The 126,404-nt window shown below is 42.5% G+C and overlaps 2 protein-coding genes across 5 annotated transcripts; one reads left to right on the top strand and one right to left on the bottom strand.

Moving 5' to 3' along the window:
• The first annotated feature begins 5,143 nt into the window (after nucleotides 1–5,143).
• Nucleotides 5,144–24,634, top strand: EBAG9 (estrogen receptor binding site associated antigen 9). Of its 2 annotated transcripts, none has more exons than XM_068983713.1 (7): nucleotides 5,144–5,267; nucleotides 11,005–11,102; nucleotides 13,930–14,008; nucleotides 14,774–14,932; nucleotides 16,555–16,662; nucleotides 18,191–18,282; nucleotides 23,021–24,634. In XM_068983713.1, exons 2-7 carry the CDS (start codon nucleotides 11,020–11,022, stop codon nucleotides 23,139–23,141), a joined length of 642 nt encoding a protein of 213 aa, XP_068839814.1. In that variant the 5' UTR covers nucleotides 5,144–5,267; nucleotides 11,005–11,019; the 3' UTR covers nucleotides 23,142–24,634. The 2 variants fall into 2 exon arrangements, with proteins under 2 accessions (XP_068839814.1, XP_068839813.1); XM_068983712.1 differs by having other exon boundaries at nucleotides 5,234–5,310.
• An 8,744-nt stretch (nucleotides 24,635–33,378) lies between these two features.
• On the bottom strand, nucleotides 33,379–115,644 carry SYBU (syntabulin). Of its 3 annotated transcripts, XM_068983731.1 has the most exons (8): nucleotides 115,621–115,644; nucleotides 113,675–113,876; nucleotides 90,630–90,827; nucleotides 88,088–88,147; nucleotides 48,016–48,118; nucleotides 39,856–40,059; nucleotides 37,483–37,632; nucleotides 33,379–35,167 (listed from the first exon to the last, which is right to left on the bottom strand). In XM_068983731.1, the coding sequence occupies exons 1-8, from the start codon at nucleotides 115,642–115,644 to the stop codon at nucleotides 34,051–34,053; spliced, it is 2,058 nt and encodes a 685-aa protein (XP_068839832.1). In that variant the 3' UTR covers nucleotides 33,379–34,050. The 3 variants fall into 3 exon arrangements, with proteins under 3 accessions (XP_068839832.1, XP_068839831.1, XP_068839833.1); XM_068983730.1 differs by lacking the exon at nucleotides 88,088–88,147 and having other exon boundaries at nucleotides 113,675–113,879; XM_068983732.1 differs by lacking the exon at nucleotides 88,088–88,147.
• Between the last annotated feature and the right edge of the window lie 10,760 nt (nucleotides 115,645–126,404).

Raw genomic sequence — 126,404 nt, 5'->3', positions numbered from 1 at the left:
TGGATTTTCCTGCTATTTTCTAAATAAAATAGAGCTGTAACACAGAGCTGTAACACTGATTTGTCTAAGAGCTATAACATGGTCTGTTCAAGACCTGAGAGCTGTGACACGCAGAGGGCTTTAATGTCCGACACTCCAAATCTTTGTTGTGACAAGACAGAACTGAGGACCATACACTCGCCTGACACTTGGAAGGACTTAGTCCTTGTTGTGAGCTAAAAGAAGATTCTAGGGACTTGAAGAGGATAAACTTGTACACCTAAAAGCTTTCATTGATTTTATTGCTTTGTTTCCAACACATTTCTGTGTACATTATGTCCCATACTTTGCAAAAGAAATCCATAAGGCAGGAATTATTAACCTAATTTTGCAGAAAAGGCTCAAATTTGTTCAAGATCAAAGCCACAATGTCTGTCATGCTGTAGCATCAATTAGGCTTTCATTATTGATTCAGTGTTACTTACTTTTTTTTTTTTTGGCTGTGCTACGCAGCTTGCAAGATCATAGTTCCTGGACCAGGAATCAAGCCTAGGCCCACGACAGTGAAAACACTGAGTCTTAACTAGTGACTTCCCTATTTAATTTTTCAGTTTTCAATTCACATACAAGATAAATTATATTATAAACTGTAAAGTTATATTGGTTGAATGAATCTCAACATATTTATCATTAGAAATCATAAATGGCATTAGATTGCCAGAATGGCTCAAATCAGGTCTACATAACTCATAATAAAGCTGAACTATATTATAGCTCTAATAACAATATGGACAGCGCCAAGGGGTATTACATGGCTGAACCTCTCTACTGAAATATAAGAGTGAAGAGTTCATGCCATTTTTTAATATGAATTTATTTCTAATCTATGATTAGATTATTTCTAATCTAATAAATTATTTCTCTCCATTCCTATCCAGACATCTTCTGAAGGGACCTGGTAAACTCTTAACTATTCTTAAACCTTGGGTCTTCCTGTATTCAGCATTAAAAATTACTACTAATTGAAGCTATGCTATAGAAATAACTATGATGAAAAATATTTATTTAAATGTTTCACAGAATGTTAACTTTCTTTTAATAAAAAAGAAATTAAAAAGCTGCTTCAGGGTTTTTGATTTCTCTATTAAGCAATGGTAATTTTAGATATTAAAAAATAAATTATGGTTTTCCATAATAGTAAAATGTACCATTTTGAAAGCAAGCAAAATTCTGTAGACAGAAATATCAGTAGATCAATCCATTAGAATTATCCCCAGTTAATTCTCTGCTTTTTGTATCTGTTCAAAACTGTCACTCTATAAGCTGTAAGGTTTTGTTTTGCTTGATCAAAAAATGAATGTGACTTTATGATCTGTATTCAACTGTGAACAGCTGCTCGTCAATAAAAAGTCATTAACGTCAGAACCGTGCTTTCCAGGTGGCAGTGGTAAAGAATCTGCCTGCCAATGCAGGAAGTGCAAGAGACACAGACTCAATCCCTGGATCAGGAAGATCCCCTGGAGTAGGAAATGGCAACCCACTTCAGTATTCTTGCCTGGAAAATCCCATGGACAGAGGAGCCTAGTGGGATATGGGGTCTCAAAAAGTCGGGCAGGGCTGAGCGACTGAGCACACAAATGTCAGGACAATGGGTCTAAGATTGTGCTTGAGGGAAAACCATTCCTTTAATGAAAAGTCAGGGAACTGAGTTGGGGAAGATCTGGAGGCCTTACACTGTGTATGCACGGTCTGCCCTACCTCCCAGGCAGGATGAGAGATCAATTGTCAAGACACGACTCAGAACCTGGAGAGCTCAGAATAAGGAAGCCTACCCAGGCTTTGAACTGGGAGACTAAGTGGTGTGTTGGAAGCTGAAAGAATGAAAAAATCAAGCTGGTGATTGGGAACTGAGGAGGCAAATCAGAAGCCTTAAAGTGGGCAAAATGGTCCTGACACAGAGTAAGTAGAGTTAGCTGTACTCCATGAAAGAGAGGGCTTCTAAGGTGGTACTAGTGGTAAAGAACCTGCCTGCCAATGTAGGAGACATAAGAAACTTGGGTTCCATCTCTGGGTTGGGAAGATGCCCTGGAGCGGGGCATGGCAACCCACTCTAGTATTCTTGCCTGGAGAATCCCAGGGTCGGAGGAGCCTGGCAGCCTAAGGTCCATAGGGTCACAAAGAGTCAGAAATGACTGACGTGACTTCACATGCACACACGCATGAAAGAGAGGCAATCCAAAAAGAGATATCTCACATATCAGGTTCTATCCCTTATGCTCCTCTCACTTGACATTTGGTGGTTCCTGTCCCTACCTCATCCAAGACTTGGGCAGAGGACAGGACTTCAAACTGCACACTCCCAAGAATGGTCCCCAAGCAAGACCTCAAATTATTGAGACTTAATTCAACGTTATGGGATTAATGGTCAACAACTAATGATGACTTTTAAATATTCTTTTATAGGTATTTTTCCCTGGTGGCTCAGCAGTGGAGAATCCATCTGCCAACGCAGGAGACGTGGGTTCAATGCCTGGGTTGGGAAGCTACCCTGGAGAAGGAAATGGCAACCCACTCCAGTATTCTTGCCTGGGAGTCGGACACTACTTAGCAATTAAACCACCACCACCACGTAGGTATTTTTAAAGCAAATTTTAAGTTTGCAGTCTTTAGCAAGATTTCTGTTTGTTTTCTTATTGTGCTGGAAAACAAATATTCATTATTTGTTTCTAGAAAAATATGTACCTTTTGTTTTGTTTCATTTGGAAATGGAAACTTTAATAAAGAAAACTGACAAATAATTTTTAAAAAGAAGAAAAGACAGAGGAGCCTGGTATGCTGCAGTCCATGGGGTGGCAGAGTGGGACACTACTTAGACACTGAACAACAAGAACAAATAATAATAAATAGATGAAGCAAATATACATATCACTAAGGAAAGGTATTTTGAAAACATGTTCATATCAAGATGTAAACTAGTCTGGATTACTGGATTTGGGGAATCAAAAAAATTCTAGAAATTTTGAATTATTGGAATTTAGGCATTTGAAGAAATTAAGGACTAGAACAGGTGTTTAAGGGACTGTGGAGGGCAAAGTGGACTTCAGGAGCTATGGTTACTAGGAATGAGGCAGTGGTAATGTAGTAGTAACAGCTCTTATTTAAGAACATTTGCTATACAACAGGTCCTGCCCTAAGAGCTGTGTAAGCTTTGACCATGAAGTAGGCACTATTACGTCCATTTCACTGATGAGCAAAATGAGGTTTAGGAATATAATACCTTATTCAAGGTTGTTACATAGAATAAATCCAAAACAAAGTCATAAACATTCTCTTTCTTCCCCTCTTGAGGATAAACAAGTTAAATTAATAGAAATGTGTTACAGATTTGGAGGGTAGAAGGGGTGAAGATATTAATACTATAAAGTAAAATACGGAGATAAGTGTTGGTCAGGGTAACAGAACAAGGATGAAGTGAAGTGAAGTCGCTCAGTCGTGTCCGACTCTTTGCGACCCCTTGGACTGTAGCCCACCAGGCTCCTCTGTCCATGGGATTTTCCAGGCAAGAATATTGGAGTGGGTTGCCATTTCCTTCTCCAGGAGATCTTCCCGACCGAGGGATTGAACTCAGGTCTCCGGCATTGTAGGCAGACGCTTTACCATCTTTTGTAGCCAAATAGAAGGAGAAAAAAGGCTGGTTGGGGAACAATTTGCAAAACAGCTTTTAGTCTTTGACTATGTAAATTTCTAACCTCCCTCACCGGTCACTTTACAATAGTGAAGCAGTTACTTCAGGGCCCCTTACCCACAACATCAAAGGATCTTAGCCTTTTAATAGCAAACGGCATGAAAAGAAACAAAAAAAACAACCAGGCTTCAAAGGGAAAATCATAGAAAACACCTTAGTTTGAAGAAAGCAAACTCGGTAAGCAAGAGAGGAGCAAAGGCAAGGACACGGTGAAATGCCACTTTTTAACTTCCAGTTAAAGGAAATTCCACCAAAAACTACTTGCAGAAGCCTAAATTCTGAATTAAACTCGGGGTTTCGCACCTGTACAGTTGCAGATTGAATGAGATCTGGCCTACCCAGATCGAATATCCCGACACATGGGACTCCCTCATTTTTGGCAATCTAAATACGTATTTATTTCTCTTGGTTCCATCTGGTAGGGTGATTCTGTGGGTTTAACGAAAAAGGGTATAGTTTGGAACAGAGGCACTGTGCACAGAAAGTAGAGCAACACGGGAGCAGTCCATCCACTCCACAAAAACAGCCGTCTGCGCTGCCAGCAACAGTCACAAAAAAACTACTCCTAACCCAGCCCCCGCAGCTGCCACGCCAGCCGCCGCCGCTCGGCCCGCCCCCCAATGCTCATTGGTTCTCAGCTCCGACGCCGTATCCACAACCTTTTGCCTATTGGGCCAGACAGGACCTGGGGCGGGGTGCGGAAGTGAGAGCTTGGGACTCCTGAGAGCCGCCTTCTGGAGCGAAGGAGGAGGGACAGGAGGTGGGACCGGGGGAGGGTTTCCCGAGCAGGGGCGGCTATGGCAGCTGCGCGGAGGCAGTGGCGGCTTAGAGCGCGCGCCCAGCTTTGAATGAGCGGGGCTGGGACTGAACCGGCGGAGCGCGAGCTCGAGGAAGCGACCGGCAGCGCGCGTGCGCGCGCCTTGTGTGTGCGCGCGGCTCGCGGCAGCTCGGAGCCTCCGCCGGGCGGGCGGGGAGGGGGAGGGGCAGGTGAGTGTGTGCGGCTCGTGCGCCCTCGAGGGGCTTCCCTCCCCCACCCCCATCCAGATCGGGACCCGGGTCTTGAGGAGGGGGGCGGGGTTGTCCTCTGCTCTCCTCGGGTTAGCTCTCCTCTCTGCCCCGCACTTCCCGCCCTCCCACCTTCCTTTTCTTTCACCCGGTCTTCCCCCGAACCCAGGCCGACTGCCACTCTAGGATACTGTTTCCGGGTTAGGGTGACCTCTGGGGTGAGGGACCTGCGACCCAGAGCGGGCCCCGGTCAAGCAGCCCTCACCATGCTTCTCCCGCGTGGGAGAGCGGCTGGCGGGGCCCCGGCCCAGAGTCTCCCCTCTCCCCAGATCTGCCCCCCAAGGGGAAATTTGCCCCTTCTTTCTGCCCTTCCTCTACAGGCCTTGCTCCTTCCCAGACAGATTTTTCCAAAATCCAACTCCCAGCCCACTGGGCACCCACTTGGAGCAATTGAGAGCGTTTCACCGAACGCCTTACGTATGGTGTCGGATTGTGTAACCTGAAAACGCTTCTGTCGATTTTTGCGTCTGTACAGTGGGTATGATTTCTTTCTTTTTTTTTTTTCCATCAGTTAATTTCAGGTGGGTAATCTGAAGTTAAGCATTTTAGTTTTGAAACTCGTTCCTTTTGAGCCTTTCAGGAGACTTTGCTCTGCCTTTGTAAGAGCCTCGGTGGTGTTCGAGGGTCTGGCTTTGAGTTGCCAGAGGCGGTCCGGTGTTGAACTTTACCACCTGCTCTCACATTCTACTTCTTGTTCCCTTTCTCTTGCCGCTGCTGAACTTTGGTTTTTCAAATTTGAGTGAGGTCAGGTGGTTTTATTTTTGGAGCCTTGCGATATACCGTAACCTACTTTAGAGAGTTACAGACTTAATTTAAGGATTTCTGTACTGTAGTAGATCATATGGAGTATCAAGTTTTGGTATTAGGAAAATTCAGAACTATCGTTTTAGAAATTCGGCAATTAATGACGTGTTTAGTGTGTACCAACAGAGATTTTGGCTTGGCTTATTTAACGATTTATGACATAGTATGATATAGTGACTACAGAAAAGCAGTTTACATGGAATTACAGGGAGGAAAGGTACATTTAATCTTTCAGATTCTAACTCAGGATTCTTTTTTAAAATTGTAGGTGAATCTTTTTCACTTGACATAGCCAAGCTGTCATTGCTATTGATTTCCTAGAGAGGTTGTTTGTCCTTGATGCTTATTTCTGCTTTATCTCAGGTTTTTGTATTTTTTTTACTAATTTTTAAGGAAATCTTAAATTTACAATTGTATTAGCATTTCTCAGTCCTAGTAAGTAGTTAGAAGCAGTCAAAATGCAGGTAGCCTAAGATGTGTACTTCTCAAATTAGTAATCTAGAGAGCCTTTCAAAAATCAACTGAGGCATTTAGAGTCAAAGAGGCCTCTTAAATTGGATGTGGTGTGGGAAGAACCTTGGCTTTGGGGTCAGTCTCTTCTGGGTGAGTGAATGTGAGTTTCACTAGTAGTTGAGCCTCATCTGTTAAATGGGAATAGTGAAACTCACCTCGTTTGTCCTTAGGATTCCCTTGAGGCTATAGGAACAAAATAGATTGTCTCGAACTATATTGAGTGCTCAAGGAATGATAATTTCCCTTCCTTCAGCAAATATTTTAATACCTACCATGTATTCACCAGGCTTCCCTGGTGGCTCAGAGGTTAAAGCGTCTGCCTGCAATGCAGGAGACCGAGGTTCGATCCCTGGGTCGGGAAGATCCCCTGGAGAAGGAAATGGCAACCCACTCCAGTATTCTTGCCTGGAGAATCCCATGGACTGAGGAGCCTGGTGGGCTACAGTCCAAGGGGTCGCAAAGGGTCGGAAACGACTGAGCGACTTCACTTTCACTTTCACTATGTGCTTGACATTGGCTGAGGCCTAGAAATAACCAAACTGAGCAAGACTGATGGGGCTCTGCCTTCCCAGACCCTTGCATTGTCACTAGCTTTTGACGCTTGAGCAACAAACAGCATTTCTGTATACTGGGTCAGTAGTATTTCCTATCATCCAGGGTAGTAGTATCTGTTACAGAGTAGATACTTGAACTGGATTGTAACACTAAGTAAACACAGGTCCCAAAGAATATTCCTGCCTTCAAATCAGTGTAATTGATAAAAACCAAAAATGTTGCTTGATGTGGTTAACTTGATTGCATTTCCCCGGAATTTCAGTTGCAATTGGTCAGAAAATTTATCTTGAAAATTATAACACCATCATTGATTTGCTAAGATAGTTTATTGTTAGTGAGGTATTCTTGGTTTTTGAATTAAATAGACCTAGGTTTGAATCTAGATCATCGGTGTGAAAACATAAGCTTACTCTTTGTGCTTCAGTTCTATGAAAAGAGAACAATAATATCTATCTCATAAAATGGCTTTATGGGTTGAGAGAATACCTAGTGCTTGGCACATAGTAGCTGATTAGTGAATATTAGTTTTTCTCTTTTATTAATCGTAAAAGCAAATTTTCCATAAAATGAAGATATTTTTAATTGCTAGGGAGAGAATTCTGTTCTGGTGTCAGTAATAGTCCCACTTGACAATTTACTGTTGAAACAAAACTTCAGATTTTATTTGTAGGCATCATTAGTCATTCACATTGAGAAATACTTATTGAACAATGACACATAGCAATATTTATGGCAGGGTGATGCCCGTTGTTACCAAAACTCCACATGAAACTTATTCTCAAATCTTCATTCATATAAACCCTGAGACTGACTCTTTGCTCCAGTCCTTAAATATTAAACATCTTCCTTCAAACATCCTGATAGAGGGTGTCCTCCACTCTTTCCCCTTTTCCCCCTAGTGCCACATGCTCTGCAGTTGCTTTCCTAGCTATCTTTTTTTGTTGTTTGTATTTTTTTCTGTCAATTCTAAATCTTCATTTAGGAAGTTTGCTTTCTTTTGGTTGAGTTTAATCCTTGACAAATCGGCCTTAAAATGAAGCTGTATTCATCATCTTAATTGTTCAGATCATTCTACTTGTATGGAAGCAATCGAATCTTTCTTCCAGGTCTTACTTTGCAAACAGTAACTGGCAAGGTAACATGAACAAGATCCTCACAGGAATGATTGTGCTGGATGAATACAGTATATAGAAATAACTAAGGTACAAAATGGAAAATATAGGTACAGTAAGAGAAAAATACTGGAATTAAAACTTTGCAGTAGTTCGACAATAAGTAATAAAGGCTTATGCTAGGGAGACGTCAGTGGAAATAGGGAAGAATATGGGCAGTATTAGGAAACAGGATCAAGTCTTTTTTGTAGTTGGCACATAAGGGGATAAGACAAAGAAGGAGTCAAAGTTGTTGCCTTTTTTGAACCACTGTTGGGTGGTTTATCACTAGTAAACCACTGTTTGGAGATGTTTTTGACAGAAATAAGTTACTTGAACAGTGGGATTTTTAATTTTTTTTGTTGTTCAGTTTCTTTAGAGTAACTGTTCATTTCATCCTCTCAATTAGTAAACCAGCTCCAGAAATTAATGACTTGACCATTGTGTCATGTACTTATTTACTATTGTGTATCTTCTTTGGTGAAGTGCCTATGCACAGCTTTCACCCATTTTTTAAAATTAGGTTTTCTTACTGCATTTTGGGAGAGCCTTGTATATTCTGTATACAAGTCCTTTATCAGATATATGCTTTGCAAAAGTTTTCTCCTAGTCTGTGGCTTGTCTTTATATTCCTTTAACAGTGTCTTTGAATTATATAAATTTTTAATTTTGATGAAGCCCTGTGTATCCTTTTTCTTTTAATGGGTTGTATTTTTGGTGTCATTATCTAAAAAAATCTTTTCCTAACCCAGGTCACAAAGATTTTGTCCAATTTTGTTTCTCTAGCACTTTTGTAATTTTAGGTTTTACATTTACATCTGCGACCCATTTTGAGTATTTTTTGTAAATGGCATGAAATATGGATTATAGTTCTTTGGGTTTTGGTGGCTTTTTTTTTTTTTTTTTGCATATGGATATCCAGTTTTTCCATTACTTTTTGTCAAAAAAACTCTTTTCTTCACTGAATGGATTTTACATCTTCATAAATTTCAGTTCTTCATATTTTATGGGCCTATTTCTCTACCTTCCATTTGTTCCATTGATCTGTTTATCCATCTGTTTATCAGTCAACTCCAGTACTATTCCATTTTGATTAGTGAGTGAAGTTGCTTAGTCGTGTCCGACTCTTTGCGACCCCGTGGACTGTAGCCTACCAGGCTCCTCCATCCATGGGATTCTCCAGGCAAGAGTACTGGAGTGGGTTGCCATTTCCTTCTCCAGGGGATCTTCCCGACCCAGGGATCAAACCTGGGTCTCCTGCACTGCGGGCAGACTGCAGTGCGGCAGAGGCTTTAACCTCTCAGCCACCAGGGAAGCCTGCAGCTTTATAACACATCTTGGAATCAGGTAGTATTAGCCCATCTGCTTTGATCTTTTTCAACATTGTTTGACCATTATAGATCCTTTATATTTCTGTATGAATTTTAGAATTAGCTTATCGAATTTTAGAGGAAAAAGCCTCTCGAGATTTTGATGGGGATTTCATTGACTCTGTAGTTCAATTTAGAGTGATTTGCTATCTTAATAGTATCACGTCTTTGAGTCCTGAAAGATCTTTTTAAAAATTAATAAGGGTCTTTAAATTTCTCTCAGCAATATTTTATAGTTTCCAATATATATGTTTTTCATTAGATTTGTCCCTAAATACTTCATATTTTTTGTACTCTTAAAAATTTCTTAAAATTTTAGTTTGTGATTGTTTGTTGTTGCTACCATATAAAAATACTGTTGATTATAGATTCCATTGAATTTTCTACATAGAGTATAGATACGGTTTTACTTCTTCCTTTCCAATCTGAATGCCTTTTATTTTATTTTCTTGCTCGATTGCACTGTCCATACAGCGTTGAGCAGAAATGGCAAAAACAGATGTGCTGGTGGGAAGTAGCCAGTTTTTCACTGTTAAGTCTCAAGTTCCTATAGGCTTTTCATAGGTGTCCTTGGTCAGGTTGAGAAAGTTCCCTTCTATTTCTAGTTGGTTGTGAGTTTTTAAGGAGTTTTGCGTCTGTGTTCATAAGATATTGGTCTTCAGTTTTCTTTTCTGGTAATGTCTTTGGTCTAGATTAGTATCAGTGTAATGCTAGCCTCAAAGAGTGAATTAATAAATAATCCCTTCCCTTCAGTTTTCTGGCAGTTTGTATAGAATTGGCACTACTTCTTAAGTATTTGAGAGAATTCAATCATGAAACCATCTGGGCTTAGGGGATTTTTAAGTATAAATTCAGTATCTTTAATAAATTTAGAGATTTTCAAGTTATCTCTTTCTTCTTGCTGTGCTTTCATAACTTGTTTCTTTCAAAGAATTTGTCGATTTCATCTTGTCAAATACAGGCATAAAGTTGTATTTTCTCAATATCCTCTTCATATTTGCAGACTCTGGTAATGTCACCTCTCTTTTCTGATATTGGCATAATTTGTTGTTAGGGACATATGTTTTGGATTGTTATGTACTTTTGATTAACTGACCCCTTTATCATTATGAAATGAGCATTTTTATGCCTGCTAATGGTATTTTCCCTAAAAATCTGCTCTCTGACATTGAAATATTTTAACCTTCTTTTGCTTTTCTGTTGAGTATTTGACTGTAACTGGACTTTACCCCTCAGAGAATATGATTTAATAGATTTGCTGGTGGTGGGCCCATTTTTCAGTATTCTTTAAATATGTGTGGGCCACTGGACTAGATATCTGTAGTTCTAACTTGTTAACTGTGTGCTTTTAAGTTATTTGACCTCTCTTAATTTCCTCACGTATAAAATGGGTATAATGAAATGTATCTAGAAGTTGAAAGTTTAAAAATATTTTGAATAGTATTACTATGTTCATATGATTCAAATTTCAAAAGATAAGGAAGACCCAGTACATTCTGTTTCATACTCTGATTTTTTACTAGAAAACAAATTATAAATAAATTATAAATAAATATTTATGTACAACTTAGAAAACCACTCTGAGAATATTTTGAAAAGGTTTTTTTCCTCTCAACTGTTGAAAACTCTTCAAAACTTTCTTGTCAATATGATTTACATTTTAATTTTTGAATTTACTGTGTTTTATTTGTGCTGTCTAAAGGAAAGTAAAAATGTGTCTGATTTTTACAGTTCAAAATAGGACTTTTCAATTTGACTTCAGAACATAAATATAGCTTATGAAATCACCTTAATGCATTTATTTTTGTGCTTTTCCCCACAGGTTTTGCTTTCCATCATGGCTATCACACAGTTTCGGTTATTTAAAGTTTGTACTTGCCTAGCAACAGTATTCTCATTCCTAAAGAGGTTAATATGCAGGTAAAGAAATTTTATGTTCAGATTGATCTGGTTACCTGCTTGCTAATTTTGGATACCTTCATAACTTCAAAAAGGCAGGGCATATTATATTTATGCTAAGTATCTTGATTGCAGTATTCATGCATTAATCTCTAGTATTTTAAAAAATATTTTCTCAGATTTTTATATGTTTTTTTCAGATCTAAAAAGTAGAAGTTCAGGTCTTTTCATCAGATTCTTACATCTTCCATTAAAATAGCATGCTATACTATAGAATTTCAGAGATAAGCAAACCAACTTTCATGTTAAAATCATCATGAAATTTTTATGTACATAATTGTTTTATTATCAGGATATTTTTAAGATGATTAGGTGGAATTAAGCATAGGTATTTCTTGACATAGTACATTTTGAGTGTTATGCTTATATTGGAAAAAGTTTAACAGAAAAACTCCAAAGAAAATAGATTTTCTTTTTTTTGATCTTTTAAATAATATTCCAGAATGTACAGGGAGTCCAGGCTAGGTAAGTCCTTCTGCTTCAGTAAGTCATTCAGAGACTTGAATTCCTTCTATTTTGTCATTCTACTGTACCCAAGAGATACAGTTCCTGAATGGTATGCCAGGGCACTTCAGGGCTCGCATTACACTCACAGGGGTACCGAAGGATACTCTAAATTTCTAATAAAACATGCTGAATGTGATAATGTCTATTGAACATTATACAATCTGTTGGCTCAAGGTAGTTCACGTTTGTAACATTAGATCCTGCAGTATTACTTTTGATGATGTTCTTAAATATTTGAGATAAGTTTTTGTTTACTTGTATTTGGAGTGACCTATCTTTACAAAGCTAGGATTTTAGGTTGTAATTAAGGGCAAGCACTAAATCAGAATTAACATAGAACAGAAAGTGAAGCTGACAGAATCCAGTCTGATTCCAAGGCTTGAGAAGCTATACAGTAGCCAACAGGTACACACATTCTATTAGTAAGTAATTGTAGTTATTAAAGAATGAAATGAAAATGTTTTTTCTTTAATTTCATATGTGTTTTTTCCTAATGGCTACTAAGCAGATAGGACATACATAAGTATTGTTTGGGCCTACGTACTTAATCAGTGGAACTGTTAGGTATTTCTTTTGGCCTAGAGTACTGGGAAAAAAGCACCTACAGAGTAAGAGTTGGAGAGAGAGGAAATGGAGGGTAGTCAGCTCTCTTTTTTAGTGGATATGATTTAGAAAGTACACATAATTCTGTTCACAGCCTACTATCCAGAGCTTAGGCACCTAGCTGCCAGGGAGGTAGGAAATGTATTCTCTGACTAAAGGGCCATTTTATAACTACTAAAACTCTGAGGATTAAGTGGCATAGAATTTATTGTTAGAAGTAGCATGACCAGAAAATAACTAGGTTAAAGCAGGATGAGAATGGGTATTAATGCCAGGAGGCTAGAAGTTGAAAGAAATAAGTTGTTTTAACTGTGGTGATAAATTCTAGGTGTTTTTCTCTTTGCATCTGTTATTTCAAAAAATTTTTGTTGAATATAGGTTACTTTTAATATAAGATATTGCAAATTTCTATCATCTATATGGGTTTCCCTGGTATCTCAGTGGTAAAGAATCCACCTGCAATGCAGGAGATGTGGGTTCCATCCCTAGGTGGGGAAGATCCCTGGAGTAGGAAATGGCAACCTGTTCCATTATTCTTGCCTGGAAAATTCCATGGACAGTGGAGCCTGGCGGGCTACAGTCCCTGGGGATACAAAGAGTCAGACATGACTGAGCACATAGACATGCATTATCACTATAAATTTCTCTTGTTAGTGTAAGCATATTTAGGATTGGTTGTATGTTCAATTTTAAAGAAAACTGACCCTTTGTTAGAATAAGCTTTTCTTAATTGTCAGAAGGAACCTAGATCATGTGCTCTGAAATACAGGTTTACATCATAAATATAGAAAGTAGACTATAATACTTTTTTATGCATCCTTTAAACAAATAAAATAGGATTTCTAAACTTAGCTGACTTTATCAACTAGCTCTAAGCAGGTGTTTCATAGATTATTTGACATGAAGCAAGTGACTAATCATTTATAATAGCTATCATTTTTTAATGTCAAAAAAGTAGGCACAGTCTCGTGTCTGACTATTTTAAATATGTCAGTTAAATCCTCACAACAACCTTGCAAAGGTCGGTTTGAATACCTGCCTTTTACAGATGAGGATACTGAGGCTCAGACATAGGTAGTTGTAACTAGATTCATAATTAATAGAAGTAACATTGAAAACCATGGTATACACGGATTCCATTGCCCATGCTCTTAACAACTCTATGACAAGACCTATCTTGTTTAGTGTAGTACTTCACTAATCCTTGAAAGTTACTGGGTACAGTTTACAATTCAACCCAGTGATTTTCAAACTTTTTAATAGTTAATAGTAATCTTAATCAGAAACCAACTATGTAAAACAAAAAAAAGCCAGGCCACCCTGGTTAAAACAGCATAGGTAGCCCAGAGCATCACCTACAGAACTCACAGAACTCTCAGAAGTGTGATTGGAAACCAGTTTCTGGTTTTGTTTTTGGCTTTATAGTCCTCCTGAGTTTGACTCTAATTCTGAATCCTAAACCAAAAAGCAGTGTGATATTCTGGTCCAGTATTTAAAAACATTGAAAAGATATCTAATATATGCTTTTCTTTTCATATATTAACAAACAACTGTTAATTATTAAATAATTTAAAGCTGCAGAAGACCTCTATAAGTCTTAAGTTACTATCTTTAGTGCTTTTACTTATGCTTGTTTTGGTGGTTTCTTGAAATAAATTATTTCATATTTTTGTTTTAGATCTGGTAGAGGACGGAAATTAAGTGGAGACCAAATAACTTTGCCAACTACAGTTGATTATTCATCAGTTCCCAAACAGGTAAAACTTTTTTTATATGTTGAGTAAGTGCTCCCGAACCATATTTTTCAAACTGGGTTGCAAACCATTAATATGTCATGAAATTAATTTGGTAGTCATGGTCAGGATTTTTATTATTTTACTGTTAAATTTATTTATTCTAAAATTTTAACTTTACTCTTTATTTTCTGTTTCTCTGCTGAGATTTTCTATTTTTTTCTTTGGTTTTAAGAGTGTTTGCTGTTGCTTATTGGAGCATTTTTGCAACAACGTATTTAAAGCCTTAGATAATTACATCATTTGTATCATCTTGGGTTTGATATCTGTGGCTTGACTTTTTCCATTCAAGTTGAGATTTGTTGATTCCTTGTTTGCTGAATAATTTCAAGTTATTTCATGGATTTTTTTGAATATTATGTTTGGGACTATATCTTATTTAAATCCTATAAAGAATGTTATTATTTATTATTTTATCAGGCAATAAACCTAGTTAGGGACAGATTGTAAGTTCCGGTCCTCTTTCTGTGGGCTGTAGTTCTAATGTCAGTTCAGTTTTTGAAGCATTTTCTTTTGCTTTGTTTGGTTGTTTTTATTTTAATGGTTGGAACAGAATGTCTAACTCACAGAGTGTTTCTTTCTTAACTTTTGATCTAGTTTTGCTATCTGGCATAAAATGTATATTTTCCCATTGGTCAAAAAATTTTGAAAAAACCACTGTTTTAGAAAGCTCATTTTTATAATGAATGATGACATTTTTGACTGACAGTGCTGATCATTTAAATTTAGACAGATGTGGAAGAGTGGACTTCCTGGGATGAGGATGCACCCACAAGTGTCAAGATTGAAGGAGGAAATGGGAATGTGGCAACACAACAAAATGCTTTAGAACAACTGGAGCCTGACTATTTTAAGGACATGACACCAACTATAAGGAAAACCCAGAAGGTACATTAAAGATGTGTGCCCTTGGAAATTAAACTATTAGACTGCTCTTCAGACTCCTATAATTAAAAGTAGACAGTATACTTAGTATTTGGTAGAAAGCCTATTTCTAACTGTCAATTGTGTTTTTTGTCATATTAGAGAAGTTTATATACTCAAGTGAGCTGGCCATAGATCTGGTAAATTGTAGCCCCACATCTTTTAAAATTATTTCTAAGTGTTCCTCGAAATCCTCCTGTATGTCAGATTCTAGACTCCAGTCTCTACTGTGCAGACTAAACTGAATAAAATACAGTTCTAGCCTTAAAAGAATTCATAGTATAGTGATATCTATGAACCAATAATACTGATAGTATCCATTGTTTATAACATTATCAAACTGATGCAGGGCTCTGAGAACAGAGTGATTGGGGTGGGTTTGCATAGTCATTCACGCTTTATTTTATCCCTTTTGAATTGAATGTGGACAGTCACTTCAATATGCAGAAAATTATTAGAAAAAGAACAATGGCTGAGCAGTTTTCTTTCTTTTTATCAAAATAGTACGTGTAGATTTAAAATTTATTTTTAAATTAAAGAATATAGAAGAGCTTATAATGAAAAGCAGTAGATTTCTGCCCCATCATTCTTCAAACCAGTTCTACTAAAAGCAGCCACTCAAAACTTTTTCTGTTTATCTGTATACAGTGTTCTTATCTTGCTGTTCCTAGGCCAGTCATAGGTATTGTCTACCAACTTCACACTGTGGTAAATGGGGGTTTATTTCATACCATCCTTACACCCATTCAAATAATGTAATGTTCTTATTCTAGTCTACCTCCTCAGTCATCCTGCTGTTTCAAAAAAATTACTTTAAGTGCCATTTCTTATTCAATCAAGCATAGAAAATATTTCATATGAATATATTTTATAAAATGAAGACACTGTTTTTTCTGCAGTTCTCTAATAGGGTTTTCACCCTCTTCTACCTTCCAGTCAGTTTTAGATGTTCAAGGCTGATAACATTGACATACTATAATCATAGTCATTTTTATTGAGTTGTCCAAATGTCTCAGTGCTGAAAAGCATTAAGTTGTATATTTTTCAAGGAGTTTTAAGTGAATTTCTTAGTAGATGAATGCTTTTTGTTTCGAAAGTCTATTGCTGCTCTTAATAGGAACTTAGTATATTACAAGTAATACCTTAGTAAATTAGAATGAAAGTACTTTTAAGGTACAAAGCTAATACTACTGGCTTGAAAGAGTTAATGTGCTCATAGGTAGCCACATGATTAGAGAACTGGTTATACTTTTGGTAGGACAGTGTACCCTATCCTAGCAGAGTGAAAATGAACGCGCTCAGTCATGTCCGGCTCTTTGCGACCCCATGGACTATACAGTCCGTGGAATTCTCTAGGCCAGAATACTGGAGTGGGTAGCCTTTCCCTTCTCCAGGGGATCTTCCCAACCCAGGGATCGAACCCAGGTCTCCTGCACTGCAGGCAGATTCTTTAAGAAAATATAGAACATGAAAGAAAGGTAGAACATATTTTGAATAATTATAAAATGCTTTGGTCAGTTAATTCATTTGTCTCCTTTTGTGGTGTGTAAAATGTTTCTGTAATTCTATTTCAATTAATCTTTCAGATCATCATTAAGAAGCGAGAACCGTTAAATTTTGGCCTCCCAGATGGTAGCACAGGCTTCTCTAGTAGACTAGCAGCTACACAAGATATGCCTTTCATACATCAGTCTGTGAGTATGTTACTTGTATCTAGGCAAGAGTTTTTTTTGTTCATTTCTGTTTTCTTTAAGGAAAAAGAAAAAAATTAAAATGACTTGAACATAGTATTTGTATGACTTTGAAACTGGTTTAGCAGATCAAGAGCAGTTGCCAGTCCTGTCCTTTTATGAGACTCTAAATTACATCAGGTACTAAGATCAGAGTCCATTGCACACATACAAGATGGAGACAAAATGTGAAATATAAAATTATGACCTTTAAAGAGATTACCACTAAAATTTAACCTCAATAGCAGCTAGTTTTTAAGTAAATTATGAATTGTTACGTTAAAGACTTATATATACATTTAAAATGTGGTTTAACTTAAAATGGATTTGACTTAAATACAACACTTTTAAGGACAAAAGTAGTGAAGAAGGTATATGTTTTCAACTTTGGAGGCCATCAGATTCATCTTTGAAATTTTTAAGACACGTCACTGTCCAAACCCATCCCCAGCTTTTAAGTATTGATATGTTTTGATTATTTTATGCACAGCTTATTTTATGCAGTTATGCATTTAATTATTTCGTCACTAACTAAACATTCCAGAATGAGCATTTTCATTGGTTTGTGGAAGGAAAAAGTGAGCTGAGAGTCCTGCCCTGGGGAATGGTGCAGTGTGGCCCGCCTACTGGTATCAGTGAGACAAGCTAAAGGAAGCGCAATACAAAAGTACTCCAATAAAGAGTGAATTTTTCCTGACTTGGCACTTTTGCCTGGGACCCAGACAATAAGTGCCATTGAAAAGTCTAGAAAATCACTTGTGCTTAAAGGGAGATGACTGTACTAGGTTGGAAATGTAGGTTCTTCAAGTTTACCTCCCCAGCACAAGAGTAGTCCAGTCAAGCATCTCTAATCCAGTGTGCGGTCAGCCTCTCTCTTCTCTTTCCCCCACTTACACACTCCTTCTTACTCAAGAGAGAGAGACAAACAGAAGATATGTCCTATTCTTATTTTTTCCTAACTGAAGTAGGAGAAAGGAAAGGAAAAGTTAGGAAAGGAAAGGAAAAGTGAGTATATTAAAGGAATATCCTTTAAAACATGAAATAGGAAGAAAGCTGGACTTGCTAAGACGTGCATATGGAAGGTCATGCGTCTCAGGAAACCCCTTAGTTCCAGGTACACCAGGGGCAGTCATTTGACCCTGTAGAGGATGTGATAAGAAAGTGAAGAAGACACAGGGCAGTGATGAGGTCTGGGTTATGCTTTAAAATATATACTCTTCTTGACCACTGAGTGGAAAAAGGATGAAGCGAAGTTAGTCGCTTAGTCGTGTCTGACTTTTTGTGACCCCGTGGACTGGGGCTCACCAGGCTCTTCTGTCTGTGGGATTTTCCAGGCAAGAATCCTGGAGCGGGTTACCATTTCCTTTTCCGGGGGATCTTCCTGACCCAGGGATCGAACCCAGGTCTTCTGCACTCCAGACTGCAGGTAGACTCTTTACCGTGTAAGCCACCAAGGATGGCTCCTGACTGTTGTAATTGTGTTTTATTGTAGCCTGAATTGGGTGACTTAGATACCTGGCAGGAAAACACCAATGCTTGGGAAGAAGAAGAAGATGCGGCCTGGCAAGCTGAAGAAGTTCTGAGGTATTTGAGTAATATTTACACTGCCGCCAGAGTAGAACCGGTTTTGTTGATGTTACATTTACGGTCAAGAAAGTATCTTCTGCCAAATGTTATATTTTTCTTCCTTCTCATTTGAGCCTTAGATAATCTGGGATAGTTTTTTTGTATTTCAGACTACATGTGCTATTTTATATGATTAAAACCTCACAGAAACCAACAATTTAAAGCATTATAGATACAAAAGAATAATTTACTAACAAAGAAGGAGATTGTCTACATACAGACACCATATTGTACTATATGCTTCATACCTCATTCCCTACAAAATATATCTCCTGAAATGTCCTGCTATGAAATGTGAGTCACGATGATATATTAACATTTTCTCTAGGTCAGAGATCGTACCTTAGTTTTGTTTGCCCGTGGTCCAGCGTAGTCCAGCACTGCTCATTCGAGTATAACAGTGAGTGGCACCGCTGTGTTTTGTGGTTGCGTCCGGTCTTAGCTGCTGCACGCGGGGTCTCTCCTTGCGGTGGAGGGACTCTGTTGCAGCACTCGGGCTTAGTTGCCTGCAGCATGTGGGACCTTAGCTCCCCGTGCGTGTGTGCTCAGTGGCTAAGCTGTCTCCAGCTCTTTGCGACCCCAAGGACTGCAGCCCGCCAGGCTCCTCTGTCCATGAGATTTCCCAGCAAGAACACTGGAGTGTGTTGCCATTTCCTTCTCCAGGGGATCTTCCCAACCCAGGATCAAACCCAAGTCTCCTGCATTGGCCAGTGGATTCTTAACCACTGGACCACCAGGGAAGTCCCCAGCACTGCTATTTGAAAATGATTTGTGTTGCACTCTTCATCTCTATGTGTGTTTCACCTGAGGTACTTGAAAGCCCTGAGGTAGATAACATAAGGCATAATACTGCCTACTCTACAGAATGGAGAAGGCAATGGCACCCCACTCCAGTACTCTTGCCTGGAGAATCCCATGGACGGAGGAGCCTGGTAGGCTGCAGTCCATGAGGTCGCTAAGAGTCGGATACGACTGAGCGACTTCACTTTGACTTTTCACTTTCATGCATTGGAGAAGGAAATGGCAACCCACTCCAGTATTATTGCCTGGAGAAGCCCAGGGACGGGGGAGCCTGGTGGGCTGCCATCTATGGGGTTGCACAGAGTCGGACACGACTGAAGTGACTTAGCAACTCTACAGAAGATAGTTTTTTCTGGAGGTTTACAAGTTTGTTTTTGTTAGTTATGTTCTTTTTCTTTGTTTTTGTGAACAGTAAACTTGATTCTTGCTACTACTGCATTAGATCAAAGAGTAAAAAGAAAATTTACCTTGAGAGTTTGTGACTTATCACTGATAAAAACTCTATGTAAATGTATCTGAATTACTTGTGCATTTTAAAGATGATAAAGTAAAATATAGCAGTATGTTTTCTTCAAATATGGTTTTTATAATTGGGATAGAAAATGAATTACCCTATCTGACCATCTTGAAACAACTGATTTCATTTTTGTATTTTCCTTTCCCATGTTTACCAATAAATTGTAATTACCTTGAGTAGCCAGCAGAGGGTGCAGTTAAGACTGTGAATTAAGACTGACTTTTTTGGTCTTGTCAGTACTTTTTTCAGCATTCTTTTTTTTTTAAACAGAAGGAGGTCACAGTATAAAAGTCAATAAAGGTATGAGAGTTTTAAGTATTTAGTTCCTGTTTGATAATCATTCAGTATAAAGGAAACAGTTTTAAAATTGTAAACAGCAACATTTATGTTCCATGAATTGTCAAAAAAGATGTCACTTTTTTAAACTCTATTTCTCTTGGATATGTATCATAGAAGTCTGAGTATTTTTAGAACATTTTGGAATTGGGATTCTAGTGATGATTGGTTTATCAACCACAAGGATAAAGGAAGGGGCTATTCATTTTGAATCCAATCGTCTTAATGACAGGACTGTAGAGTGTTTGAGTTCACTGATCATAGCTGAACATTCACGGTATAAAAACCATCTCTTTTTCACCCTGTCATCTTGCACCCTGAACTAAACAAGACAAAAAAAAAACCCGCAAACTCCGTTTTTGAAACGACAGCTTGGGAGGCGGAGACTATTAGTCAGTAATAGACATGCTTCAAGCTGCAAGTTGCATAAGTAGAGCCAAAGACACCTGGAGGCTTCCATATGTTGTTACCACCCCCAGGAGAACACTGAGAATTTTAAAAGTGTATCCATAATCTATGGCTTCTAACCTAGCCTGTTTCCCATTCCTACTTTAAATACTACCCAGTACTATGATCAGTAGTATCATTAAGGAAAAAGATTCTGGTACTTTAGTCATTTCAGACATGTATCTGGACAAGAAAAATATATTTTATCAGCAGTAATGTCCAAGTTGCCTCTGGTACCAGGAAGATTAATTGTTGATGCTTATATTTTGGCTGGTAACTAGGTCAGAGCTGGATTATCTTGTTTGTAACCTAGCAAGCCTTTCATAATTCTTTTTCTTTTTTCTGCCACTGACATTTTGATGTTTTTAGTGTGTATTATCAGTTTTGCTTGAAAGTGAACAGAGCTGGTGAAAAGTAAATTTTTTAAAACTATTCTTTTGAAATTTTAATTAGTTGGTGGTGATGGTCAAAATGTTGCCTAAAATAAGTCTCTCTACTTTGTTGAATTTTGGTCATCCATACCTCTGCTTACTCCCATTTATAAGTATGACTGAGAATTATATATATACCTTTCACTCACTATAGCCAGCTTTGAGCTATCCCGTGTATGGGTAATCCACGTTAGATTTTTCTATATCTAACCCAGTGTTGCCTGTCCTGTGCCCGACAGCTTCCTTCCTCAGCCTTGCATGCTTCTTGACTTACTTTCTCAGACCCTAAACCTTCAGATCCAGGACCAACTTCTGTTCTCCTTTCTCCTATTTAATTACCCTACTCCTATCCCCACTTTCCATACAAGTCAGTCAATAAAGATAGAGCACTTATATGTGGAATCTAAACTATGACACAGGGACTTCCCAGGTGGTCCCAAGGTTAATGCTTTGCCTTCCTGTGTAGGGATGCGGGTTCGATGTGGCCAAAAAACCAAAACTCAAAGCAAGCAGTGTTGTAACAAATTCAGTAAAGACTTTAAAAGTGGTGCACATCAAAAAATCATTTAAAAAATAAATAAAATATGACACAAATGAACCCATCTACGAAGTAGAAACAGACTTACAGATGTAACGAACAGACTTGTGGTGCGGGGTGGGGTGGGAGGTAGGGGTATGGGTCAGGAGTTTGGGATCAGCAGATGGAAACTATTATCTATAGATGGGTAAACTGTGTAGCACACAGACTACGTTCAGTATCCTGTGATAAACCATAATGGAAAAGAATATTAAAAAGAATATATATCTATGTGTATATATAAGTAAATCACTTTGCTGAACAGTAGAAATTAACAGAACATTGTAAATCAACTAGAGTTCAATTTAAAAAATCAATAAAGATAGAAGTGTTTAGTGGTTCTGTATCAGTGGAGTTAGGGAGGGGCTGTGAGAAGGCACTTCATTAAGTGTAATTATTAAATTTCCACCCTTCTGTCCCTTCATAAGGGAAGTGAAGTGAAAGTTGCTCAGTCATGTCTCACTCTTTGCGACCCCATGGCCTATACAGTCCATGGAATTCTCTAGGCCAGAATACTGGAGTGGGTAGCCTTTCCCTTCTCCAGGGGAATCTTCCCAACCCAGGAATCAAACCCAGGTCTCCCACATTGCAGGCAGATTCTTTACCAGCTGAGTCATAAGGGAAGCCCAAGAATACTGGAGTGCATAGCCTATCCCTTCTCCAGGGGATCTTCCCGACCCAGGAATTGAACTGGGGTCTCCAGAATTGCAGGCGGATTCTTTACCAACTGAGCTCTGAGGGAAGCCCTTCGTTAGTAGAGCTAGTTAAATGTTAAAACTTAAGAGTTCTAGCTTCTAGTTGGAAGGTATGTCTTTGCATTTTCTTTTTGCATTGTGCTCTGTACATCTGTGTTCTTGATATCCTTCAGCTGACAAGCTTTTAAGTATTATCATAGCAGGATGTTTAATCCTAAATATCAAGCTTTTCTCAAAAAGAGATGTGGTCCAATGCAAATAGTGTTTTAGTGAAAATAATCTGAAGAAAAGGAGTTAGGAGATACAGGTTCTTAGCCTTATACTTAATCTTATGACTTTGGCCGTTTTACTTAGCCTGAATGCCCCATTTTAGTTATTCTTAAAACAGAGATAATACCTTTTTTATTTGGTAAGTCATGTTCTAAGGATTAAAAGAAGTACTATTTTGAAAATCCTTGAAATTTTCAAAGCAGTGAGAAGAATGAAGACTTTTTAAACTACATTTGATGATAGTTGAAGGGAAGTGCTGTTTCTTTCTGGACCTTATTTGCCATTTTACCTGTGTAGTGTCCTTTAACAGAGAAGGCAATGACACCCCACGCCAGTACTCTTGCCTGGAAAATCCCATGGACGGAGGAGCCTGGTAGGCTGCAGTCCATGGGGTTGCGAAGAGTTGGACATGATCAAGTGACTTCACTTACACTTTTCACTTTCATGCATTGGAGAAGGAAATGGCAACCCACTCCATTGTTCTTGCCTGGAGAATCCCAGGGACGGGGGAGCCTGGTGGGCTGCCATCTATGGGGTCGCACAGAGTTGGACACGACTGAAGCGACTTAGCAGCAGCAGCAGCAGCAGTGTTCTCTAAAAGTAAAAATATGCTTCTTTTCAGGCAGCAGAAGATAGCAGACAGAGAAAAGAGAGCAGCAGAACAACAAAGGAAGAAAATGGAAAAGGAAGCCCAGCGGCTAATGAAGAAGGAACAAAATAAAATTGGTGTGAAACTTTCATAACAACTGTTCTTCAGATGTCATAGTGCCAGTGGGAGAAATGCAAGCTCTGCAACCCAAGCAGCATTTATATGGAGCCAAGAGTATTTTCAGAATACAAATACCCTGCTTGATTTTAATGCATTCATCAGGCAGCCAGGCCACTGGGATTCTCTCAAAGCCCCCTGAACTCTTAGTGATTGAGACTCAGAGAACAAAAAAGACTTATGAGACAATATTTTCTTCAACGTGTTCCAAGTGTACGACAATTGTTTGTTGTAGAGAAATTATTACAAATGGAATTTATCAGTACCTCTTCAAGCTAGTGTTTCTAGCTAATTCAATGGGTGTAAATAATTCTATGATGGGAAAGAATTCTGCTGTCTATAGTGCTTTCCTTCAATGTGCATAATGTTAAAATAAATAATTTTAAATATTCGTTTGTTTCCATGATTACCTAACCTAAATCAGACAGACTTGCAGGGCTTTAACTTCTTATATTTGTTGTCAGAAGCTGGTGTTGGCATATATTTGCTCTGGCTTGAACTGGCATTCATTAAGGCATCTGGTCATTTCAGTTTTCAAGAAAATGACATTAAATGCAATAATTTTATTTATCACAAACATTTTATACATCATTGTTTTCTTTTAGATGGTGTTGTAATGTTTTACTTATTTGTAATTTATATTGCATGTATAAACATACTGAAAATAAGCTAAAATGGCAAATTTGTTTTACATTATTATAATTTGTGAGTTTTAAAAGCTAGTATTTGTAGTTTTTCCCTGTCATTGTAGATTTTAAGATGTTATAGTATCTTTAAGTACCTTAGCTCCTCTCTGCCAAAAGCCATTAATTTACAAATCCATAAAGCCTTCAGTTCTACTGTTTCAAAGCTTTTAGATGATTTCTGTATCAGTTTTGTATAATATGACATAATGCAAGTTACCTATGCTGTTTGCTAAGGTAACGTTGAGTAATTAAACCAGGATAGGAATAATAATACTTCTATTTTTGGATGTTGACAAGCTCCAAAATAGTTTTCAGGAAATAGATATAGACTGTGTTCATAGGGAAAAATGTAGATTTGATAGTTTAAAATCTCATTAATTTTGTCTCCCCAATTAAAATACATCCAGCCTGACCTTCTTTGGCTTTGGAATTTAAGATTTTTACTTTCTTAAAAGTTGCTGCCCAAAATTAACATTTTGTGAGTTTTTTAAATGTCATAAATGCCAAATACTGCTAATTCATTGGAATTAAAGTGATATTTCATAGTAAAATCACAAACTATACAATAAACTACTTAAGTTCTTAGCCTAAGCATCTAGACCAAATGGAATTGTTTTTTTATTTTCTTAAAATTTTTATTGGAGTACTGTTCATTTACAATGTTGTGTAAGTTTCAGATGTACAGCAAAGTGAAATCAGTTGAAATTTAACTTTGGTAAAAAGCAAACTGTTACAGCCCCAAGCTATATTTTCAGTTATGATTATTAGAGAGTTTTTGCCAGTGAACTCCCAATTAAATAGAATTAGACTCAAATTTGTAATAATAAATGAATTATTTTATGTCCTTTGTATTTATTTATTTTTAGTTATGGGAATGCTACATGATTTCTCTGAATTGAGGGTTCATAGAGGCTAATTTTCCTTTAGTACAGTTAGTTTTCACTGCTCTTCCCCAGAGTGGACAAGTATTGAAGTCTGCTTTGGTCATGATTTTCATGTGTGGCATTTTTCTGTTTGATTTTTTAATTTTTCTTTAGAAGTAAAGACTGGATAGAATCACAGTCCGTATGATTAATTAAGAAGAAAGAGATTTTTCTCATGGAAATAATAGATTGAATTCTTGTATTTTTTTACCTCTATTGGTGTAAACTAGATTCCTGTATTAAACTGGGTATATTGTCCCATTAGAAGTCAGACATATGATAAGCCCTTTATAGTAGCAAACTGGTTCCTTTAGCTTCTAAATTTATGGTTTCTGTTTTTGTTTCCTTAATTTTAGCAAAGGAGTATCAGTTTTAGGAGCTTATTAGTAGAAGTTAAGAATTCAGGATTCATCCCCTAGTTGAATCCTGGCTCTGTTTTAGTGGCATCTTTGAGTCAGTACTCAGCATCTGAATTCCTCATTTTCGACATGCACTTGCCAGGGCAGTGACCATTCCTGGATGAAGACTGGTGCTTGGGAAGCAGGTGGTAGCTATGGAAACTGGCGTCTGGATTGATCTTCAGCACCACTACAAGCTACTACAACAGGATAAATCTAACCACAGCTACAATGTTCCAAAAAGCCGAGATTCTGTCATTATAGGTGTACCTTGTTTTACTATACTTTGCTTTATTGTGCTTTGCAGATGGTGTATTTTTAACAAATTGAAGTTTTGTGGCAACCCTGTGCTGAACAAGTTTATCAGCACCATTTTTCCAACAGCCTTTGCTCACTTCTTTTTCATTTCGGCATTTTCACAATATTTCAAACTGTTTCATTATTACATTTGTTATGGTGTTTTAGGGGTGTGAACCACACCCATATACGATAGCAAATTTAGTGGATAAATGTGTGTGTTGCCTGCTTCACCAACTAGCCTTCCACTGCCTTTCTCCCTCTCCTCCCACCGCCCTATTTCCTGAGACATGGGAATATTGAAACTAGGCAAATTTAAAACTCTTTGGCTTCTCTAAGTGTTCAAAAAAAAGAGTCACACAACTCTTTCTAAATCAAAAAGCTAGAAATGATTTTAGTCGTGAGAAACACCCTCTGAAAGCTGAGATAGGCCCAAACTAGGCCTCCTTGTGCCTAACTGCCAAGTTGTAAAGAAGATGGTGGGTCCATGAAGAGTTTATTTTAGTAGCTAGTAACTTGTTTTTCCCATTTGCACAGATTTTTTAAATTTAAGTTCTTCTCCCCTCATATCAAAGACAGCTTTTTTCCTTTGTGTCATTTACTTCCATTTTCTTTAATGCACCCAAGGCTGCTCCAAGGTTATAGCAACAGCTGATAACAGTTTCTGTTTACTTGGCTTTCTACCTTTTACCTTCAGTGTCCGTTTGTCACGGCCATTGGACTGCTCAGTAACCAGAGTAAATTTCGAGAGTATCAGATGCTTTTTCACCAGAAGCCACAATCTCCTAGGGCTGGAAAGAGACACTTTTCTAGGAGCCTGCTTATCATCCACCCATACAACAGATTTCTACCCTTGCAGAGCTGCTGTGGACACTGCTAATCATAAGCTGGAGTGTTACAGAGAAATTCTAGCTAAAAAGTCTGGTCATCCAAGTTAATCTCCGCCTTCCCCATCAGGGGACTTCCATGGCTGTTTCTGCAAGGACTTTGCCTATTTACTGCTCTGATCACATCCATTTTGAGACCTTCCCAGAGTTTTCCAGCCGCTGTAGAGATGCAGCGGTGTTAAAGTGCCTGCAGTTGCAAGTCTTTTAAATGGAGGTGGTGGTATTAAGGCTTAACTGAGACAGTGTTCAGTATAGTGCCTGATGTACACATAACAGGTGCTCAGCAATGGTAGGTGTTGTGGGCTCCTATACACACTTCTTTACGAGTACTTGCACACACTTCTTCCTCATGGGATCCTGTGCACACCTCCCATATATTACACCACCCACTGATGTTGCAGCCCTTTCCCTGAGCAGAGTGGCAAAAGTTGACTGATCTTAACTAAGTTCATTTTTACACACCTTTAAGTTGAACTATAATAAGAGGAAAGATTTACCTGGTGCTCGGCACCACCTAAGAATTTTAACTATCAATGAATGACTCTTTGTCATCCAGGGAGGTGAACATTATCCCCATTACATGTGTAAGGAAACTAAAGCTTAGAAAGGCATTGTGTGCCAGCTTGATTTAAAGGAAAACAGTAAGCTTTGGGAGCAGGTTTTTTAGTGGTTAGTCAACATTCTAAGTGGACTATGATTTCCAAAGCCTCTCTTCTCTTGACACTATGAGCTGCCTAAGAGTGAGCTTTTAGGAATTCCTCTCTAGTTCTTACATGGCGCTAGTGGCAAGAACCTGGCTGCCAACTCAGGAGGCGTAAGAGACGCGGATTCTATCCCCAGGTCGGGAGGATTCCTTGGAGGAGGGCATGGCAACCCACTCCAGTAATCTTGCCTGGGAAATCCCAGTGGATAGAGGAGCCTGGCAGGCGACAGTCCCTGGGGTCACACGACTGAGACACAGGACTGCACAGCACAGTGTGGAAATTATTAAGACTGCTTTCATTTTGCATTTTCTCCATGTAACCAAGTCAGAAATAACATGCTGGTTCAGAAAACTTAAACGTCAGTTTAAAATGCCAGCACGTATTGTTTACTGTTTTAAGTGAGGCTACCAACCCACTTCAAACTCTGTTAGCTATTTGATTGCAAGAAAGGAGAGGAAGGATCTTATTCACCATCAAATTAGAGAAATATTGCTGTTGGTAATGGTTTTCATATTCTAGTCTATTAAAGCCATGATCTAGCAAAATTTTAATTTTTCAGTTATTCAAATAGCTTTGATCAGAAATGATAGCTTTCAAGGAGCAAGAGTGAAAATATCTCTGAAGGTGAGTCGGGTAAGATTGGCACAGGGAGGAACTCTGTGGCCACAAGGAGAAAAGTTCTGATACCTGCCTTTAGCATTTAGTAGGGGAGCCTGGGCTTCTCTGGTGGCTCAGATGGTAAAGAATATGCCTGCAATGCGGGAGACCCGAGTTCCATCCCTGGGTGGGGAAGGTCCTCTGGAGAAGGGAAAGGCAACCCACTCTAGTATTCTCACCTGGAGAATTCCATGGACAGAGGAGCCTGGAGGATTATAGTCCATGGGGCTGCAAACAGTCAGACGTGACTGAGTGACTAACACTCATAGACACAAGGGAGCCTGGACTGTGGGCTTTACGTCATCATTTCGCATCCGTAATCCCAGATGCCCCCATGGCCTCTGTAGATGGAATGAGAGACCCTCTTCCCAGTCAAATCAACAGAGAGTGCCAACGAAGTTCTGTGAGAAATGGTTAGAAAACATCTCCATCAAGCAGAAAACATCTCCATCAAGCATGCAGTTGTTTAGGACAGTAGAGGATGGAGTCCTTCAGCATTATCCAGAGTACTTACTCTTCCAACGAACTGAGAGTTACCCCCAGGAGCTCTTACATGCACCGGCAGTTTTCAAAGAACTGGTATATGGTGAACTGGCTTTCAAACTGTTCTCAGAGGTGACTCTGGAACCACTGCCAGAGATGAGAAAGAGGCAAATAGGAGGTCTCCGGGCCTGGTGTCCTGTTCCCAGATCTGCACTTTTATGTCTTCTGTGTGTTAGGTTTTTTAATGTTGAAAAATTATTTTGACAGAGAGGTGCTGTGCCTTTTACAGAACTTAAACACTGCTGAAATATTCCAGTATTTTAGCACAAACTCTTTTGAGTAGCACTTAAACCTTTTTTTAATTTTAAAATTCTTTGAAATCATTGTATAACCGTTAGTTACCACAATCATTGTGACTGAGGGAGAATCAGCGGTCAAAGTGGAGCCTGCCTTCCTGTGGTTTAAAAATAACTACCTGACTTACTTTACTCTGTAAAATAGGATCTAGGTTCATTGTAAAGCAATTATCCTCCAGGGAAGAGGGCAGGGAAACTACCTGATAGAAACTTGTTGTATTCTATTTGGATTTCTAATTGATTTTTCAGGACCATTGGGAGTTTGTTGACGTTCTTTCAAGACTTGATTTCTGTAAACTGCTGTTTTTAATGGCCCAAGTTACTGCTTCATTGTACACATTTTGCCTGGCAAGACTGGGAATAAGTGAATTTTGTAAAAGAGCTCACTGAGCCAAAATGGAAGTCAGAAACCACCCTAAAACTTTTAAAATGAAAAATCCTCAAAAGAAAAAGTATCAGACCCAACCACTACTAAGGCAGGGCCTAAGACAAACACAAATCACAGACTTCCTTTTTCTTCTGCCACAAATGCCAGAAACGCCTGGCATCTGAGTGTATTGCCTTTTTTTTTTTCTCCTTTCTGAACAGCTCAACTTGGAAAGGTCAGCCTATCCCTTTGGGAAAAATCTTTTCTTGTAAATTGGAATGTTTGCACACAAAACTGTAGGAAATGTTTAACATTTGCTTTGATGGGACAGCAGTTTGTTCAATAGAGTAGAATTGTTCTCCTTTTTCCATTTTCCTGTCTGTTTGTACATCACAGGCACCCAAATTATGGAAAGCAACTTTGAGGCACTTCTTTCTATGGGGTCAGATGATCCTGTCCACAAAACCAGCCAACGCCTTGGACTTCCGAAATGCAGGCTGTGTTCCATCTTTTATTTACTCCGAAGGACTCATTTGTAAGAGACTTTGTTCTGAATAAAAGCAGTAATTTTCCACAGACTATACATAGTGAAACCCTGGAAAAGGAGGAGGAGGAGATGCTGGAGGAAGGAAGCGGGGAGAAAAAGAAAAATGGAATAACTAAGTCCTGTTTTACCTTTGCACAAATTTGTTTCCGTGTGTATAACACATGTTGTACAGTGTCCAGTGTTTCAATGAGTTAACTTTCTGTGAGTCTTCTTGTTTACATTTTAAAAAGATAAAGGTCATTAAGACAACAAAGCAAGTTGCTGTTTGTGATCAGCTGCCTCCAATGTGATGATCAACATAAATGTTTGTGGTTCATGGAGAAATCTCCTTCACCAGAACCCATCTTGCCATCCATCTTGAACTGATGAAGAACAGTGCTGATTTTATGTGGTTCTATTCTTTTCTGTAGCAACACATGGATACCAAAAGCACGCTTGTAATTTCTCTTAAAAATGCTTAACTTGGCAACGACGAAAACTAAACAACACCGGGAGGGATTGTAAGGAAGATGGCCATATCTAGGCGTAGGTCTGGACTGGACTGCAGGAAGGGACCTGAGTCAGCATGGTTCCTTATTTTGGGAGGCTTCCGATTATTCACTTCCCTTTCATTTCTGCCAAGTCCCTCTGCTACTGAGCGTGTGCTGTGTAAGAGCCCACATGTGTCCCTGAGGCATATGAGTGTCCCATGGTAGAAATGGACTGACTATCCAAGACAACCCACTTCTCTCCATGGCTCCATCCTATCCCTTCTCACTTCCCAAGGACTTCCCTCCTTCAATTAATTCTTTCTCTCCTAGGTCATCAGTTTCTTCATTGGCTCAATCACAAAAGTGTACAAACATTATTTCTTCTCAGTATTGACAAAAATAAAACAAATCCTTGAAACTCATATCCCCTTATAATTATTACCCACAGCCCTCCTCTTCTTCATAGTAAAACTTCAAAATAAGTTAGCTACACACACTGATTCTTCCTCTCTTCCATTCACTCTCCAACCTCCTCCCATCCGGCTTCAATTCCCATTTTTGCAAAGAAAATGACCTCCACAGTCACTAAGATTTTGATGTCAAAGCCAGTGGACATCTATCTGTTCTCATGCAACTCAGCTTCTAATAGGACTTCAACACAGTTGGCCATTCTCTGCTCTTGGCTTTCGAGATCACCAAGTTTTCCTCCTGCCTTTGGGCTGTGTCTCTGCAGACATTTTGTCGGTTATTCATCCTCTACCTCTATCTAGACGTGGAAGCACCATAGGACTCAGTTCCCAGCCTTCTCCTCTTTACACTCTCCCTGGATGATTTCATCCATCCCATGGTTTTACATAGTACGTGAACGCTGAAGAACCCTGGTCCTGATGACTCCTGTGACATTCACACTCACACACACAATTACTCTCTTGACATTTACACACAGATATTTAATAGACATCTCAAATTTACTGTTCTAAACTCGTTTCTCTTGGACTTTTCCATTCTCAGTAAATGACACCACTATTGAGCCAGATGCTCAAGTCAAACACTGTGAGACATCCTTAGTTTCTCTTCCTTAAACCCTATCTCATCTCTTCTCCATATTCCACCAATCAGCAAATCACATCAGTTTTATTTTCAAGATATATCTTTAACTGTTCAACTTAATCTTTATATCCACTTCTACCTCCGAAGTGTCATCATCACTCATTCGGACTATCACAGTGGTCTTCCTGCTGTCACTCCTGCTCCCGTACATCCTGCACAGAGCAGACACAGAGTTTATAAAAAAGAAGAGAAGCCAGATTGTATCATTGCCTTGTATAAAGTCTGTTAATATTTCTCACTGCTCTGGGCATAAACTCAAACCAACCCTCCCACGGTTTGCATGGCCCCATATGAACTAGCTTGTCCTCCACTTCTCAACCACCTCCTTCCCTCTCACTCTGCTTTAGACACATTGGCCGCCTTGATGTCCCTCTAACATATCCAGCCCTTTTTTGCCTCAAGAACTTTGCCTCTGTTCTTTCTGCAACATTTTACCTCCCATATCTTCACTGATTGGCTTTCATCCATTAACACTACATTGTTGGCATTTCTTCAGATATGTGTTCCTTGCCTTTACCCCCAAACCTCTCGGTCAAAACACCTCATTTCCTTGGAAGCACTTACCATTATTCAGAGTTAACTTGTTCATCCGATGGCGTGTTCTATCTTTCACAGATAGAATGTAAGCTCCCTGAGGGCAGAATCCTTGCCTGTCCCCTTCACTATTGATAACAGACCTAGCAAGGTGTCTAGGATGAGAGCACCCAATAAGTATTTGTTCGATGAATTCATTCAACAGCTCTGATTAGAACTCCCTACTATGTGCCACCTACCATTCTAAGTTCTTGACATTTATCTGTGAATAAAACAGAATACAAATCCCTAATATTTTAGTGGGGGAGATGGGGACTAACCAAGATATAGTCAGCAAAAATATAGTATGTCTGAGGGCATGGCAACTCACTGCAGTATTCTTGCCTGGAGAATCCCATGGACAGAGGAGTCTGGTGGGCTACAGTCCATGGGGTTGTAAACAGTTGGACATAACTGAAGCGACTTAGTACACAAAGCTGATTAAGTGCCGTGGAAGAATTGTTTCTGGGGAAAACTTAGGATATTCTCCAGTCTCTTCCCTTTGTGTGCAAACTGGAAAAGGCATGTGCTTTGCACACTTGAAACCTTGGCTTCTAGAGATGAATGATGACACTCTAAGCAATTTACCTCTTTTAAGGTTCAGCTGCCTTAACTGTAAAATAGAATAATACCCACTTCTCAAGGCTAGTGTAAAGAACAAATGGAATAATACAGATTTGATACTATCTCATCCCTTCCAGATTGGAGAAGGAAATGGCAACCCACTCCAGTGTTCTTGCCTGGAGAATCCCAGGGACAGAGGAGCCTGGTGGGCTGCCATCTGTGAGGTCGCACAGAGTCGGACACGACTGAAGCGACTCAGCAGCAGCAGCAGCAGCAGCATCCCTTCCAGTCACCCACCCTCACCCTATTACTCCAAGGGCAGAAGCCAAATGGTGCGGTATCTCCTCCCCCTCTGAACCCCTAGCATGCTTTCAAACAAAATCAATCCAAATTCCTGAAAACACTCAGTATATCTGAATAAGTACAGGGTTGGCCTAAAGTTCAACTGGTTTCTTCTGTTATATCTTATGAAAAAACATGAACAATCTTGTGGCCAACCCAACATGGGGACAAACAAGTGTACGGATAACTGCAGAGCCAACAATCAAAGCCACTTTTACTCAGAAATAATGCTTCGTAAACACTTCTTCAATTGCAGTTTTTATTTATTTCTATTTTGGCCGTGCTGGCTCTTCATTGCTTCATACGCTTTCCCCCGCTGCGGCAAGCAGGGGCTTCTCTACAGTTGCGCTGCAGTACTTGGGGTTCTCCTTGCAGTGGCTTCTCTTGTTGCAGAGCATAGGACTCTAGGGCTCTCGAGCTTCGGTAGTTATGGGGCTTGGGCTCAGTAGTTGCAGTTTCCAGGCTCAATAGTTGTGGCACAGGGACTTAGCAGTCCACAGCATGTAGGATCTTTCCAGATCAGGGATCGAACCTGTGTCTCCTGCATTGGCAGGTAGATTCTTTACCACTGAGCCACCAGGGAAGCCCAGAAAATAATGCATTTTAAAAGATAGAGTGGGAAGTCCTCACCTGTATTAAACAATTATTTTTCCCTTTTTATCGTTTAATTCCATTTTTACATTTCCTACTGTTAACGATGGAAGGGTGTGCCATCCATATAGTCTTTCTTATCATATGCAGAAGTAAAATCACAGAGATAGTTATTTTATAGGAGGATAGAACATTTATTTCAATGGAAACACTAATCTCTATTTTCATCATGCTGAAGTGTGTGGTTACAAATGATTTTCAACGAAACACTATATATAATAAGCAAAAAATAAGTTAATACAATGTAAACCTTACATACAGTTTCATCAATTACCAGGTTTAGGAACACACAAGCCATTTCAGACTCTGGAGCTACATTTAGTTTAAAAAAACTGCAAACACTCAAACCTTATCAACCCCAAGTAAGACACTAAAGAGCTATTCAAGGCTTCTTCCAACCCATTACACAAATACATTTTTATTTTTGGTTACAGTCCCCTGCTATGCACAAGACCATTGGAATGCTGTTAACAATTACACATTTTTGAAAAACGGGACAAAGCAAAGCAAGGAGATAACATGCCAGCCTTACAGAAGCTGTCTTGAAAGTGCAAACTCTGCATTTTCTCTTCCTGAACCACTAGGATAATAAGCAGGGGTACCTCGGACGACAAAGGCAGGGTCACAAACATGCTTTCTCTATCACACCGGTGGGACACTGACTGGAACCAGGTCTTCATGCCTTTGAAGATACCTCCGGTTTTCAACAGGGAACAGGCTTTCAACTAAATATAGTGCAAATCAAATACCGAGGAGCAAAGAACGACAGAACCAGGCCCGCCACCGGTCGACCCTGCGGCTTCTCCACCGGGCACCGTGCCACACGGGGTGGGGGCAGGAGGGCCCACCCCACCGAAGCCACATCGTCTGTTTAGGTTTTGATGTGCTCGGTGGTGCGGCGGAGTGAATGCAGGGCCACCACGCAGCAGCCCCGTAGCAGGGCCCCGATGTTGTACAGGGGATCCGTGCCCCCCCTCTGAGTACTGAACGCCCACAGCACGGTGGGGACCACGGGGGCCCCCACGGCCAGCAGATCCACCAGGAAGCTGCGGCTCCAGTAGCGCCCGGCGATGCCCCCTGCGCGGGCCAGGGGGCCCGGGCCGTCCAGCCTCACCTCCTCCTCCTCCGCCGCCGCCTCCCAGCCCGCAAAGTCCAGCTCTCTCATGAGGCGGTTCCCACGCGCCTCGGGACCCGCCGCGGGGGACCGGGTCTCCACGGGAGACAAAAGGATGGCCGAGTTTGGATTCCGGGGAGTTAAATCGACCACGAAGGCGGAGGTGGGCTCCGGGAAGCTTTCGGTCGAGTCGTCCCCGGACTCCTCGTCGGGGGTCGCGGCGCTGGAGGAGGGCCAGGGGTCCTGCAGCCGGAGCACGTGCTGGAGAAGCTCGGAGAAGGCCGGGCTGTAGGGCACCACGTCGGTCTGCACCGCCCGCTCCGCCACCGCGCGGCGCCCTCGGCGGCCCACCGCCGCCGCCTCGCCGCCCAGCGCCACGACCTCGGCGCCCGGCAGCTCCGGCTCCGGGATGGCGCCTGTCACCAGCTCCTCCAACACATCCTCGCCGGGGGCCGCGCCGTCTGCCCCCAGCAACTCGCTGTCGGCCCCTTCTTCCGTGGCCGGCTCCTCCGGGGACAGAGCATCCTCCGACGGCCCCAAGGCCGCGCCGAGGACTAAGCCCTTCTCCGGGGACTCACAGGGGAAGTCGAGGCACAGCTCATCCCTCAGCGAGCCGCTGTGCGCCATCTCCATGCTCTGGAGGAGCGACTCCAGCTTCTTGTTCTGAATGTTGATGTCCACAAAATATTTCTGAATGCCTTTGTCTTTATCGGCCAGGCTGCTCCGCATCGTTTCGATGACCTGTTTGAGTTGCTTGATCTCCTTCCGGGCCTCCTTGAGGGCCAGCTGGGCCTCCACCCGGTGGCACTCTTCCTCAATCCAGTCCTCACGCATTCGGGCAAGCTGGGACTTCAGCTCCACGATCTCACTCTCCCTAGAGCCAGAAGACAAGCGCCGCTCAGGAAAAAAAAAAATAAGTCAACTCTGACACCCCGTCTGGAGCCCATGCTCTCCCACCGAAACATACAGGTTATGTAAGTTTCTGTTTTTTTCTTTCTTTTGAAGGTATTAGCCCTGAACTGCCCCCACCTTTTAACTGTAAAATAGCTAAAATAAGAACAGTGACTAGAAGCAGAATAAAAATTTCGCTATGATTGTTTTTCTCTCCTTTTTCATAGTGTCCACTCTATGTCTGACATGACACTAAGTACTTTTCAAGCATCCTGCTTAGTCGCTCAGTCGTGTCCGACTTTTTGTGACCCCCCATAGACTGTAGCTCACCAGGCTCCCCTATCCATGGGGATTCTCCAGGCAAGAATATTGGAGTGGGTTGCCATGCCCTCCTCCAGGAGAACTTACCAATCCAGGGATCGAACCCAGGTCTCCGGCATTGCAGGCATATTCTTGACGGTCTGAGCCATCTTTCAAGCATTATTCTCTGTTTAATACAGACTAGTTTTATTGCACTTTGCCTTATCATGCTTTGTAGATACTATGTCTTTTACAAATTGAAGGTTTGTGGTAACCCTGCTTTGTCAGACACTGGTTAGCATTTTTTAGCAATTAGGATATTTTTAAATTAAGGTTTATACATTTTTTTAGGTATAATGCTGCTGCTGCTGCTGCTGCTGCTAAGTTGCTTCAGTCGTGTCCGACTCTGTGTGACCCCAGAGACGGCAGCCCACCAGGTTCCCCCGTCCATGGGATTCTCCAGGCAAGAACACTGGAGTGGGTTGCCATTTCCTTCTCCAATGCATGAAAGTGAAAAGTGAAAGTGAAGTCGCTCAGTCGTGTCCGACTCTTAGTGACCCCATGGACTGCAGCCTACCAGGCTCCTCCGTCCATGGGATTTTCCAGGCAAGAGTACTGGAGTGGGGTGCCATTGCCTTCTCCAGTAGGTATTTGCACACTTAATAGACTCCAGTGTAATAAAACAACTTTTATATGTGCTAAGAAGTGAAAAATTTCATATAACTCACTTTATTACAATTTGCTTTATTGCAGTGGTCTGGAACCAAACCTGCAATATCTCCGAGGCAGTCCTGTATTTAATATTGGAAATTATTTTATTAGAACACAGAGTCTCTTAGCCTGCTTTAAACTTCATAGCCTACTCTTTCATATGTCCACAAAACAATCTGTGGAAGGAAAGTCCATATCACTTTTAATTATGTGTCAAAGGCAGAAGACAGACTGATAAACTTTAGCACTGCAAAACAGTTCTGAGCATATTCCAATGATAACTTAAAAAACATTTTTAAATCATAAAAAGTTACATGTTTCAAGGACTTTATGAAATGTTGATAATTCTATCTCTTCTCAGGCAAGATGATATTAGATCCATCCTACACTGAAGGGAATGGTTAGCTTCTTCACAGGACAGTATTTCTAGATATTTGTCAAAAAATTTTTTTCCTTACATATAATTTCTTCCTAGTCAATGTAAATGTATGTCCTCATTCTCAGTGAATATGACAAGACCACATAGTCAGGATTCTGACATATTTGAAGAGATGTTGTACATATTGCTTCTTTAAGTTTAGGCTTGACTATTCTCTAGTTTCACTGCCTTTCCACACCTCCCTCCCAGAGATTCAAACTGTCCCAGAGAATCCTCAGAACATAAAACAAGACTTCCAGAAAGTATGATCTGACTCATGTCACCGTCAACCCTGGTCAGAGCTCTCAGAAAAACTACCAAGCAAAAATCTGGCCTGTCCCAAGACGTCAAAGGTCTTTTCTCTCTGAGATAAGATCTCTTAAGCTTGGGCTGTTGCTTTTCTTTTTTTCAATTACCGTAACACTCCGCCAAGAATAATGAACCTTTTCCTTCAGCACAGAAATAGCTTGCAGGAATCACAATGCACACGGCCATCCACTCTCTGACACAGATAAACAGGGCTTCATAGGGGCCAACTGTGTGTGACCCCTTCTGCTGGAAGTACGGCATTGTTCCTGCAAGTGTTCTGTCCTTTAAAAATAGCTCTGCACACACCCAGCTCTTCACGTCAAAGCTAGACACACCCAGGAAAAGCAGAGGGTCCCTTCCAATTCAGGAGGGTTCCCTGAACTCCTGAAAGAGTCAAATCTCTCAGGATTATCAAATGACTGTTCTGAGAGACTGATTTAAGAAATCTGACAAAAATTAAATGAAGTCATTTTTCTTCTTTTCTACAGCGTGGGTTCACATTTCACTTTACGGAAAAAGAAAGCGTTCTAAGCCACAGCGTGCAGGGAACGCGAATTCACCTCTCATACAGACGGCGCTCAGACTCCTTGAGCTTGGTCTTCAGGTGTCTCACCGTAACCTCTTTCTGCTGCAGCGGAGTCAAGTACTGCTCAGGATTTGGGGGTTTGACACCATGATTTTCACCACAGGACATGTACCTTCCAGACCGCCTGAAACAATCCAAGTAAATGAAATATTACTTTTTCTATTAAAAGGAAAGTTAAGGCACAGCTATAACAGCTTGAGAAGAAATGGCAGCTGTGTGCTGGGATCTTAAAGCCCAACAGTGAGTGGCCTCACTTTGATCCCTGGATTGGGAACATCCCCTGGAGAAGGGATAGGCTACCCACTGGAGTCTTCTTGGGCTTCCCTGCTGGTTCAGACGGTAAAGAATCCACCTGCAATGCAGGAGAGACCTGGGTTCAATCCCTGGGTTGGGAAAATCCCCTGGAGAAGGGAACAGTATTCTTGCCTGGAAAATTCCATGGACAGAGGAGCCTGGCAGGCTACAGTCCTTGGGGTCGCAGAGTCAAACATGACTGAGCGGCTTTCACTTCTCTTCACTTCAGAAGGGGGACAGTCATCCACCTGCCACTCTTAGGACTGCGCATAACTGGGAAGATTGAGGGCGGGGCTTTGTCAAGGGGGTAGGGCCAGGAAAGGGAGATTTTCTGTGGCTTAGGGACGATCTCCTGTAAAATAATGCACAATTGTCTAGAGACCCGCCTGTCAGTTCAGAGTAGGAGGCTGTTATGTTAAAGGACAATGAGCGGGGGTAGGAAGGGAGCGAGATGACCTCGCTTCCACACAATGTGCCAGTTGCCTAAAGATCTTGATTGTTGTTGGTTGAATTCAGATTGTTCTGATATCAGTCCCTGACGTGAGTGTGCTGATTTGGTGTAAAGTTTCCTTCTTTTGAAGGGAAAAGGACTGGTCTACTCGCACCAAATAGGGTTTGTAAGAGAGGCGTCCGGCACTATGAAGCTTCCTTCACTGGAGTCCTGGCCCCTGTCAGGCCTGGCTGAGAGCGGGGCATCCCTCCTGCTCTAAGAAAGCTGACTATGAGACCCGGATGCCTCGGAGGAGGAAGATGGAAGGAGGGCTGGCAGCTTCTTCCCCAATTTAGGACCCGGGCCAAGCCACCGCATCCACCCTGCTGGCCCTGAGCCTGTGCTCCATCCAAGATGGCCCGTGCCCAGCATCCAGTTCCCAACTGGCCTGCTAGGGCCCATCTGGATGTGCAGTTCCTTTTTTCTGCAACCTTGTGCCTTCCAGGGACTAATTCATTCCTTGCTTGACCTTCAGATCTCATTTCAATTTCGCTTTTTCAGAGAGGCCTCCTTGGACCCCTCCAAATGGATCCCGTGTCCACCTTTTTTAAAGTTTTTTTTATGCATATCATTTAAAAAGTCACTATTGAATTTATTACAGTATTGCTCTGTTTTTATGTCTTGCCTATGAGGCATGTGGGATCCTAGGTCCCTGACCAGGGACTGACCCTGCACTCCCCTGCACTGGAAGGCGAAGTCTTTAACCACTGGACCGCCAGGGAATTCCCCGTTCCCAGCTTTTACACAGAATGAGAGGTACTTGCAGAATAATCCTAATGCATTTCTGTCATTAGACGGCTACTGTTTTTCTTCTCCTCTGGGCATCAGCACTGGGACCTCTGTTGTTTATGTCTCTGTTCCCAGTGCTTCACACGGCACTGGACACAGTGTGGTACTCAGTAAACATCTGGTGTTTGAATGAACCGGCAAACACACGAACGACTCTTCCCCATTCGGAGGGAAATGTGTAGGACCGTCCTACTGCTGCTGTGCCATTTCTCCTGCCTAGCCAGTAATTCCTGGGACTGCTGAGCCTTGTTAGAAATTTCTGCAGCAGCCCTTGAAGGACTGAGTGCGGGGAAGTAAAGAGATGTGTCATGTTGCAGAACAAGGCAGGGGATTGAGAGCTGGATGCATGCGGGCTCAGGCTCTCAGTCGTGTCCGACTCTTTGCGACCCCATGGACTGTAGTCCGCCAGGCTCCTCTGTCCTGGTGGATTTGCCAGGCAAGGATACTGGAGTGCCATGCCATGCCTTCCTCCAGGGGATCTTCCCAACCCAGGAATCGAACCTGACTCTCCTACTTGGCAGGCAGAATTCTTTACCACTGAGCCACCAGGGAAGCCACCGTGAGTTTTATATGATGGACAGGGAGGCCCGGTGTGCTGCAATTCATGAGGCCGCAAAGAGTTGGACACGACTGAGCAACTGAACTAAACTGAACTGATATATATGTGTGTGTGTATATATATATATATATCTATTTTTTTTTTTTTTTTCTTAAAGAGAAGCTTACAAGTAGGACAAACTAAGAACCATGAGTCGGGAGATAGATGGCACTCACCTCATGACAGGGCTACAGTCGCTTCCTTTGTACGAGCCGGAGTTGCTGCTGCTCGGGGAAGAAGGCGCATAACTGGGGTGGATGTTAACCGGGCTCAGCTGGTTCCTGCAGAGCATGGCCAGAAGGTCTTTCTCCCGTGGGGAGGGTGGGCTGTTGCCAGACTTGTAGGACGAAGCTCCATTGCTCCGCCCATGGGGACCTCGACTGGGAGAGAAGCATGAAGCCTGTTAGAGTCCCTGGGGCCGGGGATACCAAGTGCGAACGTTCTGTTCCTTCTTAAACCTAGTCACCACCGAGGAGATCCAACCTATAGGGGTCAACCCTATAATGGTTAGAGCAATGTGGCTTTATGAGCGCCTTCTTCCCACCTGCCTGATATTTTCTTTCCTGTGTTATCAGCACAGGGCTCCCTCCCTCTGCTGTTCTTTCAAATAGTTTCTGACCATAAAGCTTGTTTTGGATTAAACCCAGCTGCCTGCTAAGAACACAAACCATGTAAAAGGTTGCTTTGGTTTAGTTTTGTTCCAGAGGCTGTTTTAAAGATGTGGCGTCTATTTCAGTATACCTATTTCTACTTTAAAATATTTGGGTTTTGTTCATGTTGGGTCAGAAAATTGAGGTGGATCATTTGGAGGAACAGGGAGAAGGAATTTGCCCATAAGGAAGAAGGAAAAAACAGGACAGATAAATATAACCCACACAAATGCATCGTCTATAATTTTAACCACCTATATGTTTTCTTTTTCTTTCTACTCCCAATGACTTGTGGTTCTTTTAGTTGCTGAGTTGTGTCCAACCCCTTTGGATGGTGTGGACTGAAGCCCACCAGGCTTCTCTGTCCATGGGATTTCCCAGCAAGAATACTAGAGTGGGTTGCCATTTCCTCCTCCAGGGAATCTTCCCAACCCAGGGATGGCACTGACATCTCCTGCACTGGCAGGTGGGTTCTTTACCACTGAGCCACCTGGGAAGCCCCCATTGACTTAGCAAAACCTTTATCATTTGACTGCTGAAATATTACCCCTTTTCTTTCCCTGCCTCTTGTCTTGCCCTCTCAGCAAGGAGGCTGTCCCTGCGGTGAAAGCAGCTTTTCCAACACGCAATTTGAGTGTCATTGGCCTCCTCAATGCCATTCAGCTTCCAGAATAAAATCCAGGCTCCTTAATACAGTGCCCAAGGTCTGATCCCATCCCCACACCACCGCATTCAACCCATCCTCTCTCTGCCCCTCCTCCCCCCTTTCCCTGCATTCCAGACAATTTAATTTCCTGATGGTCCATGCTCTCCATCATCCTTTTAATTCTGAACTTATTTTCTCCATCTAGAATGTTCTTCTGCTCCCTACCCTAAGCCTCTGGATGCCTCCTACTTTGAGACAGATGGGAACCTTCTCCAAGCAGCCTCCTCTTGACTCCTCCTTCTCTAGGCTGGTGTAGGTGCCGTCCCCTGGGGCTTCCCAACCCGCTGTGCAGACTTCACCATGGAACTTATCACACTGCGTCACCATGGCAGGCTTGTCAGTCCTTCCCACCAGACTAGGGCATCCTGAGGGCAGAAAGATAGCCTGTGCTCTTACATCCCCACTGCCTCCTAGCACAGGTAGGTTCTCCCTAAATGACTGCTAAGTGAGTAAACTGGGTTGAAGTCCTGGCACTGCCACTTACTAGGAACTTAGCAAGTAAGCCACTTACTATTGGGGATATATGAAAACTTTCACAGAGGTGATGGAAATAAAGAATGCATGTTGAATACAATGGATAAGCTATTAAGGCCAATTCAACTGCAAGGTACTATTTTTGGATAATCTTGTTTGAACTTCTCTGTTAATCTAGTTCCATAGATTTGACACTCCCTAGTGTAAGGAATGGGGCTTCCCAGGTGGCACAGTGGTAAAGAATCTGCCTGCCAATGCAGGAGATGCAAGAGGTGCCGGTCCGATCCCTGGGTCGGGAAGATCCCCTGAAGGAGGAAATGGCAACATACTCCAGTATTCATGCCTGGAGAATTCCATGGACAGAGGAGCCCAGTGGGCTACAGTCCATGGGGCTGCAAAGAGGTGGATACGACTGAGTACACATACACACAAAACAGTGTAAGGAATGGGCTTTCTTGGTGGCTCAGAAAAGTGGTAAAGAATCTGCCTGCCAATGCAGAAAACATGAGTTTGATCCCTGGGTCAGGAAGATCCCTTGGAGAAGGAAATGGCAACCCACTCCAGTATTCTTGCCTGGGAAATCCCATAGACAGAGGGGCCTGGTGGACTAGAGTCCATGGGGTCGCAAAGAGTCGGACACAATGACTAAACAGCAACGCAATGTAAGGAAGCATCTTAAGAATGTAGAAATTACTTAAATAGGATAGCACATCTATGTCAGGAATATATCTTGATGACATTACAAGGAAGTAAAAGGGAAAATGATACTTTTCATACAGTAGGGCTGCTTTTGGACAGTCTCTCTTTGCAATTTTGATTGCAAGTGTATCCAACAGACACATCTCACTGAGAAACACCAGTGAATGTCAGTTTAAGTGTGTGTGCTTGGGTCTACTTGGCTCCAAAATTGCAATTACTTAAAATCTGATACAATTTGAACCAGCACTCAACCCAGTAAATCACATATAAATGAAACATCATGAAATTCTAAAGTTAAAAAGTTCTTTCCTTTTGAAATCATCCAAATGGACTCTGCCTCCTTTTTTTTTGTGAAAGGGGACACTTTATTTGGAACAGATGGGCTGATGGCTTTGTGACAAACCAACTTCAGCAACTCTGTGGTAGGGGCGGGGCAGGAAAGAACATGTTCTCTGGCTTGGGAGGTGCTTCTCTCTGCTTCACTTCTAAGTCTGGCACCGACTGGCCTGACTGTTTCTTCATGTGGCTATGAGACATGTGGAGGGTTAACCATTACAGGTTAGGAGAAAAAGTAAAGCGCTACCCCTCATGTTGATCCAGGGAATTCTTCACCAAGAACCTTCTGCAACCCAAGCTCTGTTGTAAGGGCTTTATGAACATTGTTTCACTTAACTTTGACCATCATGGCAATAAGATTTATGACAGTAAGGCTGGTCAGATGATCACTTTCCTTTTACATTACATGAAGTATGGGAAATACTCAAGTTATGAGCAATAAATGAAGCTCAGTGGGGAGGAAAGGGCTTTCCAGGTGGTGCTAGTGGTAAAGAACCCGCCTGCCAATGCATGAGATGAAAGAGACTCATGTTCTATCCCTAGGTTGAGAGGATTCCCTGGGGAGGGCATAGCAACTCACTCCAGTATGCTTGCCTGGAGAATCCTATGGACAGAAGAGCCTGGCGGGCTACACTCTAAGGGGTCACAAAGAGTTGGACTCAGCTCAAGCAACTTAGCATGCACTCAAGCAGGGGGAAAAAGAAAAAAAAAAAACTGGTCCAAGAACTCACAACTCAACTGGGATTTAAATCCAGGTCTCTTAACTCTACAGATATGTCTCCATCTTTCCACAAATGGAATATATTGTTTGGGGCTTGTAAACAGGTATACTAGCTACTGGCAGGGTATGTGGTTATTAAGCTGAAGAATTCACCATCAACTTTTTTAGTTTGGTGCTTGCACTAAGATGTATGATTAGTGACATACAAATTAAATGAGGTGAGGATTTTGTAAGAATTCCTCTGCTATACAAAATAAGCCAAAAACTCTTCAAACACTCTTATCAAACACTACTCAAGTACAATCGAGTCTTGAAATCTATTTCAGGAAATGAGTTAGTAGGCTGTTTGTAAGAGCTAACTTTTAAAAAAGAAACTGCATGCTTTAAATGATCAATTCTGTCCCTTACATTTAGTTTAGTTCAAACGCTAACTTATGTGGGTACAAACATGGGTACAAACATCGTGGATGATGATTTTAAAAAAATTTCAATGGAGAAACAGGATTCCATGCTTTGTCAAGGCCGTGCAAAGGCAAATTTGACATTGCCTTCCTAGCCCTCCCCAAGTCCATTGGACTGGTGGCTAAGACGAATGCAGTCCACAGAGAGAGAGAATTCTGCTACGCTGTGCCCCTTCCTGCAGACCTGAACCAGTAACTGGAAATGAGAGAAACAGGGAGGTGAAGAAGGGATCCTCAGAAGCCACCCAGGGGAATCTCCCTTCAACAGCCCTTGCCCTTTCCTTCAGGCAACATCCTCACCCCTGCCCTCAGCGTCTTCATCATCATCGTCACAGGCTGAACAAGGTCCCCCTCCAATTCACAGGTGGGAGCTCTGACTCCCAGCACCTAGGAATGTGACTGTTTTGGGAAATAGGGCTTTAAAAAGGGTATTTCTGTTAAAACAATGTGCTAGGGTGGGCCTCCATCCAATATGACTAGTGTGCTTATAGGAAGAGGGAATTTGGACACAGACACAGAGGAAAGACCACGTGAGGGAAGAAGGACGAGATGGGCAAGGAGAGGGGCCGCCGCAGGAGGCCAGTCCTGCCAACGCCTTGGATTTCCAGCCTCCACAATAGTGGAAAGTGAATTTCTGCTGTTTAGAGCTCCCCAGTCTGTGTGTTTTTTTTTTTTTTTAAATTGTTGTTGTTATAACAGCCTGAGCAAACTGATTTGAAAATCACCATCGCCGCCGCCACCACCACCACCATCGGCCACGGTAGCACCAGCATCTTGCCCATTCATTAGTATTATTTTTATCACTACTGACTAAAAATAACCATCTAATGACTCTTTTCCTGACTTCTGGGCACTGTGTTAAGGGGCTTCCCAGGTGGCGCTGGTGGTAAAGAACCCGCCTGCCAATACGGAAGACATAAGAGACACAGGTTCAACCCCTCTGTCACGAAGATCCCTTAGAGAAGGGCATGGCATCCCAGTCCAGTATTCTTGCCTGGAGAATCCTCATGGACAGAGGAGCCTAGTGGGCTAGTCCATAGGGTAGCAAAGATTTCTCAGTTCATTTAAATCAGGAAGGTGAATGCCATTATTACCCCATTTTCCAGAACAGGAAACTGAGACTGGGCACTCTGGGTCTTCCTTGTACCTAATAAATGATAGATGCTCAAGTCAAACCCAGGTCCATCTGACTCCAAATCCTGAGTTGTTGTTGTTGTTTTTTTCCTTTTGACTTCTAGCTGCCTCTAGTCAGATTAGAGTTTGGGTTTAAGAAAGAGAATTTCTCAGAAAGACCAGCGAGTTGGCCTTTTCTAAGAGGAGGTCTTTGGAAATCTTCCAAGTTTTGTTTGTGAAGTGAGAAAGTGTTAGGCCTTCAGTTGTGCGGTGACCCCATGGACTGCAGCCTGCCAGACTCCTCTGTGGGCTGCCATTTCCTTTGTTTGTGAAATCACCTATCAAAAATATTCTCTTCAGGACTTCCCTGGTGGTTGAGTGGCTGAGATGCCACGATTCTAACGCAGGGGTGTGCTGTGTGCTAAGTCACTCCGGTTGTATCTGAATTTTTGCCACCCCATGGACTGTAGTCTACCAGGCTCCTCCATCCATGGGATTCTCCAGGCAAGAATAGGGAGTGGGTTGCCATGCTCTCCTCCAGGGGATCCTCACCCAGTGATGGCACCTGCTTCTCTTACGCCTCCTGCATTGGCAGGCGGGTTCTTTACCACTAGTGCCACCTGGGAAGCCCAAAAGGATCATAAGCTCTTTAAAAGTTTAGCGTGGACACCAGGAAAGATTGAAGGTGGGTGGAGAAGGGGACGACAGAGGAGGAGATGGTTGGATGGCATCACCGACTCAATGGACATGAGTTTGAGTAAGCTCTGGGAGTTGGTGACGGACAGGGAGGCCTGGAGTGCTGCAGTCCATGGGGTCGCAAAGAGTCGGACCCGACTGAGTGACTGAACTGAACCAGCCCATCCAGAGAAGCTGTCCTCAACACGTGGTCCTGCAGAACACACAGATTATGTGAAACACCCGCACCATTCCATCCCAGAAATCCACTGATGGTGCTCTGTCTGTGCCTGGGTCAGATTTTTAAAAAGTGAGTGTAATGGACAGAACACTTGCCTATTTCAATTTCCTGTCTATTAAGCATATATCTGATTTGCACATAATTATATTAAGCTATTTTATGTTTAAAACATCAACTTTCCATCACTGAGGGAATTCATGTGTTCCAGACTACAATATTTTCTCTAAGTCAGTCAGTATACCTGACATAACCTTGGGATTTAACAACAGACTCAAATCCCTTTGAAATGCTTATTAAAATTGGTTTGCTCTTCAGGCCATTTCTTTTTTCTTTTGCTTCTCTGTTCTTTGATGCCTTGCACCACGGGTATGTGCTAATTCCTTGAATGGGTGAGGTAAATGGCTTATTCTTAGAGCAAGCCGTTTCTGGTATGTACAGAGAATGTTTATAGTCTCATCCTGTGATCCCAGAGGCACTTTATTTCCAAAATACACGGTATTTGGAGATAGAACAATTGTTCTTCACTGCAGACTTCACTCTTTAGTTACAAGTTTGTCTGGCTTCAGCTTTGTTTTTAACAGTAAAGCTCTGCACTGTGGGCCTCAGATTCCTTTATAAATGTTAGCCACATCTTTTGCTCACCCAAGAGAAGTGGGAAACATTTGCTTGCTCAGTCCTGGAAATGCAAGCAGTTAGAAACTAAACAGTTTTTCTCCAGAAAAGGGACCTTAAGAATCATGTGGTCCAACCTCCTTTTTATACATTCAGACACTGTGGTCCAGGACAGTCAAGGGACCAGTCACCCCCAGTGTCATGTGACTCACTCCATCGCTTTGTTCAGGTCCCTGCCCAGGGCTAACCTCATCACACAGTCTCCCAGAACCAGCCTATCCAGAATATACCACACACTGTGGGTCTCTGTATCCTTTTTCTGTACATTAAAAAATATATATATTATTTACATGCATTCATGATCTTTCTCTCCTAGAACAAATATAGTTTTCCTAAGTTTTGTTTACTGCCATATCTCTAGAAACTGCCTCATAATAGATGCTCAATAAATTCTAACTGAATAAATGAAGCTACAGATGAGAGCAGAGTATCCTGGGGCTGACAATGTGTCCCACCAAATGTGAACGGTGCCCCCCTTTTTTCTCCTGGTCCTTCTCTCCCCCAATCCAAACAGCACCAATCGTGCTGATGTTTACTGTGCTTCAAACACAGTAAACACACTTTACTCAATTAACTAATTTAACCCTAACTATAAACCTACAGGGCTTCCCAGGTGGCTCAGCAGTAAAGAACCTGCTTGCTAAAGCAGGAGACGTGGGTTCAACACATATGTTCAATCCCTAGGATCGGAAAGATCCCTTGGAGAAGGAAATGGCAACCCACTCCAGTATTCAGAGACATGGGTTCAATCCCTAGGGTCGAGAAAATCCCCTGGAGAAGGAAATGGCAACCCACTCCAGTATTTTTGCCTGGGAAATCTCATGGACAGAGGATCCTGGCAGGCTCCAGTCCATGGGGTCACAAAAGAGTCTGACACAACTCAGCAACTAAACAACAACAAATAAACCCTATAAAGTGGGTATGACTATTACCCTACTTTTCCGATGAGGACACTCAGGCATAGAGAAGCTGAACAACTTGCTAGGGGGCCCTGGGGTTGGTGGTGCTGGCATTCCAATCCAGAGCCCACAGAGGTCACTATTCTGTTAGACTTCTTTTGGGGGGTGGGGGGCACCCCGACCTATGAACTTTATACTTTCTTCACCTCTTCCCCAAGTGAATATTGGGGGTGGCCCAGAGGGTAACCATGCTTCTTTTATGCTTCTTTCACAAAAACGAAGCTCAGCTAGAGGCAAGAAAACGGTGAAGTCAGGCTTTACGGCCAAGAGGACAGATTCAAGAAGGTGGAGGCTGGGTGGGAAGTGGGGACGGGAAGACCTGATCCACAGGTGAGCACACAGGTGGGGGCCGGAGGAGCAGGGCTCCCAGAGCCGGGGACGGGATGAGGGGGGAGCCCCGCATGAGCACACACGGGGCCAACCACGTGACCACGGCAGGTAAGGCTGGGCAAAGTACCAATCGTGAATCACTGTAAAACGCCTCCAACCCCAAACCCATTCACTGGAGAATCACAAAATGGAAATGGACAGCAATAAAGCCAGGTGTCTAGGAAAACAGGTTAAGGACAGGTAAGACACCCGTGCATCGCGTCTAACGAGGAAAGAGCCGGAGCTGGAGGCGGGCCTACTTGCGTGAGAAAGAGGACCGCTTGCTCCCGGTGGCAGACATGGGGACCTCAGGCGCCGAGATGCTGCCGGTGCTGCTCGAGGAGCTAAAATCGGCTTCACTACCTGAAAAAACAAAGGCGGGGGAGAAGCATGAAGGACGGGAAACTCGAAACCCGGGAGCCCGCTGGCCGATGCCCTGCCCTCTGAGGTCCCCGGCTCCCGCGTTTGCACACGGACGCAGCACGTGGCGGGGTTCCAGCGGTCCCAGGCTCCCAGCGTTTTTGTCAAAGCCGACGAGAGGAGGCGCAGGCAAGAGGACGGCGTCGCCTAAACACAGCCTGGAAGCACCGGGAGGCCGGTTTCCTAGATGCCGGGCTTCCCGCGGACGAGCCGCGGTCACCCAGTCCGGAGACAGCGCCCGCCGCTCCCTCCCGGTTCCCCAGAACATGAACACGCCGACCCCAACGTTCGGCAGCATGAAAAGCATGCTTGGCAGCCCAGAGCGGTTTTTCCAAGAGAGTTTATCTTTCGGCTTTGCAGTCGGCTAGCCATACTTGAATTTGGCACGTTAGGGTCTGGAGATAATCAACCGGCTCGAAATAGGAGGAAAGCCTGCGCTCCAGATAACACCTCCAAGCCCCGCTATCTGATCCTCCACTTCTCTGACCACAGCTGCAGGTTTTCTAAGAAGAACACAACCTTAACAGAACAGCAGGAACTTAACATTTCCAGAGGGTTGTGAAAAAAGTTCCCAGTGGCCAGTGATGGAACCTAGGAATGATCATTGAAATTTGAAACCGCAGTTTTTGGGAGTGGGTAGAGGGGTTGTTTATTAGTTTACAAAGATCACAGTACATTTTAAGCACAGACTAGGGTTCAGTGTACAATTGAAAACATGCTGTGTTGTAGAATAATTAACATAAATTCATTTTTAACAAAACAAAGTTTTGAAATAGTAATAATGGAAACATTCCATGGATTGCCTGGAAGTTCAGGGGCGTGGAAGAGGTAACAGGACAACAGGAAGAAAGGATTTTTTTTTAAAAGATGAAATTCCAAATGCTTTTGCAAAAATCAATTGAGACACACGATTTTATTTGATCTTGTTTCTCAACTCCTGTGCCACAATTTGTGACTCTTCTGGCCTAGAACTCAGAACCAGATCACATTTCTGACTGAGGAAACTATGAATAATCTAAATCCCTTGAGTTTCTGATATGCAGTGACTAGTAATCATTATTATTTTGAATTTAATTTTTTTTTTTTTTAGGCTGCGTTGTGTGCATGTAGGAGCTTAGTTCCCCTACCAGGGGTCAAACCCATGCCCCCTGCTTTGGATGCAGAGAACTTTAACCACTGAAGTCCTGATGATCGTGACTCTTTATTGAGAACCTACTAGGTTCCAGGCCCTTGTTTAAGATTCTTTCTATTCCTTGACCTATTAATCTTGACATCTTTGTAAGGCAGATATTAATCTTGTCTTCTACTGTTGAGGAAGCAAAAGCTGATTTATTTGCCTAAGGCTTGTGGGGGATGAATTCTGTCCAGAACCAAATCCCCATACTAACCCTGTGATAACATGTCCCAAGAAGACCTTAAAAGAAGCGGGAGCTGGGGAGGTTCCTGAATCAACTACCATCTCCCTGACAGCCAAGATGAGCCACAGGGCAAGAGGCGGCCAGATCGGCCCACTGGTGAACAGATGCTCTTACTGATGGCATGTTTTCGTTTTGCTGAAGGGGAAGCAAGCAAGGCAAAGAGAAAGATCCCTTGTCTGGTTTCTAGGACCTCTCGGGAAGGTCAGCTTCTTCTGGAAAAGAGATCAGGAAGGACCCCTTAGGGCAGATGACAGCTGTGAATCCCAGTTCCCAGCAGAATTCTGGGAGGATTAAGGTAGCAATTTATCAGAACCGGACTGACTATTCCTTCTGGATTTGAGACTTTGTCTAAGGATGTAATGAGCTCCCAGAAGCTCCTTGAACTTAATTAGTTGCCTCTGAGTAATGCGTTGGCTAAACTATAGTATTTCGCAGTTTCAAGGACTCATGATTGGTAATGCTACCCAGGAACACAGTAGTCCTGACAGTCTACTCCAACTCTGTCTGCTAGCAAATTACCAGGTTGGTTATAAAATGATAAAGGTGGATGATTTTCAAAAATAGGTCCTGTGGTTGCAGCCATCAGGGTAAGATATTATTTTCTGATGTAAAATTATTACTCTGAGACACCCAATTTTCATTCTTTAAAAGGTATGCAAAGACCCATCAATATAATTTAACTGCCTGCATAAAAATGGAAATTCTAGAACAGAAACAGACGTTTGGTGAAAATCCATTGTTATTTAACGATGCCTCTGACCTGCAGTTATTGTGTGTGTGTGTGCATCCGCTAAGTTGCTTCAGTCGTGTCTGGTTCTTTGTAACCCTGGCCCCATGGACTGTAGTCTACCAGGCTCCTCCGTCCATGGGATCTCCGGACAATAAAACTAGAGTGGGTTGTCATGCCCTCCTCCAGGGCATCTTCTCCCCCCAGGATCGAACCCGCATCTCTTATGTCTCCTGCACTGGCAGGTGGGTTCTTTACCACTAGCACCACTGGGGAAGCTCCTCTGCAGTTATTACATACCCTGAACTGAAGGGACCACGTTGCTCTAAATTTATTGCTTCTGGCACTCAATATATTGACTTGTTAGTGTTTGCAGGGCCTAAGGGCACTTTGTTCCTGTGCTTTTCTAACTTACCTTGTGCATATCAGAAAGAGACTGATAAGACCCATCCAGGGTACAACTGTATTTAGGACTATCTGAGTAATATTATAGTGAAGAATGTAAATGCTACTTACCTATTTCTGTTGATGACTTTAAAAAATATAAACTATTTAGTTTGCTTATTGTTATGTAAAGTCAATGCACTCTTTAAAAAAGGGATATACAGAAAAGTCAATTTTATTATGGCGTCTGAATATATTCTCCCCATTTACTAAACAGGGTAACTAAGAGGACAGCTGGAGACCTGAAAACCTCTTATGTACCTATTAGCTGCAGCAAAGATACCAAGAAGGAGAGGCACTCTTTATGTATTTGCTTTAAAGAGTACATACAACTAGGTGATTGCAGTGGGTACTGTATGTAGTTCAATGCTCTTGTGGGTTACTGCTACTGCTAAGTCGCTTCAGTCGTGTCCGACCCCATAGACGGCAGCCCACCAGGCTCCCCTGTCCCTGGGATTCTCCAGGCAAGAACACTGGAGTGGGTTGCCATTGCCTTCTCCAATGCATGAAGGTGAAAAGTGAAAGTGAAGTCTCTCAGTCATGTCCAACTCTTAGCGACCCCATGGACTGCAACCTACCAGGCTCCTCCGTCCATGGGATTTTCCAGGCAAGAGTATTGGAGTGGGGTGCCATTGCCATATGAAGAGAGCCCAGGTTCAAATCCCACCTCTACCGCTTATGAGATGGAAGACGTGGTAGGCACATTACTTCACCTCACTCTGCCTTGATTTCTTAATCTGTACATGGAGATTGATAATTATAGCACCCAGCTCATGGGGTTATTGTAAGCAATGAGTATGTATCTCCTGTCTCAGAAAAACACCTGATTAGTTGTAAGCTCTCAAAATATGTTAGCTGTTATTATTACTCTGCAGGACTTGAAAAGGCAATTTTTATTATACTATGCATTTCTTTTGTGGAAGACTTAGAAAACAGCAATGATTCAGAGGGGAAAATATAGCCTATAATTCCATCACCAAAAAATAACCTTTTGGTATATAGTTATTCAGCATTCATACTTAATACATTATTATGTAACCTAATTGTCTTTCTTTTAATAAATGAATAACTTTAAAACATTGCATATTTTGTTTTATTAAATCAATGAATATGTAGGCCACGTTCATTTTTCTATGATTAATAGCAAACATTATGTACCAGAAATCATTGTGAGCATCTTTTACATGTTAAGTCACTTATTTTTCATGACAGGACAGACTCTATGTGGTAGGGACAGCTATCAGACCATTTTAAAGATACGGAAGAGAAGTTGAGTGACACACACCAGGTAACACAATAAGAAGTGGAGCCAAGAGGGAAACCAAGCCGGCTAACCCCAAAGTGCCTGCTCTTAAACCCACATGGGCTTAATGGACACCCTTGAGCATACAGATTTACATTCTTGTTTGATTATTTCCTCAGAATAAATTCCTAAAAGTAGAACATTTAAACCACAGTATATACTCATTTTAAGACTTTTAATATATATTCCATAGGGATTTTTTGGATGACACGAGCCTAAAGCAGTTTAGGGGGACAAGGAAGTATTTGCCCCCATCTGCCGGTATGTAGACACCTATTGGTAAATCTCTGATGTCACAGGGACTGCTTCAGCAAAACACAGGGAAAAATATTTGGTTACTGAAGAGCTGTGCTTGAAAAGCTGAAGGGAATTTTAAAATGTGCATATCCAAATCAATATCCTCATCAATACTGTCTTCAAACAGGTACTGGGGTAGGTGGAGCAGGATGACCTTTGAGATACCTTGCAATGCTGATGTCTGGTGATCACACACTGGGCAGCAGACAGCACCTTCCAGCCATAACGGAGCTGTGCTTGCCGGCCTCCAGAAGCTCTGTGGGTTTTTGTTCAGTAGTGCTGCTGGATTCTCTTGAGAGGCCTTACTTTTATTCATAACCTTAGGGTAATGAGCATTCTGTGCATGTGATGGTAAGGCTGGGAATTAGAGAAGTAACGGAAAATGGAAACAAAAAACATGGGCAAAATTTACTGATAACTAGATGCATTTTTTTTAAAAACACTGTCTGTGATCCAGTCTCTTAGGACGTTATTATTTTTGCCTGCTTTCAGGACACTGTGGATTCCTTATTCATCAGAATATCACACAGGCCTCTGAGAACAGAGAACTCCTAACGTCTACGAGGTGGTAATAAGCCATCCTAAGGCACTGCTTCAAGCAACCCCAAACCTTCCTTTATCCTTTGTTACCACAAAACAATCAGATTAATTCAGATTGGCCACCTATATCTCCACCTCAAACAGAATCAGCAAATTAAAACACACACACACACACACACACACAAACCCAGACCCCCATCAATTCATCTTCCCATCCCCCGTCCCCACACACAGTTACACAGATCTTCTATTTAAAGATCTCTAGGGAAGGGAGAGGAGCAGTTTTCACTAAGGCCAAGTAGCACTGTTAAAAAGCAGCTGGAGCAGTGGACATGTGTAATTACAGATGAAGCTACTCCAAGTCTACTCAGTAGCACTGTCTCTTAGCTGCAGAGCTTAGCAACGGGGGCCCAGCCAAGGAATCCAAAAAATGCTTCACAGCTGAAAGAGGATTTTTGTTTTACTTATTGCAAACTAATCCCAAAACTTCCATAGGTATTTATGTCAGAAAGGGAATATCTGATCTAAAGATCAACAAATTGATTGAAATATATCTCTAAATATGTTATAAATATTTTCTTTCAGTTTATTATTTGTCTTTGAGTCTACTGTATAGTTATGTACTTACATTTTATGTTTATAGTTATGTATTTAGATTTATCAATACAAAATTATTCACTTCTACATACTTTAAATTTGAACTTCTATTTATAAATGTTTATATACGCTTTTAAATGTATGGCACTTCCATACGAACATCAATCAGAATGAAGATAAATCTTTTCTGAGATTATGATAAAATGGAAATGGTATTTACAACCTTTCAGGAAGACATGACCTGATATGTCTTGTATATCAGATCATGTCTGATGTAGAAGTGAATAATTTTGTATTGATAAATCTAAATACATAACTATAAACATAAATCTAATTACATAAAAATAAAATAGCAGAGTCAATGACAATAATAAACTGAATGAAAATATTTATAACATATTTATAGATAAAGGGCTAATTTCCTTAATTTACCAAAAGCTCAAACAAATTAGAAAAAAAAAGAGAGAAAAAAAAGAACAGAAAAATGGGCAAAGGACATGAACAGTCAGATGGCAGACAAAGAGAGAAAAACAAACAACCTATATATCTGAAATGCCATACAATCTCACTTATAAAATTAAAGATGGAAATGAAAAAAGATTTTTTTCAACAGATCAGCAAAAAAAAAGTCAGAGTTTGCTAACACTGGTTCTGTTAAGGGTTTTGGGGAAAAACACTAGTGTGAATTGGTGCAATGTGTATAAAAAAGAAAACTGTACTGCTGGGAACTTATCCTGCACAGAAGCATCCAAAAAGACAAGTGAATTGTCCATCAGTATTGACAGCTTAAGTCGGGTGGTACAGCGAAATCAATGGATACTCTACAATCATGAAAAGGGGTGACATGCACCTGTGTGTGCTGAGATGAAAAGACCTATTACTTCACCAGGAAAGCAAGTTACAGAAGAGCGGGTGTGGCATGCTTGCTTCTCTGTAAATAAATCTTTAAATCATAAACTGCTACATGTACAGAACATTTTTCTTGGGGAACAAAAAGAGATCTGGTAATGATGGTTTCCCTTGAAAACAGGACAATGAGGATTTAAAGAGACTCTTATTTTCATTTTATAACTTCCTGAGCCATCCGGCTTTTCTAACCAAGTGCATGTATTACCCTTGCTATAAAAATTATAAGTAGGGGAATACTACAATTATGGAAAATTGATTTTTTCCTTGAAAGTCTAAGACTTTCAAGGAAAATCATCATATAATAAAAGTAATCACACCATATAATGCAGTATTATGAGGGTTTGGAAGTCAAGCCACTTGGGTTTGAATTATGGCTCTTCTGTTAACTCTGTGGAGCCTCGAGCAAGCTGTTTACCCTCTCTCTGCCTCCGTTTCCTCATCTGTAAAACAGGGATGAAAATATGAAGAGTAGGTAGTGCTAAGGGACTGTGGCGGTTAGGTGAAACATGAAAAGAAATGAAGACAGTGCCTGGCACAAGCTATTATTATTTCTAAGTAGAATTATTATTTCTAGCTAGAATTATTTCTAACTAGAATTACTGATACAGTGGCTTGAGGGCTGGAAGAGGGCTTTTTCAGGCATCGTTCCCTTAAAAAGCCCCACAACAGGAAATGCTTTATCTCACTTGAGTCAGGCATTTTTGTAGTCACTCTTTACAAATGGTGGTCTTCCCTCAGTGGAGAGCATGTTTCTATTTTTAACTGTATGTGTGTACGTGTGTGTGTACACAATAGAGTATGTAATAAAGATCACAGTCCTGAGCGTCCCTGGTGGGCCAGTGGTTAAGAATCTGCCTCGAAGTACAAGGGACACTGGTTTGATCCCTGGTCCAGGAAGATCCCACATGCCGAGAAGAGAAGCAACTAAGTCGGTGCGTCACAACCATTGAGCCTGTGCTCCAGAGCCCACATGCCACAGCAGCTGAAGCCCAGACCCCTGGAGCCTGTGCTCTGTAACAAAAGAAGCCGCACAATGAGAACCCTGCACCCTGCAACGAGGAGCAGCTCCCGCTCATTGCAACTAGAGAAAAGGCCCACACAGCAACGAAGACCCAGCACAGCCAAAAATAAATAAATAAATAAATCAGATTGTATTAAGAAAATATCCACGGTCCTAAAACAAACTCCACATGGATGGCCTCCAAAAATCTCTAGAGTTGCTCCTACATTAGAAGCCTACTTTCAGAAAAGCCCAGGGAAAATGCCCACACCTTTACAACAGCTCAAGTCTTGGCAAAGGCCAGTCCCCTGAGAAAGGGAGGGAGGGAGAACGGGAGAGGAGGCATAGAGGGCCAACAGGTCAAGGATAACACCCTCAGGTTCGCTCCTTTATCTTGGCCTGGCTCAGCTACCTGTATTTGGCAGAAATACAATCTACCTGCCAACCAAGAAAAGTGGATGGAAGAAATGATAAGCAAAGAGCAGAGTATAAATAAACTACCTGAAGGGAAGAGAAAGTGAACATTTCTGACCAGGGCAAAAAGCTTATTAATCTCCCACAGGGCCTGAGGATATAACTAGCATCCTCTGCCTCACCCCCAAGGAAAATTAAGACTCTGCATTGGTTAACCTCAGCAGAGTACAGGGAATGAGCATGGGTCCGTTTGGCTTCGTGAACAATCCTCCAAGTTCCCTGGACCTGTTATCTTCATTACTAATAAATAAATGTGGTCCTGCCGATTTATCAGCGATGGCCAAGAGGTGAATGATAGAGATCAATCAGTTCAACCCAAGGCCCATCAGATGCCTCTGGGGTCCTCTGATACCACTGCCATGCACAACTCAGCATCTCCAGAAGGGGGCGCCATCCTGAAAGTTCACACACCAACAAGCTCTACCCAAAGGCGGCTCTGCAAAGCCTGGCTCCACCTCTCACTAGCCATGTGTTCTTGGCCAAGTGTTTTTAACCTCTGTAAACCTTAGTTTCCTTATTTATTTATGGAGTAAATCTGTGTGTCTGTGTGTATGTATATGGGCTTCATAGGGAGCTCTAGTGGTAAAGAACCTAAATGTAGCATGTGACAATGCCTGGGTTGGAAAGATCCCCTGGCGGAGGTACGGCTACCCACTCCAGTATTCTTGCCCGGAGAATCCCATGAACAGAGGAGCCTGGCAAGCTACAAGCCATATTGCAAAGACTGTGACATGATTGAAGTGACTTAGCAGGTAGGAAGCATATATATATATGTAAAACATCTGCTGGCTCATCGAAAAAGCAAGAGAGTGCCAGAAAAACATCTACTTCTGCTTTATTGACTATGCCAAAGCCTTTGACTGTGTGGATCACAACAAACTGTGGAAAATTCTTAAAGAGATGGGAATACCAGACTGCCTGACCTGCCTCCTGAGAAATCTACATGCAGGTCAAGAAGCAACAGTTAGAACTGGGCATGGAATGATGGACTGGTTTCAAATAGGGAAAGGAGTATGTCAAGGCTATATATCGTCACCCTGCTTATTTAACTTATATGCAGAGTATATCATGCAAAACGTGGGGCTGAATGAAGCACAAACTGGAAATCAAAATTGCCGGAAGAAATATCAATAACCTCAGATATGCAGATATGCCACCCTTATGGCAGAAAGTGAAGAAGAACTAAAGAGCCTCTTGATGAAACTGAAAGAGGAGAGTGAAAAAGTTGGCTTAGAACTCAACATTCAGAGAACTAAGATCATGGCATCTGGTCCCATCACTTCATGGCAAATAGATGGGGAAACAATGGAAACAGGTGAGAGACTTTATTTTATTGGGCTTCAAAATCACTGCAGATGGTGACTGCAGCCATGAAATTAAAAGACGATTGCTCCTTGGAAGAAAAGTTATGACCAACCAAGAGAGCATATTAAAAAGCAGAGACATTACTTTACCAACAAAGGTCCATCTAGTCAAAGCTATGGTTTTTTCAGTAGTCATGTATGGATGTGAAAGTTGGACTATAAAGTTGAGCGCTGAAAAACTGATGCTTTTGAACTGTGGTGTTGGAGAAGACTCTTGAGAGTCCCTTAGACTGCAGGAGATCCAACCAGTCCATCTTAAAGGAAATCAGTCCTGAATATTCATTGGAAGGACTGATGCTGAAGCTGAAACTCTAATACTTTGGCCACCTGATGCGAAGAACTGACTCATTTGAAAAGACACTGACTCTGGGAAAGACTGAAGCCAGGAGAAGGGGACTACAGAGGATGAGATGGTTGGATGGCATCACCGACGAGATGGATGTGAGTTTGAGTAAGCTCCAGGAGCTGGTGATGGACAGGGAAGCCTGGCAATCTGCAGTCCATGGGGTCATGAAGAGTCGAGCATGACTGAGCGACTGAACTGAACTGAACTGATATATATATACACACACACACACACATATTTAAGGTTAACTTATTGTTTAATAAAAATGTATTGAGCATCTGCTGTGTGCCATGTGTCAGGCCCTGCTCTAGGTGGGTGATTTCTACCTTGTAGAGCTGTGGTGAAGTTGCAATGAATGGGAAGTGAAATGCATGGTAAGTGCTTGGCATGCTCATAAATATTAATCTGATAATAATTATTAATAATGCAATGGTTTCTAAAACTTACTGTGTATAAGTGTCACCTGGGAAGTGGAGATTTCTGGGCAACACTCATAGAAATTCCTTTAGAAGGTTGGGAAGGGGGGGGTGACCCAGGAATCAGCATTTTAAGTAATTACCATAGATGATTGTGCAGCAGATGGTTATGGACCACACTGTGAGGAGGAGAGCTCCAAAGATACGGAATGCAGGGAATCTCTCTCCAGTCCGGTCAAACTCAAGAGCTTTCTTCCGCAAGTGGAAGGCGAGTGAGCAGAAGTTAAGAGGGCTTCACTCGACAACAAGGCACACAGGAGAGAGGAGTGTAACTTACAGAGTGATCTCTGCTCTTGCAGCCCTCCAGAAGCACGTTCCTGGGCTAGGTGCCTTCTCAGAGGATTGGAAGGAAAGGGAGAACATATAGAAGGTACCAGTTCCAGCCAAGCTCATGTGCACACATGTCAGTTTATAAAGCCAGTAGTACACTTAGCAGTTTATTCATGGTTTGAAGTCCTCATAATCCAGTTTTAAAGAGGAAGGGCTGAGCACTTTGGACTTGGGGGTATCAGCAATCATCCAACATTGATACAGCTCACAGCCCAGCCAGCTCTCCACTGGGTCATCCCATCAGCCCCAACCCTCTGGTAGGCTCGAGTTGTCCCTGGCTGACATGCCAAGTGAAACCAAGGAACCACACGTGTGTGCAGAGCCTCCCACACTGAACCAGCGTCTGGCACAGGCCCTTAAGAAGAGGGGCTTGAAGGGCAACCCTCAGCCACACGGTCTTCCGCTAAACTGGTCTGGGAAGGGTGGCCTCCACAGTGGCCGTGAACTTCATCCACACTGATTATCTTGTGGGCCTGGTAATAACACAAGCCCCTCCTCCTTGCAGAATTTTTTCACCCTTAACATGTTCCTCATCTTTGACTTGTCAAGTTTATTCAACTGAGTTGCTGCCACTTAGGGAAAAAAAGCCAGCTGGTGAGCCGGCTGCTTCTATTTAAGGAGACATGTTTATCCAGCGTTTACCAAAATGAGGTGCCTGCCCTCCGTGCCTGGCAGGAAAACCTAAATCAGAGAAAAAGCAGTACTCAAGGTGGCAGTGGTGGGTTCGGAGCAGGGGTGTCACTGTGGGGACAGCTGACGGGGAGGAAGGGGGTGGTGAAGGGGTGGGGGGAGAACTGGGGACTGACGTGTCACTAAGACTACAGAGGCAGAGCAGGGCTCCGATTCTTGTCTGGGACTGCAGGATAAAAGGGGGAAGGATGCGGGATGGGTCTTGTTCAAAGTCCCCTGACCTTCCACGCTTAGTGAGGCCCTGCTCTCTGCAAGCAGTTTGAGACCATGAATGGAACAAAATCACCCACTTGCTAAGGAAGAGGATGACATAATTTACAATTTGTTGCAGAGACACACAGCTGGGTTCTAAAACAACATTTCTTTCTTTCTTTCTAAACCTCTTTAAGCACAGTTTCTAAAATAGACTCCAAGACCGAACAGCCTCGACTGCCTCCGGGCATCTTCGTCAGGGTCACCGCCTCGTGGCCCGGGGCTCGCTCTCGGCTCCCAGGCTCCTGGAGGGCCGCCGCCCAGCACCCGCAGGGAGGCCGCGCCTCACACCGCCGCGCTCTCCTGACTTTCGCAGCAGCCCCGACCTTCCTCTTCACCGCACTGAACCCATCTGCCTCCAACTACATCACTGGATCTTGTCAGCACTTGGCCTGGCTCCACTTCAAATATTTCGACATCCTCTCACCTGGATGTCTTCAGGATCAATTCCTGAAGAATTTATCCTCTCTCTCTCTCTAGCATTTCAATCCCCATGAAGTTGTTTCTCTTCACTTTTTATGTGGTAGTACAGTTCAGTAGCCTCTGTTACTAGCTGTGTGACCTTGCGAATGGCACTCAGCCTCTCTGCGCGTTCTATGGACAGAGAATGCTAACGGCCGCTCGCTTACAGAGTTGTTCTGAGTTATGTAAACTAGTATAGGTAAAGCCTGTAGAAAGTAGGGCCTGGCGCTTGGTAAGAACTTCAAAATACTGCTATTAGTTTTATTTTTCTTCTCACGATCTCCCTCTCTGAATCATATCTGAGTCCCAATACACGATGGGCCCAGTCGGAGAGGACTTGGAGCACGAAGCAGGAGTGAGGTGGGGAGCACAGAGCAGGAGTGGGGTGGGGAGCACAGAGCAGGAGCGGGGTGAGGAGCACAGAGCGGGAGCGGGGTGGGGAGCACAGAGCGGGAGCGGGGTGAGGAGCCTAGAGCAGGAGAGAGGTGAGGAGCACTGAGCGGGAGTGGGGTGGGGAGCACGCAGCGGGGGTGGGGAGCACGCAGCGGGGGTGGGGAGCACGCAGCGGGGGTGGGGAGCACAGAGCGGGAGCGGGGTGAGGAGCCCAGAGCAGGAGAGAGGTGAGGAGCACTGAGCAGGAGAGAGGTGAGGAGCACTGAGCAGGAGTGGGGTGGGGAGCACAGAGCAGGAGCGGGGTGGGGAGCCCAGAGCAGAAGCGGGGTGGGGAGCACAGCACAGGAATGAGGTGGGGAGCACAGAGCAGGAGTGAGGTGAGGCTGTAGTGTAGGGTGTAGCCATGAGCAAGCATTCAAAACAAGCAAGAAAATAAACAGAAGATTCTCCCAGAGGATGGTAAAGATTTTGCCTCCTCCCTTTAGATTCTAAATTGAGTAAATCCTCAGACCTGGAATGTATTGACTGAATCTTCCAATTTCACAGGAAAGCCTCAAGCACACTAAACAATAGGGAGCTAACCATCGAGGCTTCTCGCAGGGTCGGGGGTCACAAACACACACTCAGGATACAGCATCTCCACGAGGGCGAGATTTGGTCAGTTCCTTTGCACACCTAGCAAACGTCATGTTGAGATGCTGAACCTGTTTCTTTAGAAAGAGGCAGACTTCCCAGGACGGAGATACATTAGGTGCTAAGAGAGGTCAACAAAGGAGAACACTGTTCCCTACTGGAAGGATTACGATTCCAGGAGATGCTCAGTGAACCAGCGAGCCCTGGAAACTATTCCCGACTATCAGAGATTGCGCCAGGAGGAGTGTGCAGATGGGCGTCCAGGGTGAAGGGGCGGCAGGAGGAGACAGCAGCGCTGCGGAGGGAGCGGAAGCAGCATCGGAACGAGGCCAGCAAGGCAGTTTAGACCCAGGTGAGTTCAAAAATCCTTCTAAGACACAGCCCCAAAGTTTGGTTGGATGCAGATCTTTCCATTTCTAGAACTCTGACCCTTGCTTCTCTGAGAAAACACATAAATGTGACCTTTCTCAGGCAGGTGGATAGGAAAGAAAAGGAAACATCTATGTTTTTCCTACTCCAGGGACACCGTAGCCTTTAGTTTTGTCTGAAGTGACTCTACTGACAATCTTCGATGATCTGATCTCACTCCTCCTTAGTGATCCCCGTTGATAAGCTGCACCGACTGAGACAAGGTGAGAGGCAGTGGCCAAGACTTGAGGTTACAGTGCTGCGTGGACCCGAGCCTGGACCTTCAGAGTGGGGCTGCGTTATTTTCTCTGAAACCCAGAAAGCTATTTTCCCACCTGCTGTCCGCATTGAAATACGAGTCTCAGAGGCACAGAACTGGATTAATCAAATTCCTTGGTTCTTGACACATGCTCCTCTTTGACTCATGCAAGACTACCTTTATTTTTATTTTCTAACTGGTTTCTTTATGTTTTTATTTCTTCACAGTTAATATTATAGTAAATGAAGAAACCACCCTCATCACAAACACTAGATGGTCGACACCAACATACATCTACTTCTTCTTCCTATTGCCTGTTCACCATTTCCTGGTTTTCATTTTTACAAAGAGTGATCACATCTATTTGAATTTCCAAATGGTAATTTTTTTCTTGTTTCATCTTTCACTTTTTAATAAGCAGGTTATCATGATATGTATAGTATTTGGGGAAATTTTCACTCAAAATTATGTTGCTAAAATACTTCATATAGTTATAGTACATTCATTCGACAACTGTATAATCGTCCGCTGTATGACTTATTCCATCATTCAGGTCTTAATTCTTCTGATGATGAGAAAATTAGTTCAGTTAATTCCAGCTACTCATCTAGCTAGGTTTTCCATTCTGATAAAGCATCCACTCGCATTTCCAGAGGCTCAAATCCTCCAAAGAAAACCATCAACTCAGTAAATCTACTTCTATGTTATATATTCCACGGACAAAAAAAAATGCTCCGTGGGTCACTTGTGCTTACACGTTTGTCATTATACCTCTTCCCTCTCATTGTTATGAAGAATCAAGAGTTAAACGTAAAACTAGACTCTGCTTTACCCTGTCCCAATTTTAGGATCCAACATGCCCAAGGTGATCCTTTCTAGCGTCATTCTGATGAGTAACCCTAAAGTCTCAAGAATCACCTGATGTCCTACTGGGTTTAGCTTAGGTCTCTCCATGACCTCACCCTTTAACTTAGACAACGAGACCAGTCCATGAACGTGAGAAACCAACCCAGAGTTTACTGGACTGTGCATACAACTTCATAGAGGGAGAAAGCCCTTGCCCCTCAAAGGGCAGAGGAGGGGGACATGTAATGGCTTAACACAGCCCAGAACTTATTAATAGTTAAGTACCTAGTTTTAAGACAAAACGCTGGGTTTGCATCACAGGTGAAGTTCTGAATATGTAAGTGAAGTGATGTCTTTCAATCGTGTCTGCTTCTTTGAGACCCCATGGACTGTAGCCTACCAGGCTCCTCTGTTCATGGGATTGTCCAGGAAAGAGTACTGGAGTGGGTTGCCATTTCCTTGTCCATCTGAATGCATAGCTGAGTCTTAAATCAGGCCCCACTGCTTTAGAGAAGGGAGAGCTACTATATAAAAGTCTCTACATTAGAAAGCAACTACCCTGCTCTAGAAATGTTAAAACCGAAGTAAAGATGACCATTTCTGATTTCCATCTAAGCATCTACATGCTAGAGCTGACATTCTGTTGCTTCAGAACATCTTTGTGAATTTAAATAATTAGTTTGGTGAAACAGGTCTGGTGATTATAGGGTAGAGTTTAAACCATCGTCTGCCCCTAAAGTCACCAACCGTCTTCCCATTCCTCTAAGACAGTGGTTTTCACAGTGTGGTTCCAAACCAGCAGCAGCAGCATCACCTGGGAACTTATCAGGCATGCAGATTCTCAGGCCCCACCCCAGACCTACAGAGTCAGCAGCTCAGAGGCAGGGGTGCGTGCTCAGTCGCTTCAGTCGTGTCCAGCTCTTTGCGACCGCATGGACCATAGCCAACCAGGCTCCACTGTTCATGGGATTCTCCAGGTAAGAATACTGGAGGGGGTTGCTGTGCCCTCCTCCCAGGGATCTTCCCGACCCAGGGATCGAACCCATGTCTCCTGTGTCTTTTCCATTGCAGGCAGACTCTTAACCTGCTGAGCCACCTGGGAAGCCCGTATTTTAACAAGCCCTTCAGGTCTCTGAACACTAAACTTGGGAATCATTCTAATACACGCTCTGGCTGAGATCACATGTATCGGCTTCCTGGACGGCTGCCTCTGAGAAACAGAGCAGCAGGCTTGCCTCTGATTTGAAATAGAGCTACACACCACAGCATACATTTTGGGAAAAACTTCTTACATATTTCACACTCAAAATGAGTCAATTTCTGAGTTTACTTGGCATAATACTGAGTGTTACTAACTGTGCTTCATGTAACTGATAGTACGTATTTAATATCTGTGGTTAAAAGCAGAGTCTAGCATTGGTGGGTTCTGAGAGAAGATATCTGATCTTTCATTTAATGCCAGTGTGACCTTCAGTTCAGTTCAGTTCAGTTCAGTCGCTTAGTTGTGTCCGACTCTTTGTGACCCCATGAATCGCAGCACGCCAGGCCTCCCTGTCTATCACCAACTCCCGGAGTTCACTCAGACTCACGTCCATCGAGTCAGTGATGCCATCCAGCCATCTCATCCTCTGTCATCCCCTTCTCCTCCTGCCCCCAATCCCTCCCAGCATCAGTCTTTTCCAACGAGTGACCTTGGTGATTGATTAATCTCTTTACAACTCAGTTTCCTCACTCTAAAAAGGGATCCCATGCTGGTTGTATGGGACTGTTGTAAGGGTTCAGTGACATAATGGGGACTGTGATAAGTGCATTAATATTACTATTCATGTATTAGTATTCAGCATTATTACTTATTGGCTGACTTAACCCCATGTTTGGTATGTGTTGCTAAATATTAAGTTTCTCAAAGCATTCTTGCATAGGGACTCCATAAATGTGTTTTTCTAAAGCACCATGACTTAAATAAGAAGGTGAAGACTATATTACATGATGAAACTCTAATTCAAGTGATGAGTTTATTACAGATCTCAGTAATGATTAGAAATGGTTTATTATGTTCACACGCTGTCAATGTGCTGTACACGTATTCTCATTTAATACATATCAAGTCTATGAGACAGGTACAATTTTACTCCCATTTTACAGATGACAGAAGGAGAGAACAGGTAACTTGCTCAAGATTACACAGCTTGTATATAGTGAAGCTGGGATTTGAAGGTGGACATTTAACCGTGAGAAATACCACAATAATACGCATCAAAATATGCCCCGAACACTAAGAATGCATACTGCACTAAGAGCTGGGAGATTTTATTTTCCTCATAAGTGGTTGCTGGCTTGCTCAAGCAAAGGGCTTGCTGAAACCTTTGAAAATTCATTTACAAACCATCTGCTGTAGGAGTCTTAATAAGATTATCATCCTCTGTTCTGCCTCCCTTGTTTTAGTCACTAAATCATGTCTGGCTCTGCGACTCCACGAACTGTAGCCCACCACGCTCCTCTGTCCATGGGATTTCCCAGGCAAGAATAACGAAGTGGGTTGCCATTTGCTCCTCTGGGGATCTTCCCAACTCAGGGGTCAAACCCGCGTCTCCTGCATTGCAGGCGGATTCCTTACCACCGAGCTACCTGGGAAGCCCTCCATCCCTTACCAGAGAGCAAACAATTAGTGAACACAGACCACACTAGCCAGGAGACAGCTCTTTTAAAATTTTTTTAGCACCTGAACTCATCAGGCTGAGCCATTCACCTATTCTCAACAAAAATAATAGGACTGGGGCTTCCCTGATGGGGCAGTGGTAAAGCACCTGCCTGCCAATGCAGGAGACACGGGTTCCAGCCTTGATTCAGGAAGATCCCACATGCCGCAGAGCAGCTGAGCCTGTGCGCCACAACTATGGAGCCTGTGCTTTAGCGCCCGGGACTGCAGTAACTCAAAGGGCCACAACTACTGAAGCCCCAGCACACTAGAGCCTGTGCTCCACAAGAGAAGCCCCCACAATGAGAGCCCTGCTCACGGCAACCAGAGAAAAAGCCGGTGCGGCAAGAAAGGCCCAGCACAGCCAAAAATAAATAATTAAATGCACAAAATTTTAAAAATAGGATTGACACTTCATTCTGAAGTGAGAAGTTAACTATCATGGATACGCTTAAGAGACTGCCAGTTTAAAACCTCTCATAGAGAGGGGCTTTTGATAGTGTGGTCTGAGGCCCGTCTGCCTCAGTGTCACCTGGACACTTGCTGAAAACACAGATTCTTGACTCACATCCCGAATCTGCCCACTGACATTTCCCCAAGTCATTCCCGTAACACACATTTTTACAAATGCCCAGGCGATCTTCTATGCACGGTAAAGTCTGAGAACCACTGCAGTAAATGACTCTGGTTTTCCGTATTTAACTATAGATTGCAGCCATCTACTCGAATCTGTCTGTAGTAACTTCCGTGATCTGTCTGCTTCTTCCCATCCTGAATGCTCCACCCCAGGCCACGATCATTTCTTGCCAGAATTATGACACCACCACCCACTGTAATCCAGCTGCTTGTCGTGGCCCCGAGCACTCCATCTTCCAGGCTGCTCCAGAGCATAAATCTCATTAGGTGATTCCCCTGTTGAAACCCTTAATGGTGCTCGTGTCCTGAAGATAAAGTCCAATGCATAATCTACAAGCCGTCCACAGAATCTGTCCCAACTACCACAACTGCACCCCGGTTGGTGGAACCATCGACATTTCTGGAAGGCAGCACAACCATCTCTGGACTCCCAGTTTTCACAAAAGCTGTTCCCTCCACCTGGAAGGATGATTTTTCTTTCCCTCTGGGCCTGGCTAACTACTACCTGTTCTTCAGGTCTCAGCTTAGCCTTAACCTTTAACTCCTTCAGGAAGGAGATCAGAAGCCCTTCCTTTATGCTCTCACCCCACCCAGAATTTTAATGAGCATTCATTTCATTGCACTGCAACCATCTGTAATTTCTCAGCCCATGGCCAGCTCCTTGAGGGCGCCTTTATGACTGCACCCGTGTCTAATGCAGCACTGAATACACTAGCTGCTATGGCCTTGAAAGATCTCATAACACTGAAAGTTCCTCCATACTCAGTATTCACAAGGGCGCCTGGAAAGGCTCTCGACTGAGTTACCTTCCTCTTTCTCTCCTTTCATTTTGGCTTGACAGCCTGTTGTTCTTTACAGTTAGGATAAATATTCCCTCCAATCCTACCTACCAATAGGGCTTCCCAGGTGGTGGCAGTGGTAAGGAATCCACCTGCAATGCAGGAGATGTGGGTTTGATCCCTGGGTCGGGAAAATCCCCTGGAGGAGGGCATGGCAACCAACTTCAGTATTCTTGCCTGGAGAATCCCATGGACAGAGAAGCCTGGTGGGCTATGGTCTATAGGGTTGCATAGCGTCAGATATGACTGAAGTAACTGAGTACACACGCATGCCTACCTACCCATGTGCCTAAATTTCTTAAAATTCAAGTTTTCAGCCCCAAATTTAGCATGCAAAAACCATGCCGTTTGGGAAGACCTCTGTCTTGTTCATCACTGTATCCCCCAAAACTAAACACTGTACCTGACAGAGGAGACTTGGAAGAATATTTACTGAGTGAAGGAAGGTACTAAAAGAACTTACAGATATGATTGTGGAAATACCTCCAATTTTGGGGGAATCAGAAAGGAAGAGATGTAGCTGGTTGGTGATGAACAAAAAGTACAGAGGTTGTCAAAGCAGAGAAAAGATAAATCCTGGAAATCACAAACTGCTACATTTGGTGTTGATCTCCAGTAAAACTGTAGGTGGGGTCCATTCATAAGGTAAATAGAAGCCAGAAAGAGAAGTCATATGACTATAGTCATAAAAAAAGTTTCATTCTTTTCCTGACAGAGTTATGATTTGGGGCGGCCACATAAATGGGTTACCTGGAATTCAGCAGGCAATTAGTCACAGCACTTCGGAAAGTCTTATGAACAAGGCTGCCGTGGGAGCTGGATGACAGCACGGTTCAGGACCCAAAGGATGTTGACTAATGGATTGCCTGCCAACCTCGAGGGAAATCTCTAGTAACGTGTCACCTGGCTTTGTATCTGCCCTTATCCTATTTAACATGCTTTATTAACAATGCAGATGAAAGCATGGATGGCCTGGTGCTGATGGCAGCCTAGAGATTTCCCTGGTGGCTCAGAGGTTAAAGCGTCTGCCTCCAATGCGGGAGACCAGGGTTCGATCCCTGGGTCGGGAAGATCCCCTGGAGAAGGAAATGGCAATCCACTTCAGTATTCTTGCCTGGAGAATCCCATGGACAGAGAAGCCTAGTAGGTTACAGTCCAGGGGGTCACAAAGAGTCAGACACGACTGAGTGACTTCACCTTCACCTTCACCTTAAGGGATAACTGATACAACAGATGACAGAGTCAGACACGAACGTTACTAACCACTGTGTACTAAAAGCCTGCTTCACCTACCTCTGATATTTTCTTGAATCTACAGACATTTGTTCTAAAGACATACAAAGTGTAAAAGAAGAAACTGAGTTTCTGAGTGGTGATGGAACTTGCTCCAAGTCACGGAGCTGGTAACAGCAGAGCTGGTCAGTCTGACTCCAGAGTTGGCTTTCTTCTTTGTCCACGCTGCTTGGGACCTTGTCATCAGAATTCACAATGATCTAAGAACTGGAGACCAAAATGATAGCATTCAGCTCTAATGTGTGTTGAGCTGTGCACAGGCACTCGGGGGAGGAAACAAGAAGTGTGGTTCCAGGGCTCAAAGCTCTTCTCAGGAGGAGACGAGCTTCAGAGACAAACAACTAGGAGATGAGAGGACATGCTGAGTGCAAGATAGAGAGAGGGCATTACGGGACCACAGAGGAGGAAGAAATCCTCTCGGCTGTGTGAGCAGAAGAGGGCAGGGACAATGTCAAGGGAGAGATGCCTTGAGCAGTCGGGAGAACATGATCAAGTGCTGGGGATACAGAAGGGAGCAGACTTTCGGTGAAGGGGGTGGTATGAACTGAAACCCAGAGGAAGGAAAACAGAGGGCATATTTAGAATATATTGAACCCCTTCTTTGGCTGGGATACAGTGATCAGATGAGAAAATGCAGCCACAAAGGTGAGTTGAAGAGAGTTGAAGACTGTAAAGCTATGCTAAGGGCCTATGCTGGGAAAGATTGAAGGCAAAAGGAAAAGAGGGAGGCAGAGGATGAGATGGTTGGATGGCATCACTGACTCAATGGACATGAGTTTGACCAAACTCTGGGAGAGAGATAGTGAAGGACAGGGAAGCCTGGCATGCTGCAGAAAGTTGGACATGACTTAGCGACAGAACAACAACAAGGACCTTTACTCTGAAGGCAAGAGGGAGCCATGGCGAGTTTCGAACAGGGCCTTATTATGAACAGACTGATGTTTTATGGAGATCTTGCAGCAGTGAAATCTGCAGGAGGGACTGGAAGAGGGAAGGGCAGGCAGGTGACTGTTACAGTTCAGAGCTGGGCTATCTAAGGGGGAAAGAACCCTGCCTACAGAGTTCCTCTCCACATAGCTCTTAGGTTCACAAAGTTAACTGCATAGATTCAAAATCATTTAAAACCCCAGTTGTATAAAAGGATTTAAAACAGGAAAAGCACAGAGCAAGTCAAATATTAAGAGACACCTCATCTTACACTGGGCTTCCCTGGTGGCTCAGATGGTAAAGAATTTGCCTGCAATGCAGAAGACCCAGGTTTGACCCCTGGGTTGGGAAGATCCCCTGGAAAAGGGAATGAAAACCCACTCCAGTATTTTTGCCTAGAGAATTATGTGGACAGAGGAGTCTGGTGGGCTACAGTCCGTGGGATCGCAAAGAGTCGGACACAACTGAGCAACTAACACGTTCATATTGATCTTATGTTACACACTTGACCGCAGTGCTATCCACACAAAAGAACAACTGAAATGGCCATATGTATGTTTTCCACACAATCAAAGAGAGGAAAAAACCCCAGTAATTATCTCTGCCAAACGAAAGGAAAAAATGTTTCTCATATGGCCTGAGGACTATGTGAAAAATTGAATTCTCTAATCAGAATGGATTGACCATGCTCCAAGATCAATGCTACCTTCACCACTGTGTAATATTTTCTGGAGAGTAGGCTGTAACGGGGCTTCCCAGGTGGTGCAGTAGTAAAGAATCTACCTGTCAATGCAGGAGACCCGGGTTTGATCCCTGGGTCAGGAAGATCCTTTGGAGAAGGAAATGGCAACCCACTCCAGTATTCTTCCCTGGAAAATTCCATGGACAGAGGAGCCTGGGAGGCCATAGTCCATGGGGTCACAAAGAATCAGACATGACTGAGCAAGTGAGCACGCAATCAATCTTTACCGCAAATATTTTTTATTTTCAAGCACAAATGTCAACAAAATAAAAACAAACAAGCTGGGTAAATTCTGGCAATTTCTGGCAGCTGTACAGAGTGTGAGAACAAAAGCAAGCAAATGGAGCAATGAAAGGTCTCACGGGGTTTGTTTAAATTCAGACTTGTGTTCAAGAAACTAAAGTGAGAATCGGGGAGAGAGGGAAAAATGAAGTCACATGGAAATGTTTCTAGCAAGGACCTGGCAACACAAAAGAGGATATGTGGATGAGCGGAGGGACGGGCTAGGAGGAAAGCAGGTGTGAGGTAGGTGAACTAGCTCTTGCACTCTCACCCTGGGACACCTGATCAGCCAGCAGAGCTGGGCACCTCTGGGGAGGGGACGCCATGCTCCCACTGCGCCTTCAGAGCTGGGTGCTCCCTGGGCAGAGGCCAGGCATTCTGCAAACAAGCTGAGCGCCCAGCAGCAAGCTCCAAAGGTCACCTCACCCCATTGTTTAACCCACTGAAAACTACTGAGACTCTCAAGCTTCTGAACAAAATGTTTTTGAATGTCCCTCTGAAAATGTTCTCTGCTGGTTCTTGTGTGGTGCCTGGCATTTAAGAAGAATGAAGCTCTCTCACCATCAGATTATGCTCTGCACACAAATTATGCTCTGCATTTCCATGGATTTGTTTAATGGAACCTTCCCCAGGCTCTCAACTCAAAGTGACATCTGGCACGGAGCACGCGTTCCCCGGCCAACCCTTTGCTTGCCTCGCTCCTCTGCCCCACCCCCCCGACGCAAGTTAACTTTTAATTCAAGTGTACTCAGTGTTCCTTAGTCTCTCCACCTCTCTCCTCCCCATTCCACACTGTTCTAAGAAAAGCCACAATGGAATGGAAAGGCAAAGCAGATTATGAAAAAAACATTCAGGCCACTCTCTTTAGGACCACTGGACAGTTGTTCGCATGGCAGTGAAATGAAGAGGATAAGTAGGAAGTTGTTTGTGGTTTAGTTGCTAAGTCGTGTCTGACTCTTTGCTACCCCATGGACTGTAGCCTGCCAGGCTCCTCTGTCCATGAGATTTCCCAGGCAAGAATACTGCAGTGGGTTGCCACTTCCTTCTCTAGGGGATCTTCCTGACTCAGGGATCCAACCCACGTCTCCTGCATTAGCAGGTGGATTCTTTACCACTGAGCCACCGGGGAAGCCCAAGTAGGAAGTCTCCCCAAACAATTAAACAGTATGTGACTCATTTCTGTGACCTACATCCATAAGCATCCCAAAGGAACAAAACCTACAAGGCTCAAAAGGAACAAACTGGCTAAAACTGAATTCCAGTATCTCCTTGGTGTACAGCATCACAAAGGTATCTTCCAGGCTCTAGAAGAGCATGTCCATCTGTCCACAAACATCCAATGAGGACCTCTTAAGTTCTAGGTCCTGTGCGACTTAGGGAGAGCACAAAGGCAAATGGCTCCATGTTTACATTTTACCCTTGGGCTCCAACATATTTGTAGGGGCAGATACCTAAGGTGGTAGAGATTATTTTTAAAATGAAAGGAATTGATAAAACACACATTTCAACGTAGCGGTTACCTCTGGGGAAAGGCCGAGAATGGGATCTGGAAGAGCCTGTAGGCAGCTTCAGTATGGTAATTCTTACAGCGGAAGGCAGGTCACAGTGCCTGCTTTATTATTATTCTCTAAAAGAACCCACCTGCCAACACAGGAGATGTAAGAGATGTGGATTGGCTTCCTAGGTCGGGAAGATCCCCGGGAGGAGGGGACGGAAGTCCACTCCAGCATTCTTGCCGGGAGAATCCCATGGACAGAGGAGCCTGGTGGCTATAGTCCATGGGGTCACAAAGAGTCTGACACGACTGAGCAACTTAGCATGGCATAGTACAGCATAGCTTACATATGTTATATCTGTTCTTTATGGGCAGTATATTAAATACATAATATTTAGAAAGAAAGAAATAAGGCAGCATAAATAATTTAAAATAAAAAACAAAATGCAGGGGATGGAAGGAATGAAAGAAGGAAGAAAAGAAGGGGAAAAAAACATGGTCCACATCCTCAAGAGGCTCACATCCTAGGAGAGGGAAGAGTCATGTTAACTACAACATGGTAAGCATGACAACAGAACTTTTTAAAACTCCAAAGGAAGGACATGTGGCTTCCCTGGAGGCTCAGTGGTAAAGAATCCACCTGCCAATGCAGGAGACTTGGGTTGGAGCCCTGGGTCAGGAAGGTTCCCTGGAGAAGGAAATGGCAACCTACACCATTATTCTTGCTTGGGAAATCCCATGGACAGAGGAGCCTGGCGGGCTACAGTCGATGGGGGTCTTAAAAGAGTGAGACATGACTTAGCAGGGAAAATATAACAGGAAGTACACAGTACTAAAGTTAACAGCAATGGCATGTGAAATTCAGATCCCTGAGTGTCTTCACACTTAAAAACCTCGTGTTACCCTTTATAAGTGTCAGTCTAGCATTACTTCCCCGAGACCCTTCCCAGAACCCCGAAGTCTGGGTTCCATGGTCCTCCTCGGTGTACGCAGGGGACTCAGCACTCTTCCCAGAAACACATCACATCACACACGTACGTGGCGCCCCTGGTTTACTGTTGTATTCCAGTGCCTGGCTCACTGGCTGCCACATCAATAAAGAGTTTCTGAAACAACCAATGAGGAGCATTACTGGGTTGCCTGGAGAATCCCATGGACAGAGGAGCCTGACGGGCTACAGCCCATGGGGCTGCAAAGAGTCGGACATGACTGAAGCAGCTTAGCACACATGCACACACTGGGTTCACATCTGTGAAGTGGTAACTGAGACAGAAGATAAAAGAAAGGATGGAAACGCAAAGCTGGAGAATCTCATCGCAGACTCAAGAAGGCCCCAGTTCCGCACAGACAAAACCCCTCCACCACCCCTGGTAAGCCGGGCTTGGCCATAGGAGACCACAGCATTGCCCACAGATCCTGAACTACTGCTCTCTACTGCACGAAGGAGATCAGCCCTGGGATTTCTTTGGAAGGAATGATGCTAAAGCTGAAGCTCAGTACTTTGGCCACCTCATGCAAAGAGTTGACTCATTGGAAAAGACTCTGATGCTGGGAGGGATTGGGGGCAGGAGGAGAAGAGGACGACACAGGATGAGATGGCTGGATGGCATCACTGACTCAATGGACGCGAGTCTGAGTGAACTCCGGGAGTTGGTGATGGACAGGGAGGCCTGGCGTACTGCGATTCATGGGGTCGCAAAGAGTCAGATACGACTGAGCGACTGAACTGAACTGAACTGAACTGCACTAAGGAGGACCAAAGCCTCTCAGCCTGATCCTCTGCTTCCTCTGCAAACACGGGGGGAAAGCACTGAAGACAGATAGGAACCCAGGATCAGGTTCAGGCACAGCCTCCATCTCTCAATAACAGTCAGGCCCGCCAGTCGCTGGGGCAGAAATCAGATCTTCCTGGCAAAGGCTTGCACAGCCTGCGTTATCTCAGCCACAGGGGTGAGCACAAGAAGCCAAAACTGCGGGAAGATCTAGTTTCCCTGAATAATGTTGCTGCCACACAGGACAAGGGAACACCTCTCCCTCTGAAACTGCTGTAAACTCCCTTGGATAAAAAAGGACTCAGCAAACAGAACTGCCAACTGAGACCTCAGAATGCTCCTCAGATGTCAACAGAAGGATGTGATCCCCAACTCATGACAGCAGCACCGGTCACCTAACAAACGCTCGACAAATTGTGCATCATCGGAGCGTGTGCCTGTCTGACTGAAGACAGTGGGAAAGGAAAGTGGGGCTTATGTTGGTCACAGACCAGTGTTATATTGATAAAAGGTCGCCGTGCTAGTGGGATTTGCCATGGATTTGATTTTTGCCTTGAAATATTCCAAGAGAAGGCTTATTCTAGCTTCATTACCTGATATTGCATCTGAAATTAGGTTTAGCAAAATATATTTAGTTCTATGCTTGGACAGATAGCAAGTCCCAGGTCCCCAACCTCGAGAGACCTCTTATTAAATCGCCTTCTACAAATGTCCGCCCCTTTTTTTCCATTCAAGCAAATTGGTATAGCCCTTATTCCACATGCCACGTTCTTTCCAGGGCAAACAGATGGAAGGAAGAGAACATGCCAGAAAGAAGAAATGGAAAATGAAAATGACATTGTAATGAAAATAAAACTGCAAAATATTATCTGGGTCAACTCTTCATGCGTTTTAAAATCAGCACCAGCAGGCTCTGCACATATGGCATTGGTTTTATTCTTTTTTTTGGTTCAGATGTCACAGAGGATTAGTGCAAAAGGAAAAACCCCAGCATGGGGCCTATTTTTATACAGATTAATCAATCATTTCCCTTCCTTTCCTTTCCAATCACTCCCAAAACTCAACTTAATGAAACGGCTCTCATTCAAAATATGTCATTTATTGCACTCTGAAGGGAAAACTTTTCAGGAAAGGAAGTGAGCTTAGAATCTGAACCTAAGTTTTTAAATGTCACATTTTTAATTCAAGGTATAACTATTCACTACACTTAGCTACAGCCCAGCCCCTTTTAGCTTACATATCTGCTGTGGACTCTTACATATCCGTTAGTGGCAGCAAAATGAATTAGTAAACATTTCATTATGTAGATCTAGATACGGCCATTTGACAAAAACAGAAAGCCACACATTTGAAAAGAAAAAACTACTGCACATCTCACGTTTTGTTTTGTTGTCTACATTTTCAACTACATTGAATGTCATAATTCCCATCAGAAAACCAAGAACCAAGCACATGGTTAAGTTCTTAGTATTTGCTAGGAAATTTGATAAGCTGAATGGAATCAAACCAAAGAACTGTTCAAGCTCTTCGATACACTCTCCCTTAACTACAAGCCACTGTAAAAATGATGCTAACAATGCTTACAGTAATCATAATACAACAGCAGTGACTATTTAGTATATGTCATGTGCTACTGATGATGTCACTGAATTTTCAAAGTAGCCTTATGTCATAGGTATTATTATTAGTTTACTATATAGATGAGGGACAGGGAGGCCTGGTGTGCTGCGGTTCATGGGGTTGAAAAGAGTCAGACACAACTGAGTGACTGAACTGAACTGATATAGATGAGGAAACAGAGAGCAAACTCCAGTATTTTGAGGCTGAAAAAATTCCCATACTCTGCTGGTTTGCCGAGATGGGTGGGAGAATTTGTCACAGACACGCTGAAATGGAGCCCATAATACCGAAAGTGAAAGTGAAAGTGGCTCAGTCGTGTCCAACTCTTTGTAACCCCATGGACTGTACAGTCCACGGAATTCTCCAGGCCAGAATACTGGAGTGGGTAGCCCTTCCCTTCTCCAGGGGATCTTCCCAACCCAGGGATCAAACCCAGGTCTCTCCCATTGCAGGCAGATTCTTTACCAGCTGAGCCACAACTAATGAGGTGAAAAACTTTGCAGAAAGCATCATCGACATTGTTTCCATGTCTTTAAAGCCATGATCACTACAGAGTGTATCATGAACCTTTATATGTCTGCCGCCCCTTTGATGAGTGGAAATTATATTTATAAAAATATTAAGACAGTGACCTAAAGCCTGACCTCAGTGACAAAATCAGAGCCAGAGAAGTCACCAGGACATTCACATCCTCAAAGGGTGGTAACTTTTCACCATTTGGGGCAATTAAAATTGAGCCATGACTAACAGCTGGAAGAGATGACATTACACCAGTTCTCCTCTGCATGAATGGTTAGTCATCAGTACAGAAAATAAGAGACATTTACAATCTAGTGTGACACTCTGTGCTCACTGTTATATATAACTAAAAATGAATCACTCTTACACCAGTACAGTGTATATTCTGCTTTTTGTCTAGAGCTGCTAGATGCCAGCTACCTATTGTGGACAGTCTGAAGATATAATTTAATGTAATTTTAGAATTACTGAACTAAAGTTGGGGTAACCATACATATAGTCTTTTGTTTCCACTCATTAATTTTAACACCGCAGGCATTAATCATTCACCCAGCAGATGAAAATTGCTCTAAGATGACTCATGTGTTTTACAACATTGCAAACCCAACCCTTACGCTCTTGGAAGGTACAATAAAGTGGAAGTGTTAGAGCAAATCATTAATAAACACAAAATTCTTCCCCATCCCAATTCCACGGACCTGAAGAGTTTCTGAATTTTTCCTGAGCACTGTATGAGAAAAATAAATTAAAATTGGTTAGAGAGATGGTCTCTGAATAATTTCCATGGTGAACTGGCAGAGATGAGCACATAAGCAAGATCCCTCTTGATAATAAATACATAGAGTCTCAGCCTACACAGAGGCCCCATTGCACACTTTGTGCAGGGCCAATTAGCATTAATTGTGCCTGCCCTCATCTATTCCCATAGCACGTCACTGAGTAAGGACAAGCTCTGCATTTACAAATGCAGCATGCAAGGCTAAGAGTTAGGAGAGCATTCTAAAATGTAATCATCCATGTCCATCTTTTCCCCTTTGCCTCAAATGGCAGATTCACAAATGACAAGGGGTATTTAAAACAATATAGGTTTGTATTTTTCAAAGTTTAGTTTCAGACTCTGCATTCAGGATATCTGAAAGGGAGACAGAGTTGAAAATTTGTTTCCAGACTACATTTTTAGCCTACCACAAGTAACTTGACACACACATATACACAAAGAACATATCCTCTGGGATCCAATATAATTATTTACTTACTGTGACTAATATGACTTACTTAGAAGATAAGCTCCGTAGACTTTCATGGCAAACACTGCCTCTGCAAACAGCCTCCCACCACAGGCTGGGGTATGTCTTGTGCAGAAATACAGTATGTGCAGCTCAGCTCAGCTCTCCGTGGAGTACAGTCTCAGAGTGGGGTATCCATGGAGACCGAGCCTCCTACTTGTACAGGGCAAGGAAGTTACTCTGCTGGGCACCATAGCAACAGGAGGCAGAGGGGAGGCTGGCCAATCAGGAGAGAGCACAAGAGCTTCTCCCTGGTGACTGCAGCATTTCAAACGAAACCATCACCCTCATGAATGGACACAAAGCATTTAAGGAAACATCAGATTGTCAAACAGGTAAAGGCCTACAGGACAGTCAAGGCTAATCTTTGACAATTATGGAGCAACACTTAAGAGTCTTTATATCCCAAAAAGCAAGGAAGAAATTACATCAATACCCAACACATTCCTACATGTAATGGCAAGCACTTTGAGGAAAAATTTCAGTGTACTTCCTGACTTCCAGCTATTTAAATGTGCAAGGCACTTCACAGTTCTCTCCGGAAGGGAGGACCAGGAGACAATCATTGGTCTGAAGGGAGAAAATGGAACTGAAGGCTGTCTGAGACAACTGTTAGCACAGTGTTTCCAAACAGGAATTTGCTTAGAGCCAAGATGTTTATTAAACGTCCAGAAAAGCCCTTTATTATATTAGAATAATTCTTACTAACAAGGTAACTGTGATAAAATAGGACCAATGCAAACAAGATGGGAAGCGAGCATTCAAATACCTTAAAGTTGTGCTATTTGTAAACTTTGCTCATTTAATAACCGTGATGATCATTTACTGAGCACACACTGCAGAACAGGAACACACGGTAACTACAAACACTTGCCAAATGCTGACACTGATTTTTGCAAAGGTATAGGACATGCACGTTTACCTCTCAGCGTTGTGCAGTATTTACTCAATGCACATACAGGCATATCTCACCTTACTGTGTTTTGCTGTATTGTGTTTCACAGATACTGCATTTTTTAAAAAATTGAAGGTATGTGGTACTGTGAGTTGTCAGATGATGATCAGCATATGATAGCATAAAGTATTTTTAAATGTATATATTTTTAGACCCAATGCTATTGCACATTTCATATACTACAGTAGAGAGTAAATGTAACTTTTATATACTTTAGGAAACCAAAAAATTCATGTGACTCACTTCATTGCAATATTCACTGGACTGTAGTGGTCTGGAACCAGACCCACAAAATCTCAAAGGTAGGCCTGTACTCTGTTACATACATAACATGTTTTATGATTCTCTCAGCAACATGAGAAAGATAAGTATTAATTATTCCTCCATATGACAAAAGAGAAACCATTTCCTCATATTTACAAAAGAAACTATCTGGCATGTGAACTCCCCTGCCACCCACTGCTCGGCAAGTGATGTGGTGCACCCTATTCAATACCTAAATATAAGGTGAGGCACTCTCTTCCCACAGTTACCTCACACAAAAGAAAGCTCCTTATTTTATTTTTTTAATATAAATTGATTTATTTTAATTGGAGGTTAATTACTTTACAATATTGTATTGGTTTTGCCATACATCAACATGAATCTTTAAAGTCTTTCCAAAGCCTCTTATTATAGAGATCTCTCTTATAATTACCTTCTTTGAACAAAAAGTGTCATTTGAAAAAGACACATGGGACTGAATTGACCTCAATCAGTTTTGTTTTGAGCTGCCTTCAGGGGTCGACTGACAGGATTGTTTAAAATGAAGGGGGCCAAGAAATTCAAAAGCAGATTTTGTAATTATTCCTATGGTATGACTGGTATGACTCTTCCAGCCTTTTTGAAAGATCAGTTTAAATAGCAATGTTGTTCAGTCGCTAAGTCATGTCTGACTCTTTGCAATCCCATGGACCGCAGTACGCCTGGTCTCCCCTGTCCCTCACTGTCTCCCTGAGTCTGCCCAAGTTCATGTCCACTGAATCGGTGATGCCATCCAACAATCTCATGCTCTGCTGCCTCTGCTATTAAATAGCAATAGTCAAAGGTTAAGTTGTGGAGACTGAAAAAAAAACCATACTTTTTGCTAACTGGACTTAGTAACTGAATAGCTCTGGGTATTGACTGATACTGACATTGCATCTACAGGGGAACAGAAAAACCAGCTGCCCCCGTGCTCTCCATGGGTGCTGTGATGGTCTGCTAGCTGTCCTCCAGTGTCCATTCCCATTCTTTCTTTCTTCCATAATAAAAGATGCCCAGCTGACTAAGATGTCCTGGGATATAATTGGAAATGACATGTGCCACTTCTGTGCCCTGACCCTAAAATGATTGGGTGAGTATCCCCTGGTCCGTCTCTCCCTCTTTCTTCCTGGAAGACAGCCGACCTGACATGCTGCCTACCAGCCTCAGTCCCCCAAACACCTAGGGACTGTTTTATGATGAAGATCAGCTTCTGTCTAGTTTTAACCTCTGGATTTGGGAGCCTCTTTTTACATTAACTTAACAGCTACCCTCACAGTACTCGTAGGCTCAAAAATAATGTCCAATGAGAGCTCCAGATATGAATTCAAAATGGCTTTGTATCAAACAAATTGGGCAGAAGTGAAGATAACTTGCACTGGAAAAGACACCCGAGTTGAAAACTAGCTCCAGGGATGAGGAGGGCAATAACTTTTTTATATTAATGATGAATAACAAGATCCCTGCTTCTAAATAAATAACAGAATATACATTTATATGTTTAACTAAAAAATAAATTTAAAAAACCTACCAGCTATTGACTATTTCATCCATCTCTAAAGGTTTACTCGAGTTAGCAAATAAAATAAAACGTTTTTAATCTCATTAGGAAAATGCAGGACCTTGTATTCTCTCATATACACTGTCTCTTACACTTGGCTCTGTTTTCACTGCCTCCTCCTTCATTAACCTGCTTCCAGTTTCATCTCTTGATAATGCAAGCTCCACAGAGCAACCAAAAGGGCCTTGAACATATACACTAAATTGTGCTACATTAAGAGCATGCTCAGTTGTGCCTGACTCTGCTCTATGGACTGTAGCCCACCAGGCTCCTCTGTCCAGGGAATTTTCCCAGCGTAGGGATCGAACCCGCATCTCCTGTGACTCCTGCATTGGCAGGCAGACTCTTTATCACTGAGCCACCTGGGAAACCCATATACTAAATTATGTCTCTCTTAATACTGGCCAGTAGGTTCCCATTGCTTGATGCAGACTTCACCTGCAATCACTCTTCTTCCTAGCTCACTGCTTCACTCACTGTCCCTGCAAACCCTCCGCAAGTGCAAAGGAATATGACTAAGTTCTCAGCTCAAATGTCACCTCCCCAGACACTCCCTGCCCAATGCTCATCACCGGCTATAGCATTACCTTGTTTTACGTGTCACTATCTGAACTTACTTATCTTGTCTGTCTGCTTGTGTATCAGCCATCTCCCTATATCAGGCAGGTTCCAAGAGAACAGGCATCTTGTTTGTTTTTTCCACTCCTCTGTCCTGAAAGCCTGGAACAATGGTGTCAGCACAGAATAAATGCTTTGTAAATACTTGTTGAGTAAATGAGTGAAAGCTGGTCAATCAGTGTACAGCCAGGATTCAAACTAAAGTTGAGCAGAACCCTTTTAGGCGGTGAAGTGAGTGAGGATTGCTGTCTTCTAGGCTCCTACACAAAAATCACCTTCCTGCAAAGCCACAAACATTCTAGTCCATGTAACGGATTTGAATTCAAAATGGCTTGGATTGTAAGTCCACTGTGGCCAGTTTCCTGGAGCTCACCTCACTTAACTGTGGCCTGCAGCCACATTGCCTACTGCTGAAACTTGGCTGCTGTTAGACACAGGTTCAGGTGGAGAAGACCATAACTCACTGAATTACCCCAACGAACTTACATAAGTTTGGTTCACACATAACTTCCATCAGTAGCCCAGTCCACCCAAACGCCACCCACCTAATTATACAGACAAAGAAGAGAGAGAAGTCAGAGTACTTTTCCCTCCACCTCCTTTCTTGTTAGGCGCATTGTTTTGCTGGGTTTCCCTAGTGGCTCAGATGGTAAAGAATCTGGCCGCAATGCAGGAGACCCAGGTTTGATCCCTGGGTCGGGAAGATTCCCTGGAGGGGTCATGGCAACCCACTCCAGTAATCTTGCCTGGGAAATCCCATGGACAGAGGGGCCTAGTAGACGACAGTCCAGTCACTCAGCTCAGTCATGTCTGACTCTTTTTGACCCTGTGGACTGCAGCACACCGTGGACTACAGTCCATGGGGTTGCAAAGAGTCAGACACGACTGAGCGGCTAACACTTTGCTACCAAAGTGCATGGTTCCCTCACATGCAGCCTGGGAATTCTCTGGCTCTGGGTTCTGGTTCCTTGACCTCTCTCTGGCCTCTTCACGACGGGGAAGGGCTCCAAGCTGTTGCCATCCCCATACTGGTTGTGCTATGTGCTAAGTTGCTTCAGTTGTGTCTGACTCTTTGCAACCCTATGGACTATAACCCTCCAGGCTCCCCGTCCCTGGGATTCTCCAGGCAAGAATACTGGAGTGGGTTGTCATGCCCTTCTCCAGAGGATCTTACCGACCCAGGGATTGAACCCATGTCTCTTATGTCTCCTGCACTGGAAGGTGGGTTCTTTACCACCAGCTCCACTTGGGAAGCCCCATACTGGCTGGGTTTCCTTAATTAAGCCCATTAATTATGCAGTCTTCTCAATAAACTCTTCTTAGTCGGCTGGGGGGTGGGGGGGGGGAAGCCCAATCTAAAGCATATATCTGCATGATTTATAATTCTTAGTTTATAGGTTTGTGTGTAAAAGAAATTTTCAGGTTCATTTCTCTTGGGCTGGTAGTTGATAAACATCTTTAATGGTGGGTGTGTGGTCTGTTGGGATATCTGCTATGTGTGAGATACCACTAACGCTTTGTTCTCAGCACATTAGAGCACTTAGGAAGCATCTGGCGAGCCCTCAAATCGGTAGCTATAACACTGTAGGTGCAATAAATCCCAGTAGACCTGGGATATGGACAGCAGTCACCTCTGAGAAGAAGAGGATTATAACTCACTAATTCTTATGGGAAAACCATTAGCAGACCATTTGGCCCCATCACATTGATTAGGTGCACCGTCAAAGGCACAGATGGGAGAAAGGCATGAGAGTAAATACGTAAGTAACCCTGCCATAAAGATAAACACCCAGGGCTCCTCATCGCAGTTCAGCTTTCTTTCCCCACCCGTCTGGTCTCTGCTGGGGTGAAGAGGCAGCCTATACAGCAGCTCATCATAAAACATTCTGTGCTGATTCCTGGGGGGACATTTATTCTGTCGAGTGGAAGTTTCAGAGATCCACTTCAGTGTCAGTGCAAAAGCTCCTGTTTAAGTTGACAAAACCTACTGACCATTGTTTATGAAACTATTAATGACAGACAGGGTGGCACATAAAACACTGTGACAAGTAGAGAAAGAAGTAGATCTGATCGAGTGGAAAACTCTGAAGACCTTAACATTCTTTGATGTTGACATCTTCATGGTTTATTTTCCTGATCTGCATCCAAATAGCCTCCTGTGTTCAATTTTCTGTATTTCATTGAAGTTACATTGAGGTTCATCGATTTGGTTAGCAGCAGCCAGCATAATAAGTATATGGACTGTATCAGATAATCTATAGGGCTCCACAGATATTTTTTTAAATCCCTATCTTATATCAACACATCTTTCTCAATTGTCATACTTCCCTGTTACAATTAAAATTTTTCCTTTGAAGTTGGACCTTACAACCAGTGTGGTAGTTAAAGAGTCAAAAGCAAAACTACACTGTTTAGAATCCATTTACAGACTGTGACCTTGCATGAATTAGCTTCTCTATGCCAGTTTCTCCATCTGTAAAAGAGGGGACAATGATACCCCCTTCTCACACTGATACTAGGATTAAATGAGTAAAGTCCTTGGAATTTTGCCTGGGACAGTCAAGGCTCAATAAATATAAGCTACAACAATTTTTAATCAAAATTCAGAGTCATGCAAGCCCATGATTACATCTAATACAGTCTTCCAGATATGTTTAGCATCTGAAACAGACTAAAGACTTTATTTGAGATTGGGCTTTGCTGCTGAAAGACCTTTGATTGAAACTATAAGCTATTAGAAAAGCACTGCCTGCGAAAGAATGCAGAATGTTTCCATATAACCCAAATCTCTTTTAGCACTAAAATTTTAATTTTTCCATTCTGTGAAAATATTTCCAAAATGCTTCAGGAATTTTCCTGCCTTCATACACATCACTTTCTGCCAACTACACCATCACAATGACTCAGCCTGTTTCTAGAACATTAACTATTGCCTTAAGTGCTATAAGAAGCCTCTCATGTGGTGCTAGGGATAAAGCATGTGCCTGCCAATGCAGGAGATGCAAGAGATGCGGGGTCAGGAAGATTCCCTGGAGTAGGGAATGGCAACTCACTTCAGTATTCTTGCCTGGGAAATCCCACAGAGAGAGGAGCCTGGCAGGCAACAGCCCATGGGGTCAGAAAGAGTCAGATACAACTGAGCACACAGTTGTACTACAAACAGTTAATAGGCCCTTGTGCTAGTGGTCTTTTGTTTGCTTTTTTCATATTTTCCCTTTCATATTTTCTCTTTCCTCACTGTCAAACCATCATCTGTCAGTCAACTCACGCTCTCTCCAGTGTCCTCCAATAGCAAACACTCCTCCTGTTTTATGTGAACTGGGAGAACATGACATGCTAGAATTTTGTTTTAATAAACATAAGTTCTGTGTGATAGTTTCAAGGATTTTCCTGTAAACAAAGTGCAAGGAATCTCTGATAACTATTTTAAGAGCAATGAATGACTGTTATTAACATTTACTAAGGAATTGTTTTGTGCCAGATGGAACGCTGGGCATTTTACATTCTTTAATCTGTTTAATGGACACAATAACCCATTCTAAAGATGCCAAACACAAAGTTTCTGGAAGATAACAAGTAGCTGAAGAGTGCACAGTTAAAGAGGTGGTATGAAACTGTGAGCCTGGTATACTGGACTCCTGAGTCTGGTGGTTAGTAAGGTATTCCCGCAGCCCCACCCCACCCATCCATTCACACTTTTCCCCCACAAGAAACCACAAGCTGGGTAATCTGTGGAGAACTGTGAGCTAAGTTCTTGAGTCTCCTCTTTGTAGTCAAGTTATTGTAAGAACATATGCCCCGCTTGCACCCCACCCTGTACATTGTCCCTTTTATTTGACAGCACTGACTTTGAAGTGAAAGGGACGATGCCCCTGATAAGCATGGGAACACCTGTGGGCCATTGCCTGTGTGCGAAAGAGCCTCTGTCTCCTTAAACCAGTGTTGATTAATCACTAATCCAGTTGGTGCCTTCTGAGTTTTCCAGCAAATGCCTCTGAAAGTGGGAAATCATCTTTTTAAAGTCACCCATCCTCTGTTACTGTGGTGAGATTATCACAGTTCATCTGGCCAGGTTTCTGATTTCAGTAGCCTGGGTGGTGTCTGATGACAGGGGAATACTAACTTAGTCTGAATGCTGATGGTGGCGGTGACATCTTTCCAAGGTAGATTGTAACATTTCGGTTTCTAAATGTGGATTTCTTTTCAATTATAGTGACCCTAACCATTTGCTCTTGATCTATCTCCTTAAACGGCAGGTGTTTTTTTCCCCTCCCTTTCACTTTTTCTAATTTTTTGTTCAAATTGTGTAGTTGTTTCCCTAGCTCTCCCACAAGCCTTGGGTAGGAAGGATTTAGGACTTGCATTTGTAGAACACTGATACTGGGTCTTTTTCTCCTTTGGGTTAAGATGTTCCCCAAGTAGACAGTCAAGCATTAAAGGCGGCCCAGGAAAATCATTTAATGTTCTAGCGCAGAAATCCAATTAAAACTTTCCTTTTTGAGTGACAACAATCTCATCAGGAAAACTGACTGTGGATTAAAATCAGGATAAGCATCTGAGAGAAGGAATGCTAACAATGTAGATCTCTCAAAAAGTGATGGGATTGGCATATATACACTACTATTACATGATGTGTGCTAAGCTGCTTCAGTCAGGTCCTACTCTTTGTGACCCTATGGACTGTAGCCTGCCAGGCTCCTCTGTCCATAGGATTCTCCAGGCAAGAATACCGGAGTTGATTGCCATTTCCTACTCCAGGCGATCTTCCAGACCCAGGGATGGAACCCACATCTCTTATGTCTCCTGCATTGGCAGGCAGATTCTTTACCACTAACGCCACCTGGGAAACCCATACACTACTATTAATACACATAAACTAGATAACTAAACAGGACCTACCTACTCTACAGCACAGGGAACTTTACTCAGTACACTGTAATGACCTATACGGGAAACGAATCTAAAAAGAGAGAATATATGTATATGTATGGGCTTCCCAGGTGGCACCAGTGGTAAAGAACCTGCCTGCCAATGCTGGAGACATAAGAGACGCGGGTTCGACCCCCGGGTCAGGGAGATCCCCTGGAGGAGGGCATGGCAAGCCACTCCAGTATTCCTGCCTGGAGAATCCCATGGACAGAGAAGCCGGTGGGGCAGGGGGTGGCGTATAGTCCATCGGGTTGCAGAGTCGGACACGATTGAAGCAACTTGGCATACCACAGCATGTATATGTGCAACTAATTCACTCTGCTGTATAGCAGAAGCTAGCACAACATTGTAAATCAACTATATTCCAATAAAAATGAATTATTATAAACAGGTCCCTATCAGCATGCCTCCATTCCCTTCCTTTTATCTGTACTATAGCCCAGCTTTATGGTACAGTTTTCTGTCTTGAATGATAAGGTTCCGAAGAGCAAGGATGATGCTGAGGTCATCTCTGCCTATCTTTCCCACACTAAACATCATTTCATTCTCATTGAAGGATTTACTGCACACCTGTGTCATGACAGACATTATATTAGGCTCTAGAGACACAGTCTTGAATGTCTGCTGAGTTGACTCATGAAAACATGAAAAAGGCAAAGCCATTATCCAACTGACTGCAGGGTTATTTTCTTTCACTCTTTGGTGGCAATTTTTAATTAAATCTGAATAGGCATTAAGTGATAGAAACCAAAATGAGAGAAGGTGCACTGCCTCCGAGAAGTTCCAGCACGAGTCCTGCCTAGAAGAAGGCAAGGCTTCCATGCTGTGAGTGCCACGGTGCCCTGCTGGGGAGTGCGGGTGTGCTCAGCTTACCTTTCTAAGCCCTTCCTGGCATCCCATGACACAGTTGCCTTCTCCTTCTGCATTAGGTACCAAGCCAACATTACTATGGAGCTTCCCAGCTGGCTCCGTGGTAAAGAATCTGCCTGTCAGTGCAGGAGATGCGGGTTCAATCCCTGGGTTGGGATGATCCCTGGAGGAGGGAATGGCAACCCACTCCAGTATTCTTGCCTGGAGAATCACCATGGACAGAGGAGCTTGGTGGGCTACAGTCCATGGAGTTGCCAAGAGTTGGACATGACTGAATGACTAAGCACACACACACACATACAAAATTGTTAGTTCTTTATCTGAACGACCAAAGGGGCATTTCAATAACTCCCTTCCAAGGTGAACAGCAGTTTCCAGAATCTAGAACAACAGACCTAAAATTAAATGGGCCCAGGTTAATGTTAAAGGGCCCTGGAGCATCTGCGTAAGAGACACTAATTGCTTGCTATTTTAATAAACTGGTATTGGTTCTAATGAGTTATTTTTAAAAAGTAGAGCATACATCAAGAGTGGAAGATGAGTTTAGGCTGAGGGGAGATGGTCACCTGGGGCTGCAGAGGAGGTGGAACACTTTAATAACCGGTGAGCAGTATCATCTTGTGGTTTAACGACACATTCTCTGCATTTTATAAATTTTGGAGTAATCCAAGGCCCTTGTGTCCAGAATTTTCTCTCTTCTTAGTTATGAGACTGACAGGTTTATTCTGCTGAAAGTTCAGAAAGCTATAGGTCCCGGTGCAGATTGTTTTAAATACAAAGAGCTTACTGTACAGACTGGGGAAGGAAATGGCAACCCATTCCAGTATTCTTGCCTGAAGTATCCCATGGACAGAGGAGCCTGGCAGGCTACAGTCCATGGGGACGCAAGAGTCGGACATGACTTAGCGACTAAACCACCACCACCACTGTGGACCAATGGGTCCCTACAGATAGGAACCCATTCAAAAGCTCAAGCTATGCCTTTTAGTGATGACATTAGGAATCTCAGGCAACTAAAAAATACACTTTAGGGACCCTTGTGACCTTGACCAAATGCAAATAAATCAAAAGATCGTGAGGTCAGCACTGCTTAGGAGATTAAATCAGAAGCAATTGACAAAGGTGCTATTTCAGGCTCTGCCTCTGGGCAAGGGTTATTATCTAGGAGTTAAAAATCCTAATAAAGGGGGCCCATAAAACCTCAGAAAATAGTATGTGATATTTTGTGCATATTTTTCTGGAATATGGGTCCATGGCCTTCAGGATTCTCAAAGGAACCATTATTATCGAAACAGCATGAAGAAGAACTCGTGTTTCCTTTCTTTCCTCCTTCCTTCTTTTCCTCCCTCTGTCCCCACTCCTTTTTAGTCTTTTTGTCTGTACTTTCTACTTAAACATCTTCAGCAAGACAAGTAGCTGATCTTCAACAAGTATCTTCTGTAGGAACAAAGACTTGCTCAGGGTGAATTCTGCGCATACACATAGGGTTTTTAACCTTACATTAAGATATGATTATTCTTCTGATGATTATTGAAACAAGGCTTCCCCTGGGCCTTAGCGGGGAAGAATCCGCCTGCAGTACAGGAGACACGGGTTCTACCCCTCGATCGGGAAGATCCCCTGGAGGATATGGCAGCCCACTCCAGCATTCTTGCTTGGAGAATCCCATGGCTGGAGAAGCCTGGAGGACTGCAGTGCATATGGTCACAAAGAGTCAGACACGACTGAGTGACTGAGCAGGTGATGATTACTGAGACAAGGAAGGGCACAGGCAATCTTGAAGTGAAAGTGAAAGCGTCAGTCACTCAGTCGTGTCCAACTCTTTGTGACCCCGTGCATTGTAGTCTGCCAGGCTCCGCTGTCCCTGGGATTCTCCAGGCAAGAATACTGGAGTGGGTTGCCATGCCCTCCACCAGGGGATCTTCCCAACCCAGGGATTGAACCCAGGTCTCCCACATTACAGGCAGATTCTTTACCATCTGAGCCACCAGGGAAGGCCAAGGATAATCTTAACAGCCATTTAACTTAGTTTGTTCTTGCTGCACCACACTCGTGTCTTATTTCACTGTTTATTTGTATAGTCACCACTGTAAAATGTTTTGAGGATGAGGTGGGGATCGGGGGAGGTGCTGCTGCTGCTGCTAAGTCATTTCAGTCGTGTCCGACTCTGTGCGACCCCAGAGACGGCAGCCCACCAGGCTCCTCCATTCATGGGATTTTCCAGGCAAGAGTCCTGGAGTGGGGTGCCATTGCCTTCTCTGTCGGGCGAGGTGGTGGGTGGTGAATAACAGAAATGAAATAATTTCAGGTTGCATTCAAATCCTACAATATCTTCACAATAAAAATCTATTTTTTCTTTGCAACCCCCGAAGCCGACACTCTTTCCTGCAGCATTTTACATTCTCAATGCCAGAGCCTACCTTTGCTGTTGAGGTCAACCAATGTCGACTGTGCCCTCGATACACACCGGACCCTGTGTGCTAGGAATACAAAAAGAGGATGACAGGGCTTCTGCTCTTAAACTCACATCCTGTATGCCGTGGAAGCAGAATCTATTGGTGACTGCTCCCAACTGGCTAAAAGAAAATTGAGAACATTTCTCCAAGGAAGATACACGAACAGCCAATACGCACATGGAAAGGTGCTCGTCATCTTTAGCCATCAGGGAAATGGAAATCAAAAGCACAATGAAATACTGCTTCACAGTCACTAGAGTAAATAGAACCAAAAGAACAGACAATAACAACTATTGATAAGGATGTTGAGAAACTGAAACCCTTAGACCTTGCTGGTGGTATGTAAAGTGGTACAGCCATTAGGGAAAAAGTTTGGCAGTTCTTCAAAGGGTTAAACATAGAGTTACCATATGACTTAGAAATTTCAGTCTTAGGTATACACCCAAGAGAACTGAAAGTCTGTACGAAAACTTGTATGTGATTGTTCATGGCACCATTATTCACAATAGGTCAAAAGCGGAAGCAACCCAAATGTCCATCAACTGTGAACGGATAAGCAAAGAGTGGTGTGACACCACACTAAGCCAAGATGTTAAAAATAGAAGAAGCTGGAGGTAGTGGTATGAGATATGAGATTTGGTAGGGGATATGAGAACCCTGTACTGGGTGCTCAATTTTTCTGTATACCTGAAATTGCTCACCAAAAGTCTACTTTAAAAAGTGGTATATTCATACAATAGAATATTACTGAGCCATAAAAAGAATGACGGGCTAGTGCATGAACCTTGAAAACATCATGCTAAGCAAAAGAAGCCAAACACAACAGGCCATAGATTGTACGATGCCATTATACGTGATGTCCAGAACAGGCAGATCAGACAAAGGGCATGTAAGTGGTTGCCAGGGGCTGGGAGAAAGGAAGAGTGGACAGTGATGTCTCATGGGTATGGGGCTTCTTTGGAGGGATATAAAAATGCCCTGAAATTGGACAGTGGTGATGTTTTGAATATACTAAATACCATGGAAATGTACACTTTAAAGGGGTGAATTTTATAGTATGTGAATTATATCTTAATTTTTTAAAAGGAGAGCTGAGCTGGGGAAGAGAGGAAGGACAGTCTAGTTTCTGAATACACAAGGTAATGGTTTATTTCTTGACTATAATTACATTCGGACACAACTTAGCGACTCAATAACAACAATACAATAATTACATGACATTCTTGAACACACTGTCTCTGTCTTAAGTATATAAAAGAGCATAAAAAGCATAAAAGGGGCACCCAACACCTCTTTTATAATATCCATCTTTCTCCTATGCTGTCTTCTCCACTGTGTATCATTTTCTTTCTTTTTCATATTATACCAAAGCAAAAGACAACAAATTCATCTTGACTGACATTTACCAGGAACCAACAGGAAATAAAGGATTTCTTCCTCACACAGTTTAAATTTTGCTCTCAGACTAAACGACATTTTCCCTGATTGACCAAAAGCAAGACGAAGAATAATTCATTAAGATATGCTCTGCATATCAATTATTCACAAAGAACAAAAGCGGAGAGAGATGGAAGTGGATGTTGGACCTTCCAATGGAAGCAGACAAGGACCAAGCTTTGGCTCCATTGAAATAAAGCCACCCACAGCTCTTTGCACAATAATGTCATCACCAAGCAAAAATCAGAAGACAAATGTAAGGAATGGAACTCATGCAAGCCATTAATCTGTCTTTTCAGGCTCATTAATATGTATAGCACAACTGGTGATATTGAAGAAAATAAGGCAACACAGGGGGTTGTCTCTCAATGCCAATATTCAGGTCCTTTTACTTTCAAGTTACAGCTTTAGTTTCACTAAAACTGCTCATACACTGTATATATTTTTGAGATGTAAAATACTTGTTGTTATATTGCAAATTCTGAGAACTGTTCTGATGTTCATGGCATCTTATTCACTGTAATAATGATCTCCATTTCATCTCAAAGCTTTTACTATTTTGTCATTATTGAATATTCTATATATATACATATACACACATATAGCAGCATACTCACATTTCAGTCTTAAAAAAGCAAATAAAATAGCTGGGTTAGAAAGCACTCCCAGCCTTACAGATCTGCCTCAAGATAACCTGTTCTTTTCTCAATCTGTGCGTACTTTAGATGGTACCGAGTAATTTCTTAGTATAATTGATGCTAGACTTAATTATATAGTTTAAATGTCTGTTAGACCATTCAGTTAACATTTCTTCAAATTTCCTCCCTTTTTAACATGTCTTTATAATAGACACATATGTCACCATGCATTCTCAATTAACAACTAGTATAGAAAATATTCCACTCTCTGCTCTACCTCTTTCTTAAAAAAAAAGAGAGAGAGATTTCTGGGTACCAGGTACTGCATTAGTGTTCCTCATCCTGATATCCAGGGGCTTCATTTCAAATTTCACTTGAAATCACTCCAGTCATATTGCTCTGATAAGAACATGAAGAGCAAGGCCACTTACCTGGCTTTACAAGGCCTGACTTCGGTTCCTTCTTGTGTCGCGCTGATTGGAGGCTTCCCTCACCAACCATTCCAATTGTGCATTTCTTCCTGGTAAAGTCTTCATCACTTCCAGGGCAAAAGCCAATGGGGCTGTTCCCAGCATCCGAGGGCGTCTTCACAGGCGATACTGACTGGCTACTAGGGCAGCCTGTGTCATCTGGAAGACAGGAATCGACGAGTGTTTAATGAGGAGGAGGAAATCAATGATGGTGCAGGGAAGCCAGGCAGTGAGCCGTGCCCACGCGCGCTCACACGCATGTACTCTGCTCAGGAGGTGCAGGCTAACTCCTGTGGATGACTTGCCTTTTATTTTCCATATTCTGGCCGATCACGTTAACAAAGGAAATATCAACAATCAAAGAATAGATTCTAAGGCAAAACCCTGTAAGACTTTTGGATCACAGATATTTCTGTACCATTCCTGTTGTCCAAACCTAAATTATGCCTGTCTGTTTTAAGGCTTTAGGTAGTATACTTCTGGTTCATATTCACCCACAGATTTCTGATGGGGTTAGTAATAAAACATTTGTCAGAACAACTCAGAATTATTGATATGAATTCTTCAGGGTTGTCTGTATTAGGAAAAAGTTGCTTGAATGTTATTGACCACACCCAGATTTCAATTACTGGACCCATCAGTTGGTTGCCAGAGTTTGAAAGAGAAGACAGCTGACTTCAGGAGTTCAAGGAAGCAGAAGACAGTGATCCTGCTTTATTGTCGAACGTACCTATCCAAACCAAAAGGACATCAATCAGATATTTTGTTGTCTGGGGTAAATGGGTAAAATAAAAATAATATTCAAATTAGAAATGTTCCCTTAACTTTCAAGCTATATATTAACTACCATAGTTATTATTGTAAGTTAATATGCATAATATGCACTGACCTTGTAAATGCTCATTAAGCAAACAAGAAAGCTACATTGCTGATTCCTTTATTTCCATATCTACTAAATGTTTATAATGGTTGATTAATTCATTTATACTGTGTTGAGGAGAAGTGTATGGAATTTAAAGCCAATCAGCATTACTTAAAAGTATGTCTACTCAAAATAATCAATTAGTGGTAAATTTTCATTGCTGAAAAATTCTTCATTATATGGAAATATTTTGACAACAGAGCTATTTTAGTGACTAAGTAGGCAAAAAAATGAATAGTACTAATGAATACTACTAAATGAATTTGGTACTAATAACTTTTAGGACTATTATACTTTTATAAATATTAAAGGAACTAAAATAATTTGCCATCTATCAAAGGCTATCATAAAATGTCATGGCTGAATGAAGACAGAAACAGAACTAGGACTGAGTAAAATATACTGGTTGCCTGAATTAAGATGACTAGAGAATCCATCTAAAAAGTAATTGCCATTGCTTCATTTTTGGCCTTTATTTCAATTTTTGTTATGAAATATCCCAGCTTCTAGAACAAAGTGAACTTGGCATTAGTAAAATGATGCATCCTTTTAGACTTTTGGACATAATAGTCTGTATAGGATCTCAGTGGTCTATTTCTGGAAGTAAATGGTTTTTAGTGCACAGATCATACCTTCTGTCTTTGCTGCTCTGTTCAATGTGCTATGTTCTTCTTGAACTGAAGAAACTGTGGCTCTGAATCACAAAGTGGTGAGAATCCTCTTGGCTGCTACAGCTCAGCTATTTCACTATTGTCCCTGGCTTCTTACTTTTGCCTGTCCCATGCTTCAATTCAAAGAAATCTGAGCTCCTTTCTTAAGGTGTAAAGACAGATTCCAGTACTTTTTCAAGGCTCAACAAGTCTGCCCATGGCCTCAAGAGAGCCTGGTTCCTGATTCCTATCCCAAAGCAGATAAACCCAAACGAATGAAATCTAATCATCCAAAATTACCTGTTGTCTTTAAAAGTATTTCCTTATGAGTCAGTTCCATAACTAACTTCTTTTGAAAGAGAGATGGCCCAAATTAACAAAAAGTCATGCTTCAGATTCTCTACCCTCGAAAGCAATTTTTTCTTGAGAACTCTGACTCCAAGGGACAAAATTAATTTCCAGTACTGAGAAACACTGTCAAAACTGTAATTTAAATAGATAGAAAACAAACGTGCTTTGTTTGGCTCTACTACCATTTAGCCAGAGTTAAACAAGAAGGAATATGTGCACGCCACGTTTTCAGTACTAGTCATTTCAAGGACTACAGGTCTGATTAAAAATTGGAGACCAAAATTATTCAGAATGGTAGCAGTTTACAGAAGGCAGTAGCAATTTTTCACCTGGAATGTATGTCTCACCTGTCATCAAAATATACAGCCATTATCTCCAGGGCAGGGATTGAGAAGATGAATACTTAAATAAACCTTTAACTTCAGGTACCTCATACAGCATTTGAATCACCACCTAGTAAACTAGTATTCATTTATCATCTCTTAACTGTCTGGCATTACACTTCATTTTGAGGGGGAAATGATGGGAATATGAGACATCGTCTTTCATTAGTTAAATATATATCGAGTCTTGGCACTGAATCAGCCACAGGAATGTAACCAGCCCCCATACTGATGGAGCTTATAAGCAAGTAAAGGGAGTTGGTAAATATCACTCCCAGTGCACAGTTCTTGTAAACTGATAAGCCTGTTAAGGCATATCCATACCCCAGAAAAACTGAGTTATGAGAGAAGCTTGGGGTATTGCCTGTCTAATGAAACCAACACTGACAAAGGAATCTCGTTTTGAAAGGGCGGGGCCATGAATTTTCCTACAGCAGAGACTACACTTTAAGTTATGCAAACTAAGACCTGAGCAAAAACAACAGAAATTCAGTACCAGAGGGTCGACTGGTTAACTGTGGCACCTGAGGTGTTTTCTTCTGCACAGCACTGAAGAAGAGGTTCTTTTTTCCAACAGGTCTTGTTTAGGGCCCTTTCTTTCCTCCCTTTCCCAATCCCTCCTCTTCCTCTCTTCCTGTTTAACTTCAGGATCATAGCTGGAAGCAGACCACCAGTCCAGATGAAGATAATATTCCTTTCCAAAATTCTATGTAAAATAGTCTTAGTTCACATTTATCCCAAGATTCTAACAACAGTCAAGTTGATGTTCTTTGGTTGTTCAAGTCTAATCTCGCTACGTGCCAAACTCCATGTAGATACAGCACATGATAGATTTATTTATTAGACCTGCTTCAGTGAAATACTTCATGCCTTCTGTTCCCTGCTGCTATTTTGACTGCTAAATCTGTCTTGTAGAATTACAGTTCTCATTACTTATGTTAGTATAAAGGAATTATCAGTGGCAGAAATTTCTAAGAGGATACCACAAAGAAACTGTTTCTGGGCAGGAAATGGCAGAAATCCTGAATGATTTACCCAGAAAAGTGTGGGTTGTTTTAAATTTCCAGAATGTCTGGGAAAAGTGAGAACATTTCAACGTGGTTCTAAGAAAAACTTTGCTCCAAGGCTTTAGAAAGAGAGTGGAGGAGATGGTCACTTCTACTGAAAAGGGGTTTTTCTCTTAAAACACGCTTAAACACATACCCACACCAGCTCTTACATAGTTGAGCTTTTACGTTTCTTTCTCATGGTATTATTCATGGTAAGTATAATTTCATTTTAAGAATATACATGAAATAGGAGCACGTTCCATGTTTTACAGTGTGATCCATTTGAGATGATTTCCTTCCAGGGTCAACAATTTAAAATTCCACTTACATGAGTCCAGGATGGCCCCTGGTGGATCTCAGGGTAAAGTGACCCTCATCAAGGCCAAATGATTACCATTTGCAGTGAAGGAGACTAATTTACATGCCCCCTTTCACTTATTTTTGCTGCTGTGGTTGTATCCCTAAGTTGTATCCAACTCTTTGCGACCCCATGAACTGCAGCACACCAGGCTCCCCTGTCCTCCGCTATCTCCTGGAGTTTGCTCAGATTCATGTCCATTGAGTTGGTGATGTTGTCTAGCCATCTCAATCCCTGCCGTCCCCTTCTCTTTTTGTCTTCAATATTTCCCAGCATCAGGATCTTTTCCAATGAGTTGGTTCTTCACTTCAGGTGGCCAAAGTATTGAAACTTCAGGTTCAGCATCAGTCCTTCCAATGAATATTCACTTTTGTTTATACTGAGGAATAAGTCCTTTCATTGATTTGTTCCTGTTTATTTTGTTTGAATATGTCAACGCACAGGATTAAGGACAATAGAAAAATATTTACAGATCTAGGAACCTCCAGAAGTTGTGGCCCACCTCAAGTGCTGTAAGAAATATACTACTAACTCGTTTCCAAATTGATTTTAAGGGAAAAAAATTTAAGGTCGATAAAGACAGAGGGGAGAAACAAATATCTAATGTAGTTTTGGAGCTTGGAGGTTGTTAAAAAATGATTTTTAATCTATTTTCTTCTCTCTTTATAAGCTCTTTGAGAATACGGGATACAGCTAAAAATTGTACAACTACTCTACTTACAATTCCAAAAAGAGTGTGTAAAAGCACCTTTTAAAATAATTTGTGTATTATTTTAAATGTCCTAAAGAAACTTGTTAAGTTAAAGAAAATGTTCTGTTGGGTTTTTAAATGATAAAAGTAATACTCTTTAATGCAGAACATCGAGAGTACAGAAAAGTACAAAGAAGTAAAAAAAATAAAAAGATAATAGTTTCTTAGAATTGTACTGCCAACAGGAAATATTTAACTATTCGGTATAGTTCTTACCGATTTTTTATCCATATTATTTACTTGCTTGCTTGTTTTCTGTTTTTTTAAACTTTCAACATACATTACAGTTTCTTTACGCTGTTACTGAAAATTTTTCCCTGGAATTTGTTAGGTTAGACAGAAAGAAGCTGTTAAGACTAGTAGGAACCAAAACAAAGGGGTCCCCTTGGCCAAAGATGGAATAATTTGAGCATCAGAAATAATAATACATGCAAATGACTGATAATCATTGGATATATTTTTAAAATCTATGAGTTCATAATCTTACAAAATAAACCAAAAAAAAAAAAAAAAGGAAAGGCCATTTCAACACCCCCAAAATCCCAACCCACTGAAATCACTGGAAGTGACCAAGGAGCCAATTTTTTTAATTGAAATTTGACAATTAAAAGGAAACAAAAAAATCCTGATTGTAAAAGCTGTTACTGGACAATCTGTATTTTAGAATAACTTAAATCACTCACTGATATTGGAAAGTTCTTTCTTACAGAAGCATTCTGGTTAATGAAAGTAAGATGGAATAATAGAAAGTTACTATGGTTGATCCTTGAACACATGGGTGGTTGGTGGTTGGGGGTGCTGACCCCATGCAGTAGAAAACCCAAGTAAAACGCAGCAGTTGAGCCATCGTATGCAGTTCTACATTCAAGGATTCAACAAACCTTAGCTCATAGTATATATTTATTTTTAAAAGTCTGAGTATAAGTGGGCTTATGCAGTTCAAACCCATGTTGCACAAGGGTCAACTTTGTAATTATTTCTAATGGAATAACAGATTTAGGCAACAAACACAATGGATGAAACCATTAGACAAAAGGCTGACTGAGAGTCAGTAGAGGGATCAAGCCTTACCCATTTGTACCCACTGAGAATCCTTAGCATGACTGACTGGGGCAAAGGACATTATGTACCTTCTGATGGGCTATGAGATGAGGCACACAGCATTCCCCATGAAGTATTCTTGCCACAAAAAAACTGCCCCTAAATCTAATCAAGCTTTAAAGCTAATGTCCACCACACAATATGGAGAACAGGAATGAGTTAAATCAGGTGTTGGCAAACTGCAGCCTGAAGGCCAAATCCTGTTCGCTGCCTGCTTTTGTAAATCAAATGTTACTGGAAAACAGCCCAATCCTTTACATGATGTGGGCTGTGGCTTTCAAGCACAAAAGCAGAGGTGAATAATTACAACAGAGATCATCTGGCCAGCAAAGCTGAGATTATTTACTATCTGGTCCTTTTCAGAAAAGTTTGCTGGCCTCTGGTTTAAATAATACCATGAGGAAGGAAATAGACACTTTTGAGATGACTGGGGCTAGTTCAGTGTTCTCGATAGTACCAAGGAATTATGTTAATTGTGTTAGTAATGAAAATGGCACTAATTTTTGTAAGAAAATGTTCATTTTTTAAAGAAATGAGTACTAAGGTATGGACATGAAATGGCATGGTATCTGGATATAAGCTTTAAAATGCTTCAGCAAAGTAAAAAAGAGAGAAAGAGATAGACGCAGCAAATATGACAACATCTTGCTATTACTTAATCTTGATAGAATGGACAAGCAGCATATTAGGGTTTACTATAGTATTCATCTTTCTTTGGGTATGTTTTTAAAAGTTTCAAAGTATTTTATTTAATTTCTCAAAAATATTATTTTTAAATGAGTAACTGTTTAAAATAGGAACATAGTATTTCCAAAAATCAATTCCTTCTTGCAGGGTTTTTTAGGTTGTTTCCAATTTTCTATTATTGAAATTGCTTTAATAACACATTTTACAGATAAGTCTCTGGTCACATTTTTTACTACCTCATAGAACGTATCACTGAAAGTAAAATTACTAACACTTCTGAGAAATTTCAGGCAATTTATATTCCTGTTATTATCATATGAGACTACCCTACTTATTAAATTCATGCTAGTAATGAATACTAGTTTGTTTGCATTTTTGCCAAGTTAATATGAAAAATGTATTTCTGATGTTTTAGCTTGCATGTATTTAATTATCAGTGAGGCTTAATGTCTTTCATATGTTCGCTGGTCTTTTTTTAACTTATCCTATGTACTGTGCATGTTTTTGACAATTTTTCTATTAAGGTGTTAAGGAATTCTTATTGATCTGTAAGAAATTCTTACATATGGAAGGCACAGTCCTTCAGCATAGTTCACCAAATTTACTGTTGGCTTTTAGTTTAAAATGTTTTTGACAACCAACCTTTTCTATTTCTAGTTGTCAAATCTCTCCATATTTTCCTCTGTGATTTCTTTCAATGCTTTAGTGCTTAGAATGTCATTCTTAACTCCAGGATCAATTAAATATTACCTATGCTTTCTTCCCCTGGAGAAGGGAAAGGCTACCCACTCCAGTATTGTGGCCTAGAGAATTCCATGGACTGTAGTCCACAGGTTCACAAAGAATCAGACTTTCACTTTCATACTTTCTTCTAGATTGTTATAATTTCAGTTTTCATGTATATTAAATCCATCTGCAATTCATTTTAAAATGCAGTATAAGGTTAGATGCTAACTGTTATTGTTTTCTTAATTTTTAGGAAATCTATCCTTTCCATATTACTTGTTAATGCTTTTCTGGTGAAAATTTGAAAGCAATGAATATTTTCTGCAAAGTGAATATATATATATATATGTGTGTGTGTGTGTGTGTGTGTGCTATATTATGTCCAACTCTTTGAGACCCTATGGACTGTAGCCTACCAGGCTCCTTTGTCTATGGGATTCCCCAGGCAAGAATACTGGATTGAGTTGCCATGTTCTCCTCTAGGGGATCTGCATCTGGGTTCAAACCTGCATCTGTCTCCGGCATTGGCAGGCAGGTTCTTTACCACTAGTACCACCTGGTAAGCCTCTATACATATATATATATGTGCTGTGCTATGCTTAGTTGCTCAGTCATGTCCAACTCTTTGCCACTCCCTGGACTGTAACCCATCAAGATCCTTTGTCCATGAGGATTCTCCAGGCAAGGATACTGAAGTGGATTGCCATGCCCTCGTCCAGGGGATCTTCCAAACCCAGCAATCGAACCCAGGTTGCCCACACTGCAGGCAGATTCTTTACTGTCTAAGCCACCAGGGAAGCCCATGAATACTGCAGTAGGTAGGCAATCCCTTCTGCAGGGGATCTTCCTGACCTAGAAATCAAACCTGGGTTTCCTGCATTGCAGGCAGATTCCTTACCAGCTCAGCTACCAGGGAAGCCCATATATACATATTATATATATACATACACACACATTTATATACACACACATATATATGTATATATATATATATATATTTAACCCACGTTTAAAAATATTAGGATTGCCCAAGTGTGTGCATATTTACTGATATTTAAGTGCCTAAATATCACCTTAAATACTCTTCCAGATGTTCAAGCTGATTTTAGAAAAGGCAGAGGAACCAGAGATCCAATTGCCAACATCCGCTGGATCATGGAAAAAGCAAGAGAGTTCCAGAAAAACATCGATTTCTGCTTTATTGACCATGCTAAAGCCTCTGACTGTGTGGATCACAATAAACTGTGGAAAATTCTGAGAGAGATTGGGATACCAGATCACCTGACCTGCCTCTTGAGAAACCTATATGCAGGTCAGGAAGCAACAATTAGAACTGGACATGGAACAACAGACTGGTTCCAAATAGGAAAAGGAGTACGTCAAGGCTGTATATTGTCACCCTGCTTACTTAACTTCTATGCAGAGTACATCATGAGAAACGCTGGGCTGGAAGAAGCACAAGCTGGAATCAAGATTTCTGAGACAAATATCAATAACCTCAGATATGCAGATGACACCACCATTTTGGCAGAAAGTGAAGAGGAACTAAAAAGCCTCTTGATAAAAGTGAAAAAGAAGAGTGAAAAAGTTGGCTTAAAGCTCAACATTCAGAAAATGAAGATCATGGCATCTCGTTCCATCACTTCAGGGGAAATAGATGGGGAAACAGCGGAAACAGTGTCAGACTTTATTTTGGGGGGCTCCAAAATCACTGCAGATGGTGACTGCAGCCATGAAATTAAAAGACGCTTACTCCTTGGAAGAAAAGTTATGACCAACCTAGATAGCATATTCAAAAGCAGAGACATTACTTTGCCGACTAAGGTCCGTCTAGTCAAGGCTATGGTTTTTCCAGTGGTCATGTATGGATGTGAGAGTTGGACTGTGAAGAAGGCTGAGAGCTGAAGAACTGATGCTTTTGAACTGTGGTGTTGGAGAAGACTCTTGAGAGTCCCTTGGACTGCAAGGAGATCCAACCAGTCCATTCTGAAGGAGATCAGCCCTGGGATTTCTTTGGAAGGAATGATGCTAAAGCTGAACCTCCAGTACTTTGGCCACCTCACATGAAGAGCTGACTCATTGGAAAAGACTCTGATGCTGGGAGCGATTGAGGGCAGGAGGAGAAGGGGATGACAGAGGATGAGATGGCTGGATGGCATCACTGACTCAATGGACGTGAGTCTGAGTGAACTCCGTGAGTTGGTGATGGACAGGGAGCCCTGGCGTGGTGCGATTCATGGGGTCGCAAAGAGTCGGACACGACTGAGTGACTGAACTGAACTGAACTGAAGGTGCCTAACAACCAGTGCTATCCAACACATTCGGTGACAATTATGATGACCAAATCCCATGGACAGAGGAGCCTGGTAGGCTGCAGTCCATGGGGTCGCTAGGAGTCAGACACGACTGAGCGACTTCACTTTCACTTTTCACTTTCATGCATTGGAGAAGGACATGGTAACCCACTCCAGTGTTCTTGCCCGGAGAATCCCAGGGACAGGGGAGCCTGGTCAGCTGCCATCTATGGGGTCACACAGAGTCGGACACGACTGAAGTGACTTAGCAGCAGTAGCAGCAGCATGATAACCAAGTCCCAACTTCAACTTCTTTGTAATCTAAAGATTACTGATAAAATATTTCTTCAAAGTCCAAGAAACATCTCTAAAACTTCTGGTTCATTTTTGAATTTAGATATCAGAGCTCATTGGTTTTCTATAATGCTGAACTAAACAATTCCAGAAGAACTTAAAAATAACAGCAGGCGGAGGAAAATGTGGTTTTGTGCCATAAGGTCTTGAAACATTCAGTTATGGTTTGATGCTGTTCAATGTTCAGTTGCATAATTTGGAGGAAGAATTATTTCCATTTTAAAGAAACAGCAAACTATATAGAAATCTAGTTGATTCTCATGCATGACAAAGGCATTTACAGATAACTTACTCATCTGCTCAACAAATATTTACTGAGTATCTACCATGTGCAAGACACTGTTATAGGTGTTACTGTTTACTGCTCAGGAAATATTTACTATTTACTGGTCAGGCAGGAGGAGAAGGGGGTGACACAGGATGAGATGGTTGGATGGCATCACCGGCTCAATAGATATGAATTTGAGCTAACTCCAGGAGATAATGGAGGACAGATGAGCCTGGCATGCTGCAGTCCATGGGGTTGAAAAGAGACGGACATGACTGAGCAACTGAACAATAATTTACTGCTCCAGAATGACATTTCTGAAGATAGTCTGATGAGAGACAAGTAAAATGTCATAATTTAAACTCATGGTTAATCTGAACCCTGTGAAATTCTTACTAAAAACTATTCAAATGCTCTGAAAGGATGTAGGTAAGATAAAAGCAACATAGCTATCATGTCCAAGAATACTAGTTTTATCATATAATTTTAACAAATCTCATTTTTATAGATGGGAAAACTAAGGCTTGGACAGGGTAAGAAATCCAGTCACATAGCAAATAAGGGATGAATTCAAAGATTCAAACTCAGGTTTGTCTGACTCTCAAGTCCCTGTTTTTCTCACCACCATGAGCTGTTTTCTGAATTTTTCTATGTATGTTTGTTCCAAGAGGAAACAGCAGAAATGTGGGGAATGCTCAAATTAAAAACAGACAAAGGAAGCTGTTAGAAGTAAGCCATCTCATTATAAACAGACCACAAAGTCTGAGGCAAGAGACTCTAGTTGTTTCTAGCGTTTTGCTTCAACACAGTGACCGTTTAATGCATGCTGCGCAGATAATTTTGGACTGTAGGTTTTCAGTAGCAAAATTTGCAATTCTACTCCCTCACCTAATTTCAGCATCTTTTTGGAGTGAGAATTCACAAGTCTACAAGGCTCCACCCTAAATTTGCTTCAGCATTATACAATGTGACACTACACAATTGCCAATGTTGCAGTGTAAGAATGTCATTCATCCATCCATCCATCCCACAAATGATTACTGATTTCCTGTTGTGTGGCAGATAGTCCTCAAGATATTGAAAATGTAATGATGACTAAGACTCTAAGATCCTTGTCCTCAAGGGGTTGACATTCTAGAGGTAGAGAGAGTTGATAAGCAAGAAAAAAAAAAACACATAGGGAAGAAATTTTGATTATGATGTACTGTTAACAAAACAAACTGGGTGATATTAGAGTAGCTGAGTGGGAGGTGGGAAGGTATTTCATTAGACAGGTTGTCATGGAAGGTCCTAAAAAGGTAATTCGAACTGAGATGAAAAAAATGAGAAGAAGCCAATCACGGAAAAGGCAGGGGAGAGAAAACTCCAGGGAGAGGGAGCAGCAAAGAGTCTGGTACACGGAGGAAACTGAGAAGAGACCAGGAAAATGTGAGGGGAGAGGACTGACGATGAGGTTGAAGGAGGCGGAAGTATGAGCATGCGCAGGACTATAGGCAAGAACCCTACGTTTATCTCAAGTGCAATGGAAGCTATCATGTGCATTAAGCAAGAAATGACAACCATTTGGCCTGTGGAGAACAGACTATATTAGTGATATTAGGTCTCACTAATATTTATTGAGTGCCTACTAAGCACCAGGCATGTTTAGAACACTAAACCTTTAATACAATTTAATTAACTTAATCTAATATCCTCTTTGAGACAGGCACTAATAAGATGTACTGCAGTCCATGGGCCTGCAAAGAGTCGGACACGACTGAGCAATTGAACTGAACTGAATAAGACAGGCATACAAAACTAGCACTACAAAGCCACCTCCCTGAGGCCACAGTAAGCTGCGGGTATGCACTCAAAGAGGTCAACTCCAGAGTCTCCTTCTGAACACCTATGCTGTGTAACCACCCCTTTAGGAATGAAGGCATGGAAGCAGTGAACCCACATGGAGACCACTGCATAGTAGAAATGAGAGATGACAGTGGTTTGACTGAGGCAGTAGTAGTAAAAATTGAGAAAAGGAGATGGGTTGGGGATACATTAGTTATGACTATGAAAAGTAGGAGGTCAAGAATACTTCCAGGTTGTTTGCTTAAGCAACAGAGAATATGGTGGTCATTTCTGAGTTGGAGAAAAATGGATTTATGGGTTTACAGAGGGTGAAATTAAGAATTCTGGTTTCGATGGGACTTCCCTGATGGTCCAGTGGTTAGGAATATGCCTTTCAAAAAAAAAAAAAGGAATATGCCTTTCAATGAAGGAGATGCAGGTTCCATCCCTAGTCAGGGAACTAAGATCCCACATGCTGTAGAGCAATTAAGCCCATGTGCCGCAAATAGAGAGTCCATGTATTACAACTATCAAACGTGTACCACAACTACTGAACATGCATGCCACTACGAAGAGGCGATGAAGGGCCCACACGCCACAAGGGAGACCCAGCTCACCCTGCCCCCCAAAAGGAATTCTGCTTTCGATATATGTTAAATCTGAGGCACTGGAGATATCAAATAGGCAGTTGGATATGTGAGCCTAAAGCTCAGAGGGGCCTTCCCTGGTGGCGCTAGCAGTGAAGAACACAGCTGCCAATGCAAGAGACTTAAGAGACGTGGGTTCAATCCCTGCGTGGGGAAAATCCCTTGGAGGAGGATGTCGCAACCCTCTCCAGTATTCTTGCCTGGAGAATCCCATGGCTAAAGAGCCTGGCGGGCTGCAGTCCATGGGGGTCGCACAAAGTTGGACATGACTGAAGTGACTTGGTGCGCACACAAAGCTGAGAGGAGAGGGTGGATTGGAGAGCATCACCATCCTACAAGTGAGGGATTTAAAGATCTGAGCCCTTGGGGAGGGCAGGAAGAGAAGAGGACTGAGGACTGAGGCACGCACACACGGTGAGGTGGGAAGGGGTAGGACAGAGCCAACAGGAGCTCTCAAAGGGTGGACCAAAGGAGCCAAGGAGGAAAATCTTTCCCAAGAAAGAGGCTTGTTCAACTGCATTGAGTCATTCCGGGAAACCAAGGAAGATGACGGCAGACAAGAGAATGTCAGATCTGCTAATGCGGTCACTCCCATGCTTGACAAGGACAGATTGCGGAGACAGGATGGTGGTGAAGTTTTGCTCGTGAAGAGGAACAGGGAAGTAGAATGGCAGCTGCAAACCGATGAGGGGGTCAAAGGGAGCTTATTTACTCTGAAGGATGTGTAAACACAAGCATATATATGTCCTGATGGAGGTGAACTTGTTAGAGCAATTGGAATGAAACACCTCCACTAAGACATGTAACCTACGTCTATAAAAGCCAAGCAAAAAACAGAGAAATTATTTAATGAAAGTTTCCCTGGTTTCTTAGAGACAAAGCAATCATTTCCCATATAAACACTCCCGGGATTTCTGAGCTATTTTGGAACCTCGAGTGCTCCCATAAAAGTCATTCTGGTGCAGCCCTGGGCAGCAAAAAAGGATATGTAGTGAGGCAAGGTGAGGCGAGTCGGTCTCTTCACGGGACCTGTGCTTTCTCTGAAATAAAGGCTTCAACTTGGTTTTCCACCAAGCGCCAAATTGTCTCGTTTGTAGGAGCAACCACAGGGGGAATTTAGAAGGGAAAACAAGTTGGTCCAAATAGTCAGCGTAGCATAATGACACATTTATCTAGGAGACTGGGTGAGGGAGCAACCGATGCTGAAATTGGGAACCAGGGTGGCTCAGTCACTGCCAGGAGACAGGTGAGCCCCGGGAGGTGGGTGGGGGAATTCTTCTGTCTCTCAAGCTTTCATTTCTCCTGCTCTTTCTTTCACAGGGTTATGAGCTTTCCAAAACAGGGATGTTACTAATGCTTCTGATCTTCCTCTCCTTAGTGATATGAGTTTATTTGCAGCTTCTAAATCATGGGTTTATAAAGACTTTTTTTTTTAAGGTTCCTTACTGGGAGAAGATAGCAGACAAGGAAAGGCATCGCAGGAGGGGAGCTGGCAGGTAGGAAGGAAAGAAGAGACACACAGAGAGTCAGACAGGGAAGCTATTTTTGATCTCTTGAAAACCTTATAACAAGGAAACCCGAACCCAATCTGAAGAAAGAAAGAAAGTGAAGTCGCTCAGTTTCTTTGAGACCCCATGGACTGTTACCTACCAGGCTCCTCTGTCCATGGGATTTTCCAGGCAAGAGTACTGGAGTGGGTTGCTATTTCCTTCTCCACGGGATCTTCCCGACCCAGGGATTGAACCCAGTCTCCTGTATTGCGGGCAGATACTTTACCATCTGAGCCACCAGGGAAACCACTCTTAGGACACCTGAATTACAGGGACCTCTCTTGTAGCAAACCCCTTTCCAGGTGGCACAAATCTGCCTGCCAATGCGGGAGACATAAGAGATGCAGGTTCAGTCCCTGGGTTGGGAAGGTCCCCTGCAGAAGGAAACGGCAACCCACTCTAGTATTTCTTGCCTGGAAAACTTCCACGGACAGAGGCAGACACTCTTGAAGCAATGCAAATCTTTTCCCCTTCCTTTCTATTTTTTCTCACATGGAACATTTGAAGATAGCGATGATCAAGATGCCGTAAAGCATTAAAATGGAGAAATGTTGAAGTACGTTAAGGAAAAAGCAATGCTTATTATACAGCCTAATCCCTACATCTTGATCTTTCTATTTGAAAAAAAAAAAAAAAGAATTGTTTTAGAGAATATATATGAATCAGGGCATTCGTTTTTTAAAAAAGACACAAACACAGAAATGAGACAGAGATGCTCAGGAATAAAGTTAATTTCAGTGACATTCAATAAATGAAATTCTGAATTTTGAAAAGTCAGCCTCAGAGATGAAATGTCCATCCACAGAAGAATGGCTAAATAAATGAAGCCCTCCATCCAGGGGAACCCGAGCTGTCAGTGCAGTGAATGGGGGCACCTCTATGTACTGACAAGCAGTGACAGGTACAGGTATCGTCTAGAAGACACACTCCTGGAGGGCAGGAGTCCTGTCAGGGTTGTTCGTCACTATTGTTCAGCTCCTAGGATAGCACCTTGTCCACAATAGGTGTTTGATAAACATTTACTTAGAAAGGATCACGGGTCACGAAAGCAGGATCTCACGTTGGCAAAAAGCAATGTAAGTGTGATTACGTCTACTCTGACATATGTGTTTGCACATGGATCTTAGTTTTGAATTGAAAACATATAATCATTAGCATTAAAGAAAAGATAACCCTCACTCACACCTCAGGATAACTAGAAGGGCAGGTTAGGGTACACAGGGTCTCAAGAATTCTGAGGGCTGGGTCAACACCTAAAAGGAATCCTATCTTCAGGGACTCCCCCAGGCTAAAGAGAAGAGAATGAAGCAGGGCCAGCTGGGAAGGAGGAGGCGTGCTGGGAAGCTTCATGCTGAGTGTGAGAGTTGGGCGAGCCCCCATGATGAGCACTGGGAAGTTTGGTTAGGGTTCTCTTAAAAGAGACAGCGGTCAGCCTGACATGACTGGCCTCCTGCAGCAGGAGGAGTATAACCCGGGCGATGAGCAGAGGGTGGGCACTTTGACCACCCAGCAGCGCATGGAGCAGCTGGGAAGGTCTCTGCTCTGGGAGACATGGGGCCCGACAGTGTCTCCAAAGCAGGAGATGCCACGAGCAGTCCAAGCCCAAGGGCAGCAGGGGTTTGGTGCAGAGGTTTGGTGGGTGCTAGCAAAGCCAGCTAACAGAACAGGCGCAGCCAGCAGTCTTGTCTCCCCTGGGCCTTTTCAGAGTAAAATCCACCACCAGGGTGGTGGGGCAGGGGGCTGGGCAGGGTTAAGTTGAGCCCTGGGAAATGTGGGTATGTGGCTTTGTCCTGAATTCCTCCTTCACTCTGAACTGGGGTGCTGTTATCTAGACGAAGTAGGTGCCATATACTGAGATGGGAATTCAGTGGGATGAAGAGGTGAAGACAGAGAATCCACCATTAGGTTTGGTGGTGCGGTGAGGATCCTGAGAATTTCATAGGTGTCAATTAACGGGGAAAGGAGGAGGAAAACCTGACTGGAGTTGCATGAACAGACAGCTTAGGCATCACCTCCTCCAGAATGCTTTGCTGATTCCCCAGCCTTCCACCTCTCCTGCTGCCAGACACACAGATGTGTGCAGACCTTACACACTCATATAGATATATACACACACACACCAATCACTACACACATGTACCTCACACACACTTCTCACACTTACATATACACACACAGTTAAATAAAACATAAACTGGATGGCTATTTTTCCTTCCTGGCTTACAAGTACCAACTCCAGAGTGGGATATTTTCTGATTTTCTTAGCAAGAGAGCGCTCCTCTAGCTGTCACAGCACTGGGGGCCTGTTCCCTTACACCAATGACTCTTTCTGATAATTAGAGACACTGAACTCCTCTGGACAGGAATGTTTCTTTCATGTAATAAACCAATTATATCTATATCCCCTGGATGAGGGCATGGCAACCCACTCCAGTATTCTTGCCTGGAGAATTCCACGGACAGAGGAGCCTGGCAGGCTACAGTCCACGGGGTCACAGAGAGTCGGACAGGACTGAGTGACTAACAATTTCTATTACAGGACATGTTCGAAGGTGACTACTTCTTCGCTTTATGCCATTTCTGTTCACAAAAGGTTCCACACGATGCTTTACTTTAAGATGGCAGGGAAACCTGTGTCAAGCCCCTTGACTGACTTCAGCTACTAACATCTCTGACTTCTCTTCACAGCTCCAGACCTTTATCTCAAGTGCAGCAAAGCCTAATCTGAGTTCATTCACCTGACTTATCCTCCTCCCCAGTCCTGCTACTTCATTTGGGTTCATCCGGTAGAAATTTAGACCCATTCCACTTGAAACTGGTGACTAAGACACATACATTCTGGCTCCAGTCCTCACACTTATTATTTTATCATTTTTCACTTAGACTGTCACCACAATGGCCTTCAAACCAGGCAGGCTCTCACCATCATTCTCTGTCTCCTCCTATCCAATCTTCCACATGTAATCAGAAAGATTTTTCTAAATTATAAATCTAGTCATAAACCAGAAAACCCTTCCCTGGGGAAAACCCTTCAGTGGTTCTGGAGGATGTTAAGGAATTACAAAATGGCAGTCCAAGAGTCAAATCCAGCTACTTATGTATGTTATTTGACCCATATAGTGGAAAAAAAAAAAAAAGCACTGAATTTTTAAAACTCTGACTATCTAGAGTCCAAACCTATTGTCATCTATCCAGGTGGCCGCACTCTTTACGTTACTGGTTCACTTCCTGTATGGACCCTGGACCTCAGGGATCAAGTTTTTCACAAGGTGAACAAAGCCTTTCCTGCTCTGGTCCTGCTTACCCTTCTAATCTTATTTCATGCTTTTAACTCAGGTCTGCTGATGCCAAGGCTCATGTTTATCTACTACACCACACTAACAAATGCTACTTCGTTGAACCCTTGGGCTTATGAAATGTGAGAGGCCAGTGCAGATAATAAACAGAGCAACAAACTCAAATTACAGGGAAGGAGTGTTTGTGTGTCGAGTGGGCGTGGGTAAAAATGACCAGATACAAAATCACTGAGATAAAGGCAGTTGTGTGGGAAATGCCTCCACACATGTCATCCCATTTATTGATATTTTATCAGGGTGAAGGCAGTAAAATACTTGATTTTTCCAATCCCTGTGTCTTATTCATCTTTGCACCCTTAGCCTGATCCTTAGCAGGCACTGAATAAATGCTCATTAGATTAATGTGTTTTTATGGAAGTTTGCAAAAAGCTGAATGTCTTGCTACTCCCAGGCCTCAGTTTCTCTTTTTTATCCCATCTCTCTCAGTGAACCTACTGGCTCTTTAGGGCACATTCATGTTGTACCCAGTACAACTACTTCCAATGTACCTCAAATCATCCTAATGCCAAAATAAGTAAATGCAAAAGAATCAAGTCTGGCCATAGATAGTATATCCAGAAAGACGGTTATCCAGGAAAACAGAGGAAGGACATGCTTTCTCCTCCCTTTAACTTCTCTACCATCTGAACACAAGTTAAGCCCACTATGTAGACATAAATAATACTATCGCTAAGACTAATGCCGTGGGAATTGTAAATACAGACTGAGAAGCTGTAATTTCCAGGAACTGTGGAATCAGTTTCCTCGTCCCATGCCATGGTTTTAAACATCTTGGCTGGCCACCACTTCTGCCATCTTTGATCCCTGTTCATCTTGGAATGCCACTGGGGCATACCCCTCACATCCCTCTTACAAAATCCCTAAACACATGCAGACCACAAAATAGAGAGGCTCAGAGTTCACTAGGTAAAAGTCATCCAGAAAGTCTATAAAATACAGATTCCTGGGCCCTTCCATCCTGGAATAACAAGCTAGGGCAGTGCCAAGGCATCTGCATTTTAAACTAGCTTTCCTGGGGATCTGACAGTAGACAAACACCACACTCTGAAGTGATAAACAGCGTCATAGACATGAGAATTCTACAGCATGAAAGATGTTCACAGTAAGTGCCACGATTTGCTCTCAGGCATGGTCCAACTCCAACCTTTCACTATTCACACTAAGTAATTTTTTTTTATTAAATGGCAAAAAACTTTTGTTCTTGTCCCCCTAACTGCAGTTACCACATCCTCAAAGAAGCACTATCTATGTGCCCTTCATTTGCGACCTATTTCATTAGGTACTTACTTCTGAGGCTGAGGCAGCTAAGCATCAGAAATATGTATCATGCAACAGAGCCTGGGTCCCATTCTCATTAAAATGATACTAAATTCTTAGGGTTTTAGTTGTTTTTTTTTTTCTTCACAGCAGGTTGGCAGTCATTCAATTATAGTGTAATTCAGTACTGCAGCTCACTTCAGTTTAATCAGTTCATCTCAATTCTGATCATTATATTCAAAGGCTTACTCTATCCAGATGCCAAGTTTCCTCAACTGGACAAAAGCATAGCAGAAATATTTCTGTTTGGCAAGGCAAAGCAGATTTTTGAAGGCATTATCATGCCTCGGCAGGGCACTAGTCAGGTTGTAATTTGCTGTAATTGTTCTTCCCACAAACAGCCACAATGATTACCTCTAGGTCACTGCACCCAAAGACGGAGTTCTTCTCAGCCACTGTAACTACCAAAGTTATTTCTGCAAACACCTTACTCAGAATTAGACTGCAAAGAATCAGTTTCTCAGATGCTGACTGATGAGAAGTGATTGATCTGGTACATGCTTTTTAGTGGGTTAGGCCATACACTTGACTGTGTGTGCACATTAGAAACATGGAAATAACTCAGAGCAATCACTGGTCTCCCATAAAACCATCAGCGTACCGTATGCATCATTTCCCCCACCTGCTATGTTTACAAGGCGCCCCAAGGAGAACTAGCCTAAAGCCCAGCAATCCATCTGCCTCCCCATTCCACGGGGTAATTATTGCCTCAACTAAGCAAAGAGAACTGCGTGGCATGCTGCTGATCATGTCAGGTGACTGCTGTAAGTGACTGACTTACCCAGGTCATTAGAGTTCCTAATAGTGGCCGGAGTTGTGGTCACAATGACAAACACACAAACACAATGCCCTAACAACAACAACAAAAAGGTGGGGGCTGGGGGGGGGAGAAAAATGGACAGAGACCTAGATTCAGTGGGCCACACCCAGAACACAAATCACAGATGAGGGTTTTTGTCACTTCTCATGGACATGTTCAAACAAGAAATAAGGAGAGAGGGGAGGGAGAGGGAAGGAAGACAGGACGATTTTATGAGAAAACATTGGTTAAAAAAACTGACAAAAAACAAGAGAGGACATGAAAGCAGGGTTGTTTGTTTGTTTGTTTTAACTTTTTAAACTGTACTTTGTTAGGTATTTCTTTTAAGAAAGCATTAGTCAACATTTTTTAAGAATGCACAGTTCTTTCTTTGCCATACACACAAAAGAGGGCCTGGCCTCCAACACAATACAAGCCTAACTGTGCCCACCTGAGGTCACAGTGACTAAGTTCAAATGCAAACTGTAAGGAATAGACTCCTTTAACAGGAGGATGATGTCCACGTGCAAAAACACACGTGCTGACGACACGCACAAAGCATATGCATCTCTTCAGAGAAATTCTGCTAGTAAGAAGCTATTAAGAGAAGAGCTCTTTGGGGACACACCCCACATGAATTGCAAAAGGTCACATACAGCTTCTTCCCTCTGAAATGAGACAGAGACAGCACACAAATTAGCATACAGATATCAAATCATTAAATGTTCCTTGTCAAGGCTCCTGTGGGAAGGAAAGGGAGAAGGCAGTGGAGAAGGAGAAGGAAGAATGTAGGTAAAAAATGGACAGGTCACTCTGAAAATAGTGCTGGGCTTTTAATTTCATACATCAGCAAAATTAAAGGGAAAAACGTGAGGGTGGAGGTGAAGGATATTTCAATATGGAGTTGTAATTTATTTTGCTGAAGTATAACTCCAACCACTGTCAGGATTTTTTGTTATAATACAAATGATAGGAAAGCCAGACTCTCAAAATAAAGGAGAATCCTTTATAATAAGTAAATTTAACTTTATATAAACTCAGTGCACTATTCTTTAAAACACTGAGTATCTTAGGATATATGATGCTCTCCATAATTTATACTGCCTTTGCTACAGATTTAGGGAGAGAATCTAGTTTGCAGTTTTAAAACTGTAATTTTCAAATTAAACTGCATTGTGATAGAGCAATAGCATTCTCTCTCATTTAACTAGCAGATTGTAAGAATCCCTCTTTCTTGTTAGTGAAAGGTGATGATTTATAATAAAGAAAACAAATTAATGTAGAATGATCATAGTAAAGTTAGGAAGTTACGGTAGTAACAGATATCTCTATATTATTTGAGTTTCATTGTAGCAACGGATGGTATTTTTACAATTTGCATGTACTTTGGTCTCTCACTTCACTGCCATGATAACCAACATATTTTGTGGTTTCAGCATTAAAGTGGCTGGATTAAAACAAGCTATTTCCCCCTGCTGGTTGGACGTGTTTTACATTCTCAACTTCACTGCCTGCAGCTTTAATACTCCCCATAGTACTAAACCCATTTATTTCTCATTCACCAACTGACCTCTGAAAGCATCATTAACATGCCCCACCCCCCCAAAGACCTTGCTCCTGTCAGTTTTAGTCAGCATAGCACTCAAAAGCCATCATGGGGTTTTACCAGGCTCTTAGGAGAGGAAAGTAAAGAATGACAAGACACCAACCCAAACCTTGGGGAACTGCCAAGCAGGAAGATGAGACCCCAGAACAGAGAGAGTCTTATCTGGAGGCAGGATGCAAGACTGAAGATCAAAAGGTAGGTTTATAGACACCGGTCATTAGACGCTTGAGCCACTCAATTCTCAGCTAGTTAATGGCACAAGGATCAATATTTACTTTTGATTTTCATGTATAGCATTATGGCCTTAGTGGGAGACAGGACTCCTGGGAAGAAGGTTGATCCAGGAAATGGGTCTTGGAAAGAATGATTTATGGCTGAAATTAACAATTTTATCTGTTTGCCAAATATATTTTTTAAGATCTGTCTGGGGCTCTTTCTTTTGCTTTGACCAACTTTTTCTTTTTTGCTGGTAACACTGCTCATGCTAAAGTCAGTCAGAGAGAAGGTGATGATGTGGAGAGAATTTCAGGAATAAATGTGGAATTGAGTTACGCAAACAAAGCTGTGTCAGTATGAAATGATAGTCCCCTGGGTTCATCCACGTTCAGCAAGAGTGATTTCTGAGCTTGGAAAGGGAGTGAAAGTAAACAGCATTACATTCTGCAAACGCCACTTTGAGTTCCAGGAATCTTTACAGCTCCAGTAGTTTTCCTTTTGTTTTCTTCCTGGGAGAATGTCAAGCAAACCATCAGTGGGTCTCCATTTTACACTGGATTCAGCATAATTAGCTTTAAAATAGAATATTTTGATATAATATTTTCAAAATCAAACAATCTGAGGCATTGTGGAGAGAAGGATTTAAAAATAGGCAGCACAGTAAACTTATGTACTAGGTAGAATTATTTTGTGAAAATATATAATAAATCTAAAGCTACACTTCTAAAATCCCTGAAAATGTAATCAGCGGTACTAACTACAATGGAATATTGTATCCTGCTTAATTAGGGCATTAATCATAGCACCTTGATTCAGCTGTCCCTTTTCATGCATGTGTTAATCTTCAGATTACATTTTCCCTAAATAAATTCTAAGAATTACCCTTTGTGAAACATTCTTCATGAATCATAAGACAGTCACTCCTTTAAATTTTACCCCAATTCCTAATGCTTCTCAAAGAATATAAGTCCTTCTAGGTCACGTGCTTCAATTTGTATGATAGACTCTGTTGAGCGATAATGGCAGCACCTCTAGGAGGTAGGCAGGGATCTGTGCCTTTACCAAATATGCTCACAGCTCTAAGGAAACTTCCTTAGACATGTATCAAATCTGACATATGTTCTTGTATTAAGAACCATCATTTCTCAAGCACCTCTGCAGGGCAGGCCCTGTTCTAGGAATACATTTAAATATGTAGTCTCTTTCAACCTCTCAGCTACTCTACAAGGTAGGTATTATCAACCCATTTTATGGATGTAACAACTGAGGCTTAAGGAGGTTAAGCAATTTACCCAAGGTCCAACACCTTGTAAGGGTTTGTAGAAAGGCCAGGCCTGCAAGTTCAAAGCCTGTCTTCTTTTCTTCTAAAATACAAGGTCAAGCCAGTACTGGGATATAACCCACCTTGATCTTGACCTCATTCATTAGGACTTGCTTTATCTTTGGGAATTTCAGAAACAGAAGTACCCAGGCTTACAAAGATTGCTTGCATGAAATGTAAGCTACGTTTTCCAGATTTAACCAAGAAATGTATTTTACAGTCAGAAAAAAGAAGTTAAGATTTCACATAGAAAATTATCACCTAGAATAACATAAAAACAGGGATGAAATTCCATCGGGTTGAACCATTCGAAACTGCTGTATCCCTAGGTTAAAAGAGTCAAAAAGATGCAGCCTCGTACTATTCATCCTAATAACAGACATCTGCTCCGAGACTCTAAGGAGCCCGTTTCAGGTCCACTCACAGCGCACCCGCAGTGTACTCACTTCCTGCCTTCGTTCCCATGGGTATCGTACCTGAGCAGAAGCTGTTGCTGCTCACGGTCCTCGCTGAGCGCCCAGAGCTGCTGGGGTTGAACTCTCTGCTCTCTTCCTCCGAGAAAGGAGACTCAGAGGCTGGGGACACCTTGTGCTGTTGCTGAGGCAGATGGGGCCGAAGAATCAAACGGGGAATCCGGCTTCGGGCAATCTCCTTCTCATGATGCTGTACTCTCAGCTCCTTCTCCAAATCGGACATCAGAGAGAAAACAAAAGGACACTTGTTGCCCCCTCTCAACTCCAGTCTGCTCCTTCTGGGCTCAGTGTCTGCGGAGCCACATTTCTGAATATTAAATCTTCACAGAGCAGTCCTTGTTTCCGTATCTAAAACGAGCTCCAAAACTCTCCTACTAAGCTAAGCCTTCTAATTTATTGAAGATCACACGCTGCAGCATGGATCTGTATACACACACACACACACACACACACACACACACACACACTTTCAGCTGCTAGCAGGAAGGCTATTCCTTTCTCTCATGTCTAACTCAACTTGCCATTCTGGCTTTTCCTAGCACATTCAAGCTTTCAGCTCTCTCAAAGGCTCTTTATAACTTGCAGCACACTGTGATTATTACTTGATTTCCTCCAGACTTCCATTTTGCTTTCCCTGAATTTAGCTGTGACAATCTGACTTCTGTTTTCCTGTCTCCTGACAAAGCAGACCCCTATACCTGAAACAGTTTCCCTAGATAGATCATGCAGCCTTATCTTTCAAATGCACCCCCTCTTCCGGCCAGGATTTTAATTATTCATTAATATCCTGGTACACAAGGCTTGTTGCCAACAGAAAAGCAAACAAAAATTCAATACCGGGTAAGATGGCTCCGCCTTTCTCATCATGTTTAGCTTTTGTTTCTTTACAGGACACTCAAATGAAGACATTTTTTCTCCCTCTCTCTCTCCTTCAAAACACAGCATCAAGTGCAGAGGGCTTTGAAAATGCCCCAAAGCAGTATTTCAGTAATATTTTCCCATTTTTAAACTGCTTTGCCAGCCATCATTTTGTTTAATCTTTCCGACAACAGAGGCCACGGAGAGCACACTAATTTGCGTCCCTATTTACAGATGAGGAAACTGAAGCTAAAAGAGGCAGAGATGCTCAGCCAAGACTGCTGCACATCACCTAGAAGCAAACGGGAGCCTGCAGTCAAGAGCTGGTCGGTCGGGGACACCCCCACCCTTCCCTATTAAAATGGACTCCCAGGACGGGCTCTCTGCAGAAAAAAACCCACCGCTCCCTCCAACCTCTGCAACTGAAAAAGGGCTTTGGATTAGGTAACGAACACTGTGGAAACATGACCTCCTGCTCATTTCCACGCGGCTTACCAGGAAGGGTCGCTGCCAAAGTAAACACCTCTGAGAGGCCCTCACAGTGCAGGAATTGAAGGGAAAGTCCCAGCCGCGGGTAACTCCCGAGGTCGCTCAGGCACCCGCCCTATCCAGGGGCGAGAGCCGCACCCAGCCTGGAATCTGTGCTGTCACCCGGCAGGTATCACACGCCAGCCGCTCCGCGGGCACCAGACCCAGAACCAATGGTGGAGTTCTTATTTCTCAGTCACCGGTATATCAAATCCTTTTTAGTCACATCACACACGGAGGACGACGTTTGAGAGCTAGATCCCCAATCTCCAATTTCAGGGAATGGGATTAACCCTTCGGAGTCCATATTTTTAATCCTCAGTGTCAACCCTCCAAACACCGTACTACCTCCCCATCTCCCGGGGCTCGGATCTCATCACCAGGGCGACAGTCCCCTGCTTTCTTATTGCGCCCGCCACCTCGGCGTCCCCGTCCACCGCAATCCTAAAGGTCATCCCTCCAGCTCTCACCTGATCCGCGTCTCTCCCCGCAGTGCCCACCTCTCCTCTCCCTCCGGCGCTCGCTGACACAGCCATCGAGCCCTCCGGACGTGCCCTCCTTACCTTGGTCTCCCGAAGGGGTCCCATCGCGCTGCCGCCTGCCGGCTCCTCGCGCCGCCGCTGCCGCCGTCCAGGAGGTGGCACCTGCGGGCACCGAGGGCGAAGAGACTACGCTGAGCCGGAGCGCGCCGCCGGCGGCCGCTGCTGCGGGGCCGACGCGCCGCCGCCGCCGCTGGCCCTGGGCTCCGAGGGCGCGCCCCGCCGCCCCGCCCCGGCCGGACACGTGGTGCCACCGCGGCTGCTGTCGCGCCGCCCTCTCCCCGGACCTCCCTCACCTGCCGGCCCCCGACAAGGCTCCTCGGCGCGCCCCGCCTGCCCGACTTGGCCGCGGGCTCTTCTCCCAGATCAGCGCGCCTCTCCCGCTCTGCCGAGCCGGACCCTAAGAGGGGTCGCGGACAGAGGCTCGGAGCATCTTCAGCCCGGAGAAGCCCAACACCCCTCTTTGGGCACCTGGTATGGGGTTAGAAAGGGGTGCACGTGGGAGAGGAGAACCCAGAAGAGCTGTGACATCACGGAGAGCCAACCTGTACTAAGGGAAAGTTTTGCCTGGCGGCCCCTCCCTACCCTCCAGGTTTTCTGTCCGCGTCCAGCTTCCCGCACAATTACCTCGCCGGAGAAACGGGGTGGGCCGCCCTCCACCCGGACCCCTGGCAAGCCAGTGCTGCAGGCCTAACACAGCATCTGGGTTCCAGGATCTCGGAGGCTGCGCTCCTCCTCAGGGGGTTTGCATCAGAAGGGCTTGGCGTTGGCGGCGCGGCGCAGCCGCAGGGAGGGAACGGCTGGCTTGGGAAGCCGGGCTGCCCCCTCTTCAGCTCCGAACCACCGCCGCCCGCCCGCCGGGAGTCAGTGCCCGGCGCACGGCTCTGGCGACGCCTCACTCGAACTCAGAAAACCGGTTCAGGGCGGCACGCCTCTCGCTTCTAGCGAAGTGCCTATATGCCTAAAGTTCTTGACCTCTCTGAACTAAAAGTTTATGCTCGTTAAATTTGAGGGATAATAATAATAACAGCCTCGTCAAGTGTAGCTGCTGCTGCTGCTGCTGCTAAGTCGCTTCAGTCGTATCCGACTCTGTGCGACCCCATAGACGGCAGCCCACCAGGCCCCCGGTCCCTGGGATTCTCCAGGCAAGAACACTGGAGAGGGTTGCCATTTCCTTCTCCAGTGCATGAAAGGGAAAAGTGAAAGTGAAGTCGTTCAGTCGTATCCGACTCTTCGCCACCCCATCGACTGCAGCCTACCAGGCTGCTCCGTCCATGGGATTTTCCAGGCAAGTGTAGCTAGGAGGATTAAAAAAAAAAAAAACAGCTGTACCTACTGTTTGAACAGAACTTTCCAAAGGGCAGTGAGGTCTCCTCCAGCTCTTCCATTCAGTATTTGCTGCATCCTCTTACGTGATAGAAAAAGCATTTGAGAAAGACAAATATGTTCCCAAAAAAGCTCTAAAACCTGTCCAACTGAGAACTTCCAATAGGGATCATCCATCGTGTGGGCCTTAATTTATTACACTTCAGTTTTATCTGATGATGTGAGTCTGCATATAATAATTTAGAGGCCCTTTATTTCAGAATTGGAGAATATTATAAATAGCAATGTGGATAGAGAACAGTCTGATTGCTGCACCCAGTGTTAGGGAGGACGGGAGGACGATGGTCCTTAAAGATGGTATCTGAACCTGAACCATCTTGTTTGTCCTCTAAAAAGCATTTTTTCTGAGTCTTCAACTTTCAAGTCCAGGAATGTACAGTGAGTCTAGAAAGAGCTTGAAATCAGAGGATTAGTGAAATCAATTTGCCTCCTCTATATCCATAAAGAAGTCTTATTACATACATCTTCGTGTCTTTTCAATCTACTTAGCTCTCTTAAGCACTGAAGTTGATAATCTTAAGATTTTTTATTTTGTCAGGGAGAGGTGATTAATTCATACTTTTATACAGCTCATAGCTGTCTCAGATATGGGCTTCAGGAAAGTGACATTCCAGAATTCCTACAATTAGGAGCCCGAATTATGAGCCCAAGGACATACACTGTGAGATAGGATTGAACTGTTAAGGTGTTTCTGAGGTCCCTCTTGAGAATTAAATCTGGAAGTGTAAAAGCAGAAACACCTTCCACTGAGTTGTCCAAGTCAGAATTTCACATTCTTGACTTCTCCTTCCTATGGCCCCCAAATAGCAGAAACCACAAATGATCTTTGTGCTACCCTAGAAATAATGTCTTGAAACTGATTACTTCTAGCCTCTGTTTGACCACATTATCTTCACTTAGAGACTAAACCACAAATGTCCTGGATTATTACAATAGTGGTCTAACTGAAGTTGTTTTCCTTCCAACTTTGCCTCTCATTCCTCTCTTGCCAGTTTTGCAATTTTTCCACAAGGCCTTTCTAGCCATGCTTCTTCATTACAACTCATTACTGATTTCCCAGTTGTCCTCTACGTAATACTCAAAGTCCTGAATGTGGCATAAAGGCCTTTGCTGGTCTGGCTTTGTGTACATCTCCCATCTCATTTCTCTCCACTGCTCTTCTGAGATCCCCCCTCCCCTCACCAATCCTCCCACTGCCACCCCCTCCATCCACTGTCCCTGCCACTCCCCCTCCACATACAAATGGACACCCCTCAAATTGTAGCACTTGCAGTTCTCAGGAAGTATCGTGTTCTCTTTTCCCTCTAGACTACTGCACACAGTTGGTCCCTTTGTCTAGAGCATTTCTTGTACCCCACTACCCATCCTCCTCAACTCCTAAAGATCCATTAAGTTTCATTTTAGAAACACCTTCTTCCAGGAAACCTCCCTTGATCTCCCCAAAAGATAAGTCCTTACATATTCCCAGGACACCTGTATGCAATTCACCTGGGAAGAGCTGTTATGATTTTGTATCAGAATCCCCTACTTATTTGTCTGTCTTCACCAGGGATGTAGGCAGTGCCTAGTACAGGTCCTGACGCCATGAGTGACAGTCACTCAGTTGTGTCTGATTCTTTGTGACCCCATGGACTCTTGCCTGCCAGGCTCCTCTGTGCATGGAATTCTCCAGGCAAGAATACTGGAGTGGGTTACCATCTCCTTCTCCACCTGACACCGTAGGCACTCCATATTTAACAGTCAAATGAATCATGAATGAATGAATTCTCTAACCCCTTAAGGGGCCCAACAGTACAAGATAAAGAACTGTTTAGAAAATGACTCAGATAAAGCTGCCTCCAATATGTCTTTGTATTTGATGATGGGGTGTGTGCCTTAAAAAAATCCAACATGTGTTCAGTGAAAGCCTTTTACTGCAGAAGTGCAGGCCTTGAGAGGCTGTGCTGTAGCCCTGTTGTCACCATAGCAACCCTGCTAAGGGAAAGGCTGGTGATTTAGTGTTCAAACGCCTCTTAGCTCTGTACTTTTGGAACCCAAGCCTGTTTTTATGCTGTTCTAAAAGGCAAGTTTTACAAATGCTAGTATCTGTCTTGCCTTTAATTTCACTCAAGTGTTTCTCACGTCATTAAGAGAAGTGTCTTATAACATTAGGATCATACCATCAAAGAGAGATAATCTAATACAGTATAATATACTCAGCTCTGATCTGCTCAAAAATATTCTCTACTTCAATACTTATTCTCTGGTTTTCGAATTTTGTGGCTTTTCCTTTAGAAATGACTAGAATGCTGATTTTTTTTAGAAAGTAACTACTTCGAAGGTTGGAATTCTTCGAGATTATACATAATACCCCTGCCCAGACCTAGGAAGAACAGGGGAGATAGGGTACAGCAGATTGGGAGACAAGGGATGTGTTTATGTAATTATGTCCCCAAATCTGGGTTAAATTAATTGCTGCTTGGCTTATGTGAAATTTGTAATTAAATGATTCATACCTTTCATGTGCACACAACTTTCTATTTTCAGAGCTCTCACACATGTATAATCTTATTTGAGCCCCTCCTCCCCCCGCCAAAATCCTGTGATGTGCATGTCGTCAATCCCTGAAACCAGATAAGTCATAAAGGACAGGTTTTTCTTGACAGGAAGCCCCCAGACTGCAAACTTCACAGAAAAGACCATACAAATATACAAATGCACGGCCACAGAGAGGAAAAAAAAAAAAAGTCTGCACCATTCAACCGAGATACCTCCCAGTCCCCCACATCCATTTGCTCGGTCTGCCTCTCAGCTCACCTGCGTATGCTGGGGGCTCCCTCAGATTCAGTCAGGGCTGACAAAGCACCAGCTCCTAATCCTATCAGCGGTGTGAGCCAGTGCCGCCGTCTGTCTCAGTGACCCGATGTTGGGTGATCTGCACAGCAACAAGGAGCAGCTGACGTGCTTTACAACACGTCATGAAGAAAAGAAACTGCATTCTGGGGCATCCTGGGATTTTTCTTTTTTTTTTTTTTTTTGTGGTGGGGTGGAGACCCATATTTTTCTTAACCAGGGAGAGAGCTGCCTGCTTTCCCGTAAGAGCATGTGTGAGTGATTCAACCCCCCCTCTTCTCCTATGTGTTACTGTTTCTATACGGTTAAGGGATTTTGATGTTGTGAAACTGTAATGGGTAGAATTCTGCAAGGTTACTCCCTGAGGAGGGGGTCCAGAGAGTATCTGAAGCAATCGGGGGAGTGGGTACCTGAGGCAAGGCTGGCTGGAACATTCGTTGGGTTCAGAGCGTGTCAATTATCTCTGCCCTGCAAAGGAGTCTTCAGTCAGAGAGAGCTCTCAGATGAAGAACAGAGAGGAAGGGAAAGTCCAGGTGGGGAGGCAGAGGTTGGGGGTTGCAGGCTCTGAAGGATGGTAAGGATACAGTCTTCTGCTTGCCTGATGGGACAGCAGACATGAGGTAATCCTCCCCAAAGCCATTTGCTGTTTGTGGCCTTTTGTCAATTTGTGAGAATCAGGGATGATATTAGCCAAAGACACAGGTATGGTGATTGTATCGAACAAACTGGGGAAACATAGATGGACAAGTATGCTTACTGGGACAGTAGATTAGAATGATGGAGATTAAGACGCCCAGAAAGTATGAGTGTCAAGGATGCCACTCAGGTGGGAGAAACTGAGCCTTGAGATGCTTCAAATGATGGGACAAGACAGGGTGATATATGGATCTCCAGCCTTCCAGAAAAGGCAGAGGAAGTTTTCTGTGAGGTCGACATAGGAAGGCCTAAATCCAGAGGCTGAATTCTGGGTCTTTCTTTCCCAGGAGATCAAGGAAAACCAGAAGTGTGAGCAGGACTGGGCCTTTCAAAGCTGCCTGAACCCACTGGGATTAGCTAGCTACCTCGAGAGATGAGGCGTGAAGGCTGAGCTTCTCCTCAGACCTGGCAGGTGCAGAACAGGTCCCTCAGCTGAGAGGCTCTGACGGACTCATTCAGCATCCACAGCAGTCTAGGCTTAGAAAAAAATGTTATAATCTGGACTCTCAGAAAGCAGGTCTTGTGGTTAGATTTGTTACATTAAGATAAAAGAATCTGTTCTCCCTTATATCATTTATTTCCATGAATTTGCTTTCCCTTCGGTTTTCTAGTAAATGTGCTTTTATATTTTTAACAGTAATTCTGCCTTTATTTCTGCTAAAAGACTGGGGGAAAAGAGGAGGATTTTGAGACTGTCTCCTGGAAGGCAGAGAGCGGTTTTGCAAAACGGAGAAGAGCGCCCCTAGAGGCCAACTACTATGATGGCAGCTACAGGAGTCCAGGGGGAACCTGGAAGCACTAGCCAGCTGCACTGCTGGTCGAGGGTGGAGGGATTACTTCTGCAGTTGTGCAGCTGAGGACACATTTGATTTCTGCTCTATTTCCACCTCCTAGGCCATTCCTGTGAACCATTTCCCTTTATCACCAGAAATCATGTGATCTAGTGAATAAATTTAGCCCTTGCTATGTAGCTGCCCTGGTGGCTCAGTGGTAAAGAACCTTGCCCACAATGTAGGAGACCTGGGATGGACCCCTGGGTGGGGAAGATCCCCTGGAGAAGGAAATGGAAACCCACTCCAGTATTCTTGCCTGGAGAATTTCATGGACAGAGGAGCCTGGCGGGGTACAGTCGATGGGGTCGCAAAGAGTCAGACACAACGTAGTGACTAAACAACAGCAATGTAATTGCAGCTCTTTTCCAATCCACTGCAGAAAAGTCTGTAGGAAGATAAATCCAGAATTTGGGAATCTGGTCTATGTTGTTTCACCTGCCCATGTTTCATCTGTCCTCTCAAGCTCTTTCATCAGAGAGAAAAATGCTTTAAAAAGATAAATTTTCATGTTTCATTTTTAAAGGTACTAAAACCACACTGTCAAAATTTTGACAAATAAAAGAAAAATATTACTCATCATCTCACTGCCCCAACATCAAGTATCCATATTCCTTCTGTTAGCATTTTCGTGTATTTGCTTTCAGGCTTATCTACCGTGCATCAAAAATAGCACTGTTAAAATGAGAATGTGATTCTAAGTGACATATGGCATTTTAGGCCTTCAACGCCATCATATCCGGCTATTTCTGGATGACTGTGGTAGACTAATACTGACTGTTCTCTCATAAAATACCTTCTGTTCATCTTCTGATTGGGCATGAATCCTCTGAGATAGGATGCTCTCAGCTTGTTGACAAAAAGCTGGCGCTGCTGCTGGAAGTTCAGAGCACAAGCCTGGCTTCCCAAGTCCCTGGTCTCAATTACACTAGCCAAAAGTTTCAGGAAGAGCTGGTGGGGGGAGAGTTAGCAAGTCCAGACTGGAGAAATGACTCCAGGTTGGTAGAAACACTGTGTCCCTTGCTATTCAAAAGTGTAGCTACTAGCTTGCCATAATGTGATGCTGATTGGAAGGAGAGCAGGAACATGAAATGAGGTTCCCAAAGTCTGAAAAAAGATTTGTAATGGAAAAATGCACTTTAATAAAGGACAAGAATTCTCAAGTCCTAGAGACCAGATTTGAGTCCTCTGCCTCTTTCTCACTGCATGACCTTAAACAAGTTTTTAACCCCTCTGGGACTCAGTGGGTAATAAACCTTTGTCTAATGTTAGTTAAAAAAAGAAGGAAGGAAGGAAAGAAGAAAGATCAGGTTGCACCTGTTAGTGTTTCTGGACAAATTAACTTTTCTCATTCTCATTTTCTCACCTATAAGAGGACTTAATAACAGTAATTTGTTCATACTACTGTTGTAAGGGTCAGATAAGAATCCATGCAAAGTCTATCATTTATGTAGCACATGGTTGGACTTCATAGATACCTTCTCTCCCTCAGGACCAAACCATTCCAACACTACTGTTGCCTCCTGCTTGATTTGCATGCTCATCCTCATGATTTTTATTTTAATGTCATTAAAGGAAAATGATAAATTTCCCCTAGATGACTTATGAGATATAAAGTGAGAAACAACTTTTCATTAGAAAAGAAGATGACAGGACTTTTCTTCCCAAAAAAGAGAGCAGATGGCACGATAAATCGCCAGGTATCTATCATTCATATATTCATTTACCCATCGATGTTTATTTTATTCCTATTCTGTGTCAGACACTAGTTTAGGCACTGGTTTGAGAGCATTCAAAAATGAACATGTTTCCTGTCCTCAAGTATCTCACAGTCTAGTTAACAGAGATATGGATACAGCCATCAGCTGTTACACTATTACTGTGTTAACACCATGAAAGATGACAGTCCCCAGGGCTTGCCAGCATGTGAATCAGACTGGACTCTGAGACTTCCAGGGGTGAATTTGAGGGGAATGAATAATGACTATTGCAATTTTGGCTTCTTCAGAATCCCTTCCTCTTGCTCTCTCCTCTCTTCTTTCCACTCCCCACCCCTCCCTCACTTTGTCCACCTTCTACCTCCACCTTCTTTCCACTCTGACAACTTCTGCCGCCCTAACTGTTAATTAAATTATTTAAAAATTCAAGAACACCATGTTATACTGCCACCTGTTGGTTCACTGGTAAATTTCTATTTTGATACCTCAAGTTTCTTTGGTTTGCAACAAAGTTGTCTTAAAACAAACCTTCAGTTCAGTTCGGTTCTCTGTCATCCCTTTCTCCTCCTGCCCCCAATCCCTCCCAGCATCAGGGTCTTTTCCAATGAGTTAACTCTTCGCATTAGGCAGCCAAAGTATCGGAGTTTCACCTTTAGCATCAGTCCTTCCAGTGAACATCCCAGGACTGATCTCCTTTAGGATGGACTGGTTAGTAGTATTGCCTTTATTGAAACTTTGAGCACTTTCAGAAAACTTTCATAGTTTAAGGCTACACGCAACTGAATGCCAATAAATAGAATCAATATTCAGTGGGTATAGGATAATACTCACTTTTGTGGTTCAAAAGACAATAGTTCTAAGCTCCTCTCATCTCCTTACCTGCTGAGTCATTGTAGACATGCAAGGTAAGTCATAGGCAGTCATATGGTAAAATCATGTTCTGATAGTGCCTACCTTATATATTCCAAGATGTATTTTTGAAATTAACAGGCTTTTTGAGCAGTTTCTTAGTCTATAGAAAAACTAAGCAGAGGTGTAGTTGCCATATACCACTTTACCAAGCTATTTTTTCTCCATTTTTATTTTCTAAATTATGAAAATATCATAACAGATTTACAGGAGACTTGGGAAAATACAAAGTTACATATATTTCCACTATATATTACAATTATTTTTAAGTAGATAAGATTTTTAGTTGGAGTCTCAATATAAAAACTCTCAGAAATTAATAGAATGAATAGACAGAAAAGCAGAAGGACATAGTAGACCTGAAAAGCACTATGAACCAACTCAACATAATTCAGATTTATACAATTTTCACAAAATAACAGGATACAAATTCTATTCAAGTCCCCACAGACTATAAACCAGGAGACACTGGAACCAATACAGGGACATAAAACAAGGTACAAAAATTTCATGGCCTAAAGGTATTGAAATCATACAGAGTCTGTTCTCTTATCAATGTGTAATTACGTTTGAAGTCAGTATCAAATGATATTTGAAAATAACCCACATACTTTAAAGTGCAATGTGACAAGAGAGACAAGATCTATTCTTTAACTTTTTATATTTGGACACCATCCATCCCTTGTCTACCTGATTAAGTATACTTTATACCCTACTTCTAAAGAAGGTTCAAGTAAGTCCCTATCAAATGGTTGGACACCTCTTACTCATCCCCTGTCCTTCCCTATATCCCTGACCCATTTAGTTTACTTCTGAAGTCTTCTAAATCTCCATGACTGACTCAACACCAAGCCTTCTGGATCTTTCTTGGATGGTCTGAACAGCACTGCATTCCCTCTTATTCTTTGTAGGGGCTATTTGACATCTTTTTGGTGCTTCAAATCTACCAGTCTACCACTCCATCTCTTGCTGTGCAAATACCCTTCCATCCTGGTTGACTGACAAATTAGAAGCTATTAAGAGAACTCTCTCAATCTCCTGCTTCCAGACCTATAAATTCACCTGCCTCCACCCCATTCTTCCCATGTCTGGTTCTGTAGAATCCAAGTTGTCTCTCTTGTGTACAAGGGTAACTCCTTTACAGGGGCTTTTCCACCTCTTAAGCAAAATTATTCCATCAGTTAGTCCTTCTAACTCTCCAGGTTTCTATTTCCTTATTTACAAAATGTAATAATCACAGTACCTACTGGTGAGCATTAGGAGTTACTACACATGAAGAACTTGGAAGAGTGCCTAGTATCCATTAAGCATTCAGTGAGTGTTAGCTGTTATTACCAGCAATTATACTTGTTTCTTTTTTCAGATAACCTACTTTTCTATCAGACACTTCACATCAGCATTTAAACATCCTGAAACCTTTCCCAAGGAAACAAATAACTCTCTGAACTTTTGTATCATTCTAGTATTACCCATTGCTTCTCCCTTCATCATAAAACTTCTTTAAAAAAGTTGATATTCCCAAGTCTCACACCTTTCTTGCTTCTTCACCCAACCCACTCATACACTTGTACCCACCATTCTAGCAAACAGCTCTTGCCCAAAGTCACAAATCATTTCTGTGTGGTTAATTCTAATGACTGGTTTTTACCTTAACCTTCATTTCTCATCAGTCTTTGGCACAATTAAACACTCCCGCATTTTTGAAACCCACTTTCCTTCCACAACAGAACCCTCCTGTTTTTACCTATTAACCCAATATCCTTTAAGTCTGTTTCTTAAATATTGATGTTCCTCAGCCTAGCCCTGATCCTCTTACACTTTCATCCTACTGTTCCCCCGGTAATAACTTTCTTTTCAATTGCTTCAATTACTATTTATACACAGATCTTCCATAAATTTAATAAATTTTCATTCCATAGCTTATCCCATAAGCCATCTGGATATCTCAGGGTCCAAAACACACTGTATTCCAAATTGAATCCATCGTACTTCCTCTTAAGGTGGAACTTTTCTCCCTGAGTTCCTGAAATTAATAAATGATATCATTGTGCAGGCTCAGGAAGCTGGACGAACTCTCAACTCTTCTCTCACCATCACCTTTACAATGAACTGGAACTTAACTCATATCTACTCTACCTCTTAATTATCCTTAAAATGTGTTCATTTTTCTACCACTTCTGATTGCCTGCATTCCTAACCAAGTGCACAGACTTGTCCCTTTGGTCCCTTTTAAAATAGCCAGAATGATGTCTTTCGACAAATCCGATCAGCCCCTATCCTGTATCCCCCAGCTCCAGTTGAAACACTTCAGTGCTCATCACTGCCCTCGAAATAAAGTTCATACACTTACTTATGACTTCTAAGCTCTCTCGTGATCTAATCCTTGCATTCTACCTTTGTCTTTCTCCAGTGTAGTTCCACGTACAACATTTCTCAA

This window comes from Capricornis sumatraensis, chromosome 11 (assembly GCF_032405125.1).
Source record: "Capricornis sumatraensis isolate serow.1 chromosome 11, serow.2, whole genome shotgun sequence".
In the NCBI taxonomy this organism is placed as follows: Eukaryota; Metazoa; Chordata; class Mammalia; order Artiodactyla; family Bovidae; genus Capricornis; species Capricornis sumatraensis.
Note: the sequence above shows the minus strand (reverse complement) of the source record. Positions and strands in the feature narration are given on the sequence as shown.

Bases quoted from the DNA above. Each gene is read 5' to 3' on its own strand.
- EBAG9 (XM_068983713.1), top strand. From the start codon at position 11,020: ATGGCTATCACACAGTTTCGGTTATTTAAAGTTTGTACTTGCCTAGCA. The intron at 14,009-14,773 runs GTAAAACTTTTT...ATTTAAATTTAG, and splicing joins ATTCATCAGTTCCCAAACAG to ACAGATGTGGAAGAGTGGAC. The intron at 16,663-18,190 runs GTGAGTATGTTA...GTTTTATTGTAG, and splicing joins TGCCTTTCATACATCAGTCT to CCTGAATTGGGTGACTTAGA.
- SYBU (XM_068983731.1), bottom strand. From the start codon at position 115,644: ATGGGACCCCTTCGGGAGACCAAG. The intron at 113,877-115,620 runs GTAAGGAGGGCA...GATTTGGAGAAG, and splicing joins GACCCCTTCGGGAGACCAAG to GAGCTGAGAGTACAGCATCA. The intron at 88,148-90,629 runs GTAAGTGGCCTT...TTGTATTCCTAG, and splicing joins GTCAGGCCTTGTAAAGCCAG to CACACAGGGTCCGGTGTGTA.